Source organism: Triticum aestivum, chromosome 4A, assembly GCF_018294505.1.
Source record: "Triticum aestivum cultivar Chinese Spring chromosome 4A, IWGSC CS RefSeq v2.1, whole genome shotgun sequence".
Taxonomy (NCBI): Eukaryota; Viridiplantae; Streptophyta; class Magnoliopsida; order Poales; family Poaceae; genus Triticum; species Triticum aestivum.
The window spans coordinates 278,379,294-278,523,472 of record NC_057803.1 but is presented as its reverse complement, the minus strand read 5'-3'; positions in this window follow the sequence as shown (position 1 = coordinate 278,523,472).

The window sequence follows — 144,179 nt, the reverse complement described above, 5'->3', positions numbered from 1 at the left end:
CGCAGGCCACAGGCAGGCAAGTCTGGGGACCCCCGTTCCCAGAATACCGACAATGGCGGCAGGATGAACATCCGGGATGTTGCGTTGCACTCGGCTGAACCTCTGTATGTACTTGCGCATGTTTCACCTTCCTTTTGGGGAATGATATGCAAATCACTCGCCTGGCCATGAGCTTGGTAGCCTCCAGTAAAGCCACCAACGAACTCGTGGCACAGATCTGACCAAGAAGAAATGGAATCCTCCGGCAAGTGCATCAACCAAGACATGACATTGGGTTTCAGGGCCAATAGGAAGTAATTGGCAAGCACCTTGTCATCATGACCTCCAGCAGCTTGCATCGTGATGGTGTAGATGATGAGGAACTCTGACGAGTGGGTCTTCCCGTCGTACTTCTTGCCGACGTCGGGCTTGAACGTGTGGTGGGACGGCCACTGGAACTGCCGCAGCTCACGGGTAAAGGCTAGGCAACCCACCTCGTAAGGTAGGCCGCCGGAGCCTCCCGGTGTTGGGTGGTCCATACCGGGCCCCGCCCGCCTTTCTGACTGGTAGCATGTATCACGCTGGCGCTCGATGGTGGTTCGAGCGTCTTAATGGGCTCGCTCCTGAAGAACCTGGCGTTGATCGCGGCGGGTCCGTGGGTCGGACGATGCTATGGAAATGTCATCACAAGCGTCATCACGATGGACCGACATCCACGGTGGCTGGCGTGGAGGAGAGTGCACCGTGGCCGCGGCGCCTCCGGCCCCTCCACCGCTAGCATGCAGTGGCTCGATGGAACGTCGGCCTGAAGGCCCAGCCGGCCGTGGCTCGTCTTTGTTGGCGACGCCGACGAGGCTCCGGATAGTGCCTCTCCACTCATCGAGCTTCTCTGCAGCGGGAGGGAAGTCGAGGAGTAGCTGCGCGCGCGCCAAGGCTTCTACTGGCGTGGGCGGCGGCGAAAGCTGCATGGACCATGGCGTGCTTCGACTTCTAACCACGTTAGAAGGAGCTCTGTCACGGCCCAGCGGTTGTGCGCCATCCTCCCCAGCACTTCGGCGGGCATGCTAGCCTCCTTCATCCCGTGGATGACACACACGACTCTTCCCACAGCGGCGTCCAGGGTCACTGGCGTGGTGACGCTGCTCGTCGCGCACAACCTGGGAAGAGCGTGCTTTGGGCGCTGGAGTGGGCGTCTTAGAGGTCGCCGCGCTGCCCATGGGTGGTACGGCGACGGCCCCGGAGGGTCCCACGCCGTCTGCGGGGGGGGGGGGGGGGGGGGGCAGCTCCGTCTCTGGATTTCGCGACGTGTGGCCCGTCGCCTTGCGCACGAATGACGCTGCTTGCCAGGCTCTGACTGCCTGAGTGATGCTGGTGCTCACGGGTCGCGCCTCGGGTTCTGTCCGCGACCGGCCCGCTGCTCGCCCGCACCGGTACGGGCCGTCTGGCTCCCAACGAACCGACCGACGTGGCTGCCTTCTTCTTGGGAGCCATGGTGACGAAGAACTGCTAGGCTAACTGCTAGACCAGACTCCCACAACTGTGTTCCCCTACCTAGCGCGCCAAAGATGTCGGTGGGAACGACACCTATGGGATCACTGGGATACCTTCTATGGTCGGCAGGTGTGGGGTCGTGAGAAGAGCAGGTTTAGGAGCAAGCACACGGATCGTTTACCCAAGTTCGGGCCGCGAGGATGCGTAAAACCCTAGTCCTGCTATGGTGGATGTATTGAGTGTTCTTGAGATTTCCGAACTAGCTACGGTGATTGTCCCGTTCCAAAAAGACGAATCCCACTCCTGGTCGCACTGGGCCTCCTTTTATAGGAAAAGGGGCTGCCACAGCGGCACACAGGAGGTGGAAAGGCCTACAGTGCGCGAGCTTATCGCACGACATTATGGGACAAAGTGCATTAAATGCACTACATAGGTGTCCATTAGCTTTATTGGGGACGGGAACGAGGCTCGTCCCGTTCGTCGCCGCTTCGCCTCGCTTCAACACGCGCCCAGGCTGGCGATGGATGCAACGCCATGTAGGTAGGCAGGCAGCTGAGGTGGTCCTATAGCAGGGCCTTTAGGAAGATCTGCATGCCGCCACGCAGGTGCTTGCTGATTTGGCCTGGATGCTGCATGTTGCCACACAGGTGCCTGCCCAGCTGGTTGGGCTGGCAGCTGCATGCGAACAACGGTGGAGTCTTGGCTAGTGTGAGCCTGGCAGTGGCCCTGCTGACGCCCTCGGCAAGGGTCTTGTCGGGGGCTCGGGAAGCATCTTGCCGTGGCGCTGCTGTCATCCCCGACAGATCTTGCCGGGGGTCTTGTGGATTTCCTCAGCTAGGATCTTGCCGAGGGTCGCCGTCTTCTAGTCCTCATCTAAACTCTTATATTTATGAGCTTGACGAAGATTTGCATGCCACCACAGAGGCGCCTCCCGAGCCTTGGTTCCAACAAAGTTGGTTAGGTTGGAGTCGGTGGGCTCAAGGGTGGTTCACTCCGCTGGCATCGAGCAAGTTCCCAGGCAAGGCTCTTGCCGGGGCTGCGGGGGACCGCCTCGGCAAGGACCTTGCCGAGGGAGTCCACCTCGCCCTCTTGCCCTCATGTGCTCCCGGTCTCGGTGTTGCCTTGGTCGTCTTGTGCCTTGGCTTCTCTCCGGCTTCCCTCCTTTGTCCTTTTAAGTGTGGCCGCGGCGCGTGGCTCTGACTGCCCATGCACAAGTAAAGGGGTCAAGAGGAGAGCCCCTACTTTTGTACACCGACAATAGGTTTATGCTATGCGATAATACTTGGTTAACTTACCATCGACTCTCTTCTTCTGCTTCACGTTGGAGGTTGCCAGAAGCGTAGTCTTCATTAGGACTAGCTATCCCCCTCTTATCCTAGTTTTTTGCAGTTCAGTCCACATATACTATCCCTTTCATTGATACTAATGCATATGTAGAGTAGCTCCTTGCTTGTGAGTACTTTGGATGAGTACTCACGGTTGCTTTGCTCCCCTTTTTTCCCCTTTCTACATTCGGTTGTTGCGACCAGACGTTGGAGCCCAGGAGCTAGACGCCACCGTCGACGACGACTCCTACTACACTGGTGGTGCCTACTACTACGTGCAGGCCGCCGCCGACAACCAGGAGTCGTTTAGGAGGATCCCAGGTAGGAGGCCTGCACCTCTTTCGATATGTATCCCAGTTTGTGCTAGCCATCTTATGGCAACTTGTTTAACTTATGTTTGTACTCAGATATTGTTGCTTCCGCTGACTCGTCTATGATCGAGCACTTGTATTTGAGCCCTCGAGGCCCCTGGCTTGTATTATGATGCTTGTATGACTTATTTATTTTTAGAGTTGTGTTGTGATATCTTCCCGTGAGTCCCTAATCTTGATCATACATGTTTGCGTGCATGATTAGTGTATGATTGAATCGGGGGCGTCACAAGCTGGTATCAGAGTCGACTGCCTATAGGAATCCCCCTCCCACACTCCTTGGACGAAGTTGGGTCTAGTCGATGAAAACTATTTTACTAACGTGGTTGTGCGGCCCATGGGCCCACGTCGCCATTGGGTGGTATTAGGATCTTTTATTCCTCGTCTATACTCTAGGGCTCTGATCTCTCTTCTATTTGGGTTAAATGAATTTTGCTAACTCTTAACTTTAGGATCTGGTGATCACTTCCACCCGAAGAGCCCCTTATTACCGATGACCGTCTGCTGCACCAAAAGATTCCGAAGATAATCTATGATGTGCTCTCAAGACTTTGTGCCATCGCTTTTGCAATTCACTTCAATCGGTAAACCCCTATGGATAACCACGCACACTTGCCATTCATACAATCATTCCTTGTTGATCTTGTTATTACAAGATACCCCAAGATTCTCTCTATTGTTCCAAGAATACTTTGTGCCTACTGCCTTGCATTTCTTGCCACATTAATACACCCTACGGATAATTCCTCGCACTTACCGAGTATTTGTTCTTTCCCCATTGTTCATATGTTTCATAAGATACATGGAAATACTATCTGATCTTCCGATATTCCTCTGCCGCTATTGCTCTGCAAATACTTGTCTACTGGCATTATGGTTGCATTCCATTTGACTAGCAATATTCATTAGTATCATTTGTCATATCATTTCGAGTCCCTTGATTCAATATGTTGCAAATGATCGCAATCCTCAATCAGATCCTAGAATTCATCCTACCGGCTCAGACATCATTTTAAACATGAGTTGGTTATCGACCCATCAAATTGTCGTCGATTGTACCCCTAAGCCTATTCAACTTATCCATCCTTAATCAAAGTGTTTGCTTTTGATCCCTTGAATTGGAAATCATAATTCCTTTGCATTTGAGCTTTGAATTAGTCAGTTGTTTCTATGATCCAATGCCTTCGCATTGTTCCTTCCTCTGGTTGAGTGCCGATGCTCACATCAGCTCTATTATGGTCCGTCTGATCCTTTATTGAATTATCAATCGATGGTGTCCTTCATATACAAAAACCTCGAGAAGTTCTTTCCCTGATACATAATGCCATTGGTAAATCCTATTCTCTGATTTGGCTAACCATGCTTTGCTTTTGAGCTGGTAATATTTACTCTTGAAGTTTGTGGTATATGCTTCTAAGATGCCCTGATGGGTTGAACCTATGCCTTCGTTAATCTGTGTGAATCCAAAAGTTTTCATGGGTCATACTACTGTGATAATTCACCAGTTAGGTTTTCACACTCAAATCATTTTAATAGATCAGTGAATGAATGGTTATGCATTGGAGAAGTGGGAGTCGACCTTGAACTTTGCTTTCATGCCCATGGACACGATGATGATATTTTCATGGAAGCTTCTCTTAAAATTAATTATTCCTTTGGTATAAGTTCATCATATATATGGGACATGGTCTTTTGCAATCATGGTTCTGGCCATATTGATATTCCTTGATTCTTTTCCTCGGGCAAGTTAAGGTACTTGTATTCTGCAGATCAATACCCCTGTCCAACCTTTGTTCTATCCTACTTTCGAGTTTACCCCTGGTATCTCGAGCATATCATGCTATTGCCCTACCTCTTTTGAACTTTTGGTGAAGTGGTACCCTTTTCATGTCATAGTCACTACACGGGTTCTGGGTTGTCATCAATCGAGAACACCGCATAGTGAATCAAATCAACATTGTGATTCAGTACTCCTAGTACTTTGTTGTTGGGAATTTTAATTATCCTTCAAGTCATTCCTAGCATGATCGAGTATATCATTATCGTGCAAAAAAATTTAACTGTGTTATCTGGTCCTTCTTCCTGGAGCACAATCTGCGACGATAGCTAAGCTTACATCAATCTTCCTCGTCATACACTTTCACCTTAAACAACAAGCTTGATTTCGAGTTTGTGTCGTAACCGTGGTTCCAATAACCTCTTACTTCATCATTCCTTTTACTTGATGTCATCGTTGATCGATTACATCTTCATGAAATATCTTGACAAAATTTGTCGTGATCATCATCAACATATTGACTCCTTCCAAGATATCAATCGAATTATTGATGAGAAATACCATCATTGCCCCTCAACGATTTGTATTATCATCGATGACATCATTGCCTTCCCTCCGACACAAACTTGATCATGTTATGGAGCTCCTTGCTATCCAGCTTATGTTATGTTCCACCTTTGATTATTATCATCTTTTATATCAAGGATGTTGTGAGAATTGCTCCACCTCTTAAATAATTCTTGGTATAGTTATACTTCTCCCCATCATCATTCTTTCTTGGTCCCCGTGTTGATTCTAACCGGGGTACCAACAAGTGAACAGTGTTGTTTCGATTCTGCACTTCTAGCAACCCTATTGCTTTGAAGTTAATGATCGATAGTTCATTCTTAGCCTATCGGTTATTGGATCCCCATTCTGACAATTGATCAGGCTACCTATGCCCATATTTTGGGCACACCTATCAACCGATGTTTAATTGTGTATGTTTTCCTCGAGCATACCTCATTATATCATTTGATCTGACAAATGTTATCTCCTTGTTCACATAAGTGTGGAAATCCATCTTTTGAAAATCTCAATGAATTGTCATTGAGTCAATCAGCCACCTCCTCACTTCTCCTTGATTTAATGATGAACTTTTGTTTCGAAACTCGTTTCCATAGTTCAATTCCTGAAAGTCTTACAATGTCATCTCGACAATTTGTGTTGCACCTTTCTTCTCAGGCATCCCGGGTCTGAGTTATCCTGACACCAATCAGATTTGAACCTCTATCAGATATGATGGTTGGAACATATTTCCAAGAGTTATCACATTGGTCTTTATGTGACCCGGTAAGGTGATGTCGTGCCTAGCACACCTGGCCCGAGGCCCTGTTGTTATAGATTTCTTTTCAGCAAGGTTATCCATTCTTCCATGAGGAAATTGTAAGACTTATTCTACAAGTTATTCCTGATGGATCCTTTGTGTTTCCAAAGTCTGATCTTCACCTGTTGACCATGTCAATGCTATCTCGAAGCATGTCTATGGTATTCCGATTTTCAACAAGAACATTTGAAGCCCAATGCTAAATGTTTCCTGCTCAATTATCCGAACACCATTGTATGGGTAATGTCATGAAATTTCTCTCCCCTACCTAAAGAGTTTTCTACATTATATCCTGTCATGGATATCATGCTCTACTTGCCCTTGGGAAGGATGTACCCTTGAAATATGTGTTAAACACATTTTCCTTTCCATCGTTCTATTTAACCTGATAATCATATTTTCCTTTCCATTGGTTGGTTTAATGTTTCTTGTGATCTATATGATCTAAGCCGTAATATTCTCCTGCTTACGTAAACACGTCGGTGTACAATTCTGTCAGCAAGACCCTGTTACTATTGTTGATGACATTCTGGTAGCCACCAATGGACGAGAATTTTGCCTATTGGTCTGCCTCGTTCAACGAGCAGGAAAATGGTTCTCTTCGTCCCTCGCCCTTGGTACCGACATTGTTTCCTACATAACCGACAGTCTACCCTCTAACATGCCTTGCTATCATGACCATGCAAGATGTCACCGCTCCTCCTACTTTTAACCCACATGGTGGACCCTAACCCACAGTTCCACAGGATCGAAACCTGACTCTCCTGTACACCCTGTTGCCAAAGTTATTCCTCGAGCTTGACTTCGTATGTAATTAACGGGCCACCTGCCTAGTGATCTATTCTGGTATCAGACGCAATATGTATTCTCGTTGCTCTGGACCCCTTTCACACGTTGTTTTAGGCATCGAACGATTGCCTACCCGCTCGAAACTTCTCATGGTACCTTCTTACCTTGCTCTTGATATCTTCATAAGTTTCAATTCGAGAGTTACCTTCCACCACCTTCCCCGATGTTATCTACCAGATAGTCAACCATGTAGAGGCCCGTTCTCCCGGAATACCCCCTCGTTCTTTTGTAAGTACGATGGAGTACCTGAAGAAAGGATGTCGACTTCATCATGATGAACCAAAGCAGAGAAATGAAGACATCAACGTAATGGATCGACCTCTTCGAGAAGAACAACCAAGACCGAGAACACTCGCTAGAATTTTGTAACCCGAATCTTCCCCCTTACTCCACCTCTTAAAATCTTGGGACGAGATTTCTTGTAGTGGGGGAGAATTGTGACGCCCGGATAATTAAGCTACAATGATCTAATGCTAATGATGACATGTCATCATGATTACTATGCTAACTGCCAACTATTTCAAATCAACTCCCAAAATCCCATATAAATTGCAACTGAGAAAACATTTCTTCAAAGTGACAAATAAAAATGTTGAATGGGTTGCAAATATTCACTAAATAATTAACATATAAGAAACAATATTAAATTGATTTTTAAATTGCCCCTAGGAATTTTTAGCGGATCAGCGGGATTAAATAAATACATTTTAATTCAAATATAAATTTGAATTGTCCCAATTGGCCTCAAACCTTTTTGTACAACCCTGTAAGATAACCTAGTATTTATGTGCTATGTCTCACAATTAACAAAAATCATCTGACAGCAAAAAGTAAATGCAAAACATTGGAGAAGCTACAAAACAGTAAATAAAATTGAAAAAAAAAGAAAGATGCCTAGCTACTACCGTGGAGTGGGCTCTATTTGCACAGTGCACTTGGCCCATCGTGAATAGTACCAATCCATCCCATCTCTCCCTCCTCTTCAACCTTAGCTACAGAGACTAGTGTGTGTCGTTCATCCGCGGCAGCCGTTGCTCGATTGCCACCACGCACACCATAGAGCCTCCCCATCCCTATAAGCACACCCCTGGGAAACCTAGATCGAGCTCGCCGGATCCCCTCTTTTTCCCCATCGCGCCCCCTCCTCATTTGCTCGAAATCAAGCGCAAGAGCTCGCACGGTGATCGTACCATCGTCGTTTCCATCTCCACCGTTCGCCGTCTGCTGATGCCTAGAAGAAGCGCGTCATCATCCTCTTATTCCACGCCGAGCGCCACCAGCTAGGACACCCTCATGCCGTCACTCACGTCGATCCCCTCCGCGGGCAACCATCATTGTCCGTCGTCGACGCGCTCGACCCCGCCTACCCCTCTGGTCGCTGGAGAACGCCACCACCATGCCGTCGTCACCAAGCCTCCCCCGAGCCCGTGAACACACATCTGCAGGGCTCTGTGAGATCCTCGCCTTCTCCCCTTTTTTTCATGTCGATTCTGTCATCTCAGCTCATCTTAGCTGCTGCGTCAGAACCCTCTATGAGCTCGTGCTGACCCTGCCCGCTCCCGACTTCTCATGACCGCACCTCATCGATGCATGCCGCGGCATACTACCGCGGGACGCGTCCATGGCCGCGCATGCACCACGCGCTAGCTGCCCCGTCCAATTGCGGGCCCGTGCGTCGTGCCCTTGACCTCCCGTGCGCGTCCTCCTGCTACTGCTGCTTTGCAGATGCAGCTCTGCTCACTTCTCTTCTGCTACTCTATTGCCTGTTGCTCGCGCCATGATCCCTCCCCGCCTGCCGCTGTTGTTGACTGCTGCCGCTACCACCGTCTTCGCTCGCATGCGCCACCCGCCTTGCCTTGTGTCGGTGTCAAAAATGGCAGATCTCGGGTAGGGGTCCCAAACTGTGCATCTAAGGTCGATGGTAACAGGAGACAGGGGACACGGTGTTTACCCAGGTTCGGGCCCTCTCTATGGAGGTAATACCCTACTTCCTGCTTGATTGATCTTAATGAATATGAGTATTACAAGAGTTGATCTACCATGAGATCGAGATGGCTAAACCCTAAAAGCCTAGCCTATATGACTATGGTAATGATTGTCCTCCCTCCGGACTAAGTCCTCTGGTTTATATAGACACCGGGAGGATCTAGGGTTACATAAGGTCGGTTACAAAGAAAGGAATCTACTTATTTGATCGCCAAGCCTGCCTTCCACGCCAAGGAGAGTCCCATCCGGACACGGGTGCAGTCTTCGGTCTTCGTATCTTCACAGCCCATCAGTTCGGCCCATGGCTAACAGGCCAGACACCCGAGGACCCCTTAGTCCAGGACTCCCTTAGTAGCCCCTGGACCTGGCTTCAATGACAAGGTATCCGACGGGTAGATCTGTCTCCGACATTGCAAGGTGGGTTCCTCCTTCCGAACTCTAAAATGGTCTTCGGACATAATGGTCGTGTCCAGACCTGTAACACACACACCACACACAACCGTAGAGAATATAATAATCCACGAGTCCAATCCGCTGACAATTTTTTGCAACATGACATCACGTCCGTCTGGTCATAATTTTGAACCGTTTTTCGTCTGTTGCTCCATGTTTCAAGACGCAGTTGCCATTGGCACGTGTTGTCAAAGCAAATATCGTGTCCCCTTATTGCCGGATTCTCATCAATACGGGCGTGGGTAACCCAACCGTGTCGTTTACACAACCCTTGGGAACAGGCGAGTTTCAAGGCGAGTGGGGAGGCGTTCAATATTCACTGCCTTTATAAGGGGATAAGGATTCCCCCTTCTTCTCCCATGCCTTCTTTCTTCCTCTGCCCTTCCACTCTTGAGCTCTAGCGCTCAAGTTCTCATCTTTTTCCCACTCGACCAACCACTCAACCATGTCCGGATCCGGAGGTCAAGGCAGGTGGATGGCCTCCTCTGTCAAGGAGAAGGACATCACTGAGCTTCGGGCGGCTGGGTATCTGGCGAAGGAAATCGCCCACCATCTTCCGGCCAAGAGGCAAGTCGTCCCTACACCGAAGCCCAACGAGAGGGTGGTTTTCCTCCCCCATTTCATCTGTGGGTTAGGGTTTCCACTCCACCCTTTCGTCCGCGGGCTGATGTTCTATTACGGGCTAGACTTCCATGATCTAGCCCCGAACTCCTTCCTCAACATCTCGGCATTCATTGTCGTGTGCGAGGCTTTCCTCCGCATCCAACCCCACTTCGGCCTATGGCTCAAGGTCTTCAACGTGAAGCCGAAGGTGGTGGATGGCCAGCATGCAGAGTGCGGAGGCGCCATGGTGAGCAAGATGCCCAATGCCATCTGGCCAAAAGGTACTTTCGTGGAGACTATCAAGGAGTGGCAGAAACTATGGTTCTATATCACAGAGCCTCGCGGCGCCACATGGGCTGCGGCTGCCCAATTCAACTCTGGAGCTCCGATGCGGCTCACTTCCTGGATTGAGAAGGGCCCAAATTGGTCTTCGTTAGACGAGCTGATAGCGCTGCAAATGCGTCTTCAAAGCATGGTGGATAAAGATATCAAGCTCGTCGACGTAATCCAGGTGATGCTAGTTCGCCGGATTCTCCTGTGCCAAAGCCGAAGCCGCCCATTATGGGAATTCAATCGGAGGAGGCACCAAGCTCTGGAAAGGCTATTCGGAACCACTCACGAAGACGCCTAGAAGTTGCTCTTCAAAGGCAACGAGACGCCGCCGGCCATAGATTCGGACCGTGGGAACGACATTACCCACCATGCCAACGAGGAACACCTTTAACACACCCTCTACTTGTTTACTTCAAGGAGGATACCTAAACTTTTATTGTTTCAGGTATGGACGAAGAGAGCGGAGCAGATTCGGTGTCCGGCTCCGCTGCCCGAGGAACCAGTCATCCCGCGCCTGGCAAAGATGCTGGAACCGGCACCCTATACGGCGCCGGAGAAGAAGGCCAAGAAGATGGCCAACGGGGTCCGAAGTGGCCCCCGCTGCAAGGGCACTTCGGACATGACGTCCGAAGACAAGACCCACTCCTCCGCTGCCGAAGACGAGGAGGAGGAGGAGAGCAACTCTCCCCCTGATGGGAGGAGGAAGAAGAGGGCGGCCTCCACAAATTTGGAGGCAGGGGTGCCCAAGTAGGGGAAAGGCCCTCTCGCGGACAACTCCGTGTGGGACGTCGACAGAAGTCCAGAGTGGCGCCCCCGGAACAAGCCCCTGGCCGCATCGTGAGTGCACACATCCAGTTATCTAGCCTCTCCACCTTATGGTATTTTATATGACTAGTCGTGTTATTTTAGTCTGGCCCACGACAGCTCCCAGCGATCCTCATCAAAAGGCTCATTGGATTCGAAAGCAATGGCCAGCGATTCACCGCCGGCCACTTACTCTCCAAGGCCAAGGGAGACAATGAGGTGCTACCCCAAAGGACCTTCCCGGGCCAGGGAGAGGTTCAGGAGGCCATCATGGCGGCGCCGGAGGGTGATACCTCGGTCGCCGGACACATGGGGGAATAGACCCCCATGGAGACTGATGATGGGGTCCATGCTTAGTTCGGCCCTCATCCTAACATGGATCCGGAGACCCATGCGGCTCCGGAATCTGACAGGCAGCCTCCTTCCAGAGAGGGGGGTGTGCATGTCCCACCGGTGTCCTCTGTCCATCCAGAGGCGCCGGATAATCTACTGGAAGCGCTACGAGGCGCTTCCATTATGGAAGAACACCGTATCCTTATGGGTACGATGATTGAGAAGGTTCAGTCCGTCAAGAGCGGACTGACCGAAGCCTACAGCGGCCTGCTGACAGGTTCTGAGGTAAGCGAAGCCAAAGGGAAAATCCCTATATATAGACAGTAGCCCCTGAGACACTGTTCGGTGTTCAGAAAGAAAAGCCGGACAAAGGATAAATTAAATTTCGCAGGGAACTAACTAAATGCATCTTATGTGAATAAGCAGGCGTCGTTGCTGGCCGCGACCTCACACACTGTCGAAGTCTCCGGACTAAAGCAGAGACTGGAGCGGGCCAAAGAGGAGCTCGGCCAAGCGAGGAAGCAGCTGGAAGACCAGCAAGGTATGTAGTGACTATATATTCGGAAAGTATAAATGATGTATACCGGCTGTAATATTATGATATGTGTAGGAGCGATGACTGATGTCGAGGCCCTTAAAAAGTCCCTGGCCGAAGCCGAGGGGAAAGCTGTCAAGGAGCAGGCCGCTCGTAAGAAGCTTAAGGCCACGCTGAACGAGGTCTAGCAAGAGCTCCTGGACGCGGTGAAGAAGTGTGAGGCCTTGGAAGGTGATGTTTCGGCTCGAGAGGCCGAACTCGCCAAGGCTCGCCAAAGCGTGGAAGCGGCCCAGGTTGAAGCCCAAGGTGCCCTCCAGGAGATCCAGGAGGCCAAGAAGATCGCGGTGGGTAAGGCATTTAGTATGCAAAGCCAGTATGTGAAGAAGTATTTCCTACTAACCCGGATTCGAAGTTCTCCAGGGGCATTTGCAGATCTGTCGCACAGTGTGTCCGACGCTGTAGAGTTCTTCCGAGCCGAAGAAGGGAGCTCAATGGAGAAACTGTTATGGTTGCAATACCTTGCGCCAGAACATCTAGTGCCCTTCACCGATCAGCTAAAATAGCTGGTCGAGCTGCATAGGGTGGCCGAACTGGACATGAAGGATTTGATAATCCGGTTGTGGCCTGCCGAAGTTATACCCAGCAGATACTTCGGACTCGTGAAGCGGCTGGTTGGTGCCTGCCCTCGACTGGACGTCGTCAAGAGGTCGGCCTGCATCAAGGGCGCGTGCATGGCCTTCGCCCGCGTCAAGGTGTGGTGGGCGAAGATGGATGCCGTCAAGCTTGTGACTGAGGGGCCACCTGAAGGCAAAGAGCACCGCACGCCGGAGTGGTATTTTGAAGACGTCCTGGAGGGGCCCCGCATTGTGGCGATGCAATGTGCGCAAGATATTATATTCGAATGAATATATTCATGTTGTCTCTGCCTTGTACGATGAAACAAATTTTGTTATGTAATATAATGTTTGTTAGATTTTAAATTTTACCTCCTGTGCGGCCGTGTTGTATGAAATCTGAGGGTTGCCCAGTCGTCGGCTTCTGCCCCCCATGTAGGTAGTACGGAGGTGTTCGGGATGGAATCTAAACAATCTTGATCCAATTATATGGTCCTTGAAGGAGTTGTTTAGCGCAACGAACTAGGCAATCAGACTATGTGGCTTTAACACCCTCACTTAGCCATAGGAGTTTGACAATAAAAACATGGGCGCAACCCATAGTATCTGAACCAGAGTGCTATAAGAATCTGATCGAGAAGTACCGATCCTTCACGTAATGCAGAAGAAATCTCCAATGATTTGCAACCTCCGAAGAGCTGACCGGCTCTCGCCGCATCATGACAGTCAGTTTTCGGCTTTCTCTACTGAGGTGCTCCTTTGGATAAACCAAGGCACAATCGCAGTAGTTCTCCCTTTACTACCTTAGACAATATAGAGGAATGTATGGTAGAAAGCACAGGAGCCGGGGAACCCAACTATTGACCAAAGACATGATTTGGAGCCAATGCATATAGTGCTAAATTCGGGGTGCCGAACTATACTTATAAAAAGTGTTCGGACTATTGTTGCCATAGTGTAGGGTGCTATGAAGCCCCTGGCAAACATCAAACGTACCAAAGTGTATGGGTGCTACCTGATAGGGTTACCACAGGGGAGAAAAAGGAAGAAAAGAAAAAAAAAGAAAATAGAAAGGGTGCAAAAGGTGATAAGCTGGGGCCTTAAAGCTCTAGTCGCGAACTGTTTTCATTGTAATTTGATTAATACATCGAGGTGCATTGATACCAGTAGTGAGATAAGCAACAGGCTATTTAACATGCCAAAAACCAAGGGAGAGCTGCATGTGGGTCCTGAAAAACAGGTAGAGTGATTGTTAACGAAACCACCTTAAAAATCCCCCATACGTCTGCGTTTCTCGCCGTCTTGGTGTGTTTATCCTTCAAGAGGGCTGGTGATCAAGCCATCAGATGGGGCCTGCGGGATTGAAACCTGAAAAGGAAATGGATAAAAGTGAAAGTATGTGTGTATCCGGTGTCGGTTGAGTCATACTGTGGATCACAAACTAGCTATGCCTCCGTCGATGCCCATGGAATTTTGAGTGCGTAGTTATGTACGCGTGGTGCGAATGCCACTACTTGACCAGGACTGAGACGTAGGCCGGATTGCTAGTCTAGCTCCTAGCAAGCCGAGCTGTCCTACTGCAAGGTAGTTCGGACCCTCTTGACGGTGTCCGTGGGCTCGACAGCCAAATTAAGGTTCTGCTTGAGAAGGTCGCTCTGTACTTATGCTGCTAAGGCAGCTTTGTGCTCTTCTGTACGGAGGGAGCATTCCATATTTTCATTGACTATTATGACGCCACGTGGACCGGGAATCTTGAGCTTGAGATAAGCATAGTGTGGCACTGCGTTGAATCGGGCGAATGCAGTCCGTCCGAGCAGTGCGTGATAGCCGCTGCGAAAGGGGACTATGTCGAAGATGAACTCCTCACTTCAGAAATTTTCTGGAGATCCGAAGACAACCTCAAGCGTGATTGAGCCCGTACAGTGGGTCTCTACACCTGGTATGACTCCTTTGAAGGTAGTCTTTGTGGGTTTGATCCGTGATGGATTAAAGCCCATTTTGCGCACTGTGTCCTGATAGAGCAGATTGAGGCTGCTACCCCCGTTCATAAGGACGCGCATCCGGTGAAATCCGTCAGTGATAGGGTCGAGGACTAGCACGGCTGAGCCAACATGACGGATACTAGTTGGATGATCCCGACGATCAAAGGTGATCGGGAATGACGACCATGGGTTGAATTTTGGGGCGACTGGCTCTATCACGTAGACGTCCCTTAGTGCGCACTTGCGCTCCCTTTTGGGGATGTGTGTAGCATATATCATGTACACTATTTTGACTTGAGGGGGAAACTTCTTCTGTCCCCCTGTGTTCGGTTGCCGGGGCTCCTCATCGTCATCCTCGCTTTGTGATCCCTTTTCCCAGTTCTCGAGTTTAATTTTCCGGCCTGCTTGAAAACCCAACAACCTCTATTGGTATGATTGGCTGGTTTGTCTGGGGTGCCGTGTATCTGGCACGGGCGATCGAGTATGCGGTCCAGGCTGGATGGCCCCTGATTGTTTCTTTTGTATGGTTTCTTCCGCTCGCTGGACTTGGAGCCACTGAATCCGGCATTCACTGTAGTGCCGTCGGTATTATCACCATTGCTTCAGCGTTTGTGTCTGTTACATCGGAGCTTGCCATTGCTGGTTTTGACCTCTAAGGGTCCTGCCTCACTGGCTGTGTTTTTGCTACGAGCCAGCCAACTATCCTCACCCGCGCAAAAGCGGGTCATGAGTGCCGTAAGGGCTGCCATAGATTTTGGCTTTTCTTGGACGAGGTGGCGAGCGAGCCATTCGTCGCGGATGCTATGTTTAAAGGCCGCTAGGGCTTCGGCATCCGGATAGTCGATGATTTGGTTCTTTTTGGTTAGGAACCTAGTCAAGAATTTCCTGGCTGACTCTCCGGGTTGTTGAACTATGTGGCTTAAGTCATCGGTGTCTGGTGGCCGAACATATGTACCTTGGAAGTTGTCGAGGAAGGCTTCTTCCAAGTCCTCCCAGCTGCCGATAGAATTCTCAGGCAGGCTGTTTAACCAGTGCCGAGCTGGCCCTTTAAGCTTTAGTGGGAGGTATTTGATAGGATGGAGGTCATCTCCGTGGGCCATGTGGATGTGGAGGATAAAATCCTCAATCCATACCGCAGGATCAGTTGTCCCGTCATATGATTCAATATTCACGGGTTTGAACCCTTCGGGGAATTCGTAATCCATTACTTCATCAGTGAAGCAAAGAGGGTGTGCGGCGCCTCTATACCTGGCCGCATCGCGATGTAGCTCCGATGGTGTCCGTCTGCAGTTGTCGGCTCGGGCGTGACAAGGTTTGTCACATCCGAATAGGTAGCCATCATTACGTGTCGAGGAACGTCCTCGCGATCCGTAAATCGATCGGGTATGTACTGTTCTATTTTCCAGGGTCTCTCGGAGGTCGTATTTATGACCCCGAACTGTTTTGTCACTATTTTTACGTGGAGGTGGGACAGGCTGTTGTTCGGCTTGAGTTGCTGCTCTATCTCGACCACGTGGTGGTCGGTCCGCCGCACTGTCCCGACCGCGTAGTGGTCGATCGGCTGCATTATGCAAGGGAGGTATGGGCTCCGGCGCCTCTTCATCGAACTGAGGTAGCAACCTTCACTTTGGGTAACTCTTGGCTGGGCGTCTAAGGCCGTATTCTTCGGCTACCAGAACATCGATCCACCTGTTGACGAGTAGATCTTGCTCGGCTTGAAGCTACTGCTGCTTCTTTTTCAGGCTCCTTCCGGTGGTTATTAGTTGGCGCTTGAAGTGCTCCTGCTCAAGAGGTTCCTCAGGCGCGATGAAATCTTCATCGCCGAGGCTTTCCTCATCCTCGGAGAGCGGACAGTAACTACCTCCTCCGAGTCATTGGGCCTGGCCTATTCGTCGGGGCTAGCTTGCCAGTTTTCTTGCTCCTCATGTCCGGATGTTACCTCAGCAAGGTCCTCATTGTTTTTGGCGTCGTCCAGAGTATTGTTTTCTCTGGTGCCAGCATTGGTGTCTTTTGAACAACGTGACTTAGAGCGGCGCTGAGGACGTGGTGCTTTTGCTGTGTCTCAGGAGGTTTATTCTCGACTGGATTTTCTTTGTCATCATCGTTAGTTGTTTTAGGTGTGTCCACCATGTACACATCGTACGAAGAAGTTGCCGTCTAGCATCCAGTAAATGGTGGATTTTGGTTTTGCTCCTCATCAGCATCGTTGTCCATACCATCAATGTCTTCGGAGCCGTAATCGAGTGTGTCAGTTAAATCCTTGACCGTGGCTATGCAATGGGTGGAGGGTGGGAAGCAAAATTCTCTGTCATTAGCTTTTAGTTCGAACCGGATATAGTTCGGCTGTGAATCCCCCGCTAAGGATAGATTTTTTAATGAATTCAGCACATCGCCCAAGGGTGAGTGCCGGAAGATGCCCGCGACACTGAATTCGGTGATCGATAACCAATCATGCTCGACATGCGCGGACGCACATAGTTTGGAACTTTTAACCGGAAACGAGCCCGAGGTTCTGGGGACACAGGCATTACCAGAGGTTAGGTCTGTGTGCGGCTCCAACGCCGTGGAGTCTGCGGCTTCCGTGGCAGGGTTAAGCTTCCTGTCCTCGGAAGGCGTGACCTGCTCCGGATCTAAGGCCAGAGCGGTTACAGGTGCAATTTCCTGGGTATGGCCCGATGGCAGATCTAAGTCATGTTCATCAAGGTGATGGGGAGCAATTGTCGTGGTATCGAATCCGTCAAAGATCAAGTCTCCGCAGATATCCGTGACGTAGTTCAAGCTCCTGAATATGACCTGACGGCCAGGGGCATAGCTGTCGATCTGCTCTGGATGGCCAAGAGAGTTGGCCCGCAGTGCGAAGCCGCCTAACATGAAGATCTATCCAGGGAGGAAGACCTCCCCTTGGACAACGTCATTGTGGATGATTGAAGGGGCCATCAAAATTTTTGAGGATGCCACAGTGGAACTCTCAATGAAAGCACCAATGTCGGTATCAAAACCAGCGGATCTCGGGTAGGGTGTCCCGAACTGTGCGTCTAAGGTCGATGGTAATAGGAGACAGGGGACACGGTGTTTACCTAGGTTTGGGCCCTCTCTATGGAGGTAATACCCTACTTCCTACTTGATTGATCTTAATGAATATGAGTATTACAAGAGTTGATCTACCACGAGATCCAGATGGCTAAACCCTAAAAGCCTAGCCTATATGACTATGGTAATGATTTTCCTCCCTCCAGACTAAGTCCTCTGGTTTATATAGACACCGGGAGGATCTAGGGTTACATAAGGTCGGTTACAAAGAAAGGAATCTACTTATTTGATCGCCAAGCTTGCCTTCCACACCAAGGAGAGTCCCAGTCGGACATGGGTGCAATATTCGGTCTTCGTATCTTCACAGCCCATCAGTTCGGCCCATGGCTAACAGGCCGGACGCCCGAGGAGCCCTTAGTCCAGGACTCCCCCACCTTGCGCCGCCAGCATCTAGCCACTTCCACCAGGCCACTCCTGCTTGGGGCCTCCTCCTGCACCCCCACCCCATGCACTGGGCGATGGCCGTCGGTGCTCCTCTAGGAGCGGTCGTGCGAGCCCCAGTCGTGGCCTCGGGCCACCGCAGGATTGGGCCGGCATGAGTAATCGAGGGATTAGCCCATGTTGGAATTCTTTTTGTTGTTTGTTTTGTTTTGTTTTGTTACATTAGTTAGATGGCCCTATGACTAGTGGCTCCCCACTGCTATTTACTATAACTTAATTAAAGTCAACACTAAGTCTAGTCACTAACAGGTGGGCCCCAAGTCAACCTTTGAACAGTCAACTGCTAACTGGGCAGTTGACTGGGCCCACTATCAGCCTCAAATGCAAATAGCTGGGTACACTCTGTGTTTACCCATAGCACTTTAACCTTTTATTTTTCATATTAATATTAAATCCAGAAATTCCTGAAAATCAATAAAACTTCGAAAAATTGTATAAAATAATCTGTAACTCCGATGAGAATGTTTTGTACATGAAAGTTGCTCAGAAAAATATAATGAATCCGAATACGCTGTCCATTCATTCACCACACGTCCCTAGCATAGCGAACATGCAACCGCCCCCTCCATTTCATCTGTCCGAAAATGCCAAACACTGGGAACACTTTCCCGGATGTTTCCCCCTTTTGTCGGTAGCACCTAGTACCGCAGTAGGTCACCCTTAGCATCGCGAATTGCCATGTTATGCTTTTGTGTTGCTTTGATTGCTCTGTTATTTATTGTGTTCTCCCTCCATTACTTCTTTCCGGTAGACCCCGAGACCGCGGTTGAACCAGTGATCGACTACTTCACCTTCAAGGGTCCATTTATGTCTGCAGAGCAACCAGGCAAGCCCCCCTGATCACCAGATATCGCCCATTCTTCTATCTACTGCTTGCATTAGAGTAGTGTAGCATGTTACTGCTTTCTGATCCTATCCTGATGCATAACCTGTCTTTGCTACTACTGTTGTTACCTTTACCTGCAATCCTAAATGCTTAGTATAGGATGCTAGTATTCCATCAGTGGCCCTACATTCTTGTCCATTTGCCATGCTATACTATCGGGCCGTGATCACTTGGGAGGTGATCACGGGTATATACTTATATACATAATATATGATACCTGTGGTGACTAAAGTCGGGTCGGCTTGTAGAGTACCTGCGAGTGATTCATGGATTGGGACCAAAATGACGTTTTTCCGGTGGCCCTCTGAGTGGACCTTTGTGGCGGAGCGACAGGGCAGATTGAGACCACCTAGGAGAGAGGTGGGCCTGGCCCTGGTCGGCATCCGCCGTTAATTCAATTAACACGCTTAACGAGATCTTGGTATTTGATCTGAGTCTAGCCATTGGCCTATACGCACTTACGAACTATGCGAGAATAGTTATAGGCACTCAATGTTGTGGTATCAGCCGAAGCCTTCTTGACGTCAGCGACTGAGCGGCGCGCGCCGGATTGGACTGGAACACCTGCTCTTGTATTAGGGAGGCTAGGTCTGCTTCCGGCCGCCCTCGCAACGTGCAGGTGTGCAATGGGGGATGGGCCCAGACCCCTGCGCACATAGGATTTAGACTGGCCTGCTGACCTCTCTGTTGTGCCTAGGTAGGGCTGCGACGTGTTGATCTTCCGAGGTCGGGCATGACCCAGGAAAGTTTGTCCGGCCAGGGGAATCGAGCGTGTTGGGTTATGTGGTGCACCCCTACAGGGAAGTTTATCTATTCTAATAGACGTGTCCCTTAGTAAAAGGATGATGTCGACGTTCTAGGAACGGGGGTCGCCAGACTTGCCTGCCTGCGGCCCACGACATGGCTCCACCAGCAGCCCTGTACGGCCCATCTTCACTAGCAAATACTCAAGACCCTCACGAGGGGCCAAGCCTCGCGAGGCGGACGATGCAAGACCTCCTCAGGGGTGGCCTCACCAGGCTGGCTCGCGAGAGGCGGAGAGATCAAGGCAAGGGACACGTCGCGAGGTTTGTGTGATGCAAGCCATGATGACTGGAGCCAGGCGGGCGCCAGCGCTCGTAGTGTCCTTGTTTCCTCTTTGGTGCTAAAGGGGCAAGCGCATGCGACGAGTCCGGAGGCATCAGGCAAAGGTTTCCATATCGATGCAACAAGACCAAGACCAGCAGGACGGCAGGACGGATGTCACCGTGGAGCCCAAGACGGCGTCACCACCAGAGCCTTTGGCAGGCGAAGACTAATTTTGTCAGGATAACTTGTACTAGTTGTCTCCTTCAAATTTGGCCATTGTGGGATCCCTTCCCGCTCAATATTTGGGAAGAGGACCAGGGCCTCTATATATAGGACTAGCCACCACCATAGTAGGGAGAGGCTCATCTCATCTAGAGAGACCATCCCCAACCACTCAAGCTGACCAAGCACAAGAACACCTCTGTAACGCCCTCGATGTGGCTATATCTCCCACGTGTCGAAGCACGACTTAGAGGCATAACCGCATTGAAAGCAATGTTGCAACTGAGGTAATCTTCACACAACCCATGTAATACATAAGGGAAAGAGATACATAGTTGGCTTACAATCGCCACTTCACACAATACATGAATAAAGCATTACATCATCCAGATACAATCAAGGTCCGACTACGGAACCAAAATAAAAGAAGACTACCCCAAAAGTGACACGGATCCCCGATCCACCCCAACTGGGCTCCACTACTGATCAACTAGAATGAAACAACACAAAGGACAAGATCTTCATCGAGCTCCTCCTTGAGCTTGGTTGCATCATCGGCACGATATCATCGGCACCTACAAGCTGGTTTTGGAAGTATCTGTGAGTCACGGGGACTCAGCAATCTCACAGCCTCGCGATCAAGACTATTTAAGCTTATGGGAAAGGTAAAGGTATGAGGTGGAGCTGCAGTAAGCGACTAGCATATTTGGTGGCTAACTTATACGCAAAAGAGAGCGAGAAGAGAAGGCAAAAGCACTGTCGAACTACTATGATCAAGAAGTGATCCTAGGACAACCTACATCAAACATAACTCCAACACCGTGTTCACTTCCCGAACTCCGCCGAGAAGAGACCATCACGGTTACACACGCGGTTGATGTATTTTAATTAAGGTCAACTTCAGGTTTTCTACAACCGGACATTAACAAATTCCCATCTGCCCATAACCGCGGGCACGGCTTTCGAAAGTTCAAAACCCTATAGGGGTGTCCCAACTTAGCCCATCACAAGCTCTCACAGTCAATGAAGGATATTCCTTCTAGCGGGAAGACCCGATCAGGCTCGGAATTCCGGTTACAAGACATCCTCGACAATGGTAAAACAAGTCCAGCAAGACCGCCCGATGCGTCGACATCCTGATGGGAGCTGCACATATCTCGTTCTCAGGGCAACACTAGATAGGTCTAGCTACGAGTAAAACCATCCCTCAAGTTTCCCCGAGGTGGCCCCGCAGGCTGCCCATTTCGGACCAACACATAGACAAGCACTGGCCCCGGAGGTTAAAATAAAGATGACCCTCGGGATGCGCGACTCCCAAGGGAAAAAGGCTAGGTGGCGAATGGTAAAACCAAGGTTGGGCCTTGTTGGAGGAGTTTTATTCAAAGCGAACTGTCAAGGGGTTCCCATTATAACCCAACCGCATAAGGAACACAAAATCCGGGAACATAACACCAATATGATGGAAACTAGGGCGGCAAGAGTGGAACAAAACACCAGGCATAAGGCCGAGCCTTCCACCCTTTACCAAGTATATAGATGCATTAATTAAATAATAGATATTGTGATATCCCAACAGAATATCCATGTTCCAAACATGGAACAAGCTCCAATCTTCACCTGCAACTAACAACGCTATAAGAGGGGCTGAGTAAAGCAGTAACATAGCCAAACAACGGTTTGCTAGGACAAGGTAGGTTAGAGGCTTGGCTCAACAATATAGGAGGCATGATAAGCAAGTGGTAGGTATCGCGGCATAGGCATAGAAAAAGAGCGAGCATCTAGCAAGCAAAGATAGAAGTGATTTCGAGGGTATGGTCATCTTGCCTGAAATCCCGCAAGGAAGCAGAACGAGTCCATGAAGAAGATAAACAGACATAGTCGAACTGATCCTCACAAACGCGACGTTATCAGAAACAACCCGAAGAAGCAACACCGGAAAGAAAGCAAACAACATAGTAAACAATCATCACATAAGCATGGCATGATGCACAACCTAGTATGATGCATGTCCGGTTTAAAGAGGCATGGCATGGCAAAGGGCACAAACAAAACTACAAGTTAAGTGGAGCTCGATATGCAACGAGTTGCATATTGACGGAACACCACATCAATTATTTAGTTCTCTCTCGTTTATGTACCCAACAATATTAAATGTTGTTAAACATGGCAAGAGGTGAAACATGAGTAAAATACACAGTTAGGCATTTTAAATGAGGCCGGAAACATCAAACAACAATTCCGGTAAATCCTCATGTGCATATTATACGGTTTGGTACTGTTGTACCCTAAACATAATTTTAGAGTTGTTAAACATGCTAGATGAGTACACCATGTTAAACTAGGCATTTTTCCACCCCATTTACATATGAAGTTTGTTACAAACCGAGTTACGGTTAAATAGTTATGAAATAAAGCATTTTAGCAAGTTATTTAAACAAATTCAAACAAACAGTATTTTAAACACTTTAAACATGGATGAAAGTTGCATATTATTAAACTAGACAAAATTCTAAGCAACTTTCATATATAATTCATTTTAATCCGATGCACCAATTGTGAGTTATTATATGCATGATCCACAAGGGCTTTCCTGCAAAAATGCTCTCCTCTGGAAAAATAGACAAAATGCAGAACTGAAGAAAACCAGAGGCGGGCCGAATCGGACTGGGCCAACAGTGCACAGCGGGGTTCTGACCCAGTGGGCCTTGGCCCAAGGAGGTGGAAACAGCAGGCCGGGCGACTGGGCCGGGAGCTGGGCCTTGGGGCGCATCTAGCGGTAGCTCGCGTGCGAGGCGCAGTCAACGCGAGCGTCGACCGCGTTGTCCTCCTCTCGAACGGAGGCGGCAACTGTACTTGGAGGCGGCAAGAGTGCAGGCGGGCGTGGACTCCAGGGCGCGGGGAGGCAATGTAGGGACCAAGGTGAAGCAGGGGAGGTCCGGCATGGGCGCGGGATTCCGGGACGGCGGATCTGGCCGGGAACGGGCTGAAGCTGCTGCTAGTTCAGGCGACGGAGACAGGCGCACTTGTCCTGGACGAAGCAGAGGACTTGGCGCGGCTACAATAGTGAAGACCTGCCGGGTCCGACGAGCAACCGAACAAGGAGGACGGGGAGGGGCGTCGGGGCCGGATCCTGCTCTGCTGCCGCGGGCACGGGGACGAGGAGGAGGGAGCTCGTGCTCCTGCGGGTTCGGGCAAGGAACAGAGCAACTCCGGCGCTGCACGGGCGGAAAAAGGCATAGACGAAGACTCGGGCTCCTGCTCAAGGTCTGAGGCGGGCGCACCGCGAGCGCACGGGGATGGTGGTGGCGTCGTTGCCCTGTTTACGGAGAGACAGAGGAGAACAAGGTGAGGTTTGGGGGAGAAGAAAAGGGGCGGGGAAGGAAGAAAAGGCAGGGGTGCGGTTCCTCCGGCGACTAGGAGCTGCTGCTCCGGTTGCTTGCAGGTGAGGAGGCCCGCAGGAGGTGCGAGGCAGGGGCTCCTGCTACTGGCCAGAAAACACGGGAGGTGGTCAGACGCCGTGGGTTTGAGGGGGAAGGATCTGAGAGGGATGGTGGTTGGCTCGGCGCTTAAACCAAGGGAGAGAGTGGCGGCGGCGTGGGGATTTGGTGGAGATTGGACAGGCTAGGGCTAGGGTTGTACTATTATTTATATCAGAAGAATTTAGGTTAGGGGCTACCTCCTCCCTCCGATCACAATCAGATGAACGCGAATAAAATAGCTAGGGAGTCCAAATAAGAAAACGGAGATGTTTTGTAGATGTTTGGAGATGATCCGGATCCAACGGTGACGAAAGTCCGGTTCGGGTCCGGGACAACTTTCGGACGCGCGCGCGAGGAGGGCCGCGGGCTAACGAGAGAGGTTAGGTTGGGTCTGGCGGATTGTGAAGAGCGGGTTGGTCTGAGAGAAGAGGGGAGAGATGCAGCCCGGCACGGTTTCCGGAGACCAAAAACGTCCGACGTTAGACCGGCTATACTGCCGCTATAGTTATCCGTTGGGGCATCAAACGATCTCCGAATGCGATGAAACTTGACAGGCGGTGTATCTACACTATAATAAGACCACACGTCAACTCTCATCCTATTCAGAGAACATATTCCAGCCACTTATAAAATACTATTTCGGACATGCCGCAGGCGCGTGCAAGTGTGTCTGGGCTCAGAACGGACAACAGAAGGAACGAGGAGACCGGGACGGATGCAAGTTTTGAAAACATGATGATGCAATGCGGATGATGACATGGCAAGATGCAACATGCAAGCAAAATATAAGGCAACAACAATGAATAACTGGAGGACACCTGGCACATCGGTCTCGGGGCGTCACAACACTCCACCACTACGAGAGGATCTCGGGTCGAGATCCTAGGGATGGCACCGGAGGGACAAGGAAGAGAAAGAGAAGAGGTAAACTAAATTGCGTCTTTGACAATTGAGTGAAACCAAAGAACCTTGCGAGGTTGAACAAATTCGAGAAAAGAATACAACGAAGGTGAACAAAGTTCAAACCTCCGTTAGGGAAGAGGAACAAGGAACCTTACTAGACCCTTGTAGGTTGAAAAACATAAGAAAAGTGTTACAATGGACAATAGGTACATGCAAGCACTCCGATTGAAATGAGATGCAAGGCTTGATAAGGCGAAAAGAACTTGAGCAAAGGGGCACAATACTCCGGTTAAAACAAGATAGGGAAGGAATAAGAATGATATAATTTGGGCAGCATTCCGACTGAAAATGGAAGGAATTAACAAGAACTTGACAAGATGAGAGGATAGTTGATGAAATCAACAACACACTACCTTCATAACTACTGAAAGAATGGCACAATGGGTAAGAACGATTTCAGACGGCACTCCGGTTGAGAATGGAGGTAAAACTTGGTAAGATGAGAGAGCTTGAATGAAAACATGACACTCCGGTTGAATGGATAAGCAAAAGGAAAGAACATGATCTTCACAATACGAGATGATGAGTGAAGAGAGCATCATTCAATGCCTCTGGAAGAAATGAAAGAATGTAATGAAAAGAACGGGTAAGAAAACAACATGTTCTACCTCAAATGAATTTGAGAGAGCATCCTTAAAAAGAAGGATTGAACGGAGTTGTTGGGAAAACCAACAACGAAAAGAATAAGATTGTAGTGGACTTATGGAGAACAACTCAAAACTATGAGGTGAAATTCTGCCACTCACGAGAAAAAGAATTGGATTGATATGAACAAGCAGACGAGAAAATATTTCACCGGGAGGATAGATGAAGAACTTTGATCATATATTATCACCATTAATAGCAACAAACCTTAGGGAAAGTTTTAGGTGAAATATAACCCAAGATAACTCCAACGAAGAGGTTGATGGATTTAAAATACCCCATTCTTGACAACATGTGAATCATGAAACATGAACTCAAATTATCAAGAATGACATAATACCACCTCCGATGATACGGTAGAAACAATTGCACTCCAGATTGCAAGATGAAGAATGCATGCGCTCCTCTAAAGAGAATCTCGATGAACACTTCGAGAAAGAATTAAATCCTTGATGATCCATCATGTAGAACCTTCATGAAGAACTCCGGTAACAAAAGGATGATCAAACAGGAAGGAAAGAGAAGTTGAAACACAAGGTGAAGCCTTGTAATGATTTAGAAGAATCTCCATGGTGATATAATTGAAAGAGGTTGGAACTCCGGGAAAAAGAGAAGATGAACAATTGAAAATAGGAATTTGATGAGCCTCCGGAATAGGGAATTGAGTTCACTCGATGAAACAAGAATAAGAATTACATTATGCTTATCCTTCACCAATTTGAATTGATGACAAGCAACGTATTTGGCATACTACTTATTCTCGTAGAAAGGATTAAGATAGATATAGCGTCAACTTGGGAAGGTCTTCAACGAACCACCGGTAGGATTGGAAGAACGAATGAATTGATATGATGAAGAAGGAAGAGAACTCTTGAACAAACCACCATAAGAATTGAAAAAAATGAACAAAATAAAGGAATGAATCACCGCTAAGAATTAGCAAATGAACGAAGATGTTTGAGAGAATTTAGATCCATGAGAACGAATAGATTACGAGCTGATTAGAGAGTCCTTGATTTAAGCACCGGTATGATTTTGAGTATGAGAGATGAAAGCTGGAATGAATAAACCTGAATTTATGGACTCCGGATAATCAAACTGAGAAGACTCTTGAATTGCTCCGGATAGGTGGAAAGAATACTCACAATCAAAAACAATTATGAGAAGATGGCACGAAGCTAGAGCCATGAATCTTGAAGAGAATGGAGCAAGATATGGAGGAAAAATTCTTCTTCGGTCTTCAAAATCTGAGAATGACGACTAGAAACACCACCAAATTGTTGAGATACTCCGGGATGAAAATTAGAAAGGTTGAACCAACGATGAAAACAATTTGGAAGATCTTGGGGAAGACATTTGACTGATGATAATTCATTCTTACGTCAAGCTTTAGAAGATTTGAGAATAACTCCGGGAGAATAAGAAGAGTCAGGTAAGATCCTGGGAAAAGACCTGTGGGTTAGGGCCCACTCAAAAGAAACACCGTTGAAAAGATTTGAAGAAAGATAGATAGCACCGGTTGAATAAAAGGCTTGAATGAGACAACATCCTCGACAGAGTTTGAACGAAAGAAGAGTGGAAACACGAATCTTCGAGATATCTTGAGCACTCCGGAACAATAGAATAGCAAGCGGGGAGGATTAAGAGGTGCACCGGCATAAGAACACATTTGAAACGAGGAAAAGGATGTGATCAACAAAGCTTGAATTAAATCCACCAGAGAAAAAAAGGCAAATAATGATAAACGTGAGGCTTCGTTAGAATTTCATGAGAATCACCGGGTAAGAACATGAAGGAAAAGAATGGAGAGACTTCACATGAATAAAAGGATACATGATTAAGAAATATGAGTCCTAGGAGAAACAAGGGTGGGAAAACAAAGACAACTTGGGATGGATGAACGAACACCGTTGAGAAAGCTGAGATTGGATCTTGCGGATGTTGAAAAGTTTGGATCCACTTGAAGAGAAACATACCGGTGAAAAGGATTGACATGACAATCTCGATGAACAAGAAGGATTAGTATGCACATAGGAGTATGAGAACACCACTTAGGAAAGGTATGGAATCAACTCTTGACTTCGAAGCAACTCGAATACCACAACTCAAAACAAAAAAAGTTTTGGCTTGCAGAATAAGCCGGAACAAACATATGATAGAGATTTCGTCTGAAGTTTTCGTGGTGGGGCCTACACGGGCTCGATCGTACAGCACGATCATGTACAAGGCAGTGCACATGACATACGAAGCGTCCCCGAGTCAGCATAGCCAAGGACTCTTTAAGACACAACGAGACCACTGTAAAACCGACCGTGGATAGGCGGACCACTAGACGTCGAACCCCAATTTCATATCATACATCTGTCGGAAAGATATCCTAAGAGCTACTTGAATTCCCACTTATAAACTCCCAAAATTTTCCGGTTATGCAATCAGGTGTTGGGGATACAGGGGAAGCATAATATCTCACCCAAAACTAGCAAATCCTACATCCAGTTGTATCCATCCTTCAACACATAACCAAGAAACCTTTGGAAATCATCTACCTCAACCTTCGAAAAGCATCCGTTATATGAGTTATGGCAATACTCCCGAACTCCCGCCTAGTACTGGGTGGCGTCGAGGTTATCTCACCAACAACTGCATAAAAGAGATTTTCGATGTCGGCGAAACTAAACTCAGGTATTCCAGAACTGCAACGATAAAATTGTGACGACAACACCTCGGAGCTCAACTCCCCGGGACACTGCCACAACCCCTAAATGACAGGAGGCACCAAGAACAATGTTCTCGTCACAAAACCATCGGAACGATTCCAAGATACCCGCGTGATCCTAAAAAAATTTTAGTGAAATTTGAGAAGAGAAGAGTCAAAACTCTACGTCAGGATGCCTCACCAGAGCGACGAAGGGACTGAGGAGTAAAAAGAATTCCTAACTCTCCGATATATATAATCCTAAATGACTCAAAACATTTTTCTAGACTCAACAACGCCAGCTATTCGATCAAGCAAGGGGCTCCTAAGGTCGGGGAAGGCTCTGATTACCAACTTGTAACGCCCTCGATGCGGCTATATCTCCCACGTGTCAAAGCACGACTTAGAGGCATAACCGCATTGAAAGCAATGTCGCAAGTGAGGTAATCTTCACACAACCCATGTAATACATAAGGGAAAGAGATACATAGTTGGCTTACAATCGCCACTTCACACAATACATGAATAAAGCATTACATCATCCAGATACAATCAAGGTCCGACTACGGAACCAAAATAAAAGAAGACTACCCCAAAAGCGACACGGATCCCTGATCCACCCCAACTGGGCTCCACTACTGATCAACCAGAACGAAACAACACAAAGGACAAGATCTTCATCGAGCTCCTCCTTGAGCTTGGTTGCATCATCGGCACGATATCATCGGCACCTACAAGCTGGTTTTGGAAGTATCTGTGAGTCATGGGGACTCAGCAATCTCATACCCTCGCGATCAAGACTATTTTAGCTTATGGGAAAGGTAAAGGTATGAGGTGGAGCTGCAGCAAGCGACTAGCATATTTGGTGGCTAACTTATACGCAAAAGAGAGCGAGAAGAGAAGGAAAAAGCACGGTCAAACTACTATGATCAAGAAGTGATCCTAGGACAACCTACGTCAAACATAACTCCAACACCGTGTTCACTTCCCAGACTCCGCCGAGAAGAGACCATCACGGTTACACATGCGATTGATGTATTTTAATTAAGGTCAACTTCAGGTTTTCTACAACCAGACATTAACAAATTCCCATCTGCCCATAACCGCGGGCACGGCTTTCGAAAGTTCAAAACCCTGCAGGGGTGTCCCAACTTAGCCCATCACAAGCTCTCACGGTCAATGAAGGATATTCCTTCTAGCGGGAAGACCCGATCAGGCTCGGAATCTCGGTTACAAGACATCCTCGACAATGGTTAAACAAGTCCAGCAAGACCTCCCGATGCGCCGACATCCTGATGGGAGCTGCACATATCTCGTTCTCAGGGTAACACCAGATAGGTCAAGCTACAAGTAAAACCAGCCCTCAAGTTTCCCCGAGGTGGCCCCGCAGGCTGCCCATTTCGGACCAACACTTAGACAAGCACTGTCCTGGGGGGGTTAAAATAAAGATGACCCTCGGGATGCGCGACTCCCAAGGGAAAAAGGCTAGGTGGCGACTGGTAAAACCAAGGTTGGGCCTTGCTGGAGGAGTTTTATTCAAAGCGAACTGTCAAGGGGTTCCCATTATAACCCAACCGCATAAGGAACGCAAAATCCAGGAACATAACACCGATATGAAGGAAACTAGGGCGACAAGAGTGGAACAAAACACCAGGCATAAGGCCGAGCCTTCCACCCTTTACCAAGTATATAGATGCATTAATTAAATAATAGATATTGTGATATCCCAACAGAATATCCATGTTCCAAACATGGAACAAGCTCCAATCTTCACCTGCAACTAACAACGCTACAAGAGGGGCTGAGCAAAGCGGTAACATAGGTAAACAACGGTTTGCTAGGACAAGGTGGGTTAGAGGCTTGGCTCAACAATATAGGAGGCATGATAAGCAAGTGGTAGGTATCGCGGCATAGGCATAGCAAAAGAGTGAGCATCTAGCAAGCAAAGATAGAAATGATTTCGAGGGTATGGTCATCTTGCCTGAAATCCCGCAAGGGAGAAGAATGAGTCCATGAAGAAGATAAACAGACGTAGTCGAACGGATCCTCACAAACACGACGTTATCAGAAACAACCCGAAGAAGCAACACCGAAAAGAAAGCAAACAACATAGTAAACAATCATCACATAAGCATGGCATGATGCACAACCTAGTATGATGCATGTCCGGTTTAAAGAGGCATGGCATGGCAAAGGGCACAAACAAAACTACAAGTTAAGTGGAGCTCAATATGCAACGAGTTGCATATTGACGGAACACCACATCAATTATTTAGTTCTCTCTCGTTTATGTACCCAACAATATTAAATGTTGTTAAACATGGCAAGAGGTGAAACATGAGTAAAATACACAGTTAGGCATTTTAAATGAGGCCGGAAACATGAAACAACAATTCCGGTAAATCCTCATGTGCATATTATACGGTTTGGTACTGTTATGCCCTAAACATAATTTTAGAGTTGTTAAACATGCTAGATGAGTACACCATGTTAAACTAGGCATTTTTCCACCCCATTTACATATGAAGTTTGTTACAAACCGAGTTACGGTTAAATAGTTATGAAATAAAGCATTTTAGCAAGTTATTTAAACAAATTCAAACAAACAGCATTTTAGACACTTTAAACATGGATGAAAGTTGCATATTATTAAACTAGACAAAATTCTAAGCAACTTTCATATATAATTCATTTTAATCTGATGCACCAATTGTTAGTTATTATATGCATGATCCACAAGGGCTTTCCTGCAAAAATGCTCTCCTCTGGAAAAATAGACAAAATGCAGAACTGAAAAAAACAGAGGCGGGCCGAATCGGACTGGGCCAACAGTGCACAGCGGGGTTCTCACCCAGTGGACCTTGGCCCAAGGCGGTGGAAACAGAAGGCCGGGCGACTGGGCCGAGAACTGGGCCTTGGGGCGCATCTGGCGGTAGCTCGCGTGCGAGGCGCAGTCAACGCGAGCGTCGACCGCGTCGTCCTCCTCTCGAACGGAGGCGGCAACTGTACTTGGAGGCGGCAAGAGTGCAGGCGGGCGTGGACTCCAGGGCGCGGGGAGGCGATGTAGGGACCAAGGTGAAGTAGGGGAGGTCCGGCATGGGCGCGGGACTCCGGGACGGCGGATCTGGCCGGGAACGGGCTGAAGCTACTGCTAGTTCGGGCGACGGAGACAGGCGCACTTGTCCTGGATGAAGCAGAGGACTTGGCGCGGCTACAACAGTGAAGACCTGCCGGGTCCGACGAGGAACCGAACAAGGAGGACGGGGAGGGGCGTCGGGGCCGGATCCTGCTCTGCTGCTGCGGGCACGGGGACGAGGAGGAGGGAGCTCATGCTCCTGCGGGTTCGGGCAAGGAACAGAGCAACTCCGGCGCTGCACGGGCAGAAAAAGGCATAGACGAAGACTCGGGCTCCTGGTCAGGGTCTGAGGCGGGCGCACCGCGAGCGCACGGGGATGGTGGTGGCGTCGTTGCCCTGTTCACAGAGAGACAGAGGAGAACAAGGTGAGGTTTGGGGGAGAAGAAAAGGGGCGGGGAAGGAAGAAAAGGCAGGGGTGCGGTTCCTCTAGCGACTAGGAGCTGCTGCTCCGGCTGCTTTTAGGTGAGGAGGACCGCAGGAGGTGCGAGGCAGGGGCTCCTGCTACTGGCCGGAAAACACGGGAGGTGGTCATACGCCGTGGGTTTGAGGGGGAAGGATCTGAGAGGGATGGTGGTTGGCTCGGCGCTTAAACCAAGGGAGAGAGTGGCGGCGGCGTGGGGATTTGGTGGAGATTGGACAGGCTAGGGCTAGGGTTGGACTGTTATTTATATCAGAAGAATTTAGGTTAGGGGCTACCTCATCCCTCCGATCGCAATCAGACGAACGCGAATAAAATAGCTAGGGAGTCCAAATAAGAAAACGGAGACGTTTTGTAGATGTTTGGAGATGATCCGGATCCAACGGTGACGAAAGTCCGGTTCGGGTCCGGGACAACTTTCGGACGCGCGCGCGAGGAGGGCCGCGGGCTAACGGGAGAGGTTAGGTTGGGTCTGGCGGATTATGAAGAGCGGGTTGGTCTAAGAGAAGAGGGGAGAGATGCAGTCCGGCACGGTTTCCAGAGACCGAAAACGTCCGACGTTAGACCGGCTATACTGCCGCTATAGTTATCCGTTGGGGCATCAAACGATCTCCGAATGCGATGAAACTTGACAAGCGGTCTATCTACACTATAATAAGACCACACGTCAACTCTCATCCCATTCAGAGAACATTTTCCAGCCACTTATAAAATACTATTTCGGACATGCCGCAGGCGCGTGCAAGTGTGTCTGGGTTCAGAACGGACAACAGAAGGAACGAGGAGACCGGGACGGATGCAAGTTCTGAAAACATGATGATGCAATGCGGATGATGACATGGCAAGATGCAACACGCAAGCAAAAGACAAGGCAACAACAGCGAATAACTGGAGGACACCTGGCACATCGGTCTCGGGGCGTCACAACCTCTCCTCGGGAGGCCGTTCTTCCCTTGTAACTGTTCATCCTCAGCCCAAGAGGCAATCCACCACACCACACTGGAGTAGGGTATTGCACCAACGGTGGCCCGAACCAGTATAAATCTTGTGTCTCTCATTCTTTGGGTTCTTCGAACTAGGCCGTGAGATCATATGGAGTGTGCGAGCTAGGGAGGGGGAGGGATCTTTGTGTGCACCCTAGTGTTCGAACCACAAGGGTTTTGCTGGAATCCGAAATCCGACATTTGGCATGCGAGGTAGGGGTGCGTCGGAGCTTCTCTTCCGCCAGTTGATCGGCCAACACTCCGCGGTTCTGATATCCGGTGACCCAAGGACCAATGCTGACCGCTGGGTAGCATGGCTAGCCCAGGCAGCGCCGTCCGCCCAAGAAGACCTCAACCCTGTGCTCCAGGCGGCACGCGCGCCGCCGAACGCTGCGGGGCGTGGGCGGCGCGGTCAGATGTCGTCCACCCTTACTCCGCGACAAGCGCGGGCAACCGCAAGGGCCTCAAGCCAGGCCGCGGCCACAACGCCACACACCCGACAGGAACAAGCGAACATGAGGGCCGCGCTCACGGTGGCTCGGGAGCTGCTGCGGTGCCGACTGATGGAGAGCAGCTGGGACGCATTGCCGGAGCGCGCGCCGAGCTACTGGATGCCGCAGCCTCGGGAGCGTCGCCCTTTTGCTCCCAGCACACGCCTCAGGCCATGGCCGGATCGCACTGCAGGCCTCTCCGCGCCCGCGTGCTCCCATGAGCGCCAGGAGGCTTCATCGACACTAGCGCGATTAGCAACACCAGACGCCCAATCGCACCCACACCACCTCCGATGATCGCGGGCACGAGCGTTGCCACCCGCGGCCCCAGGAGAACGCTGCCCTACCATCCTTAGGGCGGAGCGCTGGGCTTGGCAACGTGGAGCGTGGGGCACTTCGGCGAGGTCTTCGGGGCGACGGCCCCGGAGGCCTACGTGCCCCACATGATGGACCAGGAGTATGCACTGGAAGATGACCCTGGCTTGTTCCTCGAGCCAGACTGGGAGGAGGAGGCGCTACAAGCTGAGGCCTTCCAGGAGCCCCCTGGGAGCCTCGCCGACCATGCCGGCGACAACAGCTATAGGGTACCACTAATCTCTCAGGAGCAAGCTTATGCTAACCATGGGTCGCAGGAGGATCAGTTCACAACGGCGGATGGTGGCCCCAGCTCAACAGCCTCCCTCCCACCAGGAGGAGCGCACTGGTTCCTTGCCCTGACTCGGAGTTCGCACCTGCTGCCTTCCCCCTCGCGAGCCCCTCGCGAGCGGGGGCTGGGCGCGGCATGTGCGCGCTACGCGCACGCCCTTCCATGGCTGGCGCTTGCTTCTCATGAGACCCACTCGGATGGATTGGCAGGCCCTTCAGAAGCTCGCGACCTCACGAGCTGGTCGGGAACCGGTCCTGACTAAGGTAAATTTTGGCAGTAAGCTCACGACGAGACTCGCAGGCCCGTAAAAACGCATCTTCAGCTTGGCCTAAATAATAGAGGCAGTAATCTGTTTACATGAGGGGCTCCCCCTCCCAAAATGCTCTTACAACTTTCAAGGCCGTGCCCAAGTTTTCACTTACAGGATCAGCAACGAGGAAGCACATGCTCAATCAGACATATCGCTCACCGTGTCCTCCGGGTTGCCCTCAGACGCATCGCTGGCATCGTCGTCACCATCGCTGGTGTCACTGTCCTCGTCGCTGGCATCACCGTCACCATTGCCGGCATTGCTCGCACCATTGTCGATCACGTCGCCTTCATCCGCAGCGACCACCACCGCGTCATCCTCGAAGGTGAAGGCTCTGACTAGAGCATCCACATTGTCCTCTACCCAGCGTGCCAGGTCACCCCGAATGGCCTCGGGCACAGGGGCAATGGCGGCGTCCAAGTCGAGGTTGGGGTAGGTGTTCTGGAGGTGGCTGAAGACACGGGAGAACGCACGCTTGAGTAGGCCGCGGCTCCTCTCCTCAACAAGCATGCGAGCCCTCTCGAATCGATTCTCCAGGCGTGTCACCATGTCGGTGAAGAAAAGGAGGTGACTGGCATAGTCGTTCGAGTGGGGATGAGGTTCATCTTCGTCGTAGATGGAGCCTAGCGCCGCGTTGGCTCTGATCCTGAGGCTTTGGAGCATGGGGACGTGCTCGCACTCCAGCATCCGCTGCCGGAGCGCTTCCTCCCTACTCTGCTGCGTGGAGGACTCGGTGTTGGCGACCCACTGCTGAAGCGAAAGCAACTCATCATGAGCGGAAGCCAGCTCAGCTTGCACTGAGGTCAGGGCGGCTGCGGCGGCTTTCTCGCGATGTTCTGCCTCAGGCAACCCTAACCTAAGGGCATTAGTCCTGCCCACAAGATCCGCGCGAGCCTCAGCCACCCGGCGGTCAACCTCCTCCTGAGCCCTAGCCTTGCACGCACCGACAGGATCCTCCGCTTGGGCAACTTGGCGCTCCCTTGTCTCCAACCGCTCAAGCTCAAGGCTGTGCTCCATGGCTTCCAGCGCCAGCGCTTCCTCACGCTTCAGGACATCTTCCTCTTCGGCAGGCGTCCCCTTCATCGATGCTAGGGCGGCCTTGGGCACCTCCACTTGCCGCTCTAGGGAGGCGCTCCAGGCCTAGAGCTCCCATGCGCAGTTCTCCGCGATCTCATGGCGGCAATCGGCTTCCCAGCCTCTTCCAAGGCTCGAGCGCAGGCCTCACGCGAGGTCGCAAGAGACGCCTCGGCCTTCGCATTATCAAGCTCGCGCTAGTGGCGCCCGAGGTTGATAGCCACCTTCAGTTTGTGTCGCTCCTCCATGAGTCGAAGACCCTCGGCCTCAAGGCGCGCGTCTACATCCGCGAGCTCCCCGCCAAGCCGGCTCATCGCGCCCATCGCCTCCCGAAAGAGCTCGTGGCGGACGACACTCCGTTCGTGCGCAAGCTTGAGCGCGTGGCCGATTCCGTCCTCCACAGCAGGGGCCGCCGATGGGATCCGAAGCGGCTCGCTCCCTTTCCGTAGGGGGCTAGGGCTGCCCCCCCCCCCCCGGTCGCCGACGTGGCTTCGGCAAAAGCCCGGTCGGGTTGAGGCTCGCTACTCGAAGAAGGAACCAAGACCGAAGCCATCCAACCGCCACCCACGACCAGAGGAGGAGCACTTGGCACGCTCATCGCACCCCCTACAAGGCCACGGAGCAGACACGGCAGGAGCGCGGGCTCGAGGCGCCAGGCTTGCGTGTCTACCTCTCTGCCCGACAACGGGCCGGAGGCAGCATGCTGGCCTGGGACGCTCAAGGCCAACGGGAGACTCGATGCAAGAGGAGGTTGCTCCCCGGGAGGCTTCACGGCCTTAGCAGATGGGGTCCTGAAGAGCCACCGTCAGGAAGGGAAGCAACACTCGAGGAATTACAAAGATAAGGTACTTACTCATCTATGGTGATGTACTTCATCTGTTTCAACGGCCGGAAGGCGCCGCTGCTACAGCTTGGGGACCCCTTCCTCTTGCGGAGCGCATCGAAGTCTACATAGAGCCGGCCGAAGCGTTGGGCGTGGCGACCAGTGCAGGGCACGGCTGGTGAGGCGCCCGAGGAGGTGACCTCAGGAGCGCCAAGCTGGGGAAAGCCATCAAGTTCTGCCTCGCGACGGCCTCCACAGGCCTCGGGAGCTTCGGCCTCGGGAGCAGCGGGTTGTGTCGCCCCCTCAACTGTCACCTCATCGTGAGAGTTACGGGGTCTCGAAGATGACGCCTCAAGAACAATGGGCGGCTTCGACACCTCGGCGCCCACGCCTCCGGCCTTTGGAGATGCTTGCCCCCCTGTGTCCACTCCCGAGGCAAGTTCGGCGCCGGCGAAAAGGAGGGGAACCACAGTGACGGGTTTCTCATGGGACCCTTCAGGGCCAACCGAACGCAGCCCCCATTCGTCAAAGGGGGGCATCTGCCCCGCGAACTCCACCCTGTTTGAGCAATAGTACAAGAGACAGCCCACCGGTGGCATATCGTCTAGTGAGGGGTTGCCCACCAAGACCTCGAGCACCATCCTTCGTGCCTTGAGTGGAAGCTCTGACTCCCAAAGCCTCATGCGATCCAGGCCGACAGATAGGGCCCACGTCGGCTGGGAATGGCGCTGGAGCGGGGCGACATGGCGTCGGAGGAACTCCTTCATCACCATGGGCGCGGTCAAGCCAAGGTCTTTCAACCTCCTCAGCCGGAGCCAGATGAAGGCGAGGCGGGGGCTCGTAAACTTCTTGTGAGCCCAGCCAGAGATGGGGACGGCGGGCGCAGATGGAGGCAAGAGCGAAGGGCTGAGCACTCTGACATTCACATAAACCCACCGCGTCCGGAACCCGCTCGCGGATGGAGGGAGCTCAAAGTCAATCCCCGAGCCGGCCGTCGCTGCCATGGCCTGGAAGCTCAGGCACCCCGAGCATTATCGGGGGTTGGTCAAGTGCAGCGAGAAGAAATGGCACAGAAGGGCCACGGAGGGGGCTATGCCCACCATGGTCTCGCAGACAAAGGCAAAGACGGCAAGAAGAGCAACAGATTGGGGATCTAGGTGCAGCAGATGAATCTGGTAATGGGAAAGCACGGCGTTGAAGAAGGCAGAGAAGGGGGGACCAGACCGACCCACAGGCCGTCGACGAAGAACCGGACCTTGGTGGTTGTTCTATCGACAGAAGCTCGGGACATAGGCCAGGCCCTCGTCCCTCCCCATTCGTTGAAGCTGATGGCGAGTGCAAGGCGGACCTTGTCCATGGCCTCCTCATTGAGCATCCATGATCAACCGACGGCGGGCTCGACGGCCAAAAGCGGGTTGGCTGAGGACAAGGGCTTCTTCCCTTTCTTCGTCCGCTTTGGCGCCATGACGATGGAGAGAACTGAGCTCGTGTCGGATGGAGAGGAGGCTAAGGTTCGAAGAAGAGGAGGAGTCGGGGAGTGCGTTGCCAGCAAGGGGGAAATAACTGAGTAGGACGCTGTGGCCTCCTAGCCAGGTAGATATCAAGGCTGCATGGGGAAGCGGGCCCGCCCACGTCCAATCAATCGCCATGCATCAGCGGGGCCACATGCTATTGGGGCCCGCGGCGCTCCGTGCTTACCCTTTGGCTTCACCTTGAAGCCAAGCCCGAGCACGCCTTGGGCCCGAGGGCTATTGTCAGTGTTCTGGGAATGGGGGTCCCTAGACTTGCCTACCTGCGGCCCATGACGTGGCTCCACCAGCGGCCCTATATGGCCCATCTTCACCAGCAAACACTCAAGACGCTCGCGAGGGGCCAAGCCTCGCGAGGTGGACGACGCAAGACCTCCTCAGGGGCGGCCTCACCAGGCTGGCTCGCGAGGGGCGGAGAGATCAAGTCAAGGGACACCTCATGAGGTTTGTGTGACGCAAGCCATGACGACTGGAGCTAGGCGAGCGCCAGGCGGGCGCCAGCGCGTGTAGTGTCCTCGTTTCCTCTTTGGTGCTAAAGGGGCAAGCGCAGGTGAGGAGTCCCGAGGCATTAGGCAAAGGTTTCCAAATCGGTGCAACAAGACCAAGTTCAGCAGGATGGCAGGATGGAGGTCACCGTGGAGCCCAAGACGGCGTCACCACGAGAGCCTTTGGCAGGCGAAGACTACTTTTGTCAGGATAACTTGTACTAGTTGTCTCCCTTCGAATTCGATCGTCGTGGGATCCCTTCCTGCTCAATATTTGGGAAGAGGACCAGGGCCTCTATATATAGGATTAGCCACCATCATAGTAGGAGAGGCTCATCTCATCTAGAGAGACTATCCCCAATCACTCAAGCTGACCAAGCACAAGAACACCTCTCCTCAGAAGGTTGTTCTTCCCTTGTAACTGTTCATCCTCAGCCCAAGAGGCAATCCACCACACCACACTCGAGTAGGGTATTACACCACAATGGTGGCCCGAACCAGCATAAATCTTGTGTCTCTCATTCTTTGGGTTCATCGAACTAGGCCGTGAGATCATACGGAGTGTGCGAGCTAAAGAGGGGGAGAGATCTTTGTGCGCACCCCAGTGTTTGAACCTCAAGGGTTTTTCGGAACCCAAAATCCGACAGAAGACCTGGAGTTGTACCTTGACCTTATGATAGCTAGAACCGGATACTTAATAAAATACACCCTTCCAAGTGCCAGATACAACCTGGTGATCGCTCTCTCACAGGTCGATGAGGGGAGGATCGCCGGGTGGGTTTATGCTATGCGATGATACTTGGTTAACTTACCATATACTCTCTTCTTCTGCTTCAAGATGGAGGCCGCCAGAAGAGTAGTCTTCGATAGGACTAGCTATCCCCCTCTTATTCTGGCATTCTTCAATTCAGTCCACATATACTACCCCTTTCATTGATACCAATGCATATGTAGAGTAGCTCCTTGCGATGAGTACTCACGGTTGCTTTTCTCCCCCTTTTCCCCCTTTCTATATCTGGTTGTTGCGACCAGACATTGGAGCCCAGGAGCCAGATGCCACCGTCGATGACGACTCCTACTACATTGGAGGTTCCTACTACTATGTGCAGGCCGTCGACGACGACCAGGAGTAGTTTAGGAGGATCCCAGGCAGGAGGCTTGCGCCTCTTCCGATCTGTATCCCAGTTTGTCCGCTGACTCGTCTATGATCGAGCACTTGTATTCGAGCCCTCGAGGCCCCTGGCTTGCATTATGATGCTTGTATGACTTATTTATTTTTAGAGTTGTGTCGTGATATCTTCCCGTGAGTCCCTGATCTTGATCGTACACGTTTGCGTGCATGATTAGTGTACGATTGAATCGGGGGCGTCACACTCATGCTCCCGTGCTTGCTTTACCCAACTTCAACAAACCCTTTGAGATTCATTGCGATGCTAGTGTTAATGGCATAGGAGGTGTGTTAACGCAAGAGAAGCGCCCCATAGCTTACTTTAGTGAAAAACTTCCCGGAGCGCAACTCAATTACCCCATATATAACAAAGAGCTATATGCTTTAGTGTTAGTTTTTCATGAATGGGAACATTATCTTCGCCCTCATGAATTTGTCGTCCATACCGACCATGAAATGCTTAAATACCTTAAGGGTCAAACTAAGTTGAACAAGCGTCATGCTAAGTTGAGTGAATTCATTGAGTCATTTCCTTATGTCATCAAGTACATTAAAGGTAAGGAAAATGTTGTGGCGGACGCTCTTTCCCGCATATGCATGCTTGTTACTAACCTTGAATTGGCTTTGAGCACATAAAAGACTTGTATGCGAATGATCCTAATTTTGCTATTCCTTATGCCAAATGTTTGATGCATACATTTTGGGAACGCTATTACATCAAAGATGGTTATCTTATGAGATCTAACAAACTATCCATCCTCGAGTCTTCTATTCCTTTGTTGCTTTTGCAAGAATCTCATGGAGGAGGACTAATGGGACACTTTGGACGCGACAAGACATTTTCTACGCTCTCCAAGAACTATTTTTGGCCCAAGATGTTCTGCGACGTCAACCGCTTCACCAACCGATGCTCTACATGTCGCAAAGCTAAGTCTAAAGCTCAATACCATGGTCTATATATGCCTCTTCCAATTCCGTATCAAAAATGGGAAGATATTAGCATGGATTTTGTGCTTGGTTTTCCTAGAACTAGAAATGGAAAGGATTCCGTGTTTGTTGTTGTGGACCGATTCTCTAAGATGGCTCATTTCATTCCTTGCAACAAGATAGACTATGCTTCACATGTTGCCAATCTCTTTTGTAGGGAAATATTGCACCTCCATGGAGTACCAAAGACGATAGTCTCGGACCGCGACGTCAATTTCCTAAGCTACTTTTGGAAAACCTTATGCGCCAAGCTCGGAATCAAGCTTCTATTCTCCACGGCATACCATCCACAAACTGACGGCCAAACGGGGGTGACCAACCGCACACTCTCCGCTCTACTTCGCGTGCTAATCAAGAAGAACATCAAGGAATAGGAGGAGTGTCAACCGATCGCCAAGTACGCCTACAACCGAGCAAGACACTCAACTACCTGCAAGTCCCCCTTCGAGGTCGTCTACGGTTTCAACCCATTGTCCCCATTGGACATTCTTCCTCTACCACTACAAGAGCACATCAATATGGATGTGAGTGCCCGAGTGAACTATCTCAAGAAGATACATGAAGACACAAGGCACACCATCGAGCGCCAAGTACAAGGACTCGTGACCAAGCTCAACGTCAACAAGCAACCCATGATATTCAACATTGGAGATCTTGTGTGGCTACACCTTCGCAAGGACCGCTTCCCCAACGAACGCAAGTCCAAACTTCTACCACGAGCAGATGGAGCCTTCAAGGTGCTTGCATGCTACAACAACAAGGCTTACAATATTGACCTCCTGCGCAACAAGTACAATGTGAGAGACATCTTCAACGTCAAGGATCTCTCGCCCTACCATGGTGATGAAGATTTCGATCCAAGGTCAAATCTTTCCCAAGGGAGGGGAGATGATGCAGAGCATCCCAAGGTCATCCCCATGGACCTACCTACGTCTCCCACGACACCACTTGGACCAATGACAAGAGCACGAGCAACGGCTATCGAAGATAAGGTGAACTCGCTCCTTTCCAAACTACCACTTTCTATGCATGAGAAATGGCTGCTACCTCAAGCAAAAACACTATGTGTGATCAGGTACTTGGAGGAGAGCCATGGAGCAACTACATCCAACGGACAAGATGGTGAGGACACCGAGTACCAAGGACAAGAAGAAGGGCTACCTTGAAAGCTACAGCCACCGGACGACCGGTCGGGACCGGACGTCCGGCGCCTGAAGCCCCAGCCGAGCTACAATGAGCGGACGACCGGCCCAGATCGGACGACCGGCATCTCCGCACCCGAGCCAAACAAGCGGACGTCCGATGCCACCGGACGATCGGCGACCGGACGACCGGCCACTTCCAGAAATCCAGTACCTCAGCAACCGAGCCAACACCAGCAGAAGTCCGGAAGCCACCGGACGACCGCTACACACCGGAGGTCCGGTACCTGTCTGTGCACAGGAACGGGCCCGAGGCCCATGTACCCCTTCACTTCGCCCCCATTTGCACTAAGACTATAAATAGACCTCCTTCTCCTTCTTGTTAGGGTTAGCATTGGTTTAGCTCATTAGAGATAGAGCTTTGCTCATCCATACGGATCTACTCTTTGAGAGAGACTGCGACCCCTCTTTGGAGAAGATCCACGTTGGATTCAAGACCTCCTTCACGAAGAAGACCCCCATCAAGACCTCCTCACAGAGAAGAACCAGTTACCCCTTGTATCTTCCCTTGTTGACTTTAGATCGTGTGATCTCTATGTGTACTTGGATCTACTATATCGGTGATCGTTCTTGTTGGTTTGAGTGATTCTCTCGTGTTTCCCCTTGTGTTCTTCGTGTTCTTCGCGGGATACGCTCCTTTCGTGAAAGATCAGCCATCTAGGATTCCACCCTACATCACATAACGCCCATATCTTTTGTCAGGGGTGCCCGGAACCCCTTCCGGTGACCCGATATGTACCCCGTACCCTCCGGAACACTTCTGGTGTCCGAATACTATCGTACTATATATAAATCTTTACCTCTCGACCATTTTGAAACTCCTCGTCATGTCCGTGATCTCATCCGGGACTCCGAACAACATTCGGTCACCAAATCACATAACTCATATAATACAAAATCGTCATCGAATGTTAAGCGTGCGGACCCTACGGGTTCTAGAACTATGTAGACATGACCGAGACACCTCTTCGGTCAATAACCAATAGCGGAACCTGGATGCTCATATTGGCTCCTACATATTCTACGAAGATCTTTATGGGTCAAACCATTATGACAACATATGTTATTCCCTTTGTCATCGGTATGTTACTTACCCGAGATTCAATCGTCGGTATCTTCATACCTAGTTCAATCTCATTACCGACAAGTCTCTTTACTCGTTTCGTAATACATCATCCTACAACTAACTCATTAGTCACTTTGCTTGCAAGGCTTCTATGATGTGTATTACCGAGAGGGCCCAGAGATGCCTCTCCGATACTCGAAGCGACAAATTCTAATCTCGATATATGCCAACCCAACAAACACCTTTAGAGATACTTATAGAGCATCTTTATAATGACCTAGTTATGTTGTGATGTTTGATAGCACACAAGGTATTCCTCTGGTATCCAGGAGTTGCATAATATCATAGTCGAAGGAATATGTATTTGACATGAAGAAAGCAATAGCAATAAAACTGAACGATCAATGTTCTAAGCTAACGGGCTAGGTCTTGTCCATCACATCATTCTCCTAATGATGTGATCCCGTTCATCACATCAAACTTAACCATCTTTGATTAACTAGCTAGTCTAGTAGAGGCTTACTAGGGACACAGTGTTTTGTCTATGTATCCACACATGTATCAAGTTTCCGGTTAATAAAATTCTAGCATGAAAAATAAACATTTATCATGATATAAGGAAATATAAAATAACAACTTTATTATTGCCTCTAGGGCATATTTCCTTCAAGTAGGATGAAATTTCATTGCATAACTATTGACTTTCGTGCTTGCATACAGAATCATAAAACTTAACACCAATATTCTTACTAAAGCATAATTACTCACCGACATGACTGGTATATTACTATCATCATATCACAAAACTACTAGAAAGAATCAAGTTTATTTTGTCCAATGATCTTCATAAAGTTTTTATTATAACCCTCTTTAATATCTATCACTTTGGGACTAATTTCATATATTGCAATTGCTTTTGACAAGCTCAAACAAATTTAAGTGAGGAACATGAGCATAAAAATTTTCATCTCCCAAAATAATATCAGTGAAGCATGAGAGAATTTCTTTCAAAAATTTACTAACTCTCAAATTAATCTAAGTCAAGCATGAGAGTATTTCTTCAAAAATGTAAACCACACCATGCTCAAAAAGATATAAGTGAAGCACTAGAGCAATTTCATAGCTCAAAAAATTTAAGTGAAGCACATAGAGCAATTCTAACAAATCATAGCATCATTATAGATCTCTCAAATAGTTGTGTCCAGCAAGGATGATTGCGACAAACTAAAAAGAAAAACAAGCAAAGACTCATATAATACAAGACACTCCAAGCAAAAATCATGATATGTGACGAATAAAAATATAGCTCCAAGTAAAATTACCGATGGTTGTTAGAAGAGGGGATGCCTTCCGGGCCATCCCCAAGCTTAGTTGCTTAGTTCTCCTTGAATATTAACTTGGGGTGCCATGGGCATACCTAAGCTTATGCTCTTTTCACTACTTATTCCTTCATCAATCGTGATCTCACCCAAAACTTGAAAACTTCAATCACACAAAACTTAACAAAACCTTTGTGAGATCCATTAGTATAACAAAACAAATCACCACTCTAAGTACTGTTAAAAACCCATTCATATTTTATTATTGCATTATACCTACTGTATTCCAACTTTACCATGGCTTATACCCCCGATACAATCCCTAGATTCATCAAAATAAGCACACAATGCAAGGAAAATAGAATCTGTCAATAACAGAATAGTCTGTAGTAATCTGGACTTTGTCCGTACTTCTGTAACTCCGAAAATTCTGAAAAAATAGGATAATGTAGGCAATCTGTATGCTAATCATGTGCAAACAATTCAGAATTTTAACACACTTCTGTGATTTTTAACAATTCTGATACTGGGTGTAAAAGTTTTTGTTTTTCAACAAGATGAAATCAACTATCACCCAACATGATCCCAAAGGCTTTACTTGGCACAAACACTAATTAAAACATAAAAACACCATCATAACAGTAGCATAATTGTGTGAACACACAAAAAATAAAAGAAAAAATATTTTATCATTAGGTCGCCTCCCAACAAGTGCTATCGTTTTATGCCCCAAGCTAGGCATTGATAATTTTAATGATGCTCACATGAAAGACAAAAAATTGAAGCACAAAGTGAGCATCATATAGCATGTGAAAAACAAGTTTAACTCTAGCATAGTTCCTATCCATAGGCATTTTATAGGGAAATTTTTATCAAGATAAGCAATTTTGAGCATATGCAAATAGGAAGAAAGAAGTATTAATAATTTCAATGCAAAGATAGGTGATCTAGCAACATGAAAATTTCTACTACCATAGTTTCCCCTCTCCTAGTAATTACTTGTAGGACCATAATCAAATTCAACAATATAACTATCACATAGAATATTCTCTTCATGATCCACATGCATGCAAAGTTGACACTCTTCCAAAATAGTGGGATTATCATCAAATAAAGTCATGACCTCTCCAAGCCCACTTTTATCAAAAAAAATCATAAGATTGATCATTCTCCAAAGTAATGGGATCATTATTACCTAGAGTTGACACTCTTCCAAACCCACTTTCAATATTATTGCAAATATTATTATCACTAACATATTCACCATGAGGCTTAAATAAATTTTCAAGATCATAAGCAGAATCACCCCTATCATGATCATTGCAATAAGTAGTGTATATAGCAAAATTAGCATCCCCAAGCTTAGGGTTTTGCATATTACTAGCATAGTTAACATTAATAGAATTTGTAATAACATCATTGTAATCATGCTTTTCGTCCAAGGAGCTACCGTGCATCACTTTATAAATTTCTTCTTTAAACAATTCATCACAACTTTTAGATTCACAAATCTCAAGCAAAACTTCATAAAGATAATCTAGTGAACTCAATTCACTAGCAATTGGTTCATCATAATTGGATCTTTTGAAAAGATTAGAAAGTGAATGAGGATCCATCAAAAAATTAGCAAGCAAATAGAAGACACATGGAAACATAAGAAAACAAAAGATCCAACAAGAAAAAGGCAAACAAAAATATTTTTGTATTTTGCAAAAAAAAATAGAAGTGGGGAGATGAAAACGAGAGGCAAATGGCAAATAATGTAAATTGCAAGGAGATGAGATTTCTGATTGGGTACCTGATAGATGTTGATGATGTCTCCCCAGCAACGGCGCCAGAAATTCCTTTTGATGCAGCTTGAAACTGCGTCGGTATTTCCACAGAGGAAGGGATGATGCAACATATACGGTAGGTATTTCCCTCAGTTATGAAACCAAGGTTAACAATCCAGTAGGAGAACCAAGCAAACGGTACCTGCAAACAAAGAACAAATACTTGCAACCCGACACGCAAGAGGGGTTGTCAATTCCTTCATGATAAAAAGATAGATTGATTTGTATAATATTGGATAATTGGATCTAGCAAAACCACAAAATAAAATAAGTAAAGAAAAAGTGCAGCAAAGTATTTTTGGGTTTTTGGAACAATAGATCTGAAAGCAATATGATAAAAGATAGACCTGGGGCCCGTAGATTTCACTAGTGGCTTCTCTCAAGAAAATAGCATACGGTGGGTAAACAAATACGGTTGGGCAATTGATAGAAGAGCAAATAATTATGATGACATCCAAGGCAATGATCATGTATATAGGCACCACGTCCAAGATTAGTAGACCGACTCCTGCTTGCATCTACTACTATTACTCCACACATCGACCGTTATCCAGCATGCATCTAGTGTATTAAGTTCAGGGAGAAGCGGAGTAATGCAATAAGAACGATGACATGATGTAGACAAGATCTATTCATGTAGGCATAGGCCCCATATTTTTATACTTAATAGCAATGATACATACGTGCCTCACTACCCATTCTGTCATTGGGTGAGGACACCGCAAGATCGAACCCATCACAAAGCACCTATTCCCATTGCAAGAAAATTCAATCTAGTCGGCCAAACCAAACCAAAGTTTTGGAGAAGAAATACGAGGCTATAATAATCATGAATATAAGAGATCAAAGAATACTCAAATAATATTCATAGATAGATCTAATCATAAACTCACAATTCATCGGATCCCAACAAACACACCTTAAAAAGTCATTACATCATATAGATCTCCAAGAACATCAAGGAGAACATTGTATTGAGAATAAAAAAGAGAGAAGAAGCCATCTGGCTACTGCCTACGGACTCGTAGGTCTATGGTGAACTACGCACGCATCATCAAAGGAGCACCAATGAGGATGATGAACCCCTTTGTGATCGTGTTCCCCTCTAGCAGAGTGCCAGAATAGGGCTCTAGATTGGATCTCGTGGTTCTGGAACTTGCGGCGGCTGGAATTGTGTTTTGATCGCTCCCCTAGGGTTTTTGGAATATCTGAGTATTTATAGAGCTAAGAGGTGGTGGAGGAGACCTCCATGGGCCACACCACCCATCAGGGCGCGCCATGGTGGGTGGTGGGCCCCATGGGGCTCCCCCTGGTGCTTCCTTGGCTCCCAAGTTTCCTTCTGGTCCAAACAAATCTCCAAAAAGTTTCGTGGCATTTGGACTTCGCTTGGTACTGATATTCTGCTAAGTAAGAAAACAAGCAAAAATCAACAACTCGCGCTGGGCACTTTGTCAATAGGTTAGTCCCAAAAATGATATAAAGTTGCCATAAAATGATGGTAAAATGTCCAAGAATGATAATATAACAGTATGGAATAATGAAAAAATATAGATACGTTGGAGACATATCAGGCGGCGCATGGGCAGGAGGAAGAACATGAAGGAAATATGCCCTAGAGGCAATAATAAAGTTATTATTTATTTCCTTATATCATGATAAATGTTTATTATTCATGCTAGAATTGTATTAACCGGAAACATAATACATGTGTGAATACATAGACAAAACAGAGTGTCACTAGTATGCCTCTACTTGACTAGCTTGTTGATCAAAGATGATTATGTTTCCTAACCATAGACATGAGTTGTCATTTGATTAACGGGATCACATCGTTAGGAGAATGATGTGATTGACTTGACCCATTCTGTTAGCTTAGCACTTGATCGTTTAGTTTGTTGCTATTGCTTTCTTTATAACTTATACATGTTCCTATGACTATGAGATTATGCAACTCCCGTTTACCGGAGGAACACTTTGTGTGCTACCAAACGTCACAATGTAACTGGGTGATTATAAAGGTGCTCTACAGGTGTCTCCGAAGGTACTTGTTGGGTTGGCGTATTTCGAGATTAGGATTCGTCACTCCGATTGTCGGAGAGGTATCTCTGGGCCCCCTCGGTAATGCACATCGCTCAAGCCTTACAAGCATTGCAACTAATAAGTTAGTTGCGGGATGATGTATTACAGAACGAGTAAAGAGACTTGCCGGTAACGAGATTGAACTAGGTATTGAGATACCGACGATCGAATCTCGGGCAGCTAACATACCAATGACAAAGGGAACAATGTATGTTGTTATGTGGTCTGACCGATAAAGATCTTCGTAGAATATGTAGGAGCCGATATGACCATCTAGGTTCCACTATTGATTATTGACCGGAGACATGTCTCGGTCATGTCTACATAGTTCTCGAACCCGTAGGGTCCACATGCTTAAAGTTCGGCGACGATCGTAATTAGGGTTTTTGTGTTTTGATGTACCGAAGGTTGTTCGGAGTCCCGGATGTGATCACGGACATGACGAGGAGTCTCGAAATGGTCGAGACATAAAGATTGATATATTGGAAGCCTATATTTGGATATCGGAAACGTTCCGAGTGAAATCGGGATTTTACCGGAGTACCGGAGGGTTACCAGAACCCCCCCCCCCCCCGGGGGGGGGGGTTATTGGGCCTACATGGGCCATACGGGAGAAGAGGAGGGCCGGCCAGGGCAGGCCGCGCGCCCCATCCCCCCTAGTCCGAATAGGACAAGGAAGGGGGGGCGGCGCCCCCTTTTCCTCTTTCTCCCTTCCTCCTTCCTTTTCCAACAAGGCAAGAGGGGGGAGTCCTACTCCCGGTTGGAGTAGGACTCCTCCAGGCGCACCCATAGGGCCGGCCGCACCTCCCCCTCTCCCTCCTTTATATACTGAGGCAAGGGGGCACCCCATGACACACAAGTTGATCCTCGTGATCGTTCCTTAGCCGTGTGCGGTGGCCCCTTCCACCATATTCCAGCTCGGTCATATCGTAGCGGTGCTTAGGCGAAGCCCTACGTTGGTAGAACATCATCACCGTCATCACGCTGTCGTGCTGACGAAACTCTCCCTCAACGTTTTGCTGGATCGGAGCTCGAGGGACATCACCGAGTTGAACGTGTGCAGAACTCGAAGGTGCTGTACGTTCGGTACTTGGATCGGTCGGATCGGGAAGACGTACGACTACTTCCTCTATGTTGTGTCAACGCTTCCGTTGTCGGTCTACGTGGGTACGTAGACAACACTCTCCCCTCTCGTTGCTATGCATCACCATGATCTTGCATGTGCATAGGAATTTTTTTAAAATTACTACGTTCCCCAATAGTGGCATTCGAGCCTAGGTTTTATGCATTGATGTTGTGCATGAGTAGAACACAAGTGAGTTGTGGGCGATATAAGTCATACTGCTTACCAGCATGTCATACTTTGGTTCGGTCATGAGTAGAACACAAATTACTATTGTTGGATGAAGCGGCCCGGACCGACATTACGCGTACGCTTACGCGAGACTGGTTCTACCGACGTGCTTTGCACACAGGTGGCTGGTGGGTGTCAGTTTCTCCAACTTTAGTTGAACCAAGTGTGGCTACGCCCGGTCCTTGCGAAGGTTAAAACAGCACCAACTTGACAAACTATCGTTGTGGTTTTGATGCGTAGGTAAGAACGGTTCTTGCTAAGCCCATAGCAGCCACGTAAAACTTGCAACAACAAAGTAGAGGACGTCTAACTTGTTTTTGCAGGGCATGTTGTGATGTGATATGGTCAAGACATGATGCTAAATTTTATTGTATGAGATGATCATGTTTTGTAACTGAGTTATCGGCAACTGGCAGGAGCCATATGGTTGTCGCTTTATTGTATGCAATGCAATTGCGCTGTAATGCTTTGCTTTATCACTAAGCGGTAGCGATAGTCGTGGAAGCATAAGATTGGCGAGACGACAATGATGCTACGATGGTGATCAAGTGTCGCGCCGGTGACGATGGTGATCATGAAGGTGCTTTGGAGATGGAGATCACAAGCACAAGATGATGATGGCCATATCATATCACTTATATTGATTGCATGTGATGTTTATCTTTTATGCATCTTATCTTGCTTTGATTGACAGTAGCATTATAAGATGATCCCTCACTAAATTATCAAAGTATAAGAGTTCTCCCTGAGTATGCACCGTTGCGAAAGTTCTTCGTGCTGAGACACCACGTGACGATCGGGTGTGATAGGCTCTATGTTCAAATACAACGGGTGCAAAACAGTTGCACACGCGGAATACTCAGGTTTAACTTGACGAGCCTAGCATATAACAGATATGGCCTCGGAACACGGAGACCGAAAGGTCGAGCGTGAATCATATAGTAGATATGATCAATATATTGATGTTCACCATTGATACTACTCCATCTCACGTGATGATCGGACATGGTTTAGTTGATTTGGATCACGTGATCACTTAAAGGATTAGAGGGATATCTTTCTAAGTGGGAGTTCTTAAGTAATATGATTAATTGAAGTTAAATTTATCATGAACTTAGTACCTTATAGTATCTTGCATGTCTATGTTTGATTGTAGATAGATGGCTCGTGTTGTTGTTCCGTTGAATTTTAATGCGTTCCTTGAGAAAGCAAAGTTGAAAGATGATGGTAGCAATTACACGGACTGGGTCCGTAACTTGAGGATTATCCTCATTGTTGCACAGAAGAATTGCGTCCTGGAAGCACCGCTAAGTGCCAAGCCTGCTGTAGGAGCAACACCAGATGTTATGAACGTCTGGCAGAGCAAAGCTGATGACTACTCGATAGTTCAGTGTGCCATGCTTTACGGCTTAGAACCGGGTCTTCAACGACGTTTTGAACGTCATGGAGCATATGAGATGTTCCAGGAGTTGAAGTTAATATTTCAAGCAAATGCCCGGATTGAGAGATATGAAGTCTCCAATAAGTTCTATAGCTGCAAGATGGAGGAGAATAGTTCTGTCAATGAACATATACTCAAAATGTCTGGGTATTATAATCACTTGACTCAACTAGGGGTTAATCTTCCTGTTGATAGTGTCATTGACAGAGTTCTTCAATCACTGCCACCAAGCTACAAAAGCTTCATGATGAACGATAATATGCAAGGGATGAATAAAACTATTACTAAGCTCTTCGCGATGCTAAAATCCGCGGAGGTAGAAATCAAGAAGGAGCATCAAGTGTTGATGGTCAATAAGACCACCAGTTTCAAGAAAAAGGGCAAAGGGAAGAAGAAAGGGAACTTCAAGAAGAACAGCAAACAAGTTGCTGCTCAGGAGAAGAAACCGAAGTATGGACCTAAGCCTGAGACTGAGTGCTTCTACTGCAAGCAGACTGGTCACTGGAAGCAAAACTGCCCCAAGTATTTGGCGGATAAGAAGGATGGCAAAGTGAACAAAGGTATATGTGATATACATGTTATTGGTGTGTACCTTACTAATGCTCGCAGTAGCACCTGGGTATTTGATACTGGTTCTGTTGCTAACATTTGCAACTCGAAACAGGGGCTACGGATTAACCGAAGATTGGCTAAGGACGAGGTGACGATGCGCGTGGGAAATGGTTCCAAAGTCGATGTGATCGCGGTCGGCACGCTACCTCTACATCTACCTTCGGGATTAGTATTAGACCTAAATAATTGTTATTTGGTGCCAGCGTTGAGCATGAACATTATATCTAGATCTTGTTTGATGCGAGACGGTTATTCATTTAAATCAGAGAATAATGGTTGTTCTATTTATATGAGTAATATCTTTTATGGTCATGCACACTTGAAGAGTGGTCTATTTTTGATGAATCTCGATAGTAGTGACACACATATTCATAATGTTGAAATCAAAAGATGCAGAGTTGATAATGATAGTGCAACTTATTTGTGGCACCGCCATTTAGGTCATATCGGTGTAAAGCGCATGAAGAAACTCCATACTGATGGACTTTTGGAACCACTTGATTATGAATCACTTGGTACTTGCGAACCGTGCCTCATGGGTAAGACGACTAAAACGTCGTTCTCCGGTACTATGGAGAGAGCAACGGATTTGTTGGAAATCATACATACAGATGTATGTGGTCCAATGAATGTTGAGGCTCGTGGCGGATATCGTTATTTTCTCACCTTCACAGATGATTTAAGCAGATATGGGTATATCTACTTAATGAAACAAAAGTCTGAACATTTGAAAAGTTCAAAGAATTTCAGACTGAAGTTGAAAAACATCGTAACAAGAAAATAAAGTTTCTATGATCTGATCGTGGAGGAGAATATTTGAGTTACGAGTTTGGTCTACATTTGAAACAATGCGGAATAGTTTCCCAACTCACGCCACCCAGAACACCACAGCGTAATGGTGTGTCCGAACGTCGTAATCGTACTTTATTAGATATGGTGCGATCTATGATGTCTCTTACTGATTTACCGTTATTGTTTTGGGGTTATGCTTTAGAGACGGCTGCATTCACGTTAAATAGGACACCATCGAAATCCATTGAGACGATGCCTTATGAACAGTGGTTTGGCAAGAAACCAAAGTTGCCGTTTCTGAAAGTTTGGGGCTGCGATGCTTATGTGAAAAAGCTTCAACCTGATAAGCTCGAACCCAAATAGGAGAAATGTGTCTTCATAGGATACCCAAAGGAGACTGTTGGGTACACCTTCTATCACAGATCTGAAGGCAAGACTTTTGTTGCTAAATTCGGAGTTTTTCTAGAGGAGTTTCTCTCGAAAGAAGTGAGTGGGAGAAAAGTAGAACTTGATGAGGTAACTGTACCTGCTCCCTTATTGGAAAGTAGTACATCACAGAAACCGGTTTCTATGATACCTACACCAATTAGTGATGAAGCTAATGATAATGATCATGAAACTTCAGATCAAGTTACTACCGAAGCTCGTAGATCAACCAGAGTAAGATCCGCACCAGAGTGGTACGGTAATCCTGTTCTGGGAGTCATGCTACTAGATCATGATGAACCTACGAACTATGAAGAAGCGATGGTGAGCCCAGATTCCGCAAAATGGCCAGAAGCCATGAAATCTGAGATGGGATCCATGTATGAGAACAAAGTGTGGACTTTGGTTGACTTGCCTGTTGATCGGCAAGCAATTGAGAATAAATGGATCTTCAAGAAGAAGACTGACGCTGACGGTAATGTTACTGTCTACAAAGCTCGACTTGTTGCAAAAGGTTTTCGACAAGTTCAAGGGATTGACTATGATGAGACCTTCTCACCCATAGCGATGCTTAAGTCTGTCCGAATCATGTTAGAAATTGCCGCATTTTATGATTATGAAATTTGTCAAATGGATGTCAAAACTGCATTCTTGAATGGATTTCTGGAAGAAGAGTTGTATATGATGCAACCAGAAGGTTTTGTCGATCCAAAGAGAGCTAACAAAGTGTGCAAACTCCAGCGATCCATTTATGGACTGGTGCAAGCCTCTCGGAGTTGGAATAAACGCTTTGATAATGTGATCAAAGCATTTGGTTTTGTACAGACTTTTGGAGAAGCCTGTATTTACAAGAAAGTAAGTGGGAGCTCTATAGCATTTCTGATATTATATGTGGATGACATATTATTGATTGGAAATGATATAGAATTTCTGGATAGCATAAAGGGATACTTGAATAAGAGTTTTTCAATGAAAGACCTCGGTGAAGCTGCTTACATATTGGGCATTAAGATCTATAGAGATAGATCAAGACGCTTAATTGGACTTTCACAAAGCACATACCTTAACAAGGTTTTGAAGAAGTTCAAAATGGATCAAGCAAAGAAAGGGTTCTTGCCTGTGTTACAAGGTGTGAAGTTGAGTAAGACTCAATGTCCGACCACCGCAGAAGATAGAGAGAAAATGAAAGATGTTCCCTATGCTTCAGCCATAGGCACTATCATATATGCAATGCTGTGTACCAGACCTGATGTGTGCCTTGCTATAAGTCTAGCAGGGAGGTACCAAAGTAATCCAGGAGTGGATTACTGGACAGCGGTCAAGAACATCCTGAAATACCTAAAAAGGACTAAGGATATGTTTCTCGTATATGGAGGTGACAAAGAGCTCATCGTAAATGGTTACGTTGATGCAAGCTTTCACACTGATCCGGACGATTCTAAATCACAAACCAGATACGTGTTTTTACTGAACGATGGAGCTGTCAGTTGCTGCAGTTCTAAACAAAGTGTCGTGGCGGGATCTACATGTGAAGCGAAGTACATAGCTGCTTCGGAAGCAGCAAATGAAGGAGTCTGGATGAAGGAGTTCATATCCAATCTAGGTGTCATACCTAGTGCATCGGGTCCAATGAAAATCTTTTGTGACAATACTGGTGCAATTGCCATGGCGAAGGAATCCAGATTTCACAAGAGAACCAAGCACATCAAGAGACGCTTCAATTCCATTCGGGATTTAGTCCAAGTGGGAGACATAGAAATTTGCAAGATACATACTGATCTGAATGTTGCAGACCCGCTGACTAAGCCTCTTCCACGAGTAAAACATGATCAACACCAAGGCTCCATGGGTGTTAGAATCATTACTGTGTAATCTAGATTATTGACTCTAGTGCAAGTGGGAGACTGAAGGAAATATGCCCTATAGGCAATAATAAAGTTATTATTTATTTCCTTATATCATGATAAATGTTTATTATTCATGCTAGAATTGTATTAACCGGAAACATAATACATGTGTGAATACATAGAAAAAACAGAGTGTCACTAGTATGCCTCTACTTGACTAGCTCATTGATCAAAGATGGTTATGTTTCCTAACCATAGACATGAGTTGTCATTTGGTTAATGGGATCACATCATTAGGAGAATGATGTGATTGACTTGACCCATTCTGTTAGCTTAGCACTTGATCGTTTAGTTTGTTGCTATTGCTTTCTTCATAACTTATACATGTTCCTATGACTATGAGATTATGCAACTCCCGTTTACCGGAGGAACACTTTGTGTGCTACCAAACGTCACAACGTAACTGGGTGATTATAAAGGTGCTCTACAGGTGTCTCCGAAGGTACTTGTTGGGTTGGCGTATTTCGAGATTAGGATTTGTCACTCCGATTGTCGGAGAGGTATCTCTGGGCCCTCTTGGTAATGCACATCACTCAAGCCTTGCAAGCATTGCAACTAATAATTTATTTGCGGGATGATGTATTACGGAATGAGTAAAGAGACTTGCCGGTAACGAGATTGAACTAGGTATTGAGATATCGACGATCGAATCTCGGGCAGGTAACATACCGATGACAAAGGGAACAATGTATGTTGTTATGCGGTCTGACCGATAAAGATATTCGTAGAATATGTAGGAGCCAATATGAGCATCCATGTTCCGCTATTGGTTATTGACCGGAGACATGTCTCGGTCATGTCTACATAGTTCTCGAACCCGTAGGGTCCGCACGCTTAAAGTTCGGTGACGATCATAATTAGGGTTTTTGTGTTTTGATGTACCGAAGGTTGTTCGGAGTCCCGGATGTGATCACGGACAAGACGAGGAGTCTCGAAATGGTCGAGACATAAAGATTGATATATTGGAAGCCTATATTTGGATATCGGAAACGTTCCGGGTGAAATCGGGATTTTACCGGAGTACCGGGGGGTTACCGGAACCCCCCCCCCCGGGGGAGGGGGTTATTGGGCCTACATGGGCCATATGGGAGAAGAGGAGGGCCGGCCAGGGCAGGCCGCGCGCCCCCTCCCCCCTAGTCCGAATAGCACAAGGAAGGGGGGCGGCGCCCCCCTTTTCCTCTTTCTCCCTTCCTCCTTCCTTTTCCAACAAGGCAAGAGGGGGGAGTCCTACTCCCGGTTGGAGTAGGACTCCTCCAGGCGCACCCATAGGGCCGGACGCACCTCCCCCTCTTCCTCCTTTATATACAGAGGCAAGGGGGCACCCCATGACAAACAAGTTGATCCTCGTGATTGTTCCTTAGCCGTGTGCGGTGCCCCCTTCCACCATATTCCACCTCGGTCATATCATAGCGGTGCTTAGGCGAAGCCCTGCGTCGGTAGAACATCATCACCGTCATCACGCCGTCATGCTGATGAAACTCTCCCTCAACGTTTTGCTGGATCGGAGCTCGAGGGACGTCACCGAGTTGAACGTGTGCATAACTCGGAGGTGCCGTACGTTTGATACTTGGATCGGTCAGATCGGGAAGACGTACGACTACTTCCTCTACGTTGTGTCAACGCTTCCGTTGCCGGTCTACGAGGGTACGTAGACAACACTCTCCCCTCTCGTTGCTATGCATCACCATGATCTTGCGTGTGCGTAGGAAATTTTTTGAAATTACTATGTTCCCCAACAGAACGAGCGAGGGGGAGCTCCCCCGGTGGCTGGAAAATGGGGCGCTCACGTGGTGTCCCTAGGCGACGGCGCACAGGAGGAAGACGAGGGGAGAGATGGGGATCAAGAGAGAGGCTAGGGTTATAGGGTTGGAGGGGGTGCCGTTGGGCCTTGGGCCATTTGGGTGGAGATGGAAAAGGCTAGAGGCCTGGTCGAGTCCCTTTCCTCCTTCTCTTTTCATCTATAGAAAAATAGAAAGAAGAAAAGAGAGAAGAAAAGGTTTGGGAAGAAGTGGGTATGGGGTTAATTTTCTTAGACAGCTTAATCCAAGAAAATAGGAGTGGGCATGGATGCAAGGTTTATATTCAAACACATTTGAATTTAATTCAAATGGGTGAATAGGGAGTGGGGTTTGGACGGTCTAAAAATGTTGATAATTTTGGTGGAGCTTCAATAAATGCAAATGGAATTATTTCCAATGTTTGGAGACCAAACTTGCAAATAGAAAGGCATGAGATTTGGAGAATGTTCGAAAGGAAATTATTGGAGGCATATAATTTAAACTGCAAGTGTGTCTGAGGGTGGTTCCAAACTAATGGAATATTTCCATATAGCTCCATAATAATATTGGGAGGATATATACCCTTGATTTAAATGGATCGAAGATCCATCCAATTTATTCATTTGATTTTTTAAAATGGTTGCAAAATTGATGGCATGATGAAATGATGCAATGCAATGCAATAAACAAACAATTCACACGGCAAAGCTCAAAAACCATGGAAGGCATCTGGAGCATCGGTCTCGGGCTGTTACAGGTGCCCATCTGGATGTAGGGGGAACCCTATACGGCCGATCTTTCACGAAAGGAGCGGATCCCGCGATGAACACGAGGAACATGAGGGAAAACACGAGGAGACACACGGGAGAATCACTCAAACCAACAGGAATGATCACACATATGCTAGATCCTCCAACACAAAAGAGATCACACTATACAAAGTCAACACGAGAAGATACATAAGGTAATTGGTCTTCTCCAAAGGAGGTCTTGATGGGGCCACTCAAGAGGGAGTCTTGAATCCAAGAGGATCTTCTTCGTAGAGGGGTCGCGGTCTCTTTCAACGAGTAGATCCATATGGATGAGCGAGCCTCTATCTCACAAACGAGCTATCACAACGCTAACCCTAGAAAAGAGCAGTAGGTGTATATAGTCTTAGAGGTCGAAGGGGTACATGGGCTTTGGCCCAACACGAAATCAGCACACAGGCGTCGGACGTCCGGTAGTTACCGGTCGTCCCGGAAGCTCGCAAGGGTCCGGACATCTGGTGCTCATCAGGCGTCCGTAGATTCGGCTCGGATGTGCTTTGGTCGGACTTCCGGTCGGGGTCGGATGTCCGGGGCGTCGGTCATCTGGTGGTCTTCGGAAATCCGGCATTTTGGCTCGGGTGTGGTAGTGCCGCTCATCCGAAGGTGGGTCGGTCGTCCGGAGCCTGGAGTTTGTCGGACGTCCGAGGTTCGCCGGTCGTCCGGTGACTGGGAGTTTCGAGCAGTCCTTCTTCTGGACCACTGAGCTTGGTGTCCTCACCGTCTTGTCCATTGGGTGTAGCTGATATGTGGCTTTCCTCCAAGTACCTGATCACACATAGGTTTTCTGCTTGAGGTAATAACCATGTCTCATGCATAGAAAGTGGTAGTTCGGAGAGGAGCGAGTTCACCTTATCTTTGATAGCCTTTGCTCGTGCTCTTGTCATTAGTCCAAGTGGTGTCATAGGGGACATAGGTAGGTCCATGGGGATGACCTTGGGATGCTCCGCATCATCTCCCCTCCCTTGGGAAAGATCCAACCTCAGATAGAATTCTTAATCGCCATGGTAGGGCGAGAGATCCTTGAAGTTGAAGACATCGCTTACGTTGTACTTGTCATGCAGGAAGTCGATCTTGTAAGCATTGTTGTTGTAGTGTGCAAGCACCTTGAAGGGTCCATCCGCTCGTGGTAGAAGTTTGGACTTGCGTTCGTTGGGAAAGCGGTCCTTGCGAAGGTGTAGCCACACAAGATCTCCATTGTTGAATACCATGGGGTGCTTGTTGATGTTGAGCTTGGTCGCAAGTCTTTGTACTTGGCGCTTGATGGTGTGCCTTGTATCTCAATGCACCTTCTTGAGATGGTTCACATGTGCACTTGCGTCCATATTGATGCGCTCTTGTAGTGGTAGAGGGAAAAATGTCCAATGGGGATAATGGGTTGAATCCGTAGACGACCTCGAAGGGGGACTTGCCGGTAGTTGAGTGTCTTGCGCGGTTGTAGGTGAACTTGGCGATAGGTAGACACTCCTCCCACTCCTTGATGTTCCTCTTGATTAGCACGCGAAGTAGGGCGGAGAGTGTGCGGTTGGTCACCTCCGTTTGGCCGTTGATTTGTGGATGGTAAGCCGTGGAGAAGAGTAGCTTGATTCCTAGCTTGGCGCATAAGGTTTTCCAAAAGTAACTCAAGAACTTGATGTCGCGGTCTGAGACAATCGTCTTTGGCACTCCATGTAAGCAAAGTATTTCCCTACATAATAGATTTTCAACATGTGAAGCATCGTCTATCTTGTTGCAAGGAATGAAATGTGCCATTTTTGAGAATCGATCCACAACAACAAAGATGGAATCCTTTCCATTTCTAGTTCTAGGCAAACCAAGCACAAAATCCATGCTAATATCTTCCCATGGTTGATACGGAATTGGAAGAGGCATATAGAGACCATGGGATTGAGCTTTAGACTTAGCTTTGCGACATGTAGAGCATCCATTGGTGAAGCGGTTGACGTCGTGGAACATCTTGGGCCAATAATAGTTCTTGGAGAGCGTAGCAAAAGTCTTGTCGCATCCAAAATGTCCCATTAGTCCTCCTCCATGAGATTCTTGCAAAAGCAACAAACGAAGAGAAGACTCGGGGATGCATAGTTTGTTAGCTCTAATAAGATAACCATCTTTGATATAATAGCGATCCCAAGAGGTATGCGTCAAACACTTGGCATAAGGAATAGCAAAAGTAGGATCATGCGCATACAAGTCTTTTATGTGCTCAAAGCCAATGACATCCAATTCAAGTTGAGTAACAAGCATACATATGTGGGAAAGAGCGTCCGCCCCACCATTTTCCTTACCTTTAATGTACTTGATGATATAAGGAAATGACTCAATGAATTCACACCATTTAGCATGACGCTTGTTCAACTTAGTTTGAACCTTAAGGTATTTAAGCATTCCATGGTCGGTATGGATGACAAATTCATGAGGGCGAAGATAATGTTCCCATTCATGCAAAACTCGCACTAAAGCATATAACTCTTTGTCATAGATGGGGTAATTGAGTTGCCCTCTGGAGAGTTTTTCACTAAAGTAAGCTATGGGGCGCTTCTCTTGCGTTAACACACCTCCTATGCCGTTACCACTAGCATTGCAATGAATCTCAAAGGGTTTGTCAAAGTTGGGTAATGCAAGCACGGGAGCATGAGTAAGAAAATTCTTAAGCTCATTGAATGTGGTATCTTGGGAGAGTCCCCAAACAAAAGGCGCATTCTTCTTACTCAAAGCATGCAAAGGTGAAGCAATGGTGCTAAAGTCCTGCACAAATCTACGGTAGAAACCGGCTAAGCCAAGGAAGCTACGCGCTTGTTGCAAGTTGGTTGGTTGTGGCCAAGTTTTAATAGCATTGATCTTAGAGTCATCAAGATGAACACCCTTAGAGGACACAACAAAACCCAAGAAAACAAGCTTATCAACGCCAAAAAGGCATTTTTCCATGTTAGCATAGAGATGCTCTTTTCGAAGAGTTTGCAAAATGGTTCGAACATGGGTGGCATGATCTTTGAGAGATTTGCTAAAAACAAGGATATCGTCGAAGTAGACCACAACAAACTCACCAATGTAAGGGCAAAAGACATAATGCATAAGACGCATGAAAGTACTCGGTGCTTCTGATAAACCCATAGGCATGACTAATCACTCATACAAACCAAACTTTGTTTTGAAAGCGGTCTTCCATTCATCACCCTCTTGTATGCGGATTTGATAGTAACCACTTTTAAGATCAATTTTGGAAAAAATAGTGGCATCGCTAAGTTCATCAAGCATATCATCAAGGCGTGGAATGGGGTACCATTAGCGAACGGTGATAGCATTGATGGGTCTACAATCGAAACACATGCGAAAGCTACTGTCTCTTTTTGGCACAAGAATGACCGGTATGGCACAAGGACTCAAACTTTCGTGCACATGTCCATGGTCAATGAGATGTTTTACTTGCCTTTGTATTTCTTTGGTTTCTTCGGGGTTGATGTAGTAGGGAGCTTTGTTAGGAAGAGGAGCTCTAGGGATGAGGTTGATGCAGTTCTCGATGCCTTGTGGTGGAGGTAGACCCAGAGGTAGCTCGTCGGGGAAAACATCTTGGAATTCGTGCAAAAGATAAGACAATACTAGATGTAGATCGTGAGAGGTGTTAGCTTTTGGTGCCTCGTCCTTGCACAAAATGACATAGTGTAGGACACTAGATGGGTTCTCAGACACTTCTCTTATCTCACATTTGGTGGCAAATAGAACTAAGTTCTTCTTTTCACTCATCGTGGAGGCACTCATTTTGGGCATGTGGCGCTCACTCTCTTTTTGGTGGTTCGCTCTCTCACTATTCTCTCCATGATGGGTGGCTTGCTTTGTCGGCGATCACTTGGCTTGGAGACATAGGACGAAGTACGTACTCCTTTCCTTTCATCTTCAAGATATAGTGGTTTGTCGGCCATTGTGGATGACATCTCTATCAAATTGCCTTGGTCGTCCGAAAAGAAGGTGGCAAACGGTCATTGGAACGACATCACACTCCAAAGTGTCTTCGTAAGCTCTGATTTTGAAGGAGACTTGCACTCTATGCTCGACTTGGATAGTGCTGGAGTCGCCTAGCCATTGAACTTTGTAGGGATGTGGGAGCTTCGTCTTGGGAAATTGGAGCTTGGAGAAAAGTTCTTCACTTGCTAAGTTATGACAACTCCCTCCATCGATGATGACCTTGATGGACCTTACATTGATGCAGGCCTTGGTATGAAAAATATGGAATCTTTGGTATTCTTGCTGTTGATGTTGAAGAGTCAAGACCTTGGATACAACGAGAGTGGGACTTGAATCTTCGTCACAGAATACTTGTTCCTCTTCATCGTTCACTTGCCGGTGCATGGCGACTTGCTCAAGTGCTTCCGTTTCTCCTTCACTCCCGGAGTCATATGTACAATCGTCATTGAGGATCATGGTTCGCTTGTTGGTACACTCAAAGGACTTGTGGCCTTGTCCTCCGCATGTGAAGCATTTGAAGGAACTTGTCTTGACGGTCTCATCGGTTGGGGTAGATGATGATGAAGCTCTCGGCTTGAAGTTTCTTGTTGTAGGAGGATGACTTGAGGTTGTCAAAGCTTTCTTGTAACTCGACTTGTCGACGGTGCTTGTAGAATGCTTGGTTGAAGTAGACGGTGTTGGAGTCGTTGAAGCTTGGGTGTTGGAGAAGCCATAGGACTTGGATGAGAACTTGGCATACTTGAAGTCATCTTGCACTTGATGTTCCTCTTTGGTAGCTTGATGCACTAGCTCGATGAGGTTCAAGTATGGTTGGAAATTGGCGATCTTCTTGATAGGGTGATTGAGTCCATTCAAGAAACGTGCCATAGTTTGCTCATCATCTTCCATGACATTGGCTCGTATCATGGAAATCTCCATTTCCTTGTAGTATTCTTCAACGCTCTTGGTTCCTTGCTTGAGGAGTTGGAGTTTCTTGAAGAGGTCGCGGTTGTAGTAGATTGGCACGAAGCATGCTCTCATGACATCCTTCATTTGCGCCCAAGTAGTGGTGGGTGGTTCACCTCTTGCCTCTCGACGCTCAATGACTTGTTCCCACCAAATGAGGACATAGTCTTGGAACTCAAGGGATGCCATCGCGATCTTCTTCTCTTCTTCATAGTTGTGCAAACGGAAGATTTTGTCAACCTTCAATGCCCATGAAAGGTACTCTTCGGGATCATTGCTTCCATTGAACTTGGACATGGTCAACTTTAACTTGCCATAGCGTTGCTCTTCATTGTGTTTGGATCAGGGATGATGACATCCTTGACGAGGAGGATCGTCTCTCACAACTTGCTCTTGTCGTGGAGGATTTCCAATGTGTTCTTGCTCTTGTTGAACTTGATGTTCTTAGCGAGCTTGTGGAGGAACTTGTCGAGCTTGACGATGCACGCGAGCTTGATATATTCGTTCGTGGACTTCATCATAGAGCGCTTCTTGATGCTCACGAGCTTGTCGGACTCGGTTGGCTACGGCTCGACTTGAAATCTGGGAGGGCTTGTTCCGCCTCAAGTGCTTGAGCTTCTCGCAATTTTTGTTCTTGACGTTGTGCCTCGGCATCTTGTGCATCTTTGTGTAGGCGTGCTCGCTCTTCCTCTTCGTGTTGGCGTTGGTGTTGCCGATCTCGTGCTTGCGCAAAGGTTGCTTGGTTTTGACGATGCCGTTGTTCTTGAGAGTTGTTGTCGTGTAGAGGGTTGCAGTTTGCTTGATGATCTTGGCGCGCGACACATCGAAGAGTATTGAATGTTGGTGTACTTGAGCCTGAGATGGTGTAGTCAGAGTGTCGACTTGAGCGGCTCCGTCTTGATGAGGACGGAGTGAAAGAAGTGCGGTTGAGCAACAAAGCACGAATCTCGTCCATTCTTGCGCCATTCTCTTGCTTGTGGTCGTCGAGCTTGTGGTCGAAATAGTCTCTTGTGCGTTGCTCGGATAGTCGCAAGTCGGTGGCGAGGTTGTCGATGCGGTCACTCATTGCTTGTAGCTCTTGATGCAAAGCATGTTCTGCACCAAAGAGGTGGCTCTTTGTGACGTAGGAGGTCATGCCGTCGTCTTGCTCGATGTACAGTAGGTTGGTAGAAGTACTTGGCCTATCCATCATTCCAAACAAATATGTGAGTGGGAGAAAGAGAAGAACTTATACCAAATGTACCTTGACCTATGTTGAAGATGGATCAATGATCACTCAATGTGGAACAAGGAAATAGCACAATTGGTACCAATTCTTGTTGGTTTCTAACACCTACACAAGTAAAAGCTTATGGTGGAGCTCGGTTATGATGGTGGTACAAACTTTGATGCAATTATTAGTGAGCTTCAATAATGTTGGAAAAGATTCACAAATTTGTGATGCAATAAGTAGACCAATAGCAAAATATGGTACACTGAAACACACATGGAAAGAAATAAATTGGGTCATGCAACCAAGGATGAGCCAAAATGTGGAGTCCACAAAAATGCTCTTGTTGCATAACACTAGAGAGACGCTAGCACGATTGCACAATAGGCGGATACGAAGACTTGTGCACAACCTACTAAGCAAAAATGCAACGACTTCTATTCCAAGTATGCTCTATGTATGGTATTCCGATGATATGATCCAAGATGATCTAGTATGACAATCTTAATGTTGTATGATGCTATGGTTCTTGCTTAAAAGCTTTTCTCTTATCTTTCCCTTTTGCTTAATAGATTGTTTGGCTCTTTTCTTTTGAGCTCTTTTCTCATGCAATGCTTCAGGAACAAAGATAGCAATTGTGTATGCGATGACAACTTTGTGACACGAAAGATGATACCAAGATATGCATGATACGTCCCGTCGTATCTACTTTTCCAAACACTTTTGCCCTTGTTTTGGACTCTAACTTGCATGATTTGAATGGAACTAACCCGGACTGACGCTGTTTTCAGCAGAATTACCATGGTGTTATTTATGTGCAGAAACAAAAGTTCTCGGAATGACCTGAAACTTCACGGAACAACTTTTGGAAATAATAAAAAATCCTTGCAAAAGATGAAGGCCAGGGGGCCCACCACCTGTCCACGAGGGTGGGGGCGTGCCTGCCCCCTAGGGCGCGCCCCCTACCTCGTGGGCCCCCTGGAGCTCCTCCGACCTCAACTCCAACTCTATATATTTGGTTTCGGGGAGAAAAAAATCAGAGAGAAGAATTCATCGCGTTTTACGATACGGAGCCGCCGCCAAGCCCTAAAACCTCTCGGGAGGGCTGATCTGGAGTCCGTTCGGGGCTCCGGAGAGGGGAATCCGTCGCCATCGTCATCATCAACCATCCTCCATCACCAATTTCATGATGCTCACCGCCGTGCGTGAGTAATTCCATCGTAGGCTTGCTGGACGGTGATGGGTTGGATGGGATCTATCATGTAATCGAGTTAGTTTTGTTAGGGTTTGATCCCTAGTATCCACTATGTTCTGAGATTGATGTTGCTATGACTTTGCTATGCTTAATGCTTGTCACTAGGGCCCGAGTGCCATGATTTCAGATCTGAACCTATTATGTTTTCATCAATATATGAGAGTTCTTGATCCTATCTTGCAAGTCTATAGTCACCTATTATGTGTTATGATCCTTTAACCCCGAAGTGACAATAATCGGGATACTTACCGGTGATGACCGTAGTTTGAGGAGTTCATGTATTCACTATGTGTTAATGCTTTGGTCCGGTACTCTATTAAAAGGAGGCCTTAATATCCCTTAGTTTCCATTAGGACCCCGCTGCCACGGGAGGGTAGGACAAAAGATGTCATGCAAGTTCTTTTCCATAAGCACGTATGACTATATTCGGAATACATGCCTACATTACATTGATGAACTGGAGCTAGTTCTGTGTCACCCTAGGTTATGATTGTTACATGATGAACCGCATCCGGCATAATTCTCCATCACCGATCCATTGCCTACGAGCTTTCCATATATTGTTCTTCGCTTATTTACTTTTCCGTTGCTATTGCTATCATCACTACAAAATACCAAAAACATTACTTTTGCTACCATTACCTTTTGCTACCGTTACCACTACTATCATATTACTTTGCTACTAAATACTTTGCTGCAGATATTAAGTTTCCAGGTGTGGTTGAATTGACAACTCAGCTGCTAATACTTGAGAATATTCTTTGGCTCCCCTTGTGTCGAATCAATAAATTTGGGTTGAATACTCTACCCTCGAAAACTGTTGCGATCCCCTATACTTGTGGGTTATCAAGACTATTTTCTGGCGCCGTTGCCGGGGAGCATAGCTCTATTCTTTGAGTCACTTGGGATTTATATCTGCTTATCATTATGAAGAACTTGAAAGATCCAAGAACTAAGATTTATCCCTCAACTATGAGGGGAGGTAAGGAACTGCCATCTAGCTCTGCACTTGATTCACCTTCTGTTTTGAGTAAGCTTGCGACACCTAAACCTGCTTCTGCTATTCGTTCTGATATGTCGCATGTTATTGATGATGCCACTTCTGCTATACATGATACTTATGATGAAACTACTTCTATGCTTGATACTACTGTGCCACTTGGTGAATTTCTTGATGAACAACTTGCTAGGGCTAGAGAGAATGAAAATATTGAATCTGATAATATTGATGAAAGTGATGATGAAGACTCACCTGTTATTCCTGAGGGTTATGTTTTTGATAAAGAAGCTTCTTTAGCTATTTTAGCTTGCAAAGATAGATACGAACTCAAGAGGTTATTAGCTAAATGGAAGCAGCAATCTCTTAATGCTAGAATGAAACCTGACCCTGCTTTTGCTACTTCACCTATCTTTGTTACTGATAAGGATTATGAATTCTCTGTTGATCCTGATATAATTACTTTGGTTGAATCTGATCCTTTTCATGGCTATGAATCTGAAACTGTTGTGGCACATCTTACTAAATTAAATGATATAGCCACCCTGTTCACTACTGATGAGAGAACTCGTTACTTTTATATCCTTAAAATATTTCCGTTCTCATTAAAGGGTGATGCTAAGATATGGTTTAATTCTCTTGATCCTGGTTGTGTGCGTAGTCCCCAGGATATGATTTATTACTTCTCTGCTAAATATTTCCCTGCTCATAAGAAACAAGCTGCTTTAAGGGATATATATAATTTTGTGCAAATTGAAGAAGAGAGTCTCCCACAAGCTTGGGGGAGGCTTCTCAAGTTACTTAATGCTTTGCCTGATCATCCTCTTAAGAAAAATGAAATACTTGATATCTTTTATAATGGACTAACCGATGCCTCCAGAGATTACCTAGATAGTTGTGTTGGTTCTGTTTTTAGGGAAAGAACACCAGATGAAGCTGAAATTCTATTGAATAATATGTTGACAAATGAAAATAATTGGACACTTCCTGAGCCAGCTCCGGAGCCAATTCCTGAGCCTATTCCTAAACCAACTCCGAAGAAGAGGGGTATTCTATTTCTCAGTCCTGAAGATATGCAAGAGGCAAAGAAATCTATGAAAGAAAAAGGTATTAAAGATGAAGATGTTAAGAATTTACCTCCTATTGAAGAAATACATGGTCTTAATTTACCGCCCGTTGAAGAAACATATGATCTTAATCCTTTACCTATTGAAGAAACTCATGGTCTTGATAACCCGACACAGGTAGTAAAGGTAAATTCTCTCTATAGATATGATAAAGCTGAAATCCCATTTACTAAGTTTGCTAGCCCATGCTTAGATGAGTTTGATAAATTTATGGTTAAGCAAGAAGATTTAATGCTTATTTTGGTAGACAATTGAAATACAATTCAAATATGCTTGAACACTTGGGTGATTATATGGCTAATGTCAAAGGTGAACTTAAACTTATTAGTAAACATGCTTCTATGGTTACCACTCAAGTAGAACAAGTACTTAAAGCTCAAAATGATTTGCTCAATGAATTGAATAGTAAGAATAATGATAATGTTGTTAGAGTTATGACTAGAGGTGGTAGAATGACTCAGGAACCTTTGTATCCTGAAGGCCACCCTAAGAGAATTGAGCAAGATTCTCAGAGAAATAATGTGGATGCACCTAGTCCTTCTAAAAGGAAGAAAAAGAAAAATGATAGGACTTTGCATGCTTCTAGTGAACCTGTTATTGAAACACCTGAGAATCCAAATGATATTTCTATTTCTGATGCTGAAACACAATCTGGTAATGAACCTGAAACTAGTGATAATGTTAATGATAATGTTCATGATGATGCTCAACCTAGTAATGATAATGATATAGAAATTGAACCTGCTGTTGATCTTGATAACCCACAATCAAAGAATCAACGTTATGATAAGAAAGACTTTGTTGCTAGGAAACACGGTAAAGAAAGAGAACCATGGGTTCAGAAACCCATGCCTTTTCCTCCCAAACCATCCAAGAAAAAGGATGATGAGGATTTTGAGCGCTTTGCTGAAATGATTAGACCTATCTTTTTGCGTATGCGATTAACTGATATGCTCAAAATGAATCCTTATGCTAAGTATATGAAAGATATTGTTACTAATAAAAGAAAGATACCGGAAGCTGAAATTTCCACCATGCTTGCTAATTATACTTTTAAGGGTGGAATACCAAAGAAACTTGGAGATCCAGGAGTACCCACTATACCATGCTCCATTAAAAGAAACTATGTTAAAACTGCTTTATGTGATCTTGGAGCCGGTGTTAGTGTTATGCCTCTCTCTTTATATCGTAGACTTGATTTGAATAAGTTGACACCTACTGAAATATCTTTGCAAATGGCTGATAAATCAACTGCTATACCTGTCGGTATTTGTGAGGATGTGCCTGTTGTAGTTGCAAACGTTACTATTTTAACGGACTTTGTTATTCTTGATATTCCGAGGACGATAGTATGTCTATTATTCTTGGAAGACCCTTTTTGAATACTGCAGGGGCTGTTATTGATTGCACTAAAGGCAATGTCACTTTTCATGTTAATGGTAATGAGCATACGGTACACTTTCCGAGGAAACAACCTCAAGTTCATAGTATCAACTCTATTGGAAAAATTCCATCGATTATATTTGGAGGTTTTGAATTTCCTCTTCCTACTATCAAGAAGAAATATGATATTCTTATTATTGGGGATGTGCATATCCCCGTTGAGGTAACATAGTGTTATTCGAAATTTCTCCGGTTCCATGTTATTCGGAATGAGTTCGTTAACAAGACTTGATCAACCTTGTTAGTGGATTCCTTTTGATGAGCATGAGATGGATGAAACTAGAAGGCACAACATTTGTACCCTCCTTTTACTTTCTATTATTTATATTAAATAAAGTAAAAATAGTATTTTTGTGTCTGTTATCTGATTATCCGTGCAATATAAAAATACCCCGAAAATAAAAGTTCTCCAAATGCCCTGAAATTTAAATATGATTTTCTCTGGAGTATTTGAGAATATTTGGCACTGAGAACACAACAGGGGGGTCATCCACCTAGCCACGAGGGTCAGGGGCGCGCCCCCCTGCCTCGTGGGCCCACGGTGGTCCTCCTCCACTTATCCTTTCACCCACACACTCCTTCTTCCTCCCCCAAACACGAATATCCTGCTCAAACCCAAGTCCAAGCTCATTTTGCTGCCATTTTTTCGATCTCCTTGCTCAAAGCACCTCTCACAAAACTACTTGGGGAGATTGTTCCTTGGTATGTGACTCCTCCATTGGTCCAATTAGTTTTTGTTCTAGTGATTTATTCATTGCAAATTTTTGCTGCTTAGGTGACCCTGTTCTTGAGCTTGCATGTCAAATTTATATGGTCAAAAGTAGTTTTGATGCATGATATAGGCCCTAGGCACTTGTAGGAGTAGTTGCTATCAATATTATTGAGTTTGGTTTACTTTTATTTTGAAGTTACTAAAAATTTCAGAATTTTTTAGAAAATAATGAAGAGACTTTTGAGGGGCTCATCGAGCCGAAGCTCGAAGGAAAAGGCACAGAAGCCCAAGTATAATCTGCCTCGCACCATGGAGGTTCGGTCGTGTGAATGGCCTTCCGATGATTTTTTGAGAGCAGCCCGGATTTATGAAGATTTTTATGAATTGGCTAAGAATGCAGGCCTCACCGCTTTCCTCCACGACCAACGCGATCAGTATCTCTTACTCACAAATATCTTTGTGCAAAACTTTCATTTCCATTCTAGGAGCTCTCCACCGGAGTTTTATTTATATGATGAGCATAAGGAGATGTCACTTTATGATTTTTGTCAGGTTTGTTTGGTCCCTTTCGAGGGCACGACAGAGGAACCACATCGCAGTGATGTGGATGGGTTTATTGATATCATCACTATAGGGGAAACGAGGAAGGTTTCCGATGCACGAATCACTAGCATACATTTTCCTATTTTACGCTATTTTGCATTATTTGCTAGTCGTTGCTTAATTGGTCGCAGAAACTATGGAAACCTTAGTGTTCCTGATATTATTATTTTGCTCCACGGTTTATTCAGTGATAACTCTATTAGTATGGGCGGCATTATTGCTAAACGGTTAAGTCTGAACCGTACAAAGGGCCCCATCTTTGGAGGCATCTATGCTTCACGCCTAGCTGCACATTTTAACATACCTATTAGGCATTATGAGAAGGAAGAAAAAGTGCTGCCTTGTGTTTATTTAGATTATAAGAGTATGGTAGCACATGATTTTATTGTTAAGAATAGGGAAGGAGAGCTTAAATACAAATTGTTCTTTGATAAACATCATCAAGAGACTATTACCCTGCCTGCTCCTTCCTTGTTTGATTTATCTACAGGCCAGTACCTTGTTCCATTAGAGGCTATTCACGCATATCGGAACCCTACATTAGCCACAGAGCCAGAGCCGGAACCACAAGTTGATCCTCCACGACAGTCTAATTACCAGTGGGATCCAGAGATGATTGCCAACCAGTGGCAGTCGGAGTCTTCTTCGCAGTACGACCCCAACTATTATTATGGATATCCGTCAGGCCAACCATGGCCATAGACCAACTTAGGCCCAAAAGCCTAAGCTTGGGGGAGTACATATTTCTCACCGACATTACATTTATATTCACACACTCATTGCCACATGTCGTTGCTCATACTTTTTCATTGTATCATCCATGCTAGTTTATTTCCTTTTTTATGCTTTCTTCTTGTGTGTTTGATAAACCTTAAGAAAAACCAAAAAAATCAGTTCTAGCTTTTAATTAGTTTACTTTCCATGCTTGTAGTAGTAATTAAAAAGAAAAGCCAAAAAGATTTCATGTTCTTCTTGTACTTGTTGGGAGCTCTCCCGTGTAAATAGTTTTATTTATTTTCTTTTCTTTGGGGGTCGATAGGAGAAGACCATAATTAAATTGTTGAAGTGGCTCTTATATGCATTATTGTTGATCTAACAAAAGAGCCCATATAGCCTTGTCTTCTCCTGTTTATTGAATGCTTGCAGATTCCATCTTAGTCCAATGCACGTGCACTATTATTATTATCCACATTGTTCAGTCGTGCAAGTGAAAGGCAATAATGATGATTATATGATGAACTTATTGAGATGAGAAAAGACGGTATGAACTCGACCTCTCTTGTTTTTGTAAATATGATTAGTTCATCGTTCCTGATTCAGCCTATTATGAATAAACATGTTTGCAATGACAACTAGAGATCATAGTTCTTGTGCCATGCTTGATTAGCTAGGAGCTTATAATGGTTTACCTTGCGTGCCAACATGCTATTAAAATGGTTGTGATGTGGTATGATAGGGTGGTATCCTCCTCTGAATGATTTAAGTGACTTGACTTGGCGCATGTTCACGCATGTAGTTGAAACAAAATCAACATAGCCTTCACGATATTTATGTTCATGGTGGATTATATCCTACTCATGCTTGCATTCGGTGTTGATTAATTTTAATGCATGTTCATGACTGTTGTCGCTCTCTAGCTGGTCGCTTCCCAGTCTTTTGCTAGCCTTCACCTGTACTAAGCGGGAATACTGCTTGTGCATCCAACTCCATAAACCCCAAAGTTATTCCATATGAGTCCACCATACCTACCTATATACGGTATCTACCTGCCGTTCCAAGTAAATTTGTATGTGCCAAACTCTAAACCTTCAAATAAATATCCTGTTTTGTATGCTCGAATAGCTCATGTATCAACTAGGGTTGTCCGTATCTTCCATGTTAGGCGGGTTATTCTCAAGAGGAGTGGACTCCGCTCCTCACTCACGAGAAAGTTGCTGGTCACCGGGATGCCCAGTCCCATGCTTTATGCAAATCAAATCAAAATAATTGCAAACAAAACTCCCCCTGGGACTCTTGTTAGTTGGAGGCACTCGTTGTTTCGAGCAAGCCATGGATTGATGCTTGTTGGTGGAAGGGGGAGTATAAACTTTACCATTCTGTTTGGGAACCGCCTATAATGTGTGTAGCATGGAAGATATTGCCATCTCTTGGTTGTTATGTTGACAATGAAAGTATACCGCTCAAAATATTATTCACCTCTATTTCAAAACCGAGCTCTGGCACCTCTACAAATCCCTGCTTCCCTCTGCGAAGGGCCTATCTATTTACTTTCATGTTGAGTCATCATCCTCTTATTAAAAAGCACCAGTTGGAGAGCACCGCTGTCATTTGCATTCATTACTGTTAGTTTACATTGAGTATGACTTGACTGGATCTCTTTTACCATGAATTACAATGTCTAGTCAGTCCTTGATCTTTAAAGGTGCTCTGCATTTATGATTTGCGGTCTCAGAAAGGGCTAGCGAGATACCATCTTGTTATATCATATTATGATTGTTTTGAGAAAGTGTTGTCAAACGAGATTTATTATTATTGCTCGCTGGTTGATTATGCCATTGATATGAGTAAACTTGAGACCTAAGCATTATTATGAATGTGGTTAGTCATAATCTTTGCTGAAAAACTTGAATGCTGGCTTTACATATTTACAACAACAAGAGCAAACAGAGTTTGTAAAAGTTTTTCTTTATCACTTTCAGTTTATCAACTGAATTGCTTGAGGACAAGCAAGGGTTTAATCTTGGGGGAGTTGATACGTCTCCGTCGTATCTACTTTTCCAAACACTTTTGCTCTTGTTTTGGACTCTAACTTGCATGATTTCAATGGAACTAACCCGGACTGACGCTGTTTTCAGCAGAATTACCATGGTGTTATTTATGTGCAGAAACAAAAGTTCTCGGAATGACCTAAAACTTCACGGAACAACTTTTCGGAAATAACAAAAAATCCTTGCAAAAGATGAAGGCCAGGGGGCCCACCACCTGTCCACGAGGGTGGGGGCGTGCCTGCCCCCTAGGGCGCGCCCCTACCTCGTGGGCCCCCTGGAGCTCCTCCAACCTCAACTCCAACTATATATATTTGGTTTCAGGGAGAAAAAAATCAAAGAGAAGAATCCATCGCGTTTTACGATATGGAGCTGCCGCCAAACCCTAAAACCTCTCGGGAGGGCTGATCTGGAGTCCGTTCGGGGCTCCGGAGAGGGGAATCCGTCGCCATCGTCATCATCAACCATCCTTCATCACCAATTTCATGATGCTCACCACCGTGCGTGAGTAATTCCATCATAGGCTTGCTGGACGGTGGTTGGATGGGATCTATCATGTAATCGAGTTGGTTTTGTTAGGGTTTGATCCCTAGTATTCACTATGTTCTGAGATTGATGTTGCTATGACTTTGCTATGCTTAATGCTTGTCACTAGGGCCCGAGTGCCATGATTTACCTATTATCTTTTCATCAATATATGAGAGTTCTTGATCCTATCTTGCAAGTCTATAGTCACCTATTATGTGTTATGATCCGTTAACTCCGAAGTGACAATAATCGGGATACTTACCGGTGATGACCTTAGTTTGAGGAGTTCATGTATTCACTATATGTTAATGCTTTGGTCCCGTACTCTATTAAAAGGAGGCCTTAATATCCCTTAGTTTCCATTAGGACCCTGCTGCCACGGGAGGGTAGGACAAAAGATGTCATGCAAGTTGTTTTCCATAAGCACGTATGACTATATTCGGAATACATGCCTACATTACATTGATGAACTGGAGCTAGTTCTATGTCACCCTAGGTTATGATTGTTACATGATGAACCGCATCCGGCATAATTCTCTATCACCGATCCATTGCCTACGAGCTTTCCATATATTGTTCTTCTCTTATTTACTTTTCCGTTGCTATTGATATCATCACTACAAAATACCAAAAACATTACTTTTGCTACCATTACCTTTTGCTACCGTTACCACTACTATCATATTACTTTGAAACTAAACACTTTGCTGCAGATATTAAGTTTCCAGGTGTGGTTAAATTGACAACTCAGGTACTAATACTTGAGAATATTTTTTGGCTCCCCTTGTGTCGAATCAATAAATTTGGGTTGAATACTCTACCCTCGAAAATTGTTGCAATCCCCTATACTTGTGGGTTATCAAGACTATTTTCTGGCGCCGTTGCCGGGGAGCATAGCTCTATTTTTTGAGTCACTTGGGATTTATATCTGCTTATCATTATGAAGAACTTGAAAGATCCAAGAACTAAGATTTATCCCTCAACTATGAGGGGAGGTAAGGAACTGCCATCTAGCTCTACACTTGATTCACCTTCTGTTTTGAGTAAGCTTGCGACACCTAAACCTGCTTCTGCTATTCGTTCTGATATGTCGCATGTTATTGATGATGCCACCTCTTCTATACATGATACTTATGATGAAACTACTTCTATGCTTGATACTACTGTGCCACTTGGTGAATTTCTTGATGAACAAATTGCTAGGGCTAGAGAGAATGAAAATATTGAATCTGATAATATTGATGAAAGTGATGATGAAGACTCACCTGTTATTCCTGAGGGTTATGTTTTTGATAAAGAAGCTTCTTTAGCTATTTTAGCTTGCAAAGATAGATACGAGCTCAAGAGGTTATTAGCTAAATGGAAGCAGCAATCTCTTAATGCTAGAATGAAACCTGACCCTGCTTTTGCTACTTCACCTATCTTTGTTACTGATAAGGATTGTGAATTCTCTGTTGATCCTAATATAATTACTTTGGTTGAATCTGATCCTTTTCATGGCTATGAATCTGAAACTGTTGTGGCACATCTTACTAAATTAAATGATATAGCCACCCTGTTCACTAATGATGAGAGAACTCTTTACTTTTATATCCTTAAAATATTTCCATTCTCATTAAAGGGTGATGCTAAGATATGGTTTAATTCTCTTGATCCTGGTTGTGTGTGTAGTCCCCAGGATATGATTCATTACTTCTCTGCTAAATATTTCCCTGTTCATAAGAAACAAGTTGCTTTAAGGGATATATATAATTTTGTGCAAATTGAAGAAGAGAGTCTCCCACAAGCTTGGGGGAGGCTTCTCAAGTTACTCAATGCTTTGCCTGATCATCCTCTTAAGAAAAATGAAATACTTGATATCTTTTATAATGGACTAACCGATGCCTCCAGAGATTACCTGGATAGTTGTGCTGGTTCTGTTTTCAGGGAAAGAACACCAGATGAAGCTGAAATTCTATTGAATAATATGTTGACAAATGAAAATAATTGGACACTTCCTGAGCCAGCTCCGGAGCCAATTCCTGAGCCTATTCCTAAACCAACTCCGAAGAAGAGGGGTATTCTATTTCTTAGTCATGAAGATATGCAAGAGGCAAAGAAATCTATGAAAGAAAAAGGTATTAAAGCTAAAGATGTTAAGAATTTACCTCCTATTGAAGAAATACATGGTCTTAATTTACCGCCTGTCGAAGAAACATATGATCTTAATCCTTTACCTATTGAAGAAACTCATGGTCTTGATAACCCGACACAGGTAGTAAAGGTAAATTCTCTCTATAGATATGATAAAGCTGAAATCCCATTTACTAAGTTTGCTAGCCCATGCTTAGATGAGTTTGATAAATTTATGGTTAAGCAAGAAGATTCTAATGCTTATTTTGGTAGACAATTGAAATACAATTCAAATATGCTTGAACACTTGGGTGATTATATGGCTAATGTTAAAGGTGAACTTAAACTTATTAGTAAACATGCTTCTATGGTTACCACTCAAGTAGAACAAGTACTTAAAGCTCAAAATGATTTTCTCAATGAATTGAATAGTAAGAATAATGATAATGTTGTTAGAGTTATGACTAGAGGTGGTAGAATGACTCAGGAACCTTTGTATCCTGAAGGCCACCCTAAGAGAGTTGAGCAAGATTCTTAGAGAAATAATGTGGATGCACCTAGTCCTTCTAAAAGGAAGAAAAAGAAAAATGATAGGACTTTGCATGCTTCTAGTGAACCTGTTATTGAAACACCTGAGAATCCAAATGATATTTCTATTCTGATGCTGAAACACAATCTGGTAATGAACCTGAAACTAGTGATAATGTTAATGATAATGTTCATGATGATGCTCAACCTAGTAATGATAATGATATAGAAATTGAACCTGTTGTTGATCTTGATAACCCACAATCAAAGAATCAACGTTATGATAAGAAAGACTTTGTTGCTAGGAAATACGGTAAAGAAAGAGAACCATGGGTTCAAAAACCCATGCCTTTTCCTCCCAAATCATCGAAGAAGAAGGATGATGAGGATTTTGAGCGCTTTGCTGAAATGATTAGACCTATCTTTTTGCGTATGCGATTAACTGATATGCTCAAAATGAATCCTTATGCTAAGTATATGAAAGATATTGTTACTAATAAAAGAAAGATACCGGAAGCTGAAATTTTCACCATGCTTGCTAATTATACTTTTAAGGGTGGAATACCAAAGAAACTTGGAGATCCATGAGTACCCACTATACAATACTCCATTAAAAGAAACTATGTTAAAACTGCTTTATGTGATCTTGGAGCCGGTGTTAGTGTTATGCCTCTCTGTTTATATCGTAGACTTGATTTGAATAAGTTGACACCTACTGAAATATCTTTACAAATGGCTGATAAATCAACTATTGTACCTGTCGGTATTTGTGAGGATGTGCCTGTTGTAGTTGCAAACGTTACTATTTTAACGGACTTTGTTATTCTTGATATTCTCGAGCACGATAGTATGTCTATTATTCTTGGAAGACCCTTTTTGAATATTGCAGGGGCTGTTATTGATTGCACTAAAGGCAATGTCACTTTTCATGTTAATGGTAATGAGCATACGGTATACTTTCCGAGGAGACAACCTCAAGTTCATAGTATCAACTCTATTGGAAAAATTCCATCGATTATATTTGGAGGTTTTGAATTTCCTCTTCCTACTATCAAGAAGAAATATGATATTCTTATTATTGGGGATGTGCATATCCCCGTTGAGGTAACATAGTGTTATTCGAAATTTCTCCGATTCCATGTTATTCGGAATGAGTTTGTTAACAAGACCTGATCAACCTTGTTAGTGGATTCCTTTTGATGAGCATGAGATGGATGAAACTAGAAGGCACAACATTTTGTACCCTCCTTTTACTTTCTATTATTGATATTAAATAAAATAAAAATAGTATTTTTTGTGTCTGTTATCTGATTATCCGTGCAATATAAAAATACCCCGAAAATAAAAGTTCTCCAAATGCCCTGAAATTTAAATATGATTTTCTCTGGAATATTTGAGAATATTTGGCACTAAGAACACAACAGGGGGGTCATCCACCTAGCCACGAGGGTCAGGGGCGCGCCCCCTGCCTCTATTCAACCTACTAAGCAAAAATGCAACGACTTCTATTCCAAGTATGCTCTATGTATGGTATTCCGATGATATGATCCAAGATGATCTAGTATGACAATCTTAATGTTGTATGATGCTATGGTTCTTGCTTAAAAGCTTTTCTCTTATCTTTCCCTTTTGCTTAATAGATTGTTTGGCTCTTTTCTTTTGAGCTCTTTTCTCATGCAATGCTTCAGGAACAAAGATAGCAATTGTGTATGCGATGACAACTTTGTGACACGAAAGATGATACCAAGATATGCATGATACGTCCCCGTCGTATCTACTTTTCCAAACACTTTTGCCCTTGTTTTCGACTCTAACTTGCATGATTTCAATGGAACTAACCCGGACTGACGCTGTTTTCAGCAGAATTACCATGGTGTTATTTATGTGCGGAAACAAAAGTTCTCGGAATGACCTGAAACTTCATGGAACAACTTTTCAGAAATAATAAAAAAAATCCTTGCAAAAGATGAAGGCCAGGGGGGGCACCACCTGTCCACGAGGGTGGGGGCGCGCCTGCCCCCCTAGGGCGCGCCCCCCTACCTCGTGGGCCCCCTGGAGCTCCTCCGACCTCAACTCCAACTCTATATATTTGGTTTCGGGGAGAAAAAATCAGAGAGAAGAATTCATCGCGTTTTACAATATGGAGCCGCCGCCATGCCCTAAAACCTCTCGGGAGGGCGGATCTGGAGTTCATTCGAGGCTCCAGAGAGGGGAATCCGTCGCCATCGTCATCATCAACCATCCTCCATCACCAATTTCATGATGCTCACTGCCGTGCGTGAGTAATTCCATCGTAGGCTTGCTGGACGGTGATGGGTTGGATGGGATCTATCATGTAATCGAGTTAGTTTTGTTAGGGTTTGATCCCTAGTATCCACTATGCTCTGAGATTGATGTTGCTATGACTTTGATATGCTTAATGCTTGTCACTAGGGGCCAGGTGCCTTGATTTCAGATCTGATCCTATTATGTTTTCATCAATATATGAGAGTTCTTGATCCTATCTTGCAAGTCTATATTCACCTATTATGTTTTATGATCCGTTAACCCCAAAGTGACAATAATCGGGATACTTACCGGTGATGACCGTAGTTTTAGGAGTTTATGTATTCACTATGTGTTAATGCTTTGGTCCGGTACTCTATTAAAAGGAGGCCTTAATATCCCTTAGTTTCCATTAGGACCCCGCTGCCATGGGAGGGTAGGACAAAAGATGTCATGCAACTTATTTTTCGTAAGCACGTATGACTATATTCAGAATACATGCCTACATTACATTGATGAACTGGAGCTAGTTCTGTGTCACCCTAGGTTATGATTGTTACATGATGAACTGCATCCGGCATAATTCTCTATCACCGATCCATTGCCTACGAGCTTTCCATATATTGTTCTTCGCTTATTTACTTTTCCGTAGCTATTTCTATCATCACTACAAAATACCAAAAAACATTACTTTTGCTACCGTTACCATTTGCTACCGTTACCACTACTATCATATTACTTTGCTACTAAACACTTTGTTGCGGATATTAAGTTTCCAGGTGTGGTTGAATTGACAACTCAGCTGCTAATACTTTAGAATATTGTTTAGCTCCCCTTGTGTCCAATAAATAAATTTGGGTTGAATACTCTACCCTCGAAAACTGTTGCGATCCCCTATACCTGTGGGTTTTCAATTCACCAATGATATGTATGTATGTTATGGGAAGTATGATCACTAATGTGCAGAAGTCACGTTGCTAGCAATACTCAAAGGCTAGTCTCGATGGGTAAGATACGCAAAATTGGGCTATGATGGCTATCAATGTAATGGCAAGAATGATGTATCACGATACCAAAGATGATGTTACCGTTCTTGCTTACGGTATGGTGTCAAAAATGTTTAGTGGTTGTTGTCGATGACGAATCCGTGGTGAAGATGAGCGGTGGTGATGTTGATGTCGAACCATACGTAAATAGCCGAAACACAATAGGACACAGAACCGCAACTCAAATTCTCAAAGCACAATGTGGCAAAAATGTATCGGAGTGCGAAATGAGTAAGCAATGGTGATTGCAGAAAGTGGTGGTGGTATGGGGATGCGTATGCAGAAGTGGTGCGGTGGCTGAAATTTTCGGGGGGGTTCAGTTTCGTCAGGGTTTTACGGACGTCCCGGGGTTTATGGTCGTCCGATCATCGGACGAACGGTGCCTGTGCGAAATTCCGGGCACGGAATGAACTTCGAGGTGGATGTGGCAAAAAAGGTCAAATCCCGGCTATTCAATGGATGAAAGAGGTGGAGACGAAGGGGAAAGGCTAGATCCACTCAAGGCAAAGCAAATCCACGAATAAAATCCAACAAAATTTCATCACACCAACAAATCACAAAAAAAAATTGGGCTATTTTTGTGGGGAATTTTTGAAATAGGGACAAATTCAACAAAACAAGGCTAGAAAACACAATAGGGAGGCTCCAAAATCGTGATCAACGTGGCTCTGATACCAAGATGATGTAGGGTGGAACCCTATACGGCTGATATTTCATGAAAGGAGCGGATCCCGCAATGAACACAAGGAACACAAGGGTACACACTAGGGGAAACACGAGAGAATCACTCGGACCAACAGGAATGATCACACATATGCTATATCCTCGAACACAAAAGAGATCACACGATCCAAAGTCAACACGGGACGATACATAAGGTAACCGGTCTTCTCCAAAGGAGGTCTTGATGGGGCCACCCAAGAGGGGGTCTTGAATCCAAGAGGAGCTTCTCCGTAGAGGGCTCGCGGTCTCTCTCAAGGAGTAGATCCATATGGATGAGCGAGGCTCTATCTCACAAATGACCTATGACAACACTAACCCTAGAAAAGAGGAGGAGGAGGTGTATATATAGTCTTAGAGGTCGAAGGGGTACACCGGCTTCGGCCCAACATGAAATCAGCACACATGCGTCGGACGTCTGGTAGTTACCATCGTCCGGAGGCTCGTGAGGGTCCGGACATCCGGTGCTCATCGGGCATCCGTAGATTCGGCTCGGATGTGCTTTGGTCGGATGTCTGGTCGGGGTCGAATGTCCAGGGCGTCGGTCGCCCGATGGTCTTCGGAAATCCGGCGTTTCGACTCAGGTGTGGTAGCGCCGGTCGTCCGGAGGGGGGTCAGTTTTCTGGAGCCTGGAGTTCGTCGGACATCCGAGGTTCGCCGGTCGTCCGGTGACTGGCAATTTTGATTAGTCCTTCTTTTTGACCATTGAGCTTGGCGTCCTCACCGTCTTGTCCATTGGGTGTAGCTGATCTGTGGCTTTCCTCCAAGTACCTGATCACACATAGGGTTTCTACTTGAGGTAGTAGCCATGTCTCATGCATAGAAAGTGGTAGCTCAGAGAGGAGCAAGTTCACCTTATCTTTGATAGCCTTTACTCGTGCTCTTGTCATTGGTCCAAGTGGTGTCGTAGGGGATGTAGGTAGGTCCATGGGGATGACCTTGGGATGCTCTGCATCACATCTTCTGCTATATGAAGCCATTTTCCCTAAGAAAAATAAGAAAAAGACTTCCAAGATGAAGCAACGCCGTCCCAAGGCGTAACTTGGGCAGGAGCACTTTTGATCTTCGGCGGAGCGATTCCGCCGGGGAAACTTCCCTCCAGGAGAGGGAAATTGAGGCTATCGACATCACCAACGATCTTATCATCATGGGAGGACCGATCTTCATCAACATCTTCACCAGCACCATCTCATCTCAAACCCTAGTTCATCTCTTGTATTCAATCTTTGTCCCAAAACCTCAGATTGGTACCTATGGGTTGCTAGTAGTGTTGATTGCATCTTGTAGTTGACGCTAGTTGGTTTATTTGGTGGAAGATTAAATGTTCAAATCCTCAAGCATATTCAATACACCTTTGATCTTGAAAATGAATATGATTTGTGAGTAGTTACTTTTGTTCTTGAGGACATGGGAGAAGTCTTGTTATAAGTAATCATGTGAAGTTCGTATTTGTTCGATAATTAGATGATATTTATGTGGTTGCATCCTATAGTGGTGTCATGTGAACATCGACTAAATGACACTTCACCATACTTGGGCCGAAGGGAAGGCATTGTGGCGTAATAAGTAGATGATGGGCTGCTAGAGTGACATAAGATTAAACCCTAGTTTGTGTGTCATTCCGTAAGGGGCAGATTTGGATCCATATGTATCATGATATGGTTATATTTATCTTAATTCTTCTTTCGTAGTTGCAGATGCTTGCGAGAGGGGGTAATCGTAAGTGGGATGCTTGTTCAAGTAAGGACAGCACTGATACGTCTCCAACATATCTATAATTTTTTATTGTTCCATGCTATTATATTATCAATCTTGGATGTTTTATATACAGTTTCAAGCAATCATGTATCATTTTTTGGATCTAACCAATTAACTTAGTGCCCGGTGCTAGTTGCTATTTTTTGCTTGTTTTTAGCTTCACAAAATATCAGTACCAAACGAAGTCCAAATGCCACGAAACTTTTTGGAGATTTTTTCTAGACAAAAGAGACGTTAGAAGCTTCGGGAGATGACCAGACGATAGACTGTGGGCTCACACACACTTGGGCGCGCCCTGGTATGTTGTGGGGCCCACGTGGCTCCGTTTGACCTAACTCCGCCTCTATAAATTCTCTAAAATCGTGAAACCAACAAAGGAGTACACGAAATACTTCTTCCACCGCCGCAAGTTCTAGAACCATGAGATCCCATCTGGAGGCCTTTTTGGCACTCTGCCAGAGGGGGGTTCGATCACAGAGGGAGCTTTACATCATCCTTGTTGCCCTCTAATGATGCGTGAGTAGTTTACCACAGACCTATGGGTCCATACTTAGTAGCTACATGGCTTCTTATCTCTATTTGATCTTCAACACAATGTTCTCCTCAGTGCTCTTAGAGATCTATTCGATGTAATGACTTTTCTGTGGTGTGTTTATTGGGATCCAATGAATTGTGAGTTTATGATCAGATCTATCCATGAATACTATTTGAGTTTTCTCTGAACTCTTTTATGCATGATTGTTATAGCCTCGTATTTCTTCTCCGATTTAGTGGTTTGGTTTGGCCAACTAGATTGATTTATCTTGCCATTGGAAGAGGTGCTTCGTGATGGGTTTGATCTTGCGGTGCTCAATCCCAGTGACAGAAATGGACATGACATGCATGTATCGTTGCTGTTAAGGGCAAAAGATGGGATTTATTTCATACATGAGTTTATCTTGTCCACATCATGTGATCTCGCTTAAGGCGTTACTTCGTTCTTCCATGAACTTAATACACTAGATGCATGCTGGATAGCGGTAGATGTGTGGAGTGATAGTAGTAGATGCAAGATCATTTCAGTCTACTTGTCTTGGATATCTTCATAATTATTTGCTTTTCTATCAATTGCCCAACAGTAATTTGTTTACCCACAGTACCTATTTTATGAGAAAAGCCTCTAGTGAAAACTATGGCCCCCGAGTCTATCTTTTGTCATCTATTAAAACCAAAAATACTTTGCTGCAATTTTATTTTACTTATTTTATTTTGTATTTTTGCCCGGTCTATCTATCAAAAACTACACTATTTAATCTTGCTCGTAACCGTCAAGGCATTGACAACTCCTTGTTTGCGTTGGGTTGCAAGTATTTGTTGTTTATGTGCAAGTGTTGTTCACTAGTTGTTGCTTGGTTCTCCTATTGGATTGATAACCCTGGTTTCACAATTGAGGGAAATACTTATCTCGATTGTAGTTCATCATCCTCTCCTCTTCGGGGAAATCCCAATGCTGCTCACAAGTAGCAAACACCCAATCACGGGTCCACCCACATATCAAATTATCAAAGTAGCAAATGCGAATCAACTAAACATGATGAATGTGACTAGACAACAAATCCCATGTGTCCCCGAGAATGCTTTGCTTAGTATCAGAGAATATCCTGGCTTGTCCTTTGCTATAAAAAGGATTGGGCCATCTTGCTGCACCTTTGTTATTACTTCTACATGTTACTTGTTGCAAATTATCTTTCTATGAAACTATTTGTTACTACTACTTTCAGTACTTGCAGAGAATACCTTGCTGAAAACCGCTTAGCATTCTTCTGCTCCTCATTGGGTTGGACACTCTTACTCATCAAAAGGACTACGATTGATCCCTTATACTTGTGGGTCATCAAGGCGCCCCCTTCCTCCTTGTAGAAGGGAGGGGAGGCCGAATTGGCTGGGGATTCCCCCTCCTTAGCTTGCCAAAGGGAGAGGATTTCCTCCCTTGCGGTGCCCCTCTCCTCCTCCCTCCAGCCTATATATACTTGAGGACTTTGGCCCTTTGAAGACACAAGTTTTGGAGCCTCTTCTAGGTCATCTAGACCTAGTTCTAGTTGGTCCTAATTGACTAATTAGTGCTTGGCCTAGTTCCTCTAATCTTCATAATTAGAAGTCCGGTGTGGTTCTAATCTCCTCCCTCTAATTCTCTGGTGACGATTAGCTCTGGATGGCGAAGTGCTGCCGGATCGTGAAGACCGTACGCTTGCAACCAATTTGAGAGGCCGTGCTTTCGGTCTTCCTTTCGAGGGATCGTTCGAGAGTGATTCGCAGGATCTTCATCAATGGTTCGAGGGACTCCAAGTATGATCTATACCGACCGTCTACTTCCGCTACAACTCCCGAGTCGGTAATGATCATTGATCCAAACCCTTTATGCATCTTCATATTGTTCCTAGATGATCGTAGAGTGATTTTTTTGTTTTCTACTATGTTTCCCAATAGAAGAAGCCCGCCCCAAGAAGAAGAAATAACTCGTTGAAGATTTTGACCCTAAAAATCAATCAGATGACAATGATCCTCCTTGTCCTCGGGAAGAAATTGATGATGTTGTGAGCGATTATGTTAATGTCACCAGATTAATTGTTTCCCTAAATTTGAGGGTTCCTCTTCCTCCTCGGGGCCCACTAAAACTAAAGCTTCGCAAGACTCCATCAACCACTGTGACCAGGCAACAACATGGGAACACCACTCCTCATCCGATGTCGTCTACTTGAAGAATTTGGTTGTCATAAACAGTGTGGGACTAGTGTGTTTGCTACTGCACACAGAGTGGAAGTCCTTGAAGTCATATGGCGTATCTAAAGATAATTTCCTACAAAGCAATGAGGATTATCATTGAAGATTATGTCTGTCGAAAGTGAGCCCCCCCAATTGTTGAACTAAAGCAATTGATTCGGTGACTGTCCGAAGAAATTGACTGCAGTCGAGAGGTTTGAAGACGAAGCAAAGACGTAGCATTTGTTTCGTGTTCTTGTTTTGCTTTCTTGACACATAGGACCACCGTACTATTAAGAGGGGTATAGTGTTCGAAGCTTATGATTCTCTGATGCTAAACCCAAATCCTATGAGAGTTGCAAGAAATCTCTTTGTGTTTCGAATAAATAGTTGCCAACAAGAGACAAAGTTCTTCTTCGTTGCGAGAGATTTGATTCCGGTCGAGGAGTTATCATTACTTGCTTCGCAAGCAATGTCACCATTTTGCTCAGAAATCCAACCGTTAGATATGTGTCAGTTGGACATTGGCTAAGTGGTCATGTCCAAAATGGTCTTTTCCCTTCGAGAAGATCGCGGCTATAAATAGCCAACCCCATCCAATGTGCACAGTTGGCTGCTCCGTGTGATTCCAAGAAGATTGTGCGAGCACGCTCTGATAGAGGCGAAGGTGTCTCGAAGTTTCGATGAGATGGTGGCTATCGTTTTCTGTGGGAGTCAACCTTGACGATCCGACTACGCACGTGCGAGATGTCGCGCCTTAGCAATCGCTAAACCAACTTCCGAGGGGTTATTGACCACGCCGGAGCACGATCAACCTGACCATGAGGGTTTGTTTCCTGTGAGCAAACGAAGAACAACCAAGAAACTAAGATTACAATCTGGATATTGTGAATATAAGAGGAAAGCTTTATTAATGAAGGTGGGGGTCTGTGACGCCTTTGTCTGGTCGTTGCACACAAACGAAGTACACGAAGTTGCAGCTATGGCCAACTTTTGTCTAAACAAAACCCAAAGTATAAACGATGCCCTAAGGGTTGTATATATGGAGGAAGAGGGGGGAATTCCATGGCCCTTGGAGGAGGGGTCCGAAACCAACCCTAACTCTTGTTTCCCCACACATACGGACTCTAAAAACAGCCTATACTTAAGTATTTCGAAAATACATGGACCTGGTTGATGTGGAGCATCCCAAGTTCATCCCCATGGATCTATCAACGTCTCCCACGACACCACTTGCACTACAAAAAAAGACACATCCATGACATTTTGGGCTGGACGAAAAAAAATTGTCATACTTATGACACTTCTATGACGATAATTGTGACAAAACCCGGTATCATCATAGATGTGGTGGGATCCTACTTCTATGACAAAAAATCATGACATAAAATGGGCTTCTCATCCTGGGCGGGCCGGAGACGCAGCTGCATGACATTCTTTGGGCCGTCCATGACGGAAAAAACCATGGTAGAAGCGAGGGTGAGGAAAATATCAGGCTGTTCTCGGTTACGGTGGGTGGTCGGGGCCGAGCTATGCACATTTCTCTCATACACGCACGCGCGTAGGTGCGAGGCGTTGGGCTCTAACTGAACCCGAGCAATTCCACTACAGGCTACGCGTTACTGAACCCGAGCGATCGATCGATGGCTGTTAACTGAACCCGATCGAGCGATTCCTTCACTACTGTTGCTAACTGAAGTCGATCGATGATGCCTCTGGATGAACAGTGAGCGTTGCTGGGGGGGGGGGTTGGATGAACAGTTCCCGGTGGGGGTGGATGAATAGGCCCCCGTGGTGTTGCCTCTAGATGATCAGGACCTCGATCGATCGAGCCGGTTGGGGCTGGATGAATAGGACTGTCGGATCACGGGTTCTGGCAAAACCCTCGAGGTTCGAATACTGGGGTGCCCGCGAAGGTTTTTTCCCTATCGATCCACGCCCTAGCTTGCTAAGATCTCGCGGATGAACTCGATGAACTCACAAGACAAAGACACAAGATTTATACTGGTTCGGGCCACCGTTGTGGTGTAATACCCTACTCCAATGTGGTGGTGGTGGATTGCCTTTTGGGCTGGTGATGAACAGTACAAGGGGAAGAACAGCCTCCTGAGGTTGAGGTGTTCTTGTGCTTGGTGAACTTGTGTGGTTGGGGATGATCTTGATGATCCATCCTCTTCTTGGTCCGCCTCTACTATGGTGGCTAGTTCTACTTATATAGGCATTGGTCCTCTCCCCAAATATTGAGCAGGAAGGGAGCCAGCAACGACCAATTTGAAAGGGGACAACTAGTACGGCTTATCCTGACAAAAGTGGTCTTCGCCTGCAAAAGGCTCTGGTGGTGACGTAGTCTTGGGCTCCATGGTGACCACCGTCTTGCCGTCCTACTAGTCTTGGTCTCGTTGCACCGATATGGAAACCTTTCCTTGATGCCTCGATACTCCGCGCCTGCGCTTGCCCCCTTGGCACCGAAGAGGAAGCAAGGACACTGCATGCGCTGGAGCCCGCCTGGTCTCGATCGTCATGGCTCACATCATGAGGACCTCGCGAGGTTTGCCTTGATCTCTCCGCCCCTCGTGAGCCTGTCTGGAGAGGCTACTCCTGAGGAGGTATTGCGTCATCTGCCTCGCGAGGCTTGGCCCCTCATGAGGGTCTTGAATACCTCGTCGATGAAGATGGGCCGTACAGGCCTGCCAGCTCAGCCACGCCATGGGCCGCAGGCAGGCAAGTCTGGGGACCCCCGTTCCCAGAACGCCGACAGTAGCCCCCGGGCCCAAGGCGCGCTCGGGCTTGGCTTCGGGGCGAAGCCAAAGGTCAAGCGCGTAGCGCCGCAGGCCCCAAAAGCATGCAGCCTCGGTTGACGCATGGCAGTTGATTGGACGTGGGTGTCTCCGCTTCCCCATGCTGCCTTGGAATCCTCCTGGCTATGCGGCCCCCGCAACCTACACAATTATTCTTCCATCGCCCACGCCTTGCTTCCCCAGTCCCTCTGCTTCCCCGAGACTATGCTCCTCCTCTCCAATCTGACCTGCACTCTGCCTGCTTCATCTCCATGGCGCCGAAACAAGCAGACAAGGGGAAGAAGCCTCTGTCTTCGCCAAGTGCGCCTCCAACCGCCAAGCCTGCAGTCGGCCGATCCTTGGTGCTCAACAACGAGCCTGCAGTCCCATGCTCGCCACCAGTTTCAACGAGTGGGGGAAGACGGTGGCTTGGCCTGCGTCTCGCGCTCGCATTGCTCGGGCGGCCACCGAGGTCCCAATCTTCATCGACACCCTTTGGGCAGGCCTGATTCCCCCTTTCTCCACCTTCTTCAACGCGGTACTTGAACATTACCAGATCCATATGCTCCATCTCGACCCCAATCCGTGACTCTCCTTGCCGTCTTCGCCTTCGTGTGTGAAGCCATGGTGGGCATCGCTCCTTCTGTGGCCCTTCTCTGCCATTTCTTCTCATTGCATCTGACTGATCCTCGGCAAAGCTCGGGGTGCGTGAGCTTCCAGGCTGTGGCCGCGACGGCGGGCGCGGGGGTTGACTTCAAGCTTCCTCCCTCCACGAGCGAGTTTCGGGCACAGTGGGTATTTGTCGACGCCGGCGTGCTCAGCCCTCTGCTCCACGCCCCATCAGCGCCTGTTGTTTCCCACTCCGGCTGGGGCCACGAGAGGCTCGCAAGCCCCCATCTTGTCCCCGTCTAGCTCAGGCTAAGGATGCTGAAGGACCGCGGCGTGACCGCACCGATGGTGGTGAAGGAGTTCATCAAGCACCGGGTTGCTCCACTTTAGCACTATTCTCGCCCAATGTGGACCTTGCTCAGCAGTCAGGACCATATGAGGTTTCAGGAGTCTGGGCTCCCCCTTGGGATGCGGCAAACGATGCTCAAGGTCCAGACAGGTGTCCCTTTGCCGGACGACTTGCTTGGGAAGAACTGTCTGATGTACCGCTGCAAGAACAAGGCTGAATTTGCAGGGAGCATGCCTCCCTTTGACGAGTGGGGGCTGCGTCCGGACGGCCTGGTGGGGTCCCGCGAGAACCCTATCAGCGTGGTTCCCCTCTTCGTCGCTGGTGCCGAGCTCGTCCCGAATGTGGGTGCAAGGGGACGAGCACCGCCAGAGGCTGGCGGCACGAGTGCTGATGCATGGACGCCGCCTGGGGCTCCTGGGGCGTCTTCCTCAGGATCCCGTGATTCTGGGACGTCGCTCGCTGAGACGATGCAGCATGCGGCTCCCGAGGCCGAAACTCCGGAGGCCTTGGGAAGTCCTGGTGAGAGGGCGCCCGACTGTTCTCCACAGCCAGGCACCCCTGAAGTTGTTCCCTCGAGCACTTCTCTGGCTGCACCCCGTACTGTCCGCCACGTTCAGCACTTCGGTCAGCTTTGCATGGACTTCGAGGAGCTCCTCAAGAGGAAAGGATCTCCAAGCGGAAGCGGTATCTTCGGGTCGTTGAAGCAACAAAAGTACATCATTGTAAGTAATGCACCTCGTGATTTCCTAGTTGCTGCTTTCCTCCCTTATGTTGGCTCTTCAGGACCCGTTCTGCCAGGGCTGTTGAGTCCCCCGAGAAGCAACCCCCGCCTTCTTCGGCACCCCCGTCGGCCTTGAGCATCCCGAGCCTGCATTCCGTGCCCGGAGCCAAGCCGGTCGAGGGGGTGCACTCGCCTTCATGGCGTTTTGAATCTGCGACTCCGTCGACCTTCCTCCACGGCCTGGCTTGGAGCTTGGTGGGCATTCCCCGGCCTCCTCCTCTGGTCATGGACAGCAGCTTGTTGGCTTCGGTCTTCAGCTCCTCCTCAAGTAGCGGGCCCCGACTGGCCGGGGGCCCTCGTGAGGTCGGGTTGGCACCTGGAGCGGCACCAGCCCACAGCCCCCTGCTGAGAGGGGGTGCGCCGCTCCACGTCTGGCCTGCAGCCCCCGTGGCGGAGGATGAGGTGGGTCGTGCATTGGAGTTTGAGCGGAGGTGGAGCATCGTTCATCATGAGCTCTTCCAGGAGGCGATGGGCGCGATGAGCCGACTTGGTGAAGAACTCGCGGGTGTCGACACGCACCTCGAGGCCGAGGGTCTTCGGCTGGCGGAGGAGTGGCACAAACTGAAGGCGGCCATCAACCTCGGGCGCCACCAGCCTGAGCTGGACAATAGGAAGGCTGAGGCTTCCCTTGCGGCCTCCCGTGAGGCCTGCTCCCGACCTCTGGAGGAGGCTCGGAAATTTGGCCGCCATCACGAGGCTGCGGAGAAACGTGCATGGGAGCTCCAAGCCTAGAGCGTTGTCTTGGATCAGCAGGTGGAGGCGCGCATTGCTGCTCTTGAGTCGTTGAGGGGGTCGCCTGCCGAGGAGGAAGAGATCCAGAAGTGCGAGGAGGCGCTGGCGCTAGAAGCCGTGGAGCGCAGCCTTCAACTCGAACAGCTGGAGACGAGGGAGCGCCAGGTTGCTCAGGCGGAGAATGACGTCGGCGCGCGCGAGGTCAGGGAACAGGAGGAGGTCGACCGCCGTGTGGCCGAGGCTCGCGCGGATCTCAAGAGCAGGCACAACCTAAAGCTGAAGCTTGTGGAAGCTGGGGCCGCTGGTAGGACTACTGCCCTTAAGTCCCGGTTGGTTGAGGTGGAGCGGCGTGAGGAGGCCACCGCATCAGCCCTGGCCTCAGCACAGGCTGCGCTGGTTTCATCCCGCGCCGAGCTGCTCTCTCTTCAGCAGCGGGTCGCCGACGCCGAGTCCGTCGCGCGGCAGAATAGGGACGAAGTGCTTGAGCGGCGGACGTTGGAGCATGTGCATGCCCCCATGCTCAAGGACCTCAGGAACAGGGCCAACACTACCCTGGGCCATATCTGCGATGAGAATGCTCCTCATCCCCATGCAAATGACTACGCCAGCCACCTCCGCTTCTTTGGGGATGTGGTGACACGCCTGCAGAACCGTTCCGAGAGGGCTCGCCAACTTGTTGAGGAGTGGAGTCGCGGTCTGCTCGGGCGCGCGTTCTTCCGCGTCTTCAGCCACCTCAGGAACATCGACCCCAACTTCGATTTTGATGCCTCCATTGCTCCCGTACTGGAAGCCATCCGGGGCGATCTAGCGCGATGGGTTGAGGATAATGTGGATGCGCTGGTGAGGGCCTTCGCTTCTGACGACGACGGGGTAGTGGTCGTGGCAGACGAAGGCGTCGTGGTTGACGACGGTGACGCCGGTGTCGGCGAAGGTGGGGCTGATGCCAATGATGGCGACAGCGACGCCAGCAGTGCATCAGAAGATGATATGGGAGACGCGGCGAGCGACATATCCGGCTGATTCCTCGTTCCCCTGTCGTTTACCCTGTAAAAACTTGGGCATGGCCCTGGAAGACTGTAAGAGCATTTTGAGAGGGGCAGCCCCTCATGTAAACAATCGTAGCTTTTATCCTTCCGTGCTAAATTGAGTATGCGTCTTCACGAGCTTACGCATGCCGGGGCAAGGTTGTTGTTGCGGTTTACCTTAGCTTGGACGAGCCCAAACTGGCCCAAGAGATTGCGGGTGTTTTGGGGAGCTCCTGATGAGTTTGTCGACACGCCCAAGGGGGCCGCATGATAAGCAAGCGCCAGCCACGGCTTGGCGCATGCGTGGCTCGTGTGCTTCATGCCCAGCCCGGCTCGCGAGGGGCCCGTGAGGGGGGAGCGACTGGCGTGAACTCTGAAATAAGGCACAAACGAGACTGCGAGAAATAGCTCGAATGAGAAAAGGCATCCCCCCCACGCGCATCAAATAAAATGCAACTTCAACTTAAATTCAAATCCAGAAGGCAGGGTTACAGAAAAGAGATCCAAAGCAAATGGCCGCGTCTGGTGCCTAGTCTAGTCTTCGATGTTTTCTCACCAGCGCGGAGCTAAGTGATGCCACTTGGCGTGGGAGGGAGCCCCCGAGGCCCGAGGGCGGCTCTCCTAAGGCTCCGGGGCGTGTACAGCCCCACTCATTATTACGTGAGAGTGTCATGGGCGGCGATCTTCACAGGCGTGACCCTTACTTCGTATCGCCTGACGAGGGCCACGCCTTGCGCCACCCCCTACCACCGCTGGGACGACCGGAAACCAGGACGGCCCAACGAGGGCAGAGGGGACGCCAGTGGCGCCCTCGGCGACCACGGGACCTCTGCCGGGGGAAAGGTCGCCGTCGCCACCCTGGCAGAGGGCCTACCTCCAGGCGTTGCCTTGCTCCATGCAACGAGGGGAGGGGCCTTGCTCCTGGCCCCATCCACGGAGCCCCTAGCGGGTCTCTCCTGTCGGGGCGGGCATTGCCTTGTCGGAACCATCGCTTGGCGTCATGACCTGGTTCATCTGTGACTCATGGTTATCGTAAGCTTGCCCTGAGGGATTAATGGTACCATGTATCTGTCATCGACGGCGCGGCCGGCGGGGCTCTCTGCGGCTCCTGGAAGGCTTCAGCTCCTAACGCCTCCTCCTCCCATCCTGGCCCAAGGAACGAGTCGGGGTCGTCCTCCGGCGTGTGCCCCTGGTCCACCATGCGGGGCACATAGGCTTCCGTGGCTGTCACCCCAAACACCTTGCCATAGTGCCCCACGCTCCACGTCGCTCGGCCCAGCGCGGCGTCCTGAGGATGATAGCGCGACGCCTTGTTGTGGCCATGGGGGGCAACGCTCGTGCCCATGCTCATCAGAGGCGGCGTGGGGGCAACGGGGCCCCCGGCGCCGCCGGCCGTCCTAGTGTCGATGAAGCCCCCAGGTGCACCCGAGGGCGCGTGGTTACGGCGAGGCCCGTCGTGAGGTCCCGTAGCAGCCTGGGAAGGGAGCACATAGCAGAAAGGCGGCGCTCCTGACGCCACCGCATCCAGCAGCTCTGCGACATGTTCCGGTAGTGCGTCGCGGCCGCTCTCCATCAGTCGGCACCGCAGCAACTCCCACGCCATCATGAGCGTGGCCCACATGTTCGCCTGCTCCCGCCGGGTGTGTGGTGCCGTTGCTGCGGCGTGGCTTGCGGCCCTTGCAGCGCCTCGTGCTTGTTGTGGAGTGAGGGTGGATGACGCCTGGCCGTGCCGCCCGCGCCCCGCAGCGTTAGGTGGTGCTCACGCCGCCTGGAGCGCGGGGTTGAGGTCTTCATGGGCAGGTGGCAATGCCCGGGCTGGCCAGGCTGCCCAGCGGTCGGAGTCGGCCCTTGGGTCACCGAACATCGGGGCCACGGAGCGTCGGTGGGTCGATTGGCGGGGAAGAGGCTCCGGCGCACCCCTACCTGGCGCGCCAAATGTCGGATCACAGGTTCCGGTAAAACCCTTGAGGTTCGAACACTGGGGTGCGCACGAAGGTTTTCTCCCTACGATCCACGCCCTAGCTCGCTAAGATCTCGCGGATGAACTCGATGAACTCACAAGACAAAGACACAAGATTTATACTGGTTCGGTCCACCGTTGTGGTGTAATACCCTACTCTAGTGTGGTGGTGGATTGCCTCTTGGTCTGATGATGAACAGTACAAGGGGAAGAACAGCCTCCTGAGGTTGAGGTGTTCTTGTGCTTGGTGAACTTGTGTGGTTGGGGATGATCTTGATGATATGTCCTCTTCTCCGTCCCCCTCTATTGTGGTGGCTAGTTCTACTTATATAGGCCCTGGTCCTCTCCCCAAATATTGAGCGGGAATGGAGCCAACACTGGCCAATTTGAAAGGGGACAACTAGTACAGCTTATCCTGACAAAAGTGGTCTTCGCCTGCAAAAGGCTCTAGTGGTGACGCCGTCTTGGGCTCCATGGTGACCTCCGTCTTGTCATCGTGCTGGTCTTGGTCTCGTTGGACCGATATGGAAACCTTTCCTTGATGCCTTGGTACTCCGCGCCTGCGCTTGCCCCCTTGGCACCAAAGAGGAAGCAAGGATACTGCGCGCGCTGGCGCCCGCCTGGTCTCGATCGTCATGGCTCACGTCACGAGGACCTCATGAGGTTTGCCTTGCCTTGATCTCTCTGCCCCTCGTGAGCCTGCCTAGCGAGGCTGCCCCTGAGGAGGTCTTGCATCGTCCGCCTCGCGAGGCTTGGCCCCTCGCGAGGGTCTTGAATACCTTGTTGATGAAGATGGGCCATACAGGCCTGCCAGCTCAGCCAAGCCGTGGGCCGTAGGCAGGCAAGTCTGGGGACACCCGTTCCCAGAACACCGACAATGACCCCGTGGAGGGCTGGATGAATAGGACCACCCCGTGGAGGGCAGGATGAACAGGAGACGGTGGACGGCTGGATGAACAGTTGCCCGTGGAGGGATGGTTGAACAGGAGCCCGTGGAGAGGGTTGGTTGAACAGTAGGCGGTGGAGTAGCGCACGGTGGAGGCTGTATGAACAGGAGCCCATGGATGAACAGTCACAGGAGGAGGGTGGAGGAGGTCGATAGTGGATGAACAGTAGCCCGTGGAGGCTAGAGGGGGTCGACGGTGGAGATGAACAGTATCCCGTGGAGTCCCGTTTTGTGGTACGCCACACCCCTCCCGATGAACAGGACCCCCCTTTGGACCGTAGCGCTCCAACACAAGTCTGTTTCCTCCGTTTTGCGGTACGCCACACCCCTCCCAATCAACAGGACCCCCATTTCGACCGTAGGAGGTCCGTTTCCTCTGTTTTGCGGTACTCCAAACCCCTCTCGATGAACAGGATCCTGTTTCGACCGTGGCCGGTCGAACACAAGGCCGTCTCCTCCGTTCTGCAGTACACCAGGCCTTATTTCCATCGGTTGTTCCGTCCAAGCCCTCCCGACGAACATGACGACGCATTTTGTTCCGACCCAGCCGGTTGGCTCCCCATGAACATGACGATGATGCAGTTTCTCCGTTCTGACCCAGCCATGTACACGAGCCCTGGCCATAAGTATGCGCGAGTAGGCATTCGAGACCCTGCCCATATGTACGTATGTGGCCATATTTTCTTTCTTGCACACTGGCCGTTGTACGTACGTGTACATGCTATGTGCGTGCCTCTACTATGACACGTGCGCGCCTCTATATCGACCAATATGTACGTACACATTCGCGACCAGAATGACAACGCTACGTACGCTTCGACCAGGTGGGTCCCAACTGTCAGGCACTTCCTGGCATGCGAAGATGAAGTTAGTGGGTCCTAGTAGTCAGGGGGGAGAATCATTTTTTTTGCCCGGGCGCACTTCCTTGCGTGCGAAGATGTAGCTGGTGGGTCCCAGCAGTTAGGAGAAAATGTTTTTTCGTGAAATACGGTGGCCCATCCGGTGGGTCCCTGCTGTCAGGTGGAGGAATAATTATTTTGCGCGTAATAAGGAGGCACTTCCTTGCTGTGGCCGTGGACCCAGTTGTCAACCTCTCCACATACAGTCCACGTCCGATGGAAGCTGTTCCTTGACCACGTTGACCACGCCGCGCCGAGAGCACCAGGGCGGTGGACGACGGCGAGGCCTAGGAAGGGGACGACGTGAAGCCGGGGAAGACGCGGCAGTGGAAGCCCGCACGGAGAGGAGTACGAGGGTTCATTGGTTCGGCTGTGGTGTGAGGTTGCCATCATCGCAGGGCTTGGCCAGTGGTGGGAATAGTAGGGGCGGTGAGGCCTCCGTGGCAGCATAACCAGCCACGGGAGACAGGAGCATGCGACACGACCGACGCTGCTTTGGGAGGCTAGGGCAAGAAGACCAGAGGTTGAAGAAGCACTACGGCTGTTGGATGGACATCGTATGGTCACTGGAGCTAGAATCGTTCATATTGACTAAGTTGACAAAGCACTCCGTCCCCGTCAACTTAGTAGGCCCACAAGTCAGCCTCCCACCAAGGTGGGTCCCAACTAGCAGGGGGAGTATTCATTCTTTTATGCGTAATAAGGAGGCACTTCCTTGCGTGCGAAGATATAGCTGGTGGGTCCGACCTGTCAGCGGTGGGAATGTTTTTTCGCGAAATGCAGAGGCCCTTCCGGTGGGTCCCAAATGTGAGGTGAAGGAATCATTATTTTGCGCGTAATAAGGAGGCATTTCCTTGCGTGCGGCCGTGGACCCGGCTGTCAGCCTCTCCACGCATAGTCTACTTCCGATGGTGTCGTTCGTTGACCATGTTGACCACTCCGTGTTGAGCCATCCAAGGTGGTGTACGACGGCGAGGCCCTGAACAGCAACAAGCCGGAGATGGGAAGACGCGGGAGTAGAGTCGCAGACGGAGAGGTGTACAAGGGTTAACTGGTTCTCATGCGGTGTGGTTCAGCAGTCGGTGGAGAAGAACAGGAGGTGTGGAGGGGTGGAGGGATGGCCTGGCCAACGGTGGAGTGGTGCTTCACAGCGAAGCGTGCTAAGCAGAGCCGCTAGCAGCAAGAGGCGGGAGCAGGTGGTCCCGACGGCGCTGGAGGAAGAAGACGAGAGATTAAAGATGGATACCGGTCGTTGGATGTAAATCCAATGGCTAACGATGTCATAATCATTTGTTGACTAAGTTGACAACGACTTGCATTGGCTTCGGCCTATTGGCCCACATTTCATCCTCCAAAAATGTGTCACGTATTCAACCCATTTTTTCAGAATTTACAGTCTTTTTTGCGGGGTAGAATTTACAGTCCATTTGATCTCTTTTTTTTGAATTACAGTCCATTAGCTGGGCTGGGTGAACAAATAATATAGCGTCCATGCGGCCCATTTATGTTTTTCCTAAAAAATTATAGGCAATTTGCACTTTCTCGAAATACACGATTTTGCTGGGCTGATTCTAATTATAATGTTGGGGTGGGCGCAGCAATGTTATGAAAAAATAAATAGGGGCTGAGCATTTTGTTATATATATATATATATATATATATATATATATAGTAAGTGATTTATTATTACATTGGTCCTTAAATCTTACCAAGCTTTTGTACACAATCATCAGGATTTTGGTTGCCAACAAAAATCCAGGATTTTATTGTTAAGAAATTATTTTTATAAGTTAACAAGACATGGGATATTGTTTTCTTACATATGTAAGTATCTGTTAAATATATGATGGAAATAATATATAATAACATATAAAATAATTTATATATATAATATAGTTAGAACGGAAACATAAGTTGGACCGGGCGTTCCTATTCTTATATAGAAAAATAGAACAGACCTCTGCGTTTTCTTCAAAAAAAACATAAATTGGGTTACCGATGTTTCAGGAAAAATAAAACCTCGGATGGGGGGTCCATAGGCCAGTCGATATATGACGGCCCTCAAGAAAATACAAACGGGCCTATGGACCACCCATCCGAGGTCGTGGACTGCGCATGTTAAAAAAGAAAGCCTAGACGGGGCAGCCCAAAACCCAGCTGATACTTGCTGCCCCAGTTATAATAAATGATACATGCCAGCTCCCCGGCTTCGTTGTGAATTTATCTCCTATAGTAACTACGTTGAAGCACCCAAAAAATGTAACTATGTTGACAAACCCGTGGGCCCCAACGTCGGTATTGCATTAGGAGGAAGTATTTTTTTCAATGAGGCACTTGCTTGCATACAGCCATAGACATGGTGGGTCCCGACTGTCCGCCTCTCCACGTACAGTCCTCTCCAGATTCCTCTCGTTTGTTCAGCATGTTCACAATGGCAGATAGCGGCGTCGCAGCGAGCGCACAAAGGCGCAGAAGGAGATCCAACCACCTGAGGAAGTGCCTTATTAGTAATGAAACAACTGAACTGGCCCAGTGGCTGAGTGACACTACCCGGCAGCTGTTCCGCCCGGGTTCAATTCCACCAGTGCAGAGAAAATATCTCCAAATTTTTTGCCTTTGCCTTTATTGACATGTGGGTCCCAATTGTCGTCTACGCACACCACGTCCTACACTTGCCAAAACTTCGTCCCTCGTTTTCTCTGTTTTTCGCACACTCGACATTGTGTGGGCATTTTGAAAATAGCATATCTTTTTAACCGTGCATCATATGAAGATGTGTTATGCATGAATGTTGATCAACATGATGTTAACTGGCTAGTAGTTCCAGTTTTGACCATGAATAAAACTTCCAGCATGACGTTAACACTATTTGAAAAGGCCGTGTTAATATAAATGCTCTGCCTCTGAAAGTTGCAGTTTCTTATGTGAAACTGAACTTGGAGTTTCTTATCTGAAACTGAAACTTGCAGTTTCTTCTCTGAGAATCACATTGTCTGCACTTTTATACTCCTATGAAACTACATTTTTTAAGTACTAAAAATAGATCTCTAGAATTCATAAAATACTTCATATGGTCAATACTGCAAATCTGAAATTCAAAAGACATTCATATCTGAAAGTACTCTCAAAATACACAACACAAAACACAATTCAGAACCTGCAAATACTAACAACCATAAGCTCCTCCTGAAAATTCACAATCTGCCCGACTATTGGTCTGGGGGGGCAATCCCTCCTATTCCTCGGCGGCAGACAACCGCCCCGTGAGACGATGTGAACAGCAAGGGAGAGGATGGCGGGGAAGCATTGCCAGGCCAACTGTTTTCTCCTCTTGTAGTTGGGTTCGGTCGACGAAGACTCCACCAGCTCGCTCTGGCGCAACACCCTCACAAACGGCACCCTGTAGATGCTCGATCCTTCAATCTCTGGTGGATCCTCCATCTGGGATCGATACTCCCACCACCGCTCCCTCACGATCGGATTCGATGAATCTGTTTCCTCCATGGCCTAGAGGAGCATCTCTATGTACTCCCGTGCAACTCCCTCCGGGAGTATCGCCGCCTTTTCGCTCTGTTGCAGATATTTGGCCATCGATGTCGCCGTCGCCGCTAGTTGGTCCTCGTTGTCAAACCAAGACTGTATCTCCAACATCCTAGCTAGCTTCACAGGGTCGCCGTCTGCTATCCTCACGTATCGGTTGTACTCCTCCATCGATCTACTTCTCCACAGCACCTTCACTCGCCGGTGGTGGTTTTTGAATGGAAGAGGAGAGGAGCAGCGCTGGTTTTGGTTTAGAATGGGAGAGGATCGATGCTGGTTTTGGATTGGAATAGGAGAGGAGGGGCGGTGGTCTTGAAATGGAAGAGGAGAGGAGCGGCGCTGGATTTAGATTGGAATGGGAGAGGAGCGGCGGTGGTTTAAGAGGAGAAGAGTGGAAGAGCGGCGCTGGTCTGGGAAGTATTTTTTGCGTATTTTGGCTCAAAGTTTAACCACGTACTGTATTTGACAAGCAAAATGTGAATGCATGTCACCCAAAATTGTATCGTTTGGTTCGTATCTGAATGTACTTCCAAATTATATTATGTTTGCAACATATAACATATATTTTATTTGCGAAAATCATGGTCAATTATGACCCAGAATAAAAGGGACACTAGTTAATGTGAGGTCACTTTCTTAATTGAAGGGTAAATTGATTTTGATTTTGATCTAGTCACAGTGCGTCGGCCCTCTCGTCCAATCCTATATCGCTGCCGCATGCTCCTCTCCCTCTTCTCCATTGCAAAACCACCTCCTCTCCTCTCCATCATCTCCATTCCAAAACCACTGTCTCGCCTCTCCCTCTTCTCCATTGCAAAACCACCTCCTCTCTCCTCGGACGAGGATCCCCTAATGTAGCCCATCCTACCATTGAGACACTGACACATGGGTCCCACCAAGTGCGGGGCCCACCTGTCAGCGACCGAAAGGCAGGGGAACCTCTCCTCTACATCATCTCCATTCCAAAACCATTGTCTTGCCTCTCCCTCTTCTCCATTTCAAAACCACCCCTCTCCTCTCCATCATCTCCATTCCAAAACCACCGTCTCGCCTCTCCCTCTTCTCTATTGCAAGACCACCGTCTCTCCTCCCATCTTCCAAAGCTAGCACCGGACCACTCAGAAGGACATCTATGGATGGGATGTAGCAGCGAATCAGGCAGATCACCGGTGGTGACTAGGCAAAGTTAGCCAGGTTGAAGGAGATCCTTACTTGGTTTGACAATGAGTGGGAGATTTCGAGGACGGTGAGGGCCATGTGGCAATGTATGCGAAAGAGCGAGACGACGATGATGAGGGCGGTGATGTACTCCTCAACGGCAGTCACGCCACAGTCCTTCGAGTTCATCAAGTATCTCCTCTGGGCGATGGAGCATACAAATTCGCTCGAGGCAAAAGTCAGGCGAAGGTGGTGGCCGTACAGGTCGATGGTCGAGCACCCAGAGGATAACGAATCGATCGAGTATGGTGTGTCGTTCGTGAGGGTGCAGAGCCAGCCAGAGCCACAGGAGTATTTGTTCTCCCACCGCAAGAGGAGGCCGGATGGCACGATGTCACTTCCCCGCCGTTCTCCATGGTTCCCTTGACGCTCACCTCATTTCAATAGCGTTGGTAGGGTTTAAGGTAAGCTTCGCACTAACCTAATCTTCCATCTGCTCATGCTTACAATCAGTGTGACAACTAATAAAATCATGCTTACAATCAGTCTCCGAGTACTACACCAATCACCCTAAAATAGCTCTGGACCTTTGGTTCAAAGTTGTGACACTGTGTACAAATAAAGAAAAATAGATTGGTGCTTCTTTCAGAAAAGAGTACTCCCCTAGAAAACTGCCAATATAAGCTATTATTATTTTTTTAAAGTCTAAGCTACTAGTATTTGGTTAGAGGATTTGCTGCTGAGAAAGATCCGTCCACAGTGAGCGCCACACATCCCACTTATGGTGGTGGATGCCAATGCTTAGATGGAGCAGGGTTGGTGTCGGTAATTTTTACTTGGCACCTCGCACTCTGCATATATGCCGGTTCCATCCGTACATTTGTGCAGTTCCACCAAAATGCAGCTGAATAACCCTGTTTGCACAGATAATGAAAAGGCGTGATTAGATTATAATGACACTAGTTGATGAAACATGCACTAATAAACAGAAGAAAATATTACATCATACTGGAAATTGACCCAAGTCTCCCCGATACACCTTCTGCCAGTGATGAACATCAGTGTACAGCGGTAGTACAAGGAGGGGCCTTGAGATATTCAAATCTCTATTTTTGTGCAGATCAACTAAAATTAAGCACCCCAGTTTGCAGAAACGCTTAAACATTAACAATGGGACTAGTTGATGAAACATACATTAACAAAGAGAAGCACTTTCTTTATCTACATTGGAAATGAAATGATAGAGAGGACACTCGCTCTATTTTAACTGTATTATTACTTCATTTTATCAGTGGCACTAGGGTCCAGTAGGTGGCAAATGAGGTGTACCGTGCGTCGCAAGGATGAAAGCCGGGGTGCTTAGACTGGGATGCTGAAGCTGGCTCTTTCAGTCCCTATCTTCCCCCTGATGTTTCTATGGTAGCATTTGGGTTGTAATCCAAACTTGGTCGAGCTGGTGCTGCATCCCCCTACCTGCCTAGCTTATGTGAAGAACTTGTCTCCTGCTAGTACTCAGTTTGTTCTAGTAGTAGTTGCATAACTGTCCGTTTACATTGAGATGCTGTCGGATAATGGTTCTCTATGGTTGTGTTTCTTTAATGAAATCGGAGGGAACCCCCTGTTTCGATATATTAAAAAAATAGTGGCACTAGCGGTGCCAAAACATTGCCTCAAATTAGTAGTGCCACTAGATTAAGATGCAAAATAATAACATTAGTGGTTTATCATGGCAGTGCCAAAACAGTAGCACAAGAGCAGGATCAACATGTAGGATCTTTGGCAAATGGTCAGACCAAAAAGGAACATACCTCGTGATGCGAACCATATCTGCAGTCAACGCCATCATAGAAGGGATGACACCAGTCACCAACATGGATGATTCAATTCATGGGACCTTTTGGTGTAGTTCACCTAAAATGAAGCAATGTCCCATGAGCTAGCAGCTTCTTCTTCTTCTAAGAAAAGGGCTCCAGCCCCGGTTCCATTTCCATCAGAAAACGAAACCCACAGAGCTTCTTCTTCATTAGTTGCAATAAATTGAGCAGAATCAAGGTTGGTCATGAAGCTCCTGGAAAGTAGGCGGACCAGGACAGTTGCATCTCTAACAAAAAGAAGCAACTTATCTTAATGGGAAATTTAGTAGGACATGAAAAAAAGTGCCATTGATTCATATTACTGGAGGCATTACATTGAAAACAACATTGGTTTAACGTGTCCTTACTTTTAACAGTGCGACTGCTACATTTTACCAGTGGCATTACATAAGAGCGGCTCAGGGAAACAAACATCAGAAGAGGATATCTGGGTTGGTCTCATTTTTGTTCGGTATATAGCCACCTTATACTATGTGAGGCTAGCAAATCTAGTGATGGACTTACTCCGTTGACTTGTCCCCCAGTCCCCACTTTCTTTCCTTTTTCAACCAATATATCGGGTTTATATTGAGTTTGTACCGCGTTCCCTTTATTTCCCTATTAGACCTAGAGACCAGTTGGATAGCCAGTCTCTGCTACTTTTCGCCCCCATTATTTCCTCTTTCGACCAAGTCCTAGATTCAGGTAACAAATCTTCCCCCACCCCCACCCCCTTTCTTCCTTGTTTGAACCAAGTACTACTAGATTCGAGTGCATGAACTAATTTTACCTCTTAACAGTAAAAAATTAGGTGGTTTACGGACAGCCGATCAATCCTATCTACACGAGGGGGCCTAAGAAATAGTAAAATATACAAATGCAACGACGTTAGGAGCTCGGGAAGTATAGCAAGGCCGTTTTTGAAGGAAGTTATACCTGAGGGTCGCCGAGATGTCGCTAGGTGGGAGGCGGGAGGCTGGATCTGCCCACACTACGGCAGCGAGGAAGAAGGGGTGGGAGGCCCTCCCTCGCCAGCGATGCTTGGGAGAGAACGGCAAGGCATGCTGATCGGGGTGCGCTGGCAGTGGGTAAGAGCCGTCGCGGAGGACAACCGCATGAATGTTGCACCTTCTCACCTTCCCCGGCGGAGAGGATCCGGCTGGATCTCTGACCAGCGGTGAGTAGAGAGGGAGAGTGTGGCCACCGCTGTCGTGTTTCACTACTAGGAAAAGGCCTACTAATGGCGCACCTAATTTGGCCATTAATGGCGCATTAGTGGTGCGCCATTAGTAGCACGCCATTAGTATATTTTACTAATGGCGCACCACTGGTGCGCCATTAGTATCTGGTATACTAATGGCGCACCCCAGATGCGCCATTAGTATATACAATAGTGCGCCATTAGTATGCCTCCCAGGGGGCCATGTATACCCAGGTGCTTTGGCATACTAATGGCGCACGACAGCAAGATGCGCCATTAGTAACTTCGGCATACTAATGGCGCACTCTTTAATGATGCGCCATTAGTATCCTTTGGCATACTAATGGCGCACTATGATGTGGTGCACCATTAGTATGAATATTAGGTTTTTTTATTTTTTTTATTTTCTGTTTTTTGCACAAGTTACAAAATATATAATTGGACAAAATATAGACAGCACACATCAACAACAGATTCATCGAATACAATAGAAGATTAGTCTCTGAATACAATTCATCATTTTAGTCTCCGAATACAAGTCATCATATTAGTCTCCGAATTAAAAAGACCGAACAAAGATAGAACATTATATTACAAGTCTCGAGACCGCGAGTTTGTCTTCACATTACAAGTCGATATCGATCATCTAAACTACCATCACATAGAAGACAGCTGCGGTCATCATGATGAGCATCATCACAATGAAACTCGTCTTCATCCGGTTCCTCCAACGCTCCCTCCCCTCTCCCGCTAGATAGCGGGCGTATCTAGATTTGGCCTCGGCCCTAGTGGCGTACCCTTTGTAACTGCTACCGCTGAATCGGTGAACCTGTCTCCAACACTCCTCCCAGTCGTCGTAGACTCCGGGAACCTTACCCTTGTACACGACATACCACGGCATCGCTATGCAGTAGCCAAACGAAACGTTAGTACCAATTCACAGACAATACATAAGCAATATATAAGTATGCAACAGAACGATCGAAAGAGAAAAGCAAGACATTAATAGCATCGATTACATCTTAAGTTGAATGACTCTTGAAACCAAAGAGACATACTACAAGTTCATTAAAGTTTAATTACAACATGAGACTCAAGGGACCGGAGCGTGGATGAAGCCGCCGTCTATCGTGGGAGTCATGAAAGAACGGGCGTTGTTAGCCTGCATTTGTAGGATTGTGTCGATGTCACTGTTGGACGGTTGATTTCTGAGGTAGAACTGCCCCGCGGTACGAAGGACATCTTGATGGATGATTTCCGCAAACTCCGACTGGATGCGAAAGAATTCTTGTCTGATGTCCGCATCCTGGATTGCCGACAAGCTCGCGGCCCAATCTTTGAGTCTACTCGGTAGCAGAAGTTGATGATGGTCCCGTACGATCGCCCGCATGTGATGGATGGCGTAGTAGGCACCCTTCTGACCGCCAGGCGGCTGCTTGACGCAGCAGAGCATCGTATTGTGGGAGAACACGTGCTTGCCGTACTTACGAATAGGCCTGGTGAAGGTGCCTCCAGATTTGACGTAGCCGGGGAGAACATCATCAAGAACCTTCTTACATTTGTGTAGTCTACGTTCGACTGACGGTCTGGGTCGAAATACGTGGACATGGAATATTTGGGGCTTAGGAGGATGAGCGTGCAATGTGTGTCACTGCAGAAAACATGGAATGTTAAAAGAAAACGACCGAAATCTAAGAATTCATATGTTACGGGGCGGTTGAGGGGAGGACTTACTCAGGAAAGTAAGGCACGAGGAAGTTATCCTTATCTTGGTTTGCCAGAATGACGCCTTCGAGGTAAGAACTCGCGACTTGCCGGTCCCCAGCGCTGCCCAAGATCTTGGCACGCATGTAGAAGGGGTCAACTATCACGATGTCCGGGGTCTTGTCGCGAATGATCCGCATCTCCATACTCAGCGAAAATAGCCGAACGAAGGTGTAGTGCAGCGGATGAAGGTTCAACATAGCGTGGATGTCATCAAACCGCAGGACGATCGTACCCCCGATGGAGTTATCCACAAAGCCCTTGCCCTCTGGCACCTTGGCCGCGAAAACCGGGTATGCCACATCCTTCTCTCCGAGATGCCGCTTCTCCAAAGAAAGAACATTGTCATGCAGACTCCGCATAGCACCGGTTGCAGCATCGAGCATATTTCTCGGTAGCATCGGCCTACCCGCCACATGCACCCTCCTCGAGATATCCTCAGGTGAAGGTGTCCCGTCCTGAGCACGGATCGTACTCGGTGCCGGCTGGCCCGCACCCTTGTTAGTCTTTCTTTTGCGTGCCTTCTTCTTCTCCTGTAATGGGACCGAGTTCTGCTCACAGACCGCCTTCTTGAGTGTGTTGGGGCTGATCATATTTTGCACCTCGCCTATCTGAGGCTCGGTGAAGTCGGCAACTGGAGGCGTCTCCTGAGAGCTGAACAGCAGACGACGCCTGTTGCAACTTGGCTTCTCCGCGGTACCAGCTAGATCGCGCACGTCTTTTGTTGGGTTGGGTTCTTGAGAAGGAGGCCCCATGAAGTCGCCACCGCACCCATGATCGGCAAAGTACTGATCGACGTTGGCAAATGTATCGTCGTCGTCGTCGTTCTGATCCTGTGCCATATGCATGTTTGGATCCAGTGGCATAGGGATGTCCGGCACCGTTGCGGCGGTCTTGCCATGGGGCCGACTTGGCGCCGGCACGACTGGCGGTGTTGTCTTTGGGGTGGTGTCCCCCGCCCCCAAACGAATCTGGCTCTTCGGCCAAAGCAGGGGCCAGCTCAGGCAGGCGCTGAGGGTCATCACGTCATCATCGTCGGCCCCGACGGGTCGAATTGGAGGTAACAACTCATCGCAGCCTGGCAGCACCCGAACCAGTTGAACCCTAAACAAGTTGGGTGGCATCTGGGTACCGTGGAACAAGGGGTTGCCGGGTTGAACGATTTTTCCCTTGGCGACATCGACCAACTCGTTGTTCACGAAGTGCAGGAGAGTGCACGGAACGTCGCCGGCGCCCTGCGAAAACATGTAGGGCGTCAGGGATGCCCAGTCAAAGTGATGAGGACATGACTACCTTGGATATGACCAAAAATATTGCATATATGCATATTTGTCAGGTGATTTCTAGTGCAAACTATTCAATAATCTATTTATGTTATCCAGAACAAAAATACTTCACACACTTTTGTGTTTTGTCTAATTGCAGGTGTATGGGACATTTGTACAATCCACATATGAAGATAAGGAAGAAAGAGATGTTTATTTGCTGTCCAAAAAGTTCTCTCACGTCACTTTTGGCCCAAGAGAAGATAGAGTCCAAGTCTCTCACGTTCTAGATTCAGATTCGGACTGCACAGACATACCTGACTCAAAACACACACAAGTTTTTCATACGGACTCCGAATTGGGTGATTCTTTTTTGTTGGAAACTAGATTTCGTGCACTTTCCAACCCAATTGGAATCACCTTCAAATTCGTCCGGAGCGTTGAGTTGTGGACGAAACAATCTGATGCTGCAGCAGAATCCGAGTCAAACTACAAGTCCAAAGGTGTTACATCACCTCCACTTGGGCCCATTGGCCTTGTACGACCTAGATTTAGTTTTAGGCTGCCTTGGGACGTCCTCCCACCTCCTTGGCCGCCACCCCTTGCTCCTATATAAGTAGATCCATCTAGTAGCTTTTCCTGGGGATTTGTTTAGTTAAAAGTTAGCCATTGCAACTTCGTGTACTTCGTTTGTGTCCAACGACCAGACCAAGACCGCTTACGGATCCCCACCTTTATCTATCAATACTTCATATATACTCACAATATTCAGATTGCTTTTATCATATTCTTGCTTGTTCTTCGATTGCTTGCAGGAATAGACCTTCGTGGTCAGGTTGATCGTGTTCTGGCGTGGTCAATAACCTCTCGGAGTTGGTTTAGCGATTGCTAAGGCAGAACGTCGTTGCACGTTTGTAGCCGGATCGTCAAAGTCGTCTCCACCAAATCGATAGTTATCATCTCATCGAAAGATCGGGACACCCCGCCTTTATCAAGTGGTATCAGTTTTCAGGTTGCTCGGTGAGAATTTCCAGTTTTCCTAGATTAGATTTATTTTCTTACCTATTGTCCAAGAAAAAGCCACACAAAAAAAGTTAGATCTGTTCATCCTTTATCCAAGCCAGTCTGAGCCTTTGCAATTTTCTATTCATTGCTTGCATAGTTGAATTATCGGTTGCATCGTCGTGTCAGTTGCTGGTCTTAGCGTCTAGTTCCTTTAGAGTTTCGAGTTCTGTTAACATTAGTCACGTCGCCGCTGCATCATTATCCCTTCCGCTGTCCACCATCCCATCTATTAATTTCCACCACATGCTACGCACTGTTCATTGTCATAATCATAGTTGAGGTCATTCACATCTTCGCCTGATCCAATCTGCATCTTATCTAGTTTGTCTTGGAAAGAAAAAAAAAGAAGATAGAGAAAAAAAAGAAAAAAAGAAAAAAAAAGAAAAAGAGAGAGAAGAAAAAAAAAGCGTGAGAAAAAAAAGAGAGAAGAAAAAAAATTGGATCTATCTAGAATCAATCTCGTACCTGAATTTGGATTGGAATCTGTTTTGCGCACTGTTCAGTAAAACAGGTGTATCTTCCACATACGAAGTCCGTTTTGGCTCCGTGAGTACTCAAATTGAAGCTAGCGACGAGCCGCATCTAAATAGTTGCAGAAGCTAGTTCAATATTTGACACCTCAAAATCGGCTTCTAAATAGGTCTTTTTGCCCTCCGAAGTTCGTGAACACAGCTTATTCCAATTTTTCAGGCCAGTTTTAGAATTCTTTGACTCCTCATATTAACTCGGAATTGAGTGATTCTTTTTGCATTGGAAAGCTTGAGTTAGTATCATTCTTTGAAAGAATTTATCAGAAAATTGTCTCAAACTTTTCAAGAGGAAAGTTGGAGAGAGAGTTGTTGTATATCCTGCTTGGCAGTTGTTTTTCATCATTATCTTCACTGTCGTTGTGATCTTCACTTATATCTTGCTGTCAAGAGCTACTTAGTATCCTTCATTGATGCTAGTTGTGCTACGCCGTGACCTCATTAGTGTTCTAGGCTCGCGTCTCTAGTCCGGTCTAGCCTAGGACCAGCACAGTATCGTCGTTGAGCGTTTATTCAACATTGCATCTTTGAATTGATTATTGCTAATCTTTTGCTACCATATATAGCCAACCCAGCTCCACATATTTCTACACCGTGTATACGTACGCTCCCCTGGCAATCGCTTTACTCAATATTCGGAGTTACTTGACACCGCTGGTTACCGATCACCGCCTGCTGCATGGTAAGAACTTGTAAGACATTGATATTTGCTTTACTATGAGCGTTTTACCACCACATCCTAGTAGTTATAGGAACATTATTTTTGGGTTTTGTTTCTTGTTCTACTAATCATGACAGGATCCAGAGTTAATTCATGGGCTTTGTCGATCGCGGGAGACGTGCCACCACCTTTGCAAATACCACAACCGTCACGAGAGGTGCACAAACATCCAAATGCACATGATCAGGTTAATGTATCTATACCACCATTTAATGGCCGTTTTAAACCTGCTTTATATATTGAATGGGAGTTCGACATAAAAAATATATTTGCTTCCCATAATTTCGATGAACATAAAAAGGTTAAGGTTGCGGTTGGTTCTTTCACTGGTTATGCTTTGGTTTGGTGGAGTGAATATTGTCGGTTACACCCTGATTATATACCTACTACTTGGGATGATTTGAAACTTGCCATGCGACATACTTTCGTCCCTGCTTATTATACTCGTGACATGATTAAGAAGTTGCAACACTTAAAACAAGGTAGTGAAACTGTAACAAAATATTATGATGATTTACAAACTACCTTGTTGCATTCCTCTTTAGAAGAAAGTGAAGATGATTTTATGGATAGATTTTGGGGAGGATTAAACCGTGATATTCAAGAGATACTAATTCATGAAGAGTGTTATCCTATGGACCATTTGTTTCATCTTGCTTGCAAAGCTGAACAGGAAATAAAACGACGTGTTGGCCACGAGGAGAACAAGCGCACGGTGCACATTCCAAGAGTTGATATGATTGTTCCTTCAACTACTAGGCATACTATGACAACCACATCCGTTGTTGTCAGGACTACATCACCTCCACCATGTGACACATCGCCCCCGAGAGTGGCTACATCATCTGAGTTGATCATAAGAGGTAATGACAAAGGTACTGATCCTCCATCTCTACATGAGAATGATGAATGCCTTGTCAATTTGAATGCACCATCTGATGAGCTACCCACTACTTTGATCACACCACCTATTTTAGAGGACTACGTTGATAATTTGACTTTGCCATGTGATCAAACAACTGAAATACCAACAATTTTGAGTGCACCCATTGAATTAACTATTGATGCAAAAGAACCAATGTTTAATCATTTTGATATGACCTCTAATCTTGGTGATGATTCTGTGTTGAATGACTTATTGCATGTTTGCTTATTTAAGCATGTTGTAGCATGTAAATTTGATGCAAGTACGGTTTATTCACCAATATTGGGATGGTTTAATGATGAACATTGTCAATCTTTTGAAATGAATAAGAGCTTCACTTATATGTGCAAACTAGTTGCAATATTTCATGCCTTCTACTTCTTGTGCTAATTTTTTGGCTTTAGATTTTATGAACTATGCAAGTTACTCATCTATTCAAGTGTCATATATGCAAAAATCAAGGGAAGTAAAAATGGATGACATATGCATATACAACATGTACACCTTGTCTCTTTTGTTAGCCACATTTCAGATTAAGCAACGCCGAGGACGGCTTTATTTTCAAGAAGGGGAGGATGATGAGGACATGACTACCTTGGATATGACCAAAAATATTGCATATATGCATATTTGTCAGGTGATTTCTAGTGCAAACTATTCAATAATCTATTTATGTTATCCAGAACAAAAATACTTCACACACTTTTGTGTTTTGTCTAATTGCAGGTGTATGGGACATTTGTACAATCCACATATGAAGATAAGGAAGAAAGAGATGTTTATTTGCTGTCCAAAAAGTTCTCTCACGTCACTTTTGGCCCAAGAGAAGATAGAGTCCAAGTCTCTCACGTTCTGGATTCAGATTCGGACTGCACAGACATACCTGACTCAAAACGCACACAAGTTTTTCATACGGACTCCGAATTTGGTGATTCTTTTTTTGTTGGAAACTAGATTTCGTGCACTTTCCAACCCAATTGGAATCACCTTCAAATTCGTTCGGAGCGTTGAGTTGTGGACGAAACAATCTGATGCTGCAGCAGAATCCGAGTCAAACTACAAGTCCAAAGGTGTTACATCACCTCCACTTGGGCCCATTGGCCTTGTACGACCTAGATTTAGTTTTAGGCTGCCTTGGGACGTCCTCCCACCTCCTTGGCCGTCACCCCTTGCTCCTATATAAGTAGATCCATCTAGTAGCTTTTCCTGGGGATTTGTTTAGTTAAAAGTTAGCCATTGCAACTTCGTGTACTTCGTTTGTGTCCAACGACCAGACCAAGACCGCTTACGGATCCCCACCTTTATCTATCAATACTTCATATATACTCACAATATTCAGATTGCTTTTATCATATTCTTGCTTGTTCTTCGATTGCTTGCAGGAATAGACCTTCGTGGTCAGGTTGATCGTGTTCTGGCGTGGTCAATAACCTCTCGGAGTTGGTTTAGCGATTGCTAAGGCAGAACGTCGTTGCACGTTTGTAGCCGGATCGTCAAAGTCGTCTCCACCAAATCGATAGTTATCATCTCATCGAAAGATTGGGACACCCCGCCTTTATCACAAAGGCAAGGAGATGAAGTCCTCGGCCGAGAGAGGCTTAATTAGTTACCGTGATGATGGCGTCGACCTCGGCTAATGTCGAGGCACCGCCAACGGCGGGCGTGCAGTTGACGGAGGGGCCGCTTGCTGCAGAGGTGTCGGCCGACGTACACCCGGGTGCATTAAGCTCCCGTGCCGGCGTCGGAGACACCAATGCCGCCTCCGCCGGAGACACCAATGACCCCGCCATCGCGTTCTGCGAGTTGCTGGCCGTGAAGCTAGGAATCAGGGGCGGCCCCTGTTGGCCGCCCGCAATCCACGCACTAATCCCTTGGATCAAGGTAGGCACAATGGCGGTGATCGTCGCTCCGAGTTGTTGTTGCACTTGCTCTTGGACAATCTCCGAAATCCACGCCACCTGTGCCCTGAGTTCTTGAACCTCGTGCGCCTGGCTTTCCGAGCTGGTCTTTTTCTCCTTTCGCCCACCAGTGTTATAGTATGACGACCATTTTGTCAACAAGCCTTTGCCGGCCACACGACCAGCTGACGTCGGCTTACTGAGCTTATCCTTGTTCTTCATTACATTCAACGCCCTATTTAGAGTGGTGTCCCAAGGGTTGCTCTTAGTCGACCCCGCGCTACTGCTTTCAGTCGCCCGCGGAAGGAATGTGAACCATTTAGAAATTTGGCTTCATTAATTAGAATGCAACCATATGGAGCTAATTACGTGGGGGTGTATTCCTTACCAGAACAAGCTCAAGCGCCCTGGTCTTCGGATACATGGTAAGCTCCTTTGTTTTCGGGTCCTTGTACCGGGCCCTGACAAAGTTCCTGGTCTGCTTGTCACCGTATTTATCGAAGAGGGGCGGTAGGCCTTGCTCGGCACGGTCCGCCTCCTCCTTGTCCCATATAGGCTCCGCCACTCTGTAACCGCCGGGACCGAGTGTGTGTTCCCCTAAGTTCAGCTCCCGCATTTCTTTCCCCCACTTACTTGATTCAGAGCTTGCGGTGCTCGAGCAATTGATCTTGAAGTCGTTGTAGTCATCTTCGGTGATCGAAGGATTTTTCTCCTTGATCTTCTCATAACTCTCACCTTTCTCGATCATTCTCTTCACATTGCTTTTCCAAGTAGACAGGGCCGTGCTCATCTTCGTGAGGGCAGCATTGTTCACTTTATTCCCTTTGAGGCTTGTGTTTTCAAATTCAGTGGGGAACTTGTATCATTTGTGCAGCTTCGTGAAGAGGAGGTTGCGCAAATTCCCTCGGTCAGGATGCCTGAGGTTCTCGGTGTTGATCGAGACAGTGCTCCGGAGAATGCACCCGAGCTGAAGCGAGTACCCCTTGACTATTCGTTCGGGCGCCGTTGGATTCCCGTTGGAGTCCACTTTAGTAACTTCCTCCTTGAGGGTGCGGAGCACGGTCGGGCGCCGGTCCTTCCGTTGCCTCTTCGGTTGGCTGCCATCTGTGCGTGTGCCGCCATCATCAGTGGTGGCATCCTCGGCGGCACCATCAGTGGTGGCATCAGTGGGGTCATCCTCGGCGGTACCATCAGTGGTCTCAGGATCGGTGGGGAAGGCGGCGTCCTCATACAAGTGAGGTTGTTCCTCCATCTCCTGGGACAGCTCCCAGAATTTCTTGCCGCCCGAACCCCCGGCCTCATCGTTGTTGGCCATGTTTCTCTATAAATAGGAACAAAGTTTGGTCAAAAAGTTGGTTATTGTCAAGGAACAAGATCATGGTCTCATCATTTAGGGTTTGTCGACACCGAGGCATCCTAAAAGCTAAGCTTTTATCATTGAGGGTTTTTCGACGCCGAGGCACCCTAAAAGCCTAAGCTCTCATCATTTCGGTTTTTATCGACACCGAGGTACCCTAAAAGCCATGCATTAGTCACAAGTACGCCGGGGCACTTGATCCTACTTAATTAACTACTAAGATACCCCGGCCCATGCATTAGTCACAAGTACCCCATATGTCCTATTTTTAGCAAAGTCATGCTAAAATTCACGGAAAATTTCAGCATGACCTTTGCTGAAAATAGGACATATGGAGTACCCGAATTTGCCGGAACAGAAGTTAATCGACATTCCAGCAAACTCAAGGGCCTCTCGGGTGGACAAGGCAAAAAAGGACACGATGGTCGGAGACATGACCTTTGCCTAACAGTTCTGAACTCCTGCCAAAACTGAACACAACATATATATACCAAGCATCTTGCCAGCTAGTAGACCAGCTAGTAGACCATCATTTGTCAGGCCAAATTGAGGCCAAACAGAAAACCAATGTGGGCATGGCACAAAGTCCATGACCCAGAACAGGAGACATACCAAGCACTAAATGAGGACAGAAACAGAAAATGGTTAAACTGTTAGGCATTATGTGTCACAGGTATTGCTACAGTTTTAAATAAGAAGATAAAAAAGAAAGCTGATGTACAAAACCTCAAAACAATGCAAAGTGCTGTGGCTAAAAAACAATTACAGTAGACTAAAAAACAGGAATCATTATCTTCTATATGAAGCTGAACTAGGCAGACTGAACTGATTTTGATTTTCAAGTTCCAAAGTACCATCAAAACCATTGGTTTACGTATCAAGGTTCAGTATGGACTTTTTACTTATGAAATGATTCCCCACCCCTAGCAAACAACTATCTTCAGACAACCTTCTAGCATCTGTCCATAAACCCAATAGGCACAATGTTGTGCCTGTTAACCACGTACTGATTTAATCCAACAGCAGTTCATACTATTTCCTAGTCTTAACTCCTAACTGAAAGTCTGAAACAGATTATCAAAAGTTCGGAACAATTACAGTAGGCTAAAAAATAGGAACCTATGTGAAGCTGAACTAGGCAGACTGAACTGATTTGGGTTTTCAAATTCCAAAGTCTTCCACTAGCAGCATATCGTATTAAAGCACAGTAGCATCAAAACGAATAGTTCCCATATCAAGGTTTAGTGTGGATTTTAAATCTGTCCATAATAGCATGAAAGAACTGATTTGATTCAACAACTTTTACTGAAAGTCTGAAACACATTAGGAAAAGTTTCAGACCACATAAACTGTTTTTCAGACTAGTAGTTTCGAATACCCAAACTTTTACTAAATTTGGAATTTGGAGGTCACCGACCTCTTCATCCCTTTTACTGTCAAAAAACTACTGATAGCACAAGTGACATGAAAATTCAGGAGTACGAGATCACAAAGGCCATGTCATGCTTGGCAATATTTGTTTACTGAAACTAAATTAACATTTTACTGGTAGTGTACTGATAGTGTAATCTAGCTATTGTACTGATATTTCTGTTTCTTTGAACATTTTACTGTCAATAAAAATGATGTACTGCTGTTTTCAGTTAATTCAAATTAGCTAAAACCTTTTACTGTCAAATAGTGCTAATGTTTACTCTATGAAATAAACTACTCCTCCTCTCTTCTCTTCTTCAGTTAATTAGGATTAGTTTTAGAGGTAACTAACTGAAACTATTTATCATGTTGACAACAGTAGCATGTAGACCTATCATGGTGATTTCATATCAAAATAGAGGAGTACTCCTGTTCATTTGGAGAACTCATACAACAATTGTTATGCATCAAACTTGGGATCAACAGCAGCAAGAATCAAGCCCAATACAGAGAGGAGAGGAGCAGCAGAAGTGGACAGCGCAGCGCTGACCTCGAGCTCTTGATTGGAGTGGGGGGAGGCGGCCGGCGAGGGATCTGTGGCTTCGGCAACAGTGGTGTGGACGGGGCGGCATCCGGGCGGCGGGGTCGCGTCGAGGCGGCGGGGCAGCGTCGAGGCGGCGGGGCAGCGGCGTCGGGGCGCGGTCGAGGCGGCGTCGGGGCGGCGGGGCAGCGTCGAGGCGGCGGGGTAGCAGCGTCGGGAGAGGAGAGGGGAAGGGGATCGAGGGCGAGGGCGAGGGAGAGAGAGGATAGGGAGGGGCCGGGGAGGGAATATGGATGGGGCACGGCACAATACTAATGGTGCACCACCCCTCGGTGCGCCATAAGTACATCCATACTAATGGCGCACCTCACCCTGGTGCGCCATTATTATTTTTTTCTTATAGCAATGGCACAATACTAATGGCGCACCACCCTTCAGTGCGCCATAAGTACATCCATACTAATGGCGCACCTCACCCTGGTGCGCCATTATTATTTTTTTCTTATAGCAATGGCACAATACTAATGGCGCACCACCCTTCAGTGCGCCATAAGTACATCCATACTAATGGCGCACCTCACCGTGGTGCGCCATTAGTATTTTTTTTATAAGACAGCAATAATTTTTTAAACTTGTTTAAATCATAACAGTAATATTTTTTTATAAGACAGTAACGGTAATATTTTTTTATAAGACAGTAATAATTTTTTAAAAATATCATCAAACAGTAATGCCGGTGGAGCGGAGGAGGGTGCGCGGGGTGCGGGGGGTCGGCGGTTGAGTAGGGGAGGGGTGCGGGGGGTCGGCGGCGGTGGCCGGTGGACCGGGGGGTGCTCGGCGGTGAGGGGGACCGGATCTGGCGAGGTGGGATAGCGATCGAGATGGAGGGGGATCGAGATCGAGTGTCCATGAAATTTAAAAATATTCATGATAGTTCAAAAAGTGCCCATGAAATACAATCGAGAAATGAAGGCTACGATTTAAATACAATCGATCTTAGCTAGCTATCTGTTCACAATCTTCTTGCCCTTCTTTTTCGCAAATGGAGTTCTTCTGTGGAACGGACGTCCTTTAGGTAGGGTGGTCATGCTTCTTCTTGTGGTGTATGCTGCTACTTCATCATCGTCGTCATGTTTGATCCTCGGGTCGCCGTACTTGTCGAAGTCTTGCTCATTGACTACTCCATCCATTCCGATGATCTTCCTTTTGCCTCTCCTCACGACAACACGACTGGGCTTTGACGGGTCGGTAATGAAGAAGCATTGGTCCACTTGGGAAGCCAGTACCCATGGCTCATTTTTCGCGGTGACGTTTGCGCCCGCGGTTTTGGATTTGGCTTCGGGTATAACCATGGTGGTGAAATACCGGTCTTCTTTTAGGAAACTCTTGGCCCATCTGACACGGAACATCGGGACCTTCTCTCCAGCGTAGCTCAGCTCCCAGATCTCCTCGATCCTTCCGTAGTATCTGTCCTTGTCGTTACCGGTGTAGGATTCCATCATTACCCCGGAGTTCTGATAACCATCGCTCTTCATGTCCTTGGCCTCGGTGTAGAATGTGTAGCCGTTGATATCGTACACCTCATAGGTCATCAGGTTGTGCTCGGCGCCCTGTGACAAGGCGAATATGAGTTGTTCTTCCGTGGAAGAATCCTCATGTAAAGGGTACGACAGAAGCTTCTGCTTGAACCAACGCGTGAAACATGAGTTGTGCTCTTTGAGTATATCTCCGTCCGTCCTCTGTTGGCCTCGGTCATTGTACGTCTTCTTAATAAAGGTTTTGTGTTGTACCACCCAAGGATCGACCATGTCTATGTGTTGTAGCGCGACTAGGTTTGCTCTTTCAAAGTCGGCGAGTCGACCCTCGAAGTCGACATGCATTTTGCGACGACCCTCACGGTGACCCCATCCAGCGAGCCTGCCGAGGTGCCTGTTGATGGGCAGACCAACGGGGTTCTCGATGCCTAGATAATTCATGCAGTAGGAGATGCACTCTTCGGTCAGAAAGCCCCTGGCTATGCTTCCCTCTGGATGTGACATGTTGCGAACGTATCCTTTGATGACACCATTCATCCTTTCGAACGGCATCATGCTGTGCAGGAACGTCGGCCCGATTTGGATGATATCATCCACGATATGAACCAGCAGATGCACCATAACATCGAAGAATGCGGGCGGGAAGTACATCTCAAGCTCGCATAGTATCACCACGATCTCTTCCTGTAGCCTTCTGAGTTGCCTCACGCCAACAGACTTCCGACAGATGACGTCGAAAAAGTTGCATAGGCCAAATAGGGTTTCACAGATGTGTGCGTCCATGATCCCACGGATTGCAACTGGAAGTATCTGCGTCATCAGCACGTGACAGTCGTGAGACTTCATCCCGCTGAACTTCAGCTTCGCTGGGTCTAGGTATCTGCTTATCTTCCCCGCGTAACCGTAAGGAAGTTTTACTCCTAAGAGGCAGGTGAAAAACTGCTCGATCTCCTCCTGACTTAGAGTGAAGCACACGGGAGGGTGGTCATTTCCGGTCTTCTTGGCCTTCTTGCCTTTGCGACGACTTTCCATGTCCTGCTTCGCCTCATCATCATCATCATCATGATCATCATATATAGTGTGAAGCTCCTGCCTGATGCCCATTGATTTCAAGTCTGCCCTTGCTTTCGGCCCATCTTTGGTCCTCTCTGGCATGTTGAGCAGGGTACCAAGCAGACTCTCGCACACGTTCTTCGTGATATGCATGACATCAAGGCTGTGAGGCACACGGTGGATCTTCCAGTACGGCAAGTCCCAGAAAACAGACCTCATTTTCCATACCTTCAGCAGCGGCTCTGGTGCCTTTCGCTTCTTTCCCGGCTCTGGCGCCTTTTGCTTCTTTCCCAGCAGTGGGCAGTCTTTCCAATTTTTCAACAGCTCGTCTATTTCCTCGCCGCTCCTCGTACGCGGGCGTCCTCGGGGTTCGGTTTCACCATCGAACAGATCCTTGCGTTTTCTCCACGGGTCATCATCGCGAAGCCACCTTCGATGTCCCATGAACACGGTTTTCGAAGACCCGGGATCTCTATCTAGCTGGCGATACGTTGTGTCATCCATGCACCTGACGCATCTAGAAAATCCGTGGACCACCTGCCCCGCGACATATTCGTAACCGAGATAGTCGTGCACCGTCGTGAGTAGCGTGGCTCTCATAGGGAAATATTCTTTTTCTGCGGCGTCCCACGTATTGGCTGGCGTTTTCCACAGCGTGTCAAGCTCCTCTTTCAGCAGCCCCAGATACAGATTGATGTCGTTCCCTGGTTGTTTCGGTCCTTCAATTAGCATACTCATGTGAATGTACTTCCTCTTCATGCACAACCAGGGGGGAAGGTTGTACATCCACACAAACACAGGCTAGGTGCTATGTGTGCTTCTCTGGCTGCCAAACGGATTGACTCCATCGGTGCTCGCGCCCAGTACGGTGTTCCTTGGATCGTTCCCAAATTCTGGGTCTTCGAAGTTCAACGCTTGTCACTAGCTCGCATCCTTAGGGTGACTCGGCATCTTGTCTTTTTTATCTATCTCCGGATCATTTGCGTCATCTTCTCGCTTCTTCTCCTCCCTATCCGCGTGCCAACGCAGGAGCTTTGCTACCTTAGGGTCCGTGAAATACCGCTACAGACGAGGAGTGATCAGAAAGTACCACACCACTTTTTGAGGAGCTTTCTTCCTCTTCTTGTATCGAGTGACGCCGCACACCGGACATATGGTAGGCTCCGCGTGCTCATCCCGATAAATGATGCAATTGTTCATGCACACATGGTATTTCACGTGCGGTAAATCCAGAGGACACACGATTTTCTTCGCCTCCTCCAAACTGGTCGGGCACTTGTTCCCCTCGGGAAGAGGTTCGTGCCAGAATGACATGTTCTCGTCGAAGCATGCGTCGGTCATTTTGTGTTTTACCTTCATCTCCAGAGCCATGAGCGTTACTTTCAGGCGGGTATCCTCGGGCCTGCATCCTTCATACAATGGAGTAACCGCATCTAACTCAAGTTGATCCATCTTGGCTTTCTCTCGAGCGGCAGCTCTTGCGTTATCCGTCTGCTTGAGAAGCAGCTCTTGAATATGAGGGTCCTGCACCCAGCCCATCGATGGTCCAGCGTCGTCTGCTCCGCCGGCATCATCATCTTCATGATCATGCCCGTCGACTGCTCCGGCATCTTCCTCATCATCATGTCTTGCATCTTCTACATGATGACTGTGTACAGCATCACCGTGGTGATCATCTCCTGGGGATTCTTCGTCTTCTCGCCCGCCCGAGCCGCGGTGGTTGTCTTGCTGCCCTTCCTCATTTCTTGCCCAGCCCCCATGGACGACTTCGTAGTCATCTTCATCACCTTGCCACCGGTAGCCATCCATGAAACCACGCAAGAGTAGGTGGTCCCGCACCTGCCCGGATTCCGGGTCCGCAATAAGGCTCTTCAGCTTGCATCTTCGACATGGACATCTTATCTCCATCTCGTTCTTTTGAAGCATCTCGGCCTTCGCGGACCTCAAAAACCTATTCACGATGCCTTCGGTCATCATGCGGACCATGGTCGCCTGCGGGGTAGAGCAAAACGATATTTTAGAACCAAGAAAAAATTTGGCATGACTTTCCCTAAAAATAGGACCAAAAAGAATGCTTAATGCCAAAATTCTCGCCGAAACGGAAATGAATCAACATTCCGGCAAAATATTGGCAACTATCGAATTTCAAATACCGGTACACCTCCAAACACAAACACATATGCAACACCACAAACATATGCAACACCACGAACATACATAGATCTAGCTAGGCCATAAAAAGTGCATGTGCACATTGTTGTAGGGAGAACAACATAAATATAGCTTCCCCCCTTACTTACCTATCAAAACAAGGTAATTTAACCACTTAAATTGAATGAATCTATGGTGGAAATGAGGTGAAAAAGAGGAGGCACCCGAGACAAGGAGGAGGTGGAGAGAATGAAGTGGGGAGAAAGTGAGTGTGGGTAGGAGAGGCTGTCCAAAATATCTTGTTGCTGCCCACTTACTAATGGTGCACCAACTCTAAATGCGCCATTAGTAATCCAGGTTACTAATGGCGCACCTCCTGGTGGTGCGCCATTAGTAGTTTTGCAAAAAAAATACTAATGGCGCACTGTCCCACAGTGCGCCATTACTAGTTTAAACTAGTAATGGCGCACAGTGGAACAGTGCGCCATTAGTAGTTTTGCAAAAAAGGGAATAAAAATATAATAAAAAAACAACATTAGTGGCGCACTTTCCGGCAGGTGTGCCATGACTAGTTACAACTAGTAATGGTGCACTGTGTCTGGATGCGCCATTAGTATGTTTGGACAGGCGCACTAGTTAAAAAAATTTGGATACTAATGGCGCACCCAGTGCCAGGTGCGCCATTAGTAGTTTCAACTCTAATGGCGTATCATAAGGTGGTGCGCCATTAGTATATACTAATGGCGCACCGCTTGTCTGGTGCGCCATTAGTGTCAATCCCATCTATAGCCCTTTTTCTAGTAGTGTTTAGATCTGGAGAGGATGAGACAGTGTGAAGAGAGCAACACTAGCAAGCAAGCGCGGAGGCTCCTGCCTATATAGTGGAGTACTAGTTTTGTTTTGTCTACCGGCTGGAGCCGGCTTGACCTCGGCAATGACTGTCGAGAAGTCTTCATGCACGTGCCCGGAGGCGCAGTTGTCGTCATTTTGATCTGAAGCACCGGATTATAACATATAACACGAAAAAATGCCACATGACAAGAAATCATAACCTCACTACCCAAAGGAGACAAGATGAATCCCGACGGACAAACCAGACGAGGATCAAAGCTCAAATTAAAGATAAACTCGTAGAAAAGGGGTCCGTCGATAGATGTCCTAATTAACATAGCCGGCTTGACCTAGATGGCAGCCGAGTAGTCTTCGTGCATGTGCCCCCAATGACTAGCCCAACTCAGTTGTCGCTGTTTAACCCTCGTAGTGATCCGAAGCACATGACACCTAATTTTGCGAGATGACAAGAAACCTTTTTTTAGATTTCTCACTAGAACTACAGCCCTGTACAACACAGCCTGCACGATATGTAGACGATAGCCAATCCAGGCGTGTTAGCTGGAGTCTGGTCACATGCATGGACGAACTGATATTCCGTGTCTTGCAGGGATCATCTAGGTACCAATGTATGTACTTCTATTAACTCACCCGACTTGCGGGGCCGGGGAGTGTGCCATTGGTCGGTTCTCAATTGCGGTCCCACATGTGTGCGCAAAGGCAATATGACGCGCGTTCCATTCGGAGAGCGGCGTGCCAGACCGACCGACCATCTGGGGTGCGATGCGAATGCGATGGGCGTGCTGTATACTCCTTACATGTGTACCGCCATTTTCTTGAGGCTTTGCTCCATGGCGCAATCCATGGGTACAAAATTAGTATACTGTACTATTTAAAAGTCGAGGGCGGGGCTTTTCCCGCATGGTAGGCGGGGCAGTTCCGCCTAGTCGGTTCGACAGAGATGCGAGAAGATGAGGGAGTAGGCTGCTGCAAACATAGGGCTGTGTGATTTGACAGTGAGTTACTGCTGGACAAGTGGGGCCTGGTGATTTGAATTTCCATTATCATTTTAACTGCGGCGCTACGACCGGCTTGAGTCTCCTGATTCCTGACCACCTCCATACAGGTGCCTCTCCCGATGCTCCACCATGTAGAGGCTAGCTCTTGCTTGAGAGCCCACTCCTCCACTTTTTCTTGCCTCTTTCCCCCACATATTCAAAATTGCCATGTAAAGCGGGCTTATAGCCCACTATTGTAATTGATCCTACAGGTGCTAATCCTACCACATAGGCATAAAGTCTGATGTGGCAAGTTAATTAAGAAGAGAGAGACTAGTTTGGTGACCCCAGGAAGAAACGGTGATAAGCGCGTGTACCTAGATGAAGCAAACTTAACAACAAAAAACTAAGCACCTATGCATTGGGGACTTGAGTTGCTAAGCCATTTAATGCCCATAGCACCTCTAAGCACCATTTCATTAGAAGAGGTCACTCCTTGGCAAATGCAATAAATACTACGAAGAAAGAGATAGAGAGAAGTAAACAAAAAATACTCTCATAGCCAACCTTATAGCTAACCTTGTTGTATGAGTGACTAAGTGATGACTATGTATGACATGCCAACATCAGATAGCCTAACGCACCGTGTTAAATCTCCAAGGGCGCGACCGCGCGAGCGAGGCGACGGTTGTGGTAGGCGCAACCATGATACGGGCTGCTGGCAGCCCTTGGATCTGAGATCGAACGGTCGCATGCTAAGTTGCTGAAAATTTGCAGAATAACCCTATAGGATAGGATATTCACCCATAGGTCTAGAATCACGCCATGCAACCGTTCCATCTCAGATCCAAGGGCTCTCGGAAGCCTGTATCATGGGAGAATGGAAAGCTTCATATCACCTGTAATTTTCCTGATGCTTGACATGGCATCGAAAGCCATTTAATTGGGCATCGAGTAGACATGACATCTAATTGGGACCCCATAGTACTGTGCATGAATCCATTTATCCACCAGGCAAGCCACTACCCTGCCATTCGCACACACCCCACTCAACATTTTTACAATCGATAAACTGCTCCTAGTCGTCCCGTCCTTTCACATTATGGCAGTTCCACTAATCCTAACCCTCCTCCCAAATCCATGGCGTCCCAAACCTCCATGATCGGCAGTGAGTACAAGGTTAGAACCATCACCTGCGATGAGTTCGATGTCATCTACACCCGTTCTTCCGCAAAGGTGAAAGAATGCCTTGCTCGCTTCAAACGCATGTTCAAAAACTCAAATGATGAGTGGGTCGCTGGGCTAGATGTTGAGTACACCATAGTCCTGGGAAGCGAGAAGAAACTAAAGGAGGCAGAGAAGAAGAAGCCCGCCGTGATCCAGGTTTGCATGCATGACTTATGCTTGGTCTACCACATATGCCATGCCGACGTTGAGTGCGAGGAATTTAAGAACTTCCACAAGGGCAGCCGAGTCAAATTCATTACTGTAGACTTTAGGAACGACAAGGAAATCCTGGGTCGGATAGGCCTCGTTGTAGGCGACCCCTTCGACCTCCAGAAGGAAGGGTTGGTGCCCTCCCTTGATTAGCCTTCAATGCTGACCCTGGTAGGAGCCATGGTTCATCCTATGTGCCGTGAACTGAAGAAAGCTCTGCACACATTTCATCGTGCATGGCAGTGGACTGTACTAGATATAGACCACATCCACTATGCTTCAATGGATGGCCACCTTTGTTTCAATATCTACAGGGGTTGGATGAAGAGCAAGAGCCAAGTGTGCGGTTCAAGCAAAGAAGTATCGCCCAAGAGGAAGAGAGACAAGTACGAAGTCGAGGACGTGGACGAGGACTCCGAGTAAGGTGGCAGTGTCGTTGCTCATGGTGGTTCTAATGCAGTGTCTACCGGATTAGTTGCTTAGTTTAATTTCTGGTGTGCTTAGTTTTATTTGAGGGGTGTGTTGTGCTAAGCCCCCAGCAGAACTATGTTATGTTTCTTCTCGTTATATTTCGTACATTTCATCTTTTAGTTGGTATAGTACTACCAATCGTTTCTTGACATTATATACATACAATATATATGGCCAACATCATATAGCCAGTAGTTTAGGTGTCAAAGAATTTCAGGGTGCTTAGTTTTGTCAAAGAATACCAGGGTGCTTAGTTTTATTTGAGGGGTGTGTTGTGTTGTACACCATTAACTTATCATTGTGAGAATCAGCTTATTTTTGTCATGTAACATGGTTAACGGGTTTGACGTGAAAATAACAATGTCTAATGGCATTTCTGAGCAAACATCTAACTTAACGATGGCATTTTTTAGATATCTAATTGCATTTTTGAGCAGGCATCTCACGGATCGATGGCATTTTTTGAGTAGTTGTAACTTCTAATGGCAAAACTGAGTAGTGATACACAACTAGTGGCATAAATAATAAGAACCAAAGAATTAAATAGGGCTAATTTCTTTATTTCTTCATACCTTTGTGTGCGAAACAATATACGCTGCCTCCCACCAGATTTTCTTTACAGAGGCAACATAGAACTATATGAGTGCCCTGTTAAATTTTGGAATTATTTCTGGGTTCGTTTGGCCTTTTTATACATTAATTGAGTTTCTGGTCATTTAATGTGCATAATTCAAATTTGAACTACAAGCACATGCTCCCGTGCGCTAAAGTTGACTGAAAAATCACATGTGTGTCCTCGGGTGAATTTCTAGGTCCCATGCAAGAAATGGGAATGAAATTCAAACATCTGGGCATCGTGGTTCGGCCGAGAACATTGAGAAGCTTGGTTTTAAAATTCTTGTAAATCCAAAACACGCCTGAAAATCATGAAACTTGGCATGGTGTCATGTCATGGTACTACCATGCTGTGGTAAAAAATTTGCAGAATAGGAACAAGTTTTGGTATAAGTTTCTTGCAAACCAGAGCTTCTCTCAAGAAGGCTCGTGGTTCTGAGAGGGAACGTGTCACCTTTGTGTGCATAATTCAAATTTTAAATACAAGCACATGCTCCAGTGCACCAAATCTGGTTGAAAAATCACATGTGTGTCCTCGGGTAAATTTCTAGGTCCCATGCCAGAAATGGGAATGAAATTCAAACATCTCGGCGTCATGGCTCGGCTGGAAACATTGAGAAACTTGGTTTTTTTAATTCCTGTAAATCCGAAACACGCATGAAAATCATGAAACTTGGCTTGGTGCCATGACATGGCACCAACATGTTGTGGTAATTTTGCTGTCCGATTTGCGAAGGTGCACACATTAACAATCAACAAAGTCATTTTGGAACAAGTGTTATGACGTTACAATCAGAAACACAAGTATTATTGAAACCATGGGCGTTCTATTTACTATTTACGTGCCGCCACGCGTCCCCTTTTTTTATTAGCTAGGAGGCGCCGTGCAGGGTAGCTATTTGAGTACGTGAGGCGTGCGATCAGACCCCTGCGCGTGTTTATTGGAAGGAGAGCCCTTTGACCTCCATCTGCCATCCACCACTCTCCCAAGGTCTCCATTAATGGCGCCCAAGCCTCTGTTTAATGGCGTGGCAATGTCTCACTCGACTGAGATTTAAGAGAGAACAAAGAAAATCTGAAAAGAAAATTTTGCATGGATCTTGATGTAAGATCCGACGGACCTATATAGCATCTACTGCGACTTATAGCAAGACTGGTGAATATATATAAGGACGACGAGAGTGGATAATAATTGTCTTACATAATTAGGAAGATAATTAAAAAAGCCACATGCGGCTACGCTCGAAACACACAAGGGAAAAAGAAGAAGGAAGACGCATACAACGATCTGGCTCGCTGATCTCTACTTTCTTTATGCACTGCAGGTCGCGGAGACTAGTTCTCGCGGCGGGCGATGATCTCTTTCATCAGTTTCATGTCCTTAATACGCTGCTTGGCAGCATCCATGGATTCCTCCACCAGCCTGTTGCGCTCGATGCGGAGCATGCCATTCTCGTCCACAAGTTTCTTCATGATGAGCCCGTCCTCTGCAACACGGCAGCGGTCTCCTCCTCCTGCTTCGCCCTTCCGGCGATCTTCGCCCTCAGCAGGTCGTGCTCGCCATGGAGCTTCGCATTGCCCTTCCCTAGTTGTCGGATGACGCCGGTAGCCTCGTCCTACATCCTCGCCCAGCCGGAGATCTGATCCATCTGGCTATGGACTATCGCATGCATGCGCCTATAACAGTCCTCGCCTGCCCGCGAGAAATTTTCCCAGGCCGCCGCCGCGCGGCAGGACCTCCCTGCTGCTTCGGCGGCGCAGCGGGTCATCTCTGGTGCTTCCGCGGCGTGGTCGGACCAGTTTGCTACATCGACGGCATGGCGGGACCTCTGTGCTGCTTCGGCGGTGCGGCGGGACCTCTGTGCTACTACTGCTACGCGGCTGGACATGTCGGCTGCTTTCGCGACGAGGCGGGACATCTCTCGTGCTTCCTCTTCCATGCTCACCTCTCCCTGGTGGAAAGCTCTCGACCCATAACTCACGCTGGCTATGGCTTGATTGACTTGATTGTTTTTTGTGGATGAGGAGTTGAGGAGGAATGTGCAGTCATCTTAGCATAGTAGTATTTATAACCGAGTACTACTAATACGCTCCTAAGTGGGAAACCGTTTAGGTTGTGATCGGTGTGAACAGGTTTGCAATTAAATATAGAGTGGTAGTAGTAGTAATTTGGAATGTGGCAAGACGCGCTCAAAATTTATTGACGGTTCTAGTTTTGAAGTGCGGTACTATTCTCGGATGGCGTAATGTCGGCACGTTTTCTCGGCCGTGGTGTAGCATATGCCATGGTACTAGTTCTTTTTCTACTTCTGTGTACGTGCAAAAACTGGCACCGTCGGATACATATCTTACGCTTGGCGTTCGACATGAATAGCCTCGTGGTGAGCTATAGACTAGTCTTTTTTAGATGCATTACACCTATCTCTCGGGACTTCTTGCACGCACCATCACTGCTCCCTAGGTCGATGCCACCAGCATACAGTTGTACTCTAAGAAGAGGTGCACGCACGCACTCGTCCTCTATCACACACGCATCTGTAGCTACGAATTGTAGTGTTCTCAACCATCTGATTGGCTCTATCATAGGTTTCATGTTGCTCCTTGGCCTTGAGATTGAGATGTTTTAAACACGGAGGCTAAGATAGAGGCGCGAGGTTTTGGTTAATGTGCGGGCCGCACATGGCACCAACACGACACGAGCTTCGTCTGCCTGGTGCGCATGCAGTCGGGTGAGTTATCCAAGTATAGACACAACCAGGCCCTCCTTGGTATCCGCGCCTCGACTTTGGCTGGTCATAGTGGAGAGTAACATAGACCAGTTACTAGTACCTTCATAGTGGGTAGTGTCATATAGTATATGCATAATTTGGCGACGAGCGCTCTCTATATGTCTTTAATTACATCTTGTTAGTTTTGCTCCATGGCGCAATCCATCGATACTACTACTGTACAAATGTATACATTTTTTAGAAGGATAGAGGGTGGGGCAGTCTAGCTTGGTCCTTTTCACGAGAGGCAAGGGCCTTTGTGATTTGACGGCTCATTACTGCTGGAAGGCGGGGCCTTGTGATTTGACTGCTCATATAAATATGCCAACGACCTGAGGAGGAGCAAAGAACCGTGCGGTATACTCAAGTTTTCCATTGGAGTATGACGGAGGAGCACGAAACACGACAGCCCAGTGCCATATCCTCTACTCTCTACTCTTATTATATGTTACTAGCAAGAGGCATTGTTCTATTGGCGATAAAGAATGATCTAATTTGCTAGTCATCTCATTTTTAGCATTGTTCTATTCATGCCTCGCAGAGAAGGTGACACATGCGGCGAAACACCCGAATAAAAATAAGAAACACGGGAGCAAAAGAAGGAGGATTATCACCCCCAAAAAAGAAGGAAGACGCACACACAAGTCTGGGGCGCTGCTCTCACTACATGAAGGGTTGCTGGCTGCGGAGTCGTAACTGCTTCTTCATCGCCTCCACGACCTCCATCTCCTTGTGCGTCTCCTCCGCCATCTTCATCATTGTGTCCATGACGCGGGATTTCTCGATGCGAGCCTTCATCATTTGTTCCATGGCCGCATTATGTACCTTGACAGCAGCCGGGTGCTCGATGCGGAGCTTCGCCAAGTCCTCCTTCTGTTCCATGACGAGGGCCTGCAACATCTTCATCGAGGAACTACTATTCTCATGCAGCTTCTTCCAACTGGCGTTCTCCTCCTTCAGCAGGTCGAGCTCGTGGCAGAACTTCTCCTTGTCCTCCTGAAGTTGCAGGATTTCGTCGGTCGCCTTCTTCTCCGAGGCAATGCTCTTCTTCAGCAGCATCACCAAGCCGGCAGTCAACTCCCCCTGCTCATTGAGCTCAGCGGGCATGTCGTCAAGGCTCTCCTTCAGCAGATCCACCAAGCCGTGGATGAACTCCTTCTGCTTATTGAGGTGCTTATTGAGCTGATCGGGCATGTCGTCGAGGGATAACGACTCCAGCGCCGCCAGCTCGGCATGTTCACCTCCGCGTCTAGGGCGCTCCTGGGAGCCATCGCCTGCCCGTGAGAGATCTTTCGAGGTCTCTGTGTGGCGGTGAGCCCTCTTTTTTTTCCACAACATTGGTTGCCGCTCCCTTATTACGAGTAGTTCTCGACCTAGAGCTCTGCACACCGGCCATGGCAAGGACAGACGAAGAAGGAGGACTTATGAGGAAGGTAGAGTAATTTTCGGTTAGATAGTTCCCCTTTTTCTAACCTAAGTACTAGCACTAGTACTAAAACCTGCATAGTGGGAAAACGTTGAGGTTTGGTACATACTGGTAGGTGTGAGCAGGCTTGCACTTAATTGTAGCACTAGTACTTTCGAATGTGATGGGAACAAGGTAAACATTAATTGATGGTTTTTGGTTTCGAGGCCCGAAACGGCTCCCGGTGAGTTTAGTGGAACATAAATTTCAAGTAGACTACACTACTCAGATGCGTAAATATTATGTTACTGTCAAAAATTGGCACAAAATACGAAGGAGACCAATGGAAGTACTACTAGCAACCCATGATTTAACTACTCGCATGCGCGCAGTGGAGTAGTAATGTCTTTCTTCCTCCCTCACGTCCACTCAATTTGCATGTGCTGTATTAATTGACCATCAATGAAGTGCAGGACTTTACACGCGTCAAATTATCACATGGGGTGGATCTTGGTACAAAATTGCGTCCGCCCGTGTACCCACGTGTGCGTGCGAGGGAATGAGTGCGTGTGTGGTGTGCGTGCACATCTTCTCTTCGTGCATGTACCGCCAGTGCGGCTCGGTGAGGACGAGTACATTCTTCTGGAACCAGCAGCATGTCATTGTGATCAATCCACACAAGGATGTCGTGACAACGCCTCCACATGTGCCACGTGGCTTCATGAACTGTAAGAGAGACACTGTGTAGCGTGCCATTGTGTTTTGCACATACTCGAAGTACTAGCAAGGTACACGTGCATTGCACGCATCAGATTTTGCAACCAGATTACGAATAAATACCACACTGTAGCATGTAAGCTCTCAGTCATATATGCCTGACGTAGACCTTCGTTTAATTCTTATAGTTCATCTCATTCAAAATCAATTCGTTTTTATAAAAAACCTAGGGCCTCCTTGATTCGTAGGATTTCCAAAACGCGGGAATAGGAAGAACATGGGATTAGAGTGGAATGTCGTCTTGAATCCTACAGGATGGTACGAGTGTTTGATTATGCATAAAAGACGCAGAATTCTTTCAAAGAGGTTTGAGTGGATGGGATGTTTCCTATGAAATCTAGTGCAAATGAATCATATGGAAAAATTCCTATGGTTTACAATCCTACGAATCAAACAACCAAGATAGGAAAAATTCCTAAGGATTAGAATCCTCCAAAATTCCTTCGAGAATCCTTTAAATCAAAGAAGCCCTTAATCTATTTTATGATTCATGGAATTGTGCATTGTAAAGCATAAAGTAAAAATAAATAATGGCAATTCAACTTGAAAAAAAGTTTGGGCAGTTATGATACGGAAGATTCTAGAACAAAGGAGAACCACTGTTGTTTTGAGATTTGTGCATTATGCTTAAGTTCAACCATGGAGACTGCTAGATTGTACATGTGGCAAAATCTAGTGGGGGCTAGAAGATGGTGCGAGGGGCCGAGTGGAGGGAGACTATGAAGGAGTGCACAACTACGAGATCGATATTTAGAGAGAGGGGGCGAGAACGTGTGTTGTTGCATGCAGTGGCGGAGCCATGAAAAATGTCCCATGAGCTAGGGGGCCAAGCATTGCTAATCCTTCACGAGGAGGGCCAATTCATCAACTTACCATTTTTACCAGCAATTGTCTAATGATCACATTCATATTAGCCTCGATATATAGTGATGTTAGGGGGGCAGGGCCCTTGCTGCCCCATGTCTTCGCCATTGTGCGCGCGTCCAAGAGATGAAACGGAAGGCATGGATGATGAGAGGGGGCGTTGGATATATAATTAATGTGGGTGTATTAGCTATATATGTAATCCTATACAGAGAGGTATAGATTGATCGATGTGGACGTGGGAAAGAGGGTGAAACCTCACTAGATATATAGATTGATCGGTTTATGTGGAAAACTATGAAAGACCTAGCTATAACACACACACACATAGAGGAACATCAATCGTTGCATGCACGTGAGAGATAAATATGCCCTATATGATGGAGAGGGGTGTGTGTGTGTGTGCCTTCATGGGAGACCGACCTGAAGAAAAAAATTGCATGTGTGCGATGGATAATGCCGACTGGTAGTGTGTGTGCATGCATGCACGAGAGAAAGTTAGTGGTACAATTATAAAGAGAAGACCAATGTGTGGGTGTAAAAGACTAGGTGAGGTCATAATCAATGTAAAGTTGAATTCAAATATTTGAATAAGAGATCATGATGTTTGAAACACATGCATGCATGAATATAATGGAGATCTACGCGGTGTGGTTTGGAAACGAGCATGTTGCAATGTATACACATTGAACAAGGTTAGATTTGTTTGAATTTGAGATACCAATGGCAGACATCGTTTGGCCACATTGCATCCGTGCATGGACACACTATTCTAATTGGAGATGATGGGTGCCTTCGCATCACATATCTATATCTATACCCCTATATATATATATAGTGTTACTATTCATCATCCAGGGTGCATAATAAGTTATTCTTCATCCGAGGTAATCTTACAATCGCTTTCTAAATAAATTGTGTTTAGAATATAAATAGTTACATGCATATTGATTCAATATGTAGAATTTGGTATAAAAAATAAAAAAATAGGTTATAAGACCAGAAAAATCACATTTTATGTAGGTTTTACACTGTGTTTCACATTCGTAATTTTACGTAACATAAAATATTTTTTACGGCGAGTACATATTTTCTTACGTTCTCTTTTTATGTATGAAATAAGACAAAATTTACGAAACGTAAAAATACGGCGAGTTGATGTCAAAATAGAGAGGGGGTGAAGAATAACTATTCCTCACCCAGGGTGGCGAATAGCGTGACCATTAGTGTTATTATTCATCATCCAGGGTGCATAATAAGTTATTCTTCATCAGGGGTAATCCGATATATATATATATATATATATATATATATATATATATATATTATATATCGTGACCCTATATATATATTATTTTATATTTTTATATAGTGTGCGGATAACTTTAACTTTGCAAGATGGTCGTTGGATCAGGCCAATCCGATGGTGCAGAGCTGGCAAATTTGAGCACTACTGGCCGTTGGATATCATCTAGATTCCACCAGATTTTGCCACATGTACAATCTAGAAGACTCTATGGTTAAACTTAAGCATAATGCACAAACCTCAAAACACAAGCACTTCTTCTTTGTTCTAGAATCTTCCGTATCAGGATTGCCCAAATGTTTTTCTACATGATTTGTTTTTACTTTATGCCTTACAACGCACAATTCTATGAATCTTAAAATAGATTAGCTTTCTTATAAAAACTAGATAATTTTGAATGAAATGAACTATAAGAATTAAACGAACATCTACATCATGCATATATGACTCAAATCTTACATGCTATAATGTGGTATTTATTCATAATTTGGTTGCCAAATCTCATGCGTGCAATGCACGTGTACCTTACTAGTCTAAATGGTGTCTGTGTGTTGTGCATGTTAAACACATTGTACGTAGTATATCATACTAGTCTAAATTGTCTTTTTTTGTACACGTTAAGCTTGTTCTTCCGAAATTTCAAGCCGCGCCTTGTTATGCCGAAATTTCAAGCTAGCGTCTCTGTCTATCGTGCTGCGAGACTCCCGCCCCTTCAACCCGCGCCTTGTTAGCCCGAAATATTTAAGATATATCTTTGTCTCGTTGTGCTCCGACAACTCCCTCCATCTCAACCCACGCCTTGCTATTCCAAAATTACAACGCGCGTGAAAACTCCCACCTCCTGTGAAATCCCGACACATGAAATGTCGTGATACCCCTGAACTGAAAGAACCGCCTGAAATCGGTGGGGGTACTTTCGTAACTTACCCCACATTTCGGACAAGCGCGTCCCTAAGCCATGGTTCCCCACTCCCATCCCATCAACCCACCCATTTGTACACCGAGGCCGGCAAAACCCGCGAAGCCCCACACCCTCCTCCATCCGCCACCCAGCCGGAGCCTCTTCCCCGATGATGTCGTCCACAGCAACACCTCGACATCCCTCATCCATCGTACCAGATGAGGATCCGTCGTCAATCTGGTAGTCCCGACGGTTCAGCCACCCCGTCCTCCACCTCCAAGGATCTACCCCGCGTTCCCGTCGTCTTTCATGCCACCTCCATTGCCACACCGCCGTCTTCACCTGAACCACCAGAAGAGCATCATCATCACCGTTTCCTCGGATGAAGTTGCGGCCTAATCGGCTCCACCAAAGAGGTTGTGCATTAATCGCCGCATTTTTCTTCTTGATTCGATCTCATGGTGCTACCAGCGCTCGGTCCCGAGCCGACACGGCGCGGCTCCATCCACGGTGGCGTCGCCGGCCACTTCCTCCACGGCGTCGCTCCCTTGGCGGCGACGTCCACATCAGTAGGAGCTGCTGCTGCTTTAGCTCTCGCTCGCGCTGCTGCTCTGCTCTTGCTCTCGGTCCCTTGCCTGGTCTGCTCTTGCTCTTGCTCTTTCTCGCGTTGTTGCTCTCGCTCTTGCTCTTGCTTGTGATGCTGCTCCAATTTAGCTACACTTCATTCGACTAAATCGACTTTTGGGTCAGTCGATTTTCAGGGGGGGCCCGCCGGAGTTAAGGAAGAACCAGCCGCAGCGGGGAGTGGGGGCTCGCCGGAGAGGTACCCCACTATCTATCTTAGGGTTCAAGGTGGGGGCGGTGGTCACCAGCGATGGTGGGGCGGTGGCGTGGGGATCGCCAGAGAAAAAGCTCGGCATGGGGGGGGGCTACAGGGATGGCCGAGGCGGCGGCGGACCGGCTGTGGGGAGTGTTTTCGGGGCGGGCAGGGCGGTGCACCGCTGGCCGTGGGCGGCGAGGGGCGGCTATTTGGCTGGTGGTGTCTGGTGGCTCAGGGGGTGGAGGTTGAAGACGAACTGCATGCCCTTGATTTCGTATCCAACGGCTGCAAAATCGACAGACCAGAGATGAAAAAGTCAGTCGACTGACTTGTAGCCTCACCTCTAGTGCGTTCAGTATCGACAGTAAAATTCAGTTTCGACAGCAAAATTCAGTTTCGATAGTTAAGTTTAGTTTCGACAGTTAAGTTCAGAGATGAGCGGCTAATGTATACATCTAGCACTTTGTGGTTATGTATTTTACGTCATCTATTGGAGATGCTATTAGAATTCCACTCAGGTTAACATTGTCTCTCTTGTCCCGCTTCAGCCTCGGCGTCGTACAACTCACCGGAGCTGCTCCAACGACGAAACCCTCCATCACAGCGGAGCAGTACCTCGGGATCCATCTCCAGACGCCTAAGATCTTCTTCCCCTCCTCCGACAGCCAAGTCAGCCAGAGCATCCTCACCGGCCAACCCAATCACGCTGAGATCGACATGGCTTCACCAAAGAGGTTGTACACTTCTTGTGGTTTGACTTAATCTCTCCATGCTTCTTTGCATCCTGTGATCTTCCAATTCTTGTGAACCAAACACCCAGATTGGCAGAAATCCTATGTTTTTAAATTCTCTGTTTTGCACGTGCATTCCTATCCTATTCCTGTCTACTTCCTATCCCTGCATTGTTAGAATCCTCAAATTCAAACAAGCCCTTACACAATTACTTCTGTAATAGATATGTGTCAAAGAAAACCTTGTGTGGTTTGTCCTGCTCCTACGGTGTTGTGTTCCACCCCAGCTCAACTGCTCCAACGACGGAAGGGTTCACCACAGCAGGGATCCGCTCTCCAGACTGTCTTTCGCCGCCTCAGATCTTCTTCCCCGCCGCCGGCAGCCACGACAACTGCATTACCATCATCAACTGAGCAGATGACCTTGAGGACTATACGGGTCCACAAGAGAGGCAGCACTCTTCCGTGTCTGTTTACGTTATGCATCGCTTAATATGATGACATGCTACTTTATCATCGTGTTCACCTATTAGACTCTGACTCAGGTCCAAACTTATGTTGAAACTTGAGTTTTTAAATGGTTGTGGGGTACATATTGGGGCAGCAATCAGTACTATCTGTCTAATATCTGGTTAATCTCGGGTGTCTACTATGAGTTTCATGTTGGGTGCAAACAAACATTAAAGGAGCCATTATCTGTATTTTTTAACTAAAGCTATTATCTGCCTGCTATAATTTGTTTTGGGTCTATCCACAATTTGCTACCATCACTCTGGATTTGTGCATGCACTCCTTACATAATCTCACTATATTTTATTCCTATACATGTTAGTTATTGTACACAATGGAACTGAACATGTAGAGCAAAAGAGACGAGCCTTGCGTGGCAATAAAATTTCATGCAGAAGTCGCTCCATGATGGGAGCAAAGGCAGCCCCCCTCCACCCATTTCGGATCATAATCAAGAGGAAGATAATTGTTCTCAGGGGGATTCAGAAGCAGAAGACCACTCCTATTTACCCCATGAGGTCTTCACTCTAACTGGCATGCTGATGTTGGTAATATCATGCATATGGTGCCTTGCATTGCTTACTGTATACATTAAAGATGTCATCTGCTTAGTTTAGACATGCTTTGTGTCAATGCCATCTGTTTAGTTTATTTATCGTATATGTGAATCATGCAATGCCATCTTGTTTAGCCAGGCATCATATATGTGAATTTTGCAATGCCACCCTTGTTAGCCAGTCATCTTATATGTGAATTATATCATGACATCATTTTTACGTGTTAAATTTGTCAACAATTTTAGTACATTCAATTACTCTTCCTGTCCATCAGCCATTTGACACAGTCATGGAAAAATCTGGAGTGGAAACAAGGTCTTCAGAGCAGACAATGCTATCTAACGAAGTGCATGTCTTGCTGGTTACAGATAGCTCCTCAAAGGAGGATTCAGAGACAGATGACCAGTCCTATTTCACCCCCAAGGTGCATGCTCTAACTTGGCAGGGTTATGATGCTCATATCGTGCGTATGGTATCTTGCATTGCTATGTCATTTGCTTAGTTTAGACATGTTTTGTGTGAATGCCACATGTTTAGTGTCTAATTACCATATATGTGAATTATGCAATGCCATCTTGTTGCAAGACATTATATATGTGAATTATGCAATGCTATCTTGTTGCAAGGCATTATATATGTGAATTATGCAATGCCATGTTGTTTAGCCAAGCGTCATATATGTGAATCATATCATGCCATCCTTTCTTTTGTATTTCTCATTGCTTTTGTTGACAATGTTTGTATATTCAACTGTTCTTCCTGTGCATCAGCCATTTGAATTGGTGATGGAGAAATCTAGAGTGAAAACAAGGTCTTCGGAGCAGACAATGCTACCTGGTGAAGCAGATATCTTGCTGGTTACAGATAGCTCTTTAGAGGAGGATTCAGAGGCAGATGACCATTCCTATTATCCCCCTGAGGTGTATGCTCAAACTTGGCAGGGTTATATTACTCATATCATGCATATGTTGTATTACAATGCTTAGTTTTTACATCATATACACGATATTGAATGCCATCTCCTTAGTTGACACATCATATATGTGATTGCCCTCTGCTCACTTCCTTAGTATATAAATCATATATTTGAATTATATCATGCCATGATGTTTACATAGATAGCATGTATCTGAATTATGGCATGCCAACCCATTTTCTAAAGACATAATATAGTTATATCATCTCATCCTGTTCACATAGTCATCATATTTTGAATTATGTCATTCTATCCGTGAATTATATCATGCCATCATGTTTCCATCGACGGTGTCGTGGTTTTGTCACGGCAGATGTCCTAGAGAAAGGACTTAGTCATGGAGCCATTGCGACGGGTTAGCTTGAAGGGGTTAATGCGGACACAAGGACGCAAGAGAGTTTATACTAGTTCGGCCCCTTCGATGAAGGTAAAAGCCTACGTCTAGTTGTGATGGAATTGATGGGGTTTCGATGACTAGGGAGCAAACAAGCTTCGCCTATGTCTCGAGTTGTTGTCTATTGTCCCTGAACCGCCGCCAGGTCGTCCCCTTATATACACGGGTGACACCCGTCGGTTCACAGAGTCCCAACACCGGTCGATATTCGTATCCGGGTTGGTCTCTCCTTATTCCTAACTTATAGTACAAGTTTATATACAAATTCCGGTTTACAGCTACAAGTCTTGAACCGGTTACGGGCCTTAGGCCCTCATCTGCCTTCTTAGGCTTTATCACTTCTGGAACTACTGATGAAGTTGACCCGGCCCAGATAGGCCGGTTTACGCCCAGCAGTAATATCCCCAACATTAGGCCCCAGATTGATTTGAACGGGTTCATGTCAATCCTTTAACAAAAACTTCCTCTTCAACGTCTTCTCATAAATTGGTAAATCGCCATGATGTCATCTTCTCTAATTACTATAAACCGGAGTGACGTCACCTGTCATAATGAAGATATCCATTATGCTTCTTTATTTAATATATCTGCGGAAATTGAGGCGACAGCTCCGTTTCGTGGCCCCTTGATTGTCGCGCCTGACACATGTCTTTTTGCCTTATAAATAGGACCAAAGGGTCATTTCCTTTCTCTTTCCCTTCTTCCCCTTCTGCTTTGTCTTCCTCACATCGCCCGACTTCAGAGCTCCGCTGCCATCGTCGACCTCTGCCTCAACCTTGGCCGCTGCATCAACCTGGGCGCACCAGAGCATCGCGGCAACCTTCCGCGTCTTCCGCAGCTTCGGTAAACCTTCTATCCTTTCCCCCGCAGATCTGTTTTAGGGTTTCACAGTTCTTCAGTATTCATCGTCTGCTTCTTGCTCATGTGACAGATCTTTAGATGAATCCGCAAATCTTTATTCTGTGCAATGATAGTTGTTTGACCTTCGCCTTCACTTATGCATCTCAAAACCATAGATCTATATGAACGCTTTGCTCATAGGTTCGGTACTGCTCCTTTTAAACCTCTAAGTATTTATCTCTTTTCTGAACTTGCTTCAGATCCAATGTTGTAAAGAAATCTTGTGAAACCTGTTTCTGCGTACTTGTCCATCCGCAATCTCAGTTTTTCAATGCTTAGATCAGGCGGTTTAACCTTATAGAAAAATTTTCCAAACCGGTATATGCCATTAGTCCCCTTGTTGAACCGCCAGATGTTGGTTGCTTCATGAAACTCCGATTCAGATAGTTCTGTCTCCGGTTTAACAGTGTACATACCAACGTACCTTGATTAAATACATTTTTGAATCGGGATCTTCTACCTTGTAGATTCCATCATGGCCAAGCAAGTATATGAGTGCAATTGGGTTCCTTCTCGCGTCACAGAGGCTCAACTGGATGATTTAGTCCTAATTGGCGCTTTAGGCAGCAAAGATACCATCCATTGGAGGGCTCCTGGCAAAGAATGCCCTCCCACACCTCGAGAAGGAGAGGTTGTTGTTTTCGTAGATCACTTAGCCCGGGGCTTTAAGCCGCCCGGTTCTAAATTTTACCGGGATGTTTTAGCCGATTTCCAACTCCATCCACAAGACACTGGCCCCAACTCTGTTACAAATATGTGTCACTTCCAAGTGCTCTGTGAGGTGTTCTTTCAAGAGGAGCCCACAGTGGAATTGTTCAGAGACCTTTTCCATTTAAACCGCCGTACTGAGTTTACTGATGGCTCTAACACGGAGTTGGGTGGCGTGGCGATTCAGAAAAGGAAAGAGGTCACATACCCTCACGCCAAGCTGCACAGCCACCCCAAAGAGTGGAATCAGACATGGTTCTACTGCAAAGACACCTCCCCTGCTGGTGAGAATCCCTTTCATGGCTTTCGTCCGGAGCGGCTCAGCAATACACACCCTTTTCCTCAAAGATTGACTGCCCAGGAGAGAAGCAAATATGCTCCCCAACTGTCAAAGCTCAGAGCCTTTATGGCCAACGGTTTAACAGGGGTTGATCTCGCTCGCAGTTGGATATCATGGAGCATACTGCCCCTTAGTCAGCGCTCCGGTTTGATGTGCGAGTATACTGACAGTGTTGATGACCCACTGCGACATTCAAAAATCCAGCTCTCTGATGAAGAAATCATAGAGGCTGTGAATAAGATGTTGAATGAACCGGAACACGTCTGCGCTAGAACCGGCCTACTTCCCTTCTGTGCCACCAACAAACCGCCAGCTGTAAGACTTTGATTTTTCTCTTTGCTGAATCTGTTATTGATATGTCTGGTCATTGTTTAATATCAGTGTCTGTGTAATCAGGGCAATGATCCGTTTTGGAGCAAAAAACTGCCGCAGGAGAAACCAGAAAAACCAGACAAACCGAAAAGAGTAACTCGGCAAAAGACTAAAGCTGTGAAGAAGACTGCCCACAGGAAAAGAACCACGGCATCTTCTAATCCGGCCCCTGATGATGATGTGGATAATCTGGACTTTGAGGTAGAGCTTGACTCACTTGGTTTATTTTTCATGCGTCTTATTGATGATGATATTTGTCAGGATGATGCCGAAGCCAGCCACGCGGATGTTGCAGAGGTAATTATTCTCTCTTCCGATTCAGAAACTTTGCCTTCACAAAAAATCCGTCAGGCAAACTGGAAAGTTAAATTTTCTCATCCTCTTGCTTATCTGGATCCTAAATTTCTTATGAAGACCCAACAACACGAAGCTCGTCGCACAACCCGGCACAGCGGCCAGGTAGTTGCCTCCGTCGGCTTACCGAACAGTCCGGTTCGGAAACGCCATTCAGAGGTCTCTAATTTGCTTGTCAGTGCTGCTTTCGTCAACCTCTTAATCCGTCTGACTCCGATTACCAGGTTACTTCCCACTCATCTTCTGGCGAGTCATCGGCTACTCAGCTGCCACCGCTCAAAACGGTGCTTGGGTAAGCTACACTTATTGTGATATTTGCAGTACATCGCCTTGGAACATATGCTATATTTGATTTTTGTTATTCTTCTCAGGGCCAAACCTAGGCCAAGCAAGAAGGCCCGTTTGGACAAAGCGGCCAAAGAAGATGTTGTTCTTGAGCCAGGCAAGACACCCGATCTTGAAGCGGCTATTCCTGAGGATATACCCAACGATCCACCGCAGCAAGACGACGATCTTATTGCTGAAGAGAGACCTGCTGATGCCTCAGGTCCTGTCAATCAGCCCACAGACTCCATCCGGATTGAAAGCTCCACCGGTCCAGCAAAACCTACTGACAAGCCAACAGCTCTAGTGCAAACCGGCGGTACCCAGGATGATGAGGTTGTCATTACTGGCACTGGCCATACTGAGCCAAGCAATCCTGTCGCTTTGTCCAAACATTCTGCCAAGGAAGAATTTGCTGCCTTTGGCAAAGGCAAGTGGAACGCTGATCTGACGACTTATGCTGCTCTGAACACCCAAGATATCCATTCCGACTATCTGAACCGATTGTATACCAGTCGCGACTATGAAGCCAGTCTGGTTAATATGATGAAAGATAAATATGAGGTAACTTCCACATGCTCCTTCCTGCTTGTATGCTTTCATTCTTGCTGACTCTCCTAGCCCCTAAGGGTCGGTTTGTAATATTCTTTCAAACCGGGACTTACTAATATAAATCTTGATGCTTTGAAACTCGCTGATGTAGCCCCCAAGGGCCGGTTCAACTTAGCGTAGTTAAACCGGTACTTTAAGTAATTGAAATTGCCGCATCAGAATATATATGAGCAAATAGCCATTAGCCCCCAAGTGCCAAGTTGAATACTTGTATTGATCTTGGGACTTTGTAAGCAATTGAAAGATGAAGATCGAACATGCATTAGCCCCCAAGTGCCAAGTGCATAACTTGTTATGTGGTTGGTACTTCAATCCTTGTACCGTTTTGTTGAAGCATATAATTGTCTGCATGCAGGCTAAGCTGAAGACGAAAGAAAACCAAATCGCCGACCTCCAAGAAAACCTGAAAACCCAACAAGCTGAAACCTCCAAAGCAAAAGAGGAATTAACCAGCGCTTTAAGCGCCATGGAGCAGCTTAAGGAGAGCTTCAAGAAGAAACAAGCGGATTGGGCCACTGCAAAATCCACTTTAATCAAATGAGCGGAGGATGCCGAGGCTGCACTAAAACTGGTGGCGGATGAATTGACCAGTATAAAGCGGCACGTGCATACTATGACCACTACTATCTTTGGTAAGCCAGTTTGACTTCTGAATTGACTGGGCCTTCTTACAGAGCTGCCGGTTTAACCCTTATGATATTTTAGGGACATGCACTGGTCACTTGGGTTCAGATGTGCGGAAAAAATTGAAAGCCGTCTACACGTTGGTCGAACAGCTGTACACTGGCGCACAGCGGATCATCTGTACCACATCTCACAACAAACCGGCACCCACTTTGATTCAAGATACCCTGATGAAACTATCGGTGCTTCCTGCCCGGGTTGAAGAGCTGAAGAAATCTGCTGCTCGAACCGGTGCGATCAATGCCTTAATGCGGGAAAAAGCCTGGGTGCCGGATTTTGATCCTATTGAAGCGGCTCAGGGCTATCCCAGCTTGAAAGAAGATGGGTCAGAATTTAGTGAAGCGATCAACGAGCCATAAACCGAGAGGTGCGTCCGCTAGCTTGTCAACTGGATGAAGAAGCAGACTTGTCTCGTTATCAAGCTCAATATGATAATCAGAACAAGCGAATAGCTGCCCCAATTCATGAGTCAGAAAATCTTATCCCTCCAATCCGTAAGCACACTTACGCTCCTGATATTGACCCGTCATTGCTGATCCATGATGAAGCTGTTTTTCAAGCATTAATGGGAATCGACTGGACAACTGTTGATTTCCAGCCACTGGGTAGAGAAACGGAGGCTAAAGTGGCGCAGGGTGACCCACAACCATCAGGCCAAGCTGGTGACCAAGCTTGAACCGGAATCCAGTTTTGAAACTGCCTCTCCTTGGCGAAAAACAATGATATTATTATGGGCACCGTGTTGCCTTGTAATAGGCTAGCTGATACTTTTGATGTTGATATGCCTTCGTGCATAATTTGTTCTTCCTGTGGTGATGAACTTTCCAAAGCACCTTCTGCAATAAAAAACTCTTCAAGTGCCACCGCGGTTGTACCGTCCGGCGAATATGATGTCTGCATATATGAAGTCAAAACATCCAAAAAATTCTTAAGTATATGACCAAATTTTTGTGATACATAATACCTGCCCTCGTTGAACATGAAGTTGGCTTGGCCAATCTTGAAGCGGAGTTTTGCAAACCCACATTGTTGGAGGAGATAACAGCTCCTGTACATATATGACGCTGGTTTACCAGGTAAACCGTGCCGGGTTATAATAAACACTGTGTTACTCCATAAGAGGATGTTAACAACAAGGACCAAACCGGGCAAATAGTCTCCGGATTGATGTGAACTGTGTTCCGTCAATTGATTGGTTAAAAAACTTTGTCGGTTTAAAAACGCAATAAAAAACAAAAAAACCCTTCAAAGACAAGTGTAAATCAAGTGCAATGACAAAATCGTTGCAAAAAAGGTTTATTTAAGCTGATCAGATGGTGTTACCATGGTCGAACACGACCAAGCTCCTGTTAGGTGTAACTATGGTTCTAGTCAGCCAGGTCCCCAAATGAAACCGTGGCATTTATGCCGATCAAGTGGCATGGTCATGGTTTGGGTTCAACCAAGCCCCCAAGTGATTCTGTGGCCTTAGGCCGATCAAGAGGCATGACTGGTTCAGACATGACCAAGTCCCCAAGTGATCTGGTGGCTCTCACCTATCAAGAGGCATGGTATTGGTTCGGACACGACCAAACCCCCAAGTGATATGATGCTTTTAAAAAGCGAACTCAAGGGGTAAACCGGAGGCCGCTTTAGAGCAACTCCGTGTAACCTCACATGATGTAAAAGAACAGATACCTCGCTTTAGCTGAGGTTCCAGTTTATTATATTTAATCATACTATATACATTGTCATAATATGTACACAAGTATAGCCAATGGCTCAGGTATAGTAAGGCCGAAGATGAGCTATGTTCCATGGCCTGTTGGTCTCCTCCTCTGATGTGCGTGAGTCTTTATGCTCTTAAATATCGATCAGATAGTACGACCCATTGTGCAGATTCTTGCTAACCACGAAAGGCCCCTCCCAAGGTGGGGATAACTTATGCATATCAGTCTGATCTTGGATGAGCCGAAGCACAAAATCTCCTTCCTGAAAGGTTCTGATTCTGACTCGGCGACTGTGATAACGACAAAGATCCTACTGGTAAATCATCAATCGGGCGGCTGTGATGTCACGCTCTTCATCCAACCGGTCCAAAGCATCTTGCCGTGCTGTCTCGTTGTCCGCTTCAATGTAAGCCGTCACACGAGGTGAATCATGACGGATATCACTGGGGAGAACCGCCTCCGCTCCATAAACCATGAAGAACGGTGTATATCCTGTTGATCTGTTGGGTGTTGTATTGATGCTCCATAACACAGATGGTAATTCTTCTACCCAACAACCCGGCGTTCTCTGCAAAGGAACCATGAGTCGGGGCTTGATGCCTCTCAAGATCTCTTGATTAGCTCTTTCTGCTTGACCATTGGAATGTGGATGTGCCACCGATGAAACGTCGAGCTGGATGTGCTCCCGTTCGTAGAACTCCTTCATAGCACCTTTGGACAAATTGGTACCATTATCTGTGATAATACTGTGCGGAAAGCCAAACCGGAAAATCACCTTTTTGATGAACTGAATCGCCGTGGCCGCATCACACTTGCTAACAGGTTCTGCCTCCACCCACTTTGTAAACTTGTCAACCGCCACTAGGAGGTGGGTCTTCTTATCTTTGGACCTTTTGAAAAGCCCAACCATATCTAGCCCCCAAGTCGCAAACGGCCAAGTAATTGGAATCATTCTAAATTCTTGAGCCGGTACATGAGCACGTCTTGAAAACCTTTGGCAACCATCACATCGTCTGACCAGATCCTCCGCATCAGCATGAGCAGTTAACCAATAGAAGCCATGGCGAAACGCTTTAGCCACCAGAGACTTTGAACCGGCGTGGTGACCACAATCTCCTTCGTGGATGTCACGCAAAATTTCACGGCCTTCTTCAGGAGACACGCAGCGTTGAAAAGCTCCTGATACATTGCAATGATGCAACTCGCCGTTGATGATAGCCATGGACTTGGATCGCCGGATTATTTGCCAGGCCAGAATCTCATCCTCTGGCAACTCGCCCCAGCTCTTGTACGCCAGATAAGGAAGCGTCCAATCTGGAATAACATGAAGAGCTGCCACCAATTGAGCCTCCGGATCAGGAATAGCCAAATCCTCTTCACCGGGGATCTTGACCGACGGGTTGTGCAGCACATCCAGAAAAACATTGGGCGGGACCGGTTTGCGCTGAGAGCCCAGCCGGCTTAAAGCGTCCGCCGCTTCATTTTTCCGCCGGTCCACGTGGTCCACCTGATAGCCTTTGAAATAACCTGCAACAGTATTCACCTCCAGACGATATGCTGCCATGAGTGGGTCCTTGGAGTCCCAAGTGCCAGACACTTGCTGAGCCACAAGGTCTGAGTCACCGAAGCACTTAACTCGACTTAGATTCATCTCCTTAGCCATCCGGAGACCATGGAGCAAGGCTTCATACTCAACTGCATTATTAGTACAAGGGAACATTAAGCGGAGAACATAACAAAACTTATCACCTCGTGGGGAAGTTAATACGACTCCAGCCCCCGAGCCTTCCAACTGCCTGGATCCGTCAAAATGGATGGTCCAATACGTGTGATCTGGCTTTTCTTCAGGTGCTTGCATTTCCGTCCAATAATTGATGAAATCAACAAGTGCTTGAGACTTAACCGCTGTCCGAGGCACATACTTCAAACCGTACGGCCCTAGCTCTATGGCCCACTTTGCAATCCGGCCAGTTGCTTCCCGGTTCTGGATGATATCTCCCAAAGGAGCAGAACTGACCACCGTAATTGGGTGCCCTTGGAAATATTGTTTAAGCTTCCGGCTTGCCATAAAAACTCCATACACCAGCTTCTGCCAATGCAGATACCTTTGCTTGGACTCGATTAGCACCTCGCTGATATAATAGACCGGTTGTTGAACCAGATGCTCCTTGCCTGCCTCCTTTTGCTCCACCACAATAGCCACGCTGACCGCCCGAGCATTGGCAGCAACGGCTCCTTGTCAATGGGAGCGGCGAGCACCGGCGGATTGGCAAATTGCCGCTTTAAGTCCTCAAATGCTTCATCAGCGGCGGAACTCCAGGCAAACTGATCCGTCTTTTCCAACATCTGATACAAAGGGATTGCCTTCTCACCAAGACGACTGATAAACCGGCTTAATGCTGCAATCCGGCCGGCCAGTCGTTGAACATCATTGATACACTTTGGCTTAGCCAGGGAGGTGATCACCGTGATCTTCTCCGGATTAGCCTCAATTCCCCTGTTGGACACCAGAAAACCCAATAGCTTGCCCGCCGGTACACCAAAGACACACTTGTCCGGATTAAGCATCATCTTGTATGTCCTCAGGTTATCAAAGGTTTCCTTCAAATCAGCAATCAAAGTCTCCTTCTCCCTAGACTTAACCATGATATCATCCACGTAAGCATGTACATTACGGCCGATTTGCTTGTGAAAACAATTTTGTACACACCATTGATAAGTTGCCTGGGCACTCTTGAGCCCGAAGGGCATAGACACATAGCAGAAGGCTCCAAAGGGAGTTATAAATGTTGTCTTCTCCTGGTCCTTAACTGCCATTTTGATCTGATGATAGCCAGAATACGCATCCAAAAAACTTAAACGCTCACAACCCGCCGTAGCATCAATAATTTGATCAATACGGGGGAGGGCAAAAGGATCTGCTGGACAAGCCTTATTAAGATCTGTGTAATCCACACACATGCGCCAGGTGCCATTTTTCTTGAGGACCAGCACCGGATTGGCAAGCCACTCAGGGTGAAAAACTTCAACAATAAAGCCAGCTGCTAAGAGCCTGGCTACCTCTTCTCCAATTGCCTTGCGTCTTTCTTCGTTAAATCGGCGGAGGAACTGTTTCACCGGTTTATATTTAGGATCCACATTAAGTGTGTGCTCAGCGAGTTGCCTCGGTACACCTGGCATGTCAGAGGGATTCCATGCAAAAATGTCCTAATTCTCACGGATGAACTCGATGAGCGCGCTTTCCTATTTCGGATCCAAGTTGGCACTGATGCTGAACTGCTTGGACGAATCGCTAGGTACGAAGTCAACAAGCTTAGTTTCTGCTGCCGATTTGAACTTCAGGGCCGGATCATGCTTTGTAGTTGGCTTCTTCAACAGAGTCATGTCCGCCAGATCAACATTGTCTTTATAGTACTTCAACTCCTCGGTGGCACAAACCGACTCTGCATAAGCCGCATCTCCTTCCTCGCATTCCAAGGCGATTTTGCGGCTTCCGTGAACCGTTATTGTCCCCTTGTGACCCGGCATCTTGAGCTGCAAATACACATAACAGGGCCGAGCCATAAACTTGGCGTAGGCCGGTCGCCCAAACAGGGCATGATATGGACTTTGGATTTTCACCACTTCAAACGTCAATGTCTCCGACCTGGAATCATGATCATCCCCAAAGGCCACTTCCAGAGCTATCTTACCAACGGGATATGCTGATCTGCCAGGCACTACACCGTGGAATACTGTATTAGACGATTTGAGACTCTTATCTGTTAGTCCCATACGACGGAAGGTCTCATAGTACAGGATGTTAATGCTGCTCCCTCCATCCATGAGCACCTTGGTGAACTTGTAACCTCCCACCTGAGGTGCCACCACCAGAGCCAACTGACCCGGATTATCGACCTGGGGAGGGTGATCTTCTCTGCTCCATATGAATGGCTGTTCAGACCAACGTAGATAACGGGGTATGGCCGGTTCAACAGAGTTAACCACCCGCCTCTGAACCTTCCGGTCTCGCTTGTCCAAGCTAGTGGTGAAGACATGGTACTGCCCATTACTCAACTGCTTTGGGTTGCTCTGGTAACCTGACTGTTGCTGCTGTTGGTTGT